General features: G+C 37.6%; 4 protein-coding genes across 10 annotated transcripts; all 4 read left to right on the forward strand.

Annotated features, from left to right (window-relative positions):
* Positions 1-869: 869 nt before the first annotated feature.
* Positions 870-52,764, forward strand: ttyh2 (tweety family member 2). 2 transcript variants are annotated; one of them, XM_044101795.1, is made up of 15 exons: positions 870-1,415; positions 19,327-19,499; positions 25,195-25,306; positions 31,374-31,594; positions 36,082-36,177; positions 42,327-42,399; positions 43,815-43,884; positions 43,984-44,039; positions 46,921-47,013; positions 47,110-47,202; positions 47,609-47,751; positions 47,941-48,126; positions 48,222-48,300; positions 49,349-49,375; positions 50,840-52,764. In XM_044101795.1, the coding sequence occupies exons 1-15, from the start codon at positions 1,287-1,289 to the stop codon at positions 50,918-50,920; spliced, it is 1,632 nt and encodes a 543-aa protein (XP_043957730.1). In that variant the 5' UTR covers positions 870-1,286; the 3' UTR covers positions 50,921-52,764. The 2 variants fall into 2 exon arrangements, with proteins under 2 accessions (XP_043957730.1, XP_043957731.1); XM_044101796.1 differs by lacking the exon at positions 49,349-49,375 and having other exon boundaries at positions 872-1,415.
* Positions 52,765-54,512: 1,748 nt separating this feature from the next.
* On the forward strand, positions 54,513-91,103 carry kif19 (kinesin family member 19). 2 transcript variants are annotated; one of them, XM_044101797.1, is made up of 20 exons: positions 54,513-55,008; positions 58,273-58,353; positions 76,055-76,165; positions 76,267-76,354; positions 77,201-77,337; positions 81,855-81,980; positions 82,062-82,256; positions 84,167-84,313; positions 84,696-84,818; positions 84,908-85,064; positions 85,185-85,359; positions 85,752-85,950; positions 86,030-86,300; positions 86,993-87,117; positions 87,214-87,377; positions 87,471-87,570; positions 87,991-88,114; positions 89,021-89,409; positions 89,815-89,986; positions 90,069-91,103. In XM_044101797.1, exons 1-20 carry the CDS (start codon positions 54,970-54,972, stop codon positions 90,194-90,196), a joined length of 3,051 nt encoding a protein of 1,016 aa, XP_043957732.1. In that variant the 5' UTR covers positions 54,513-54,969; the 3' UTR covers positions 90,197-91,103. The 2 variants fall into 2 exon arrangements, with proteins under 2 accessions (XP_043957732.1, XP_043957733.1); XM_044101798.1 differs by having other exon boundaries at positions 86,993-87,093; positions 90,069-91,005.
* A 612-nt stretch (positions 91,104-91,715) lies between these two features.
* On the forward strand, positions 91,716-96,892 carry si:ch73-127m5.2 (uncharacterized protein LOC561202 homolog). Of its 2 annotated transcripts, XM_044101799.1 has the most exons (5): positions 91,716-91,841; positions 92,872-93,515; positions 93,662-93,862; positions 94,241-94,370; positions 94,452-96,892. In XM_044101799.1, exons 2-5 carry the CDS (start codon positions 93,119-93,121, stop codon positions 94,921-94,923), a joined length of 1,200 nt encoding a protein of 399 aa, XP_043957734.1. In that variant the 5' UTR covers positions 91,716-91,841; positions 92,872-93,118; the 3' UTR covers positions 94,924-96,892. The 2 variants fall into 2 exon arrangements, with proteins under 2 accessions (XP_043957734.1, XP_043957735.1); XM_044101800.1 differs by lacking the exon at positions 91,716-91,841 and having other exon boundaries at positions 91,872-93,515.
* A 329-nt stretch (positions 96,893-97,221) lies between these two features.
* Positions 97,222-114,266, forward strand: si:dkey-21e13.3 (uncharacterized protein LOC100150043 homolog). Of its 4 annotated transcripts, none has more exons than XM_044101804.1 (6): positions 97,222-97,702; positions 100,050-100,157; positions 100,735-100,857; positions 100,970-101,095; positions 101,513-101,659; positions 114,051-114,266. In XM_044101804.1, the coding sequence occupies exons 1-6, from the start codon at positions 97,609-97,611 to the stop codon at positions 114,101-114,103; spliced, it is 651 nt and encodes a 216-aa protein (XP_043957739.1). In that variant the 5' UTR covers positions 97,222-97,608; the 3' UTR covers positions 114,104-114,266. The 4 variants fall into 4 exon arrangements, with proteins under 4 accessions (XP_043957739.1, XP_043957738.1, XP_043957736.1 ...); XM_044101803.1 differs by lacking the exon at positions 114,051-114,266 and adding an exon at positions 101,755-102,741; XM_044101801.1 differs by lacking the exon at positions 114,051-114,266 and having other exon boundaries at positions 101,513-103,240.
* The last annotated feature ends 29,913 nt before the right edge of the window (positions 114,267-144,179 follow it).

Consider the following 144,179-nt stretch of genomic DNA (forward strand, 5'->3'; position numbering starts at 1 on the left):
ATACAGAAGACATCCTTATTGTTTTCAGACTTTAACTCATAATGATTCATTTATTCCTGCTGCTGAATTTGAGTTTTAAGGTTTCTTACATTTTGATAAAGACTCAACCAAAACTGCAGAGTAGACCCCTATGTTTAAAGTAAATGTGATAAATTCCTTACTAAATCTACTTTTCTGATCATAAATGGGCTGGTGATACGTAATTAACTGGTGCATTGGTCTGGCTGTCTGCTTAACCTGCAGTTGACCTCTGAACATACATGCTGGTGGAAGATTGCAAACTTGTGAAACAGGTCTTTGCAGCTTTGTGCTTCCAAGCAGCTTATGTGAAGCACTGTTCACCATGACAACAGGGTCTGGAGGATAAACGTTTTGTTCAGTCAAAAGGGACATTCTTTGGCCCTTTGCACATTTTTAGAAGAACTTTAAACTGGAATGCTATGAAACAAAATTTGTGTTGAACAACATTTTGGTAAAAAACCTACTTCCTGATGTATGGTTAGTCTGGTTCTTGGGGTTCTACTAGCAGCTTGTGTTCCTGTAAATATTGCACAATCTTAGAAACAAGTTAATTCATTCTATCTTTTTCTACACTTGATTAATTTTTATAAACTGCCAAATTCCACTGAAACCATAGCTTTCTGGAGGCGCCTCTCCTTGCAAGTAAATCAATTGACCGCTAGATGGCAGTGTAGATATTAAATCCACATAAACAAATAAAGCGACCATAACGGCACAAACTAATCCATAATAGTCTAATAACCGTTTAGCCGTGGGTTTAATATATAGTTATTTCTAGACATCAGGTCTATAACTCCTCTTGCAGAGACTGAGATCTGCGCGCTCCCGTGTCGCTTCTTGTCCCTCACTATCAGTGCGCGCTCCCGTTGCTGACAGTGCTGTTTGGAGCAGCTGTCGGTCGGATAGTGTGTGAAGATCCTCGGACACGGAGACATGAGTGCAGAGTGACTGGATTCTTTTGAAAGGAAAATAATAATAAAAAAATCCTCCCCGGGCTTCAGTTTACGTCACCCCTGCCGCCTGAGCTGGATTTGTATTTCAGCCCATGTTTTCTTTATTCCTCTTTCTTTAGGCTGGAGTTGCTGGTTAAACTGAGCATGCTTATATCGTTGTCTTTGTTTCATGTGAGACTTGATTAAGATCTCGGGGCTGCAGACCAGACCGCCCGCTTCAAGGATTGAGAGAGAGGCTAATCATCCAGGCTGCAGCCCAACTTTTTTTTTTTTTTCTTTTTTTTTTTTTTTTATTCCCAGTCCGGTTCAGGGATGTCTTTGACTCGAGTGGATTACATTGCGCCCTGGTGGACTTACTGGCTTCACAATTTCCCCCACATCAACCTTAGATTTCAGCCCACTGACAAGAGCTTCCAGCCGGAAGATGAGAACTACCAGCAGGTCAGTAGAGCAAAGATGAGATACAAGTGCGACTCAAAATATCGGTTGTGGGCATATCCTTGGGATTACGCTGTGAGTGGGGTACACAACTCTTGAGTTTATAGGAGATTGTTATTTGATATAGAAAATTCTTAGATTTTTCTTACCGCTAACTTGTCTACGTTGTTAACCACAAACTCCTTAGTATTTTATAGGTATTTAATGTGACTGTCTAATAGAAGAGTGTCTGATTAAACAATGGAAAGTAATTGATACCAGGTTCTCAGTCTGAAAGTTGTGACATTTCCATCCAGTGCCTGTAGACCATCGTTTTCAAGTCTTACCTTGGATTTTCAGCCTCAGTAAGGTCTGAACTTTGACTGGACCATTTTAACACTTGAAGTGTCTTTGATTTGAAGCATTCAGTTTTAACCCTGCCCAGCTTGTTTGTCCCTGTTAAATTCCAGTGTTCCCATAACATGATGCTACTACCATGTCTTGCTGTGGGGGTGTTGGGTTCATTGTGTTGGTTTTCCACCACTCGTATAATCCATCATGTAGACCAGGGGTGGGCACTCCTGGTCCTGGATGGCTGGTGTCCTGCAACTCTTAGATGTCTCCCAGGTACATCACACCTGAATCCAATAACTGAATCACCTCCCAAGTGCAGTCAAGTTCTCCAGAGTCCTGCTAATACTGTCATTATTTGACTTAGAAGCAGAGATACATCTAAAAGTTGCAGGAGACTAGCCCTCAAGGACCAGGAGTGCCCACCCAAGACTTAAAAGTTAAGTCTTGGTCTACTAAGGTGACTTTTTCACCTTTTGTGGGTCCTATAACTTATTGCAAACCTCAAACAACATTTCTTGAAGCTATTTAGTTGATTTGTGGAGTAATCAATTAACAGTTGCCATGTGAACAAATTCTTCCACCTGATAATTGGATGATTAATTAAACAAGTTTGAATGAGAATCCTATTGTGCTCCTGTAGCTGCCTAATGTTCCTTTTTGAGTATGCAGGTATAGATTAAACTTACCTTTAATAACTGTAAAATTTCCCCCCAAAGTCTCTGAACTTCTAGTATTCACATGAGGTAATCATCAAAGAGAGTGAATAATTTATTTTGTGATATAGATCTAAAAACTGGTAATAAATTATGAGCTGCAAGCTTTGTGATCTCTCTTAAAGACCTTCTTATGGCATTTCACCACCAAAGAGCATTAAGCCATACTTGTGGGAAATGCTACCGTGGGAGTTAAACTGATTCCCATCTCCACACGCCGTAGCAAGAATATTTCACACGCCCTTTATGTGGACTGGGATTGATTTTTGGATGACTAAAGCTCAAACCATGAACATTTTTAGTCCCATGAATATTTAAATATATCGCTCTTTAATTTTCTTAAGGTTACAGCCCAGCTTCCCTTAGTGTGAGTAGTTTCATACCGCTGAGAATAAATGACATTTAAGGTGATTTCTGCAGAACATTGACTCAGGAGTCTCCTGAACTCAGGTTTTGTGGTCTTCCAATATTCAGACATGTTCTTTTTCAAATAGGTTCAAGGTTCCACATTTTAAATTAAAATGTATTTTCACGGAAATTAAAAAATAAACTGCACCAACTTAATTATAGTCTGCATGACAAAGCCACAGGAAATCAGCTCCTTACTCATCAACGTCCTAAACCCACATGTTCTGACACTATCGAGGCAGAACAGACTGCTTATATTTAATCACTGGTGATGTAAGGTGAGCCCTTTGCAGTGTGGGAAACAAATATGTGGATTACATTTTGTACCAGACCAAAAAGTAGAATGAAAGAGGACTTTGTAATTCAGGAAGTGAGTTTGCTTTAATTAACAAAATGTTGAACTCATAACTTTCAGAGCTTAGTGGATGAGCTGAATTGGAAACCCTCTTTATGTATTGGCCATTCTTCTAGTTTCTGTGTGTAATGTTTGAACTATAATCTTGAATAGAAGACAACCCAGACTGACTCCACAAAGCAGGCCTTTACTGGACATTCCAGTCTCACACTCTGCAATGAATCTCTTACTCTTAACTCAGTGTTGGACATTATGTCTTAGAATTTTCTTTTTTTTTTAACTATAATACTCAAATTCTTTTCATGTACTTTGTCACTGATAACTTTGAGATGAACCTGTATAACTTTGATGTTTGATGTTTTGAGTCTTTTCTTTTAAACTGCACTTTGAGTCCTGAATAGCAAACATAATGCTATTGTTTCTCCTGTTTAGCTGCAGTTTCGTTCATTTTAAAATAAAGACTTTAGGTTGTCACAGCTGTGTTATTTTAGTGTTGTAGTAAGAAGAATTTCCAAATGTTTGCGTACTGAATTTGTGTTTTCCCACAAACTTATTGGGTTTAATGTCTGTTGCTCAGTAGCTTTGATTTAAAGCACTAAAACAATGTTTTACCATCAGTCGGGACCTAATATTTATTCGGTCTTATTAGGAATTGCAATGATTTATTTTCTGTTCTTCTCATATAAGCTCATCCAAATAGGATTTGTGTTTCTTTTGGTGTTTGGGAAGTTACAGAATGAGACAGAGAAAGGAAACATGTTTTTTTATCTTCTCTTACTGTTAGTTTCAATTCTCGGATCCTCTGAGACGTGGACTCATGCCCATGGGGTGTAGGTGGGAAGGATGGTGTGTCTCAGCAGGTGAAAATTACTTCTTCTTTGTGAAAGAAAATGCCATCCAAGTGCAGTCAGTCACTTGCTTGGTGGGAAACCCCCAACTACTGTCTTTTCAAAGTCTATTTCACTTTCCTTCCCATTAAAGCAAACTGGCTTCATGTATCCATTTACCCATCTACATCTTAACTGTAGTTTCAGCTTTCAACCTCCTGAGGGTTACAATAAAATTTTAGTACAAGGCAATTTATGTACATGGGACATTTTCAGCAACAGGGAAATCCAAAGAGCTTATTATGATTAAAACAAAAATATAAAAAGCAAATGAGACAAAACAATATTGGAGTGCAAAGTAAAAGAAAACCATTACAGGTAGAAATGCCCTCTACAGTCTGTGACGTTGCTGTTGTTCTTAATCAAAGGCAACTTTCAAAGTCTATTCTCTGAATCATGGGGAGCCAGTGTACAGACTTTAGAACTGGCATTATGTGCTCTACTCTCCTAGTTTTAGTGAGAACACAAGCAGCAGCACTCTGGATCAGCTGCCACAGTCTGACCTTTTATGCAGGCCTGTGAAAACACTGTTGCAGGGATCAATTTGACTGAAGATAAACTTATGGATGAGTTTCTCTAGATCTTATTGGAACAACAGTCCTTTAATACTTGAAATGTTCATTAGGTGACATAGGGAGGACTTTGTAATTGTCTTTATGTGCCTCTGAAAGTTCAGGTCTTTGTCCATCACTATACACAATTTCTTTCTGTTCAGCTGAAGAACGCTATTGCACATCCAGTCATTGATTTGTTCTCTGCATCTGCTCAGAATTTTAATGCGCTCATATTCACCTGGTGACATTGTAGTCTAGCGCTGCGTACCATCTGCATGGTAACTTATCTTATTAGTCGTAATTATCCGAGCTAGCAGGAGCATGTAGATATTAAATAAATTGAGCCCCAGTCGCTTCAATGATATATCATGGACTACAGTGTCAAATGCTGTGCTAAATGTCATGCAGAAGCAACACTGTGGTTCTTTCGCAGTCTGTATTTATGTGAATGTCATTAAACACTTTGGCAAGGGCAGTCTACGTACTCTGGTGAGCACAAAAACCAGACCAAAAGACATCAAAGCGGTTGATCACTGTTAGAAAGCTTTTTAAAGCACTTTTCTGATAAATGGAAGTTTAGAGATTGGCTTGTAATTTAGCAATAGTGCTAAATAGAAGGTTGAAGTTCATATAAATTTCAATAAGGTTAAGGAATGATACAAACCAACCAAATGATAGGTAAATATCCCAAATATTTAATATAAAAATGAAAAATGTTACTACCATTTGTATTCAGGCCTCTTTCCAGTGATACTTGTAAATAAAATCCAGTAGAACAAATTGGCTTAAAGGATCACCTATTTACTGTTTAATATTCTTAATATTGAACATTTATGTAAGTATACATACAGCTGTACTGAATAGGCCTCGGAGATTTGACAAAGTGCAATTCACCCAACCTGACAAGCTAAACAGACAAGAAGCAAGGAGACTTGTAGTAACTTTGGGAGAGCATCATGTTCTTTGCAAATTTAGCTTTTATTAACCCCACATCACCTAAACACACCATGCCCCCAAAACACTGGTGGAGTCAACATTGTGAGGTGGGAACATTTTCTTTAGCAGAACTGGTTAGAATTGAATTAAAAATGGATGGAGATGAGCTGCTTACAAATGCTCTTTAAATGTGAATTAGTTTCAGCTTTTTGCAAAAGGTAATAGAGACAAACTTTGTAACACTTATGGCTGTAAGTGAAACAAAATTTTGTTCTGCAAAGTATTTACTCAGTTGGAACTGAATACAAACACATGCCATAAGCTTCCAGATCATTATTTGCGAAAAAAGTTTGAAACCCATGCATAAATACCTTCTACCCCACAGACCTTCTTTCTGTTATTTGATCACGAAAAATTCCTGTGCCATACATGTCAAACTGTTTTGTTTTCATGATCTGACTTGTATCTTGTTTTTATGGTGTTCATACCACTTTTCCATTTTTTCCCTGAAGTGACTGACTGTAGCCCAGATGAGTTTCTGCATTGTTTATTGGTAAAGAATTCTGTGTAATGGAGCCACATGTGAGCCTCAACTGACTCGTCTAATGTTGAGCTCATCCTATTGTACAAAAACTGCTGAGTGGAGGTTTGTTTGGCTGCCTCTGCGGATCGTATTGAGGAACTTGGCAATGGCTACAGCCCAGGACACATGCTCTGTCAGAGGAATTGTAATTGGCCAATTGTAACGTTGGCAAAAAGTTCTGTCTTGGCTTCTTTCCATGAAATTTGAAGGAATTTCAGAGGTTGGGGTCCTCTACTGTTCTTTGTCTGAGTTTCTGTGTGCATGTGTGTGTGGTAGCTGGTTTTTACTCATCCAGTCAGTGTTGTCAGTAACATCTGCCTGAAAGTTTTCTCTAATTTCTGTCTTCTGACAATAATCAGGGTATTCCCATTTTATCTAGTAGTTATATATGTAGGGGAATTTTATCCTGCTGACTTCTGAATAAAAAGCTGAAACCACTCTCGTAGATCTCACAGGAACTTCTGTATTAAGGGATTACTTATTGTTCTCGAAGGTGTAAGCTTGGTTACTTAAGAAAAACCTAAATCCTGTTCCGTGATGGTAAATGTTTAGTGACAATTCCATGTTATTTTCAGTCCCTCTCCACCAGATCTGTCAGATGTAGAAATATATTTTTCTGCTCCATCATTCCTGTTGCTGAAGCCTTGAGAATAGATGGAGGACAAAAACTGAAAAAAGCTTGTCCAAAAATAAAGATAGAGGACAAAAACTGAAAAAAGCTTGTCCAAAATAGGACATAGGCCTAGTTTATTCTGTATCTATTGTGAGTGTGTTGAGGCAGACATCATGTGTAGGTCAGAAGGTCTGTGTCCATCTGACTTCTCCTTTTTCTCTCCACTTCCTGCTTTGTGAATCTGACATGCACAGACATCATGAGTCTCCTTTATAGTATTTTAGTACTTTGTAAAACAAACATAATTCGTGATCATAACGTTTAGCTAAAATTTGGAGTCTAGGAGAAAGAAATTAAGTGGACACATAAACATAAAACGCATAAAACTTGGAAAGACTGCTGATGGGTAAAATGAACTAACTGATTCTGCTTGAAATAATCTTTCATCTTCCGTCGAGTTTGCCTCACAGAATGTAGAGTTTCACATTTATCTAATTCTGATATTTCCTTGTAATATTAATAAATTCACTGTAATGGAAACGTCTGACTTAGTGCCGGAGCAGGTCTTCCTTATATGTTTTAATGTTGACGTGTTTAAAACTGCAGTATGTAGAGAAAATCATACTGGAATGCCTATTATTGTGGTAATTTACTTTTCATTATCTAAGTAGAGGAGTGCATACTTTAACTTGTTGATGACTTTAAAAAGGTAAGTAGTGTGCAGAAGTTAATCAGACTGTAACAAGCGCAGTGGCCCCACCCTGCTCCACTTGTGGCGAAAGAATCCTGTCAGTCACACACCAATGATTTACACTAGATTTACCCTCTGGTTACAACAACCAAAACGATGGAGGTGGAACACGCTAAGAAAAAGCTAAAAAACGAGACGTTACACTGATTACTTAAATTGTGGTCTAAAAACAAAAGTAGTGACATCTTAATAAAAGAATATCTTGGGTTTACTTTGGGCTCGGGTCTATAATTAAAGTTAATTAGATTGGCCAGATCAGGCTCGGACAGAATAGCAATGGAATCCGACCAGGTTGGGTTGGATTTTTTTAGGCCAGATCTAAACTCTAAGGAGAACAACCCCAAAAATATGTACAGCCAGAACTGCAATGTAATGACAAAAAATACAATTGTATTTGTGTGAAAATAACTTAATCAAAGTGTAATGTTCACCTCTGACATGTCTCTACAGAATGTCTCTCTTGTTAGATAATGCAGCTTTTAAGGATGTGAAATAAATAAATAACACACAGACATAAAGTACTATTCAATTACAGGAGCAAACACTCTCTTTATATGCTTGATTATTCTACCTCATGTGATTTTTCTGTAGTAATTTTCTGAAGAAAGCAGCCCAGTTGTGTGCATCCAGACTGTCTGGATTCCAGACCTTTAGTCCTTTTTCTTTCACTTTTGTGTTTTTTATGTCCAGATCATCATTCCCTTCACCCTTTCCTTCCTCAACCTATTTAAATGGTTTCATCAGAGCCATTGTAGGCCATAAGAAAACTGGCATGAATTTAGAGGGTCATTTCTTTTAAATGTTTATTTTAAATCATTATCTTTATTGAGAAAATGTGACTCTCAAGATTATAGTTTGATTTAGCAACTAAATGCACTAATCGTACGGTTGGGGTATTTTTCCTGAGCTCGTGACGACAAATGGAAAATTATTTGTGCCAACAGCTAAAAATCTATTATCTTTTCAGCTATCAGAGCCTCCCTAATTGCATTGGAAATTTACCAACTCTTATAGCCTCTTCCACAAGAAAATCAATCTTAAATCTGTCACTTCTGATTCCCATGCTCCTTGTCCCACCTCAGCCTCCCTCTGCGTGCATTGATGACTATGTAACTCTTTGTTAAATCAGTGATTCACTTCTGCTGAGCCTCTCCAGATTTTTTCTTTCTCTTCCTGTTCCAGTCATACATGCATACAGAAAGAATTCATGGTTTTCCCCCTGGCTTTCCAGAAGGTCATTAACTCGTATCTGTCTCGATAGTACTTGAAGCCAGCTAGCACTGCTATTGGCTAGACTGGATAGCTCAATACTAATAAAGGGTTGTGCAACCTTCATGCTGATCTGACAACATTCAGTTAGTCTGTGTTAACACCACTCCATTGTTTGATGGTCAGCAATAATGGAGATTTTCATTTAACTTGTTTGGTGCTTTGGAATAGCTCAGGTCATTTAGAAATTAAAGCAGGTCAGATCAACAACATTCACCCATTATTCACAGCTTTGCAAATTAGGACAAGTGGATTGGTTTCAAGCAATCAAATTCCCCTCCAGTGTAAATAACAATGAAATATGCTCTTCCCTGGAAACTGGGGGGTTGGGTTTCCTTTGTTGTGGGGGGTGTAGCATCAGAATTATGACCCCTTGACTTCCCTGAGGGAAGGGTCTCGGGCTACAGCGTTAGGGAGGGTGTCCAGGAAAGAAAATTAATGGGCTTTGTGGCACTCCTGAAATGTCAAAGGAAGCATGGCCTTCAAGGAGAAGCAGAAAGGGGGTAAGTGTCAACAAGGTTTTTTGGAATAAAAAAATGCAGTTATATTTGAAGAAATTGGAAAATAATACCTTAGGTGGCTTATGAGGTTCCATTTCACTCCTTTTTTTATTTTATAACTTTAAACACGTAAGTTCTTGGCGCCTGTCTTCAGCACATTTTGCTTAATAGCTGGCAAAGTGTTGATGTTCCTCTGAATGTATTCTTCTTAGCTGCAGGCTGTTCAGATTCTAAAATGTTGTTCTAGATAAAGCTCTGAAAAAGAAAGAAAAACAGAAAGTGTGTCAAGAAAATATCCCCAACAAACAAACCACCAACACCTGCATGAACCATTTATACAAAACAGGATGGATCCACATTTTTTTTCATCAACTTCTGAACCTAAAATCTAAATATCCGGTTTGTTTGGCACAAAAACAAATCACATTCAAAGTCATGTGAATCCCACTTATTCCTCATGCAGGTTCTAATCCTTGAGAAACTCCTATGGAAAAGGGTGAGTCACTGTTTACATTCACAAGCAATTGAATAGGTGTGCCTAGTTAGGTGCCTGGTTCAGTGTTGTATACTGTGGTGAATTTCAAGCTTGAAGTCTATCAGAATTAAATCTGCATTACTAAGGAGTGCAGAAACATTTTTTTAGACATAGTAAAGATAAATGCTGCATCAGGACATCAAAAATTTAAATGGCAGGTTTCCTTATATTTGTCAAAAGTACCATTTATTAATTTAAAAGTATTCAAAGGAGAGTACCAAGCTCCTGCTTTTTCTGTATTTTAAGGTTTGAGCAGTCATCCACTGTCAAAGAAGATCATGTATTAAATCTGTAACAGAAATGAAAGCCCTAGCATGTCAGCTAATGGCCATTTAATACGACTGTTAAACTCCCAACAAACTGTCTGATTGAATTTGTTTCCATCCATCCCTGTTACGACTTGGCCATTTCTGGAACTCTGTGTTATGCTGGTTTTTAAATGACTTGGCGTCCATTCACCCCTAAGATTGTATGACAAATTCCAAGGAAGTTTTTATAGCGTCTTCTGTGTGCCGGCACAGTGGAGTGCACTATTCTGGAAAGGGTCCCGGTCCCTGGGGTATTCAATCAAGTGCAGCAGTGTGACCGAAAGTGGGGGAGCAAAACACTCAGCACAGGTGGGTTTGTTGAGATGTTGGTAGAGGAGGTTGCCTTGAGATTATTATTTGAAAAAGCCATCAGAAATCTTAATTAAGCCAGAGTCTGTGGAGGGAAGTTGATCATACAAACTTTTTGCACTGCATTAAAGAACGAAGAATGTTTGTGTAACCTTATGGGGATGTATTTCTCACAGAGTGAAATGAAAGTTTCTGCAGCCCACTGACTATGACATTTAAGGTGGGGTTTCCTCATTCCTCCATGTCATCTTCACTCAGTAACTGACCTGACACCCATTTAACCCCCTTCTTGTTGAAGAAATGTCACTGTCCATTCCAGCTACACACAGTCACACCCACACACAATATTTCTGCAGAAAGCGCTTGGAGACCTTCCCACCTACGCACAGCTGTCTGCCACCTGCTGTTGGTGGAAGACATTTTATGTCACTTAGTTTCCATTTAGCACATCTTTAAGTTTTTGGACTTCCTCTCATAGACAACTTCATCCTGCATTGGAGATGTACAGCAACAGATGGATGTACACTCACTATTTATCACTTATGTTTCTGAGTCATTTACTGTATCAGCTTGACATCGAAAGAATTTTTCCATCCACTCAGAAATAATAAATGAAATAATTATAGAAAAGTCAAACTTTTTTTTCAGAAGGAACAGTCTCTCTCCGTTGTTAAAAGTAAAATCCTCCTGTTATCTGACTGATGTATGAACAAAAACAATTAGAGCATTTTATTTAGTTCTACATTTTAACTTAAATTTTTTTGCATTGTTCAAAATGTAGGGGTTCCCCACATCACAAAAATATATTTTTTGCCAAATCATTTCAAAATAATCAGCATCTGTGATTAAAATGTACAGAGATGACATTTTTAATCATCTGTAGTCTATTCTACTATTGATTAGCCTGATTAGAATGGTTAGCATTATTATCTCCGTGTCTATTTGCTGTAAATAGACTTTCAAATGCCAACATTTCTTTTTCCAGCAAGTGTCATGATGGACATGGTATTGTCAAAAGAATGAAACAAAGCAACTTTGCTTTAAAATGTTCAGCTTTCTTTTATTTACTGGCTCCCCGTAGTTACATTTTTCTTTTAAAAATACTGTATGACTCATCTTTTGGATTCTTTCCTTTCACAATTTCAGTCACCAATTGATTTCCCTACTCTTCACAGTGGCACAGCGATGCAATCTTGATCTAAAAACACTTATTGAGGTCATGCTTTTAGTCTGTAATGCACAAATATGAAGCATTTTAAAATATTTTTCCACTAAATTCACAGTCCTTGTATAAAACCAGTCCAGGTTCTTCTGACTTTCACATCACACCCCTGAGTAATGCATTCCCTGGTTGTTTTCTGGAATCGACAATGAGGCACAATAACTTGTTTTGGAGCTGCTCATATTCAACTCAGTGTTGAATTTTGCATTTTTCTAAATCTTGAAGGTAACCAGAAGATTATATCTTAGTCCTTTCTCATACTCTCTGTTATTGAATAAGAGTGCCACAGAATAAATACTTAATCTGTAAAATGACCACAACTGTTTTCTTTACCAATAATGATTTACACCTTTTAAAGACTGATTTGCTGATGCTGGTTTAATTTTTAGGAAGTGTAATCTTGAGGCATGTCCTAATAAGGAATTTTTGTCTTAATAGTCAGAGTAATTGAAGAATCAGGATTTGATGATACAGAACCCAAGTTTGATATTTTATTATAACCAGTTCCAAGTAAATGCAATGAAATAACACTGCAGTTGTACTGTGATTGTTCCCTGCTAACTTACTAGTGACATAACAGTTACTATTTTATTTAGCTTAATCTCATGGGTTGATGTTTTGAAGTGTTTATTACTAACAATTCTGAGGTTTCTGCTCACAGCTATTGAAAACTTTTTTTCCCCCATTTATTTTAGGCTGGTAGTTGGACCAACTACCAGCTTAAACTACCAGCAATGTAGTAGTTGAACTCCTCCAAGTTCAATGCAGAAACTGAGATTGAACTTGGAGGAGTTTTTATTAATGAACGCAGAAAACGTACAGGATTTGAATGAGGAGAACAGAATATGGAGCATGTGGAGAGTAACAGGAGGAACTGGTAAAGAACAAAGAAAATAAGTGAGCTTATATACTGGAGGAAGAGTGGAGGATGGCACTCGATTTGGGTTATCATGGTATGTGAAACAACTGAGGAAGGAGCAAACCGAATAAGAGAGACTGAGGGAAAGAGACTAATTAATACAGAGGGAACAGAACTTGACACAAAAAAGAACAACAATCCAAGGGAAAAAGACTAAAACTAACATAAAAGAAGAAACCAAAATGCACAGGAAAAAAAAGCTCAAGTTTAAAGTAAGAATCAATACACAAAGAAATGGATCAAGACCAAATAATTTTAACAAGCACAAAGAAGTTGAGTAAATACAGCAAGCTCTTCCAAACATAATCATGAAGAGGGAAGAGGAACAAAAAAAACACAAATGTTGAAAACCAAAGCACCCAAAGATTATAACATTGAAAAGTATGCTTAATGATAAGTATGTTTAATACCAGCTTAAAGCTTTTTTTCAGGAGGTAATTATAATCTTACAGATGAGCCTCATTAGAATGTGTATTCCAATTTACTGAGATCTACCTGCAAGTCAGGTTCTGGAATGCTATAAATAATACAGATTATATCTGAACAACAACAACAACAAAAAAAAAATCCAACTAAAAAAAGCATTGTGTTTTCAGAGCAGTACATGGTGTAGCAGAACAGCATGCGCCAATAATACAAAGGCTCTTAGGTTTTGATGGAACCTGGGGTGGTTTGATTCTCAATCTTCCTGAATACGTTCTCTTTTTGTCTTTTTGCCTATTTCCTGTCTGATTGCCGTTGGTAAAGGGCACTCATGCCACAAAATATTTAAAACTCATCATGGCTTCTTGATGACCAGTTTTTGTTTATTTTTTTTTTTAATTATTATTTGGGGGGCGTGGGGGTTGGGAGTCACACATACAGACTCCCTTCCTCATGACTTCCATTCATGGTGAATTACATCTGTAAAGTAATATTTGTGTGAAGCAACACTAATGTCTTCCTTTATGTGTTAAAATTGTTTAATCCTCTGTTAATTTTGTTGGATCATTGTAGCGTAATACAATTAGTTTTTTTCTGCTGCAAAAGGTCATGCATTATTCATGTTAGATGCAGTGGTGACATTTCATCTGTGTATCTGATGCGTGTCTGTGTATAAGAGAGGAATCACTGGTAAAGAGAAAAACAAAGTGAACACAGTATCAGTGGCAGCAATAGCTCTGCTCATAACCTAAACCTGGAAAGAAGCGCAACACAAGAAATCGGACCAGAGTATTTTCTGTAAGAAAGAAAGACAGAAATTCTACACTTTTCAATTTGATTTGAACACTCAAAAAGATAAAACTGAGAGATTTTCTTTTAACTTGGTTAGTCTCACTTGTACCCAAAGCTGAATTTATGATGTTATGTGTTTTAAGTGGTAGCCTGCTTTAACATCAGACACGATTCTGGAGAAAATATTGTTCCCTTTTTGGAATCCCCTTAGATATTTTATTCATCCTCTGAATTCACATCGTTCTTTAGTTTAATGTTAAAATGTCTGTACAGAAGATGTGCAGATGGTATTGCAAATTTACCACTTAGCGTTGATTTTAGGTGTCTAACTGGTTAATGGTTAAGTTGAAAACATCTAGATAGAAACTATAATATAAATATTAAACAAATATTACATTAAATAAATGTTAGATGAATAGATGTAAAGGAAACTTAGTTCAGAATATTTATCAAACAAATAGATTTATGCTTTATTGTTACCCAAATTTTTCTTTTAGCATATGCATGTAGGACGTTTCAGTAATGGTTCTGGTACTTTAGGAGAAAATAGATGGCCAAGTGCTTCAGATGTGTGTTTATGAATGCGTTAGTTTTTGCCATATTTTAAAGATGTCATTGTATTAGGCCATTATAGGATCACCATCCCATCTGTGCCATCACTCTCTCGCTGGCTTTCATCGTACCTCTGATGTGCCTTTGGGGATTTTAAATGTCCTCTGGGTTCTTTTCTGACCCGGGTCAGTGTTAGCTCATTATGTCTCAGCCTTTGTCTTGTTGGTGTGTATGTTAGTTTGTATGTTTTTCTAGTTTTCTTTTCCTTTCTTCAGAGTATTTTGCACACTGGTTAGTTTTGCTTCACACACATTAGTTCATACAAACACTGATTTTCCATTCACTTTGACAGACTGCCCAACAAATCATATTTTTGACAGAATTTATTCTCATTTTCCTTTCAAAAACTTAACATTACTTGAGTTTTGTCCATTTAATTTTTACTTTGATCTTATGAGACAGAACCCCACAGAATACATAGTTGTGAAGTGGAAGCAAAAGGACACATGATCTTTAAAATATTTCAAGAAAGGGCTGAGAACTGTGTCATGCAGTTAGATCCCTCTCATCAGCTCTGATCAACTTCCTTGTTCCTGCTGAAAACAAAATATGATGTCTCCCATATGTTTTTGGTATGTAAATACAATTATTTTGAGTGCTAAATCCTAGTCTGTTCAACATGTTGTTTGGACAACAACAGGTTCTCCCAGCTGAGCTGCTTATTATCCATAATTGACTTCTTTGATTAGTTTTTCTGGCCTGGACGTTTATGGACAGCCATGTGCTGGTAGGTTTGCAATTTTGCCATTCTCTTTCTATTTCTGGAAAGAGTCGACTCCATTTACTAATTAGGAGACTTCTGAATATTTTAGTGAGGGAAGGCATCGTAAGGGCGACTGGTACAAACGGATGCCACAATTCAGAGTTGTGGCATCCGTTTTGAAAACTATTTTTCAATTTGCTTCCATTTCAATTTGTCAATTGAGTTGTAAAAATTTATCAATGCCAAATAAAGGTCATGCAGAGATCACATGAGTTTGTAAAGGATGGATTAAAGAAAACTTTTGATAACTATATGTCAAGTGTTATATTTTTAAAATGAGTCTGTTAGTCATCATTGCATAAGGTAACATGGTGACCATGTCTTGTCATGTGCTTTTAATTAAATTTTTTTCATTTTCCTCTGTGTTTTAAGAAAATTATAATATTATGCAATGTTTCACCCTCCGGGCAAAGTCCCTAAATCAGGATTGAAATGATAGAGAAACTGGGCCGAGCACTAGGAGAATCAGTGTGTTTCAGGTAGCTATTTAGATGATTTAGCTACGTCTCTTTGCATCATAAATACACATCCCCCACGCGCCCTGCCGTGTCTTTGTCTAACTTGCATCGGTTCTTTCTTTTCTTCAATCTATCTTCTGCCTCACCATTCAACCTCATTTTTAGCATGAGTTACACACATAATCCCTCCCCCAGTAATTATGTCACCACCGCCTTTGTGCTCATCTGTCCCTTCTACTGAGGCTGCCCAGATCTCAGAGACCGCTCAGCTAGGTCTTCCTTCCTGTCTTTCCTGTGTTGTTGCCTCCAGCCTTTTGCATACCCCAACCCCCCCTTGTCTGCTGAGACTGCAACGAGGAAACAAAGAGGAAGAGGACAGTAGAGCCTCTTAAATTAACAGCGTAAATGATAAAAGCAGAGGTGATAATGTCTATGGCAACAATGAGACACTGCTCGTTCCAACCTGATGTAGCAGTTAGTTGTCTGACCTGCAAGTTTCGTCTGACCATAGAGGAAATTAATGCAAATTTCAAATTTTCTTATACAAATTCCTTACTTTTTCTGACTCGAATTAACAGAGGTCTTTATTCATTTTGTTATCTTTTGTGAGCAAATTCTAAAGTTTATTGTTGGATATTTCCATATTTTTGTCAATCTCATGGATGGATGCAACATTTAGACAATGGAAAAGAGAATACAACTAGAAAATACCAATGTGTTCTCTTTATAAATACGTTTATCTTTCACATGTTATCCTGTGTTTATCAGTATTCTCTACTTTTTTCAAAATGTTTGAGATTGTGCAGAATCCTCGTTTGCTCTCTGCTCTGTAAAATATAAATGGTGGGTCTTTTTGTACTTAATGGATCGATGGAGTACTGGTTGGAAGCTATGAAAACACATTTGTATTTTCCAGTGCTTTTGTGTGCAAGTGCATGTGTTTGACCATGTGCAGTCACTATGTGCATCCTGAATGGGCTTTCCATAATTCAGAAGCTATTATTTTAACTCTGGACTACAGAGTTAAAATAATCTTTCATCATTCCAAACTGAATCCAGACCCAGACAAATGATGAGATGGGGAGCTTCTGTTTTTATTTTTTTCTTTCTCACCTTGGTAGACTGTGACATCCACCTGTCTGTCTGAGAATAGTACTTCATTCACTCTCTACTTGCTTTAAACAGAGACGCAACTGAAGCTAATTTGTATAGTTTTTTTATGGGATTCTGCGTGGTACATGGAAACTGTTAAAATCTTCTAAAGCTTTTATTCTCCAAGTTATTAAAGAATCAACTAAAATGCCATTAGCAACACTCAAAGTTGATCAGAAAATTCATCCCCACTTTTACCGTTATTACCATAATAAGGATATAGCCATAGGACAGCCACCTGGTGCCCTGTTTCCAGAACATTTTCAAAAGCATTTTTCTTTGTGTATCCCAAAAAAATGTGTTTACATAGACGTGGAAAGAGAACGCTCCATGTGAAGATGAAAATGAAATGATGTGGTGCCTAAAGGAGGTGTTCAACTGTAAAGGACGGGATAAAACTTTGTGAGCTTACTAGCCTGGCCATTGCCTTCATGCAACTCTGCTTGAAAAAAATTCTTGCTTCCACCACAGTCTGGGCTTTCTCCCCTTAACTCTAATTCTGTTTCTCCGATTCTGTTTCTCTGATTCACTCCGATGAATTTTCTGCCAGACCAATCAGCAAACAGATGGTGAAGTTGTGAACAAAGACGCTGACTTTCTTCGTTCTTTTAGCATTGTAGTCTGCCTGTAGTTTTAGCAATGGCAGCAGAGGAAGTGAACAAAGTCATTCAGTCCATGCTGGCCACACTTCCAAATTTTGGATTAAGATTAACAGCAGTCTCATTCCACTTGGTCCTTCTCTCTTCACAAATGTAAGCAGTTAGGTAACATTTAAAACTTCAACTGAGTCCGCACCTCCAGGAAATAATTGTTTCTCAATAGCCGCGAGCCCAGGCTCTCTGTACGAAGCAAATAGCGTAGGATAAGGGGCTGGTTTTTACCAGGCTATGAGCTCAACCATCCACAGGTGTGTTTTTGTAACAATTTGCTTGTACACAGGTGCCCATGTGATCTGACGCATGTAATCCATGCATCTTCGCTAGCAACATAAATATTGCACAATGAACATAATTTTTTATTGTGAGTTTTAGAAACACTGAAACAAATCTGAAGAGATACAGATGACTCAACACTGAGGACTGCCATTGTTGTTGAGTTTGGGTGAAAACCAGGCCTGCGTGTGCAAGCCCAAGATGACGTTTCCAAAACGTGTTCAGTGTGCATTTATTTAGACATGATTCGCATTGTGTTTCTAAAATGTTTCACTCTGGACTCCAGAGTGAAACATTTTCCAGAGTCTGGAGCCTGTTATCAGAGTTTTGCTTTATTGTCCAGTCAAAATTATGCTGTCATGTAAAAATAAGACCAAAAACACATATGTTTTACTGTCCTAGAGTTGTTGTATAAACAGGGCCTCTAGTAAATACAGAATTTCATAATATTGCATCCCTTTGCTCTATTCAGCTTCATCTCAAGCTAATAGACTAATTTCCTTGCTGTTTGGGGTTTAGCATTTAGAGGGCTTTTCTGTGTGGCTTAGGGAAGTTTACCTGCCACTTTGTAGAATTTGAAATAATCCGGCACGCTTTTATTCATGCATTCTAATCACACCACTTGGGATGCAGGAGACATGACATCACAGACAAAGAGCAGATGGCTCAGCATCACAAGGATTTCAGACAAGCTAGAAAGGAAGGGGAAGCGTTAAAGAAATAATACAAGAGCCTGAGCCTGAAGAAGCCCATCTGCTCACAGATGGATGGTGAATTCATTTGAGGCTGTTACAGTCTTGTTGCTATTTTTGTCGTTACACTGTTTTTCAGAAGGTGGGATGGGGGTTAATGGTGACATGAGGAGAGAAGTGAAAGTAAAGGGAGGCTTCTGTTTTCCAGCTGGAGACAGGCAAGCAGAATGCTTGTGGCTTTGTTGCCAGCACTGCCACTGACAAAATCACAATTTATTGCCTTCATGTGGTTTATTGTTAAATAATGGTAGCCACTCTGCAGAGAAAGTGTTTCATTTGAAGCCCTAGAGCGCTGGTTCAAATAAACAGTGTAAATCTTTTTTTTGGGGGGGGGAGGCTGTCGAGTGGCACAGTGCCATTCTCTAAAGCTTGATCTTGAACCGAATACACTTCTGCCCTTCTCAAAGCTAAATTTATTTTTTAAGTAATAGGGTGAAGTTTTGTTTGTATTTTATAATGCAAACATGTTGGTAGAGAACAGCAAAGTGGATGTTTTGGTGTTCTATACAAACAAGCAAATTTACCATTTTAAATTCTAAAGATAATTAACGACTGAACTGTTTTGCTAAACTTCTTTTTTGATGCCTAAAACATTGTAAGCTTCAAATCAGACATGAATCCTCTAACTATAGAAATATCTTGACACATATTTGGGACTTTGTGAGCAATAAATACACATGATGGGCTGTATAATTTTGACATTCCATACATAAAATATGATTTTCCTGGGGAAAATTGCTCAAATAAATACATGAAAGTTCCTTGAATTGCAGAAGGACTCTCTCTGTTTACTTTTGATTGTAAAGCAAATAATCTCCTGTTTTGTCCCCTATAGTCCCTCATATTCCTGGGCTGTGTGGCAGCAGCAGGACTCGGCCTTAACCTCCTGTGTTTGGCCGTCTACCTGAGCTTTCTGTGCTGCTGTCGCAAAGACGAAGAAGAGGAAACCAAGAAGCCCAATTCCTGCTGCGTCACCTGGTCAGCTGTGTCTGCAGGTCTTATCACATGGTGAGAAAATCTGAGTGTGTTTGCATTTCTTGATTTATGTCAGTTTATGTGCTTTATTCTAATGCTTAAATTTCTCTTTTTAATTGTGCAAAAACTCAAAATTTAGGCCCACAATAAGGCAGTCAGCATCCTTTTTACTTTTTGATGAATTCAGTCTTTGATCTGCCTCTGCAAGTTCTCTTTGATCTGTAAGAACTGGTGAGATAAAATTTATCTGATAACCCTTACTCTTTGAACATTTTCATAAGACTTGGTTTTAACTTTTTAAAGTTTTATATATTCACAAAGAATACGCAAAAGAATGGAAGAATGCGTTTGTGTTTTATGGCATTTATAGATTAACAGACTCCAGTATTAGGGCTAAAGTATGGCCCCATTCATCTTTTATCAAACCTTCTGATTCCTTGGCATGAAACGTATCCCACAGATCTGCTGGCCATTTATTTTAATAAAAGTTGTAGAAGAAAATGATGTATTGTTTGTAGTGTGGGGATGTGGACGTTTGTACTTTCCATGCAGCAAAACAATCTTCGCCTATTTTCTAAACTATATGAAATAAATAGTGCAGACTACAACTAAAATGTGTCTAGAAAAGTGCTTTGATTTTTTTTTTTAAAAGATCTTATGTAGAGCATAACACAACAAGAATATCACACATTTCATATGTAAACATAAAAACAACTATAAACTATACTTTCTTTGTCATCCTTGGATGGACACTGATAATGGCTTCTGTTTAGTCTATAAGCTGCCAGTGAAATATTGCAATACGTTCAATGCATCTATCCTGTAGAAACCAGGGATAATCTTGTCTGAAAAAGTATGAGATATAAACTTCTTCTATGATCTGGATAGGGATGGAAAAATGAAAATGGTTCAGAATAATACTTATTCTTCCAAATACCACAATTTCCCAACTATAAGCTGCTATCCTTTCACACGGTTTGAACACTGTGATGCGGGTTTCAAAATGCTGGATTTCCAAGTGTTGAAGAGGATAGTACAAGCGAGAAAGCGGTATTATTATTGTGAGAGACGACGAAAAAACGACGAGGAAGTGCATGTGTGAGGCCAGGGATGCCTACAGAATATTTTCACAGGATACAAACAAAAACCATCACCGCACCTGACCCACACGAACACAACCACATCCCCAACGTGCATCATCGGCATGGCACACTAAACCAGCACAGTACATGCGCGCTATACACAAGGCACTTAGTAACAGCAACATTGCACCACTCACCTGACGGTCACTTTCTGACCTACACGAATATGGCACCTAAGAACATCTGACCCACATAAGGTCTAATGTACATAATGCAATGCAAGTACAAACCCACGTGTGTACTTGGATTCAATAAAATAGAACGTTATTCAAAAACCCATTTATTTTAGAAACTTTGTCACTGAGTGAAACACATTATACTGATTAATTAAACAGAGATGGATGTTTGAAAGCCTTTGTGTCAATTATAATGATTTTCCACTTAAAAGGAAAAATTACATTTAAAAGCAAAAATGTGGGCATAATGAAAAGTCTGTGATTTCAGCAAATCGAGCTTTTGCTGAGATCTAGAGCTAATGGCTAAGCTGGACTTTCCCCAACAAGTACAAGGAAATCAGGATGGCCAACATCATTGGGGTGATGTTGAGTAGGTCACTGGATCCAACTTCAGATTTTTGTTCTTATATTTGCAGCACAGATTAATGTTTATGTTTCTCTTAAACTTGGACTGTAACACTGGTAATAAAGTTTAAGGAACACTTGGACTGATTCTGCACCAACATCAGCAGACCGGCTGTCTTGGTAAGATGGGAGTGCTCAAAGTAGATAATTGAATTTATTACCAGGACTGAACCATGTGACGCTCATCAGCTGGTTGGAGATATTAAATTAAAACCCTAGAATTACAAGCACTGTGGGGTTTTAAGCTCATTGACAAACACAGTGGTGTGCGGCTGTGCAAAATATATTAAAACTCTCATCAGTGCTGGCTAAAGAGAAAAATATTGGGGAATTCTGTTTTTTTTTTTTGGTTTACATGTTTATCAATGTAAAGTTAAATATTTGAATTTTAAAAAATGCTCTTTAATATTGTGTAAACTGAATATGAAGAATCCAGACCACCCAGACATAACTTTTTGAAATATATTTGTATAAAAACACTATTAATACACTTAACTGACTGACACCATTTTTTTTCAGTGATTTCTGCCTTTAACAGTTTCATAGTGGCTGCAGCTCCTGCCAAGTGAACAAGCTTTCAATATGTGCATTTTATTTATTTCTGTTTGTTACTGAAAGTGTCCTAAATGTGTCACTCTCCTACTCTTCAGAGATGCATATTCTAAAAATCAAAATAAGAAGACTAAAAACAAATCCCAGAGTAAATCAAGACAAAATAAGTTGCTTGGAGACAAAATTCATGTTATTTGTAGTCTTAATTCATTGCCCCATGTCAGATTTTGTTGAAAGAATTGAGTTCTTGGCAAACTATGAATGTTTTCCCATGTTCTTGTGTTACTACATAACACTTTAATGTCCTTCTTTGGGATTTTATATTACAGAACTATAGAAAATGGTGCATTTTGTGAATTTCAAGAAAATTAGTACATGGTTTTTGAAAAAAAAAATAAAATAAATCACTTGTAAAAATCTAAAAATTGTTCAAGTCCATTTTGACAAAAATCCCTCAGAATTCACCTGATTGGATAATATTTCCCACTGTAGTTAAAATAAGCCTATATCAATCAAAGATATTAATAATAATACTCATGGTAAAAAAGGTAATAAGTTATAAACAACACATCCTCCACTGTTTTGTAGCATCTGTTCTTAACTGGGTGTAACGTCATATTGATCAGATTTCTTACTGAAGAATTTAAGGACGTTTTATGGAAAAACCACAGTCTAAAGCAGCTAAAATGAATAGACAATGAAACAATAGACCGAAACATTAAACCAAGGTGAGGTAGCTAAAACAAAGAAGCAAAACTCACTGTGAAGCTCTGTAGGGCCGAGATAAGCTCCACATTTAAGCAACCATTCCTTGTAGCTCTTATTCAAACGGACATATTGCTTTTCCTCAGGGGATTTAGGACAGTTTCTAATGGTATGTTTGTCTTGTCGTGAAAATAAAATGCATGTCTCTGCACCTCCAAACCTGAATTTGATTGATCATAGTATCAGCATAATTAAAAACGAACCCCCTGGAATTTGATGCAGATCTTGAGAACTTGATTAAAAGGGGAATGCCTCATCTGTCTTGGTTGAGGAACCTTGTGTATGCAATCATTATTAAAAACTGCTGAGGTCTCGAACTTAATTACCATGTCCTCTCCGCAGATGGAATATTTTTGAGGATTTTACTGAAAGAATACAGCTTTCATTATGTTTGAGGTGCTTTTGCTAATCTGTGCATACAGAATCTTGCAAATGTTGAGGTTTAAATTTAATCGGCGCTTGTTGGTATCTAGAACCAGTTAAGGACCTCTTGACTGAGGTTGTATCAGTAAAATGTTTAAAATCTGGTTTAAGTTAGAAATCTTTATCTGTTTCACAACCATTACACAATGTAGCTATAAAAAGTTGCCATTACTCTAATTTACAGTTAGAAACTTCAATTACTATTTATTGTTATTTAAAATGCGTTTTCTTGGCAAGACTTCATTTTGCAAATTACAGTAATTAAAGTCTGAGACCAAGAATGTTGGAAATCGACAGTCCTTCATCTAAATACCTACTCTCTCAAATAGAAGCAGCCCATGATGGATGTTGCTGCCAATTGTACTGGACCCCAAGCTTGACAGAAATTGTCTTCATGTAAATCCTACTAGTCCAGATGGTTTCTGTCTTTTCAGCCTTTATTTAATTCTTGACAGCTATTTTCTAATGATACGTTGAGATAAACAGTATGTGGAGAAAGTTTATTCACCTCTGAAATTTTACCTTTGGTATTACAGGTATTTTATTTCCCATTAATATGTCAAAAATATGTCACATTTGAATAGCAGCATCCTTCAAGGGCACATTTGAAGACTGATCACATAGAAGACTCATCCACACACAGATTTTACATTTGTTCTTTCATAGTTAACAAAAACCCTAAGTACTCACAGTGTATCCTTTGGCGCCTCACAAACATTTTCAAATAATGCAAAAATAATATTTTCATTTTGAAACATCACTGTATTGATGTTTTAACTGTGGAAGAGTTCACAAAGGAATATTGAGTGCAAAAGGCCTGATTTTCAGTCCGACCTCTCCACCACTCCCTCCCTGACTGTTGTTGGGTTCCAGCAATCACCTGATCAGGGTGATCTAGTGAGCTTGTGCTGGAATTTAACAGACTTTTACAAAGCTCTCTTAAATTTTCTAAACCTTTACATGACAAGATTATTCATTATTATTATTATTATTATTATTATTATTATTATTATTATTATTATTATAGTCCACACCTCAAAGCACTGACGGTGCATTTGTTGTAATGAATAGGATTATTTTAGAATATCACAATCACAAGTTAACTACAGTATGACACCTTCTTGGTGTGTGCCAGAGACTGACTCGGCTTGTTCCTCTTAAAAGCAGTAATCCCTACAATCTGTACTTTATCGGTTTGCTGTTTTTCCTACTTATTTCCCTAATAGTTTGGACAAAATCTTCAAATTGGGTGGTTTATCTGCAGGAGGTCAAATAATGAGATGATGTCTTTGCTGCAGTAATTAGGAAAATAGCTGCTGTTTTTCTGCTCAATCCAAACTTAGCTTCCAGTACCATTATTATCAATCCTGCAGGATCTGTGGCTTCAGGTGAACTACATTTCGTTGCTTGTACTTGTGACAGTGCAATGACAATAAAGTTGAATTCTATTCTATTCTATTCTACTTTACACTGAGTGTAAGTGTTCAGAAGGCTTACCTAAGGTTCTCCCTTTAGTACTGACCTGACCCAATCTTGGCCTCTATCTGGAGCATGTTCCCACATGGGACAATTATGGATTTCTACAAGATGAGTTTTGTTTGTGTTATCTAAGCTAGTAGATCCAAAACCTCTGTAACTACATAAAAGAACATCAAAGTACTGGGAGTGTTTGTTTTTTCTTCCAGTAAAACGATCTATTCCTGCGCTCCAGCTGAACAAATCTGACCTATGGATTGTTGTGTCTGCTGACATGGTTTAAAATCATGCTAACAAATTGTGTCATTTTGGGACTAGAGGGTGTTGTTAACAGCTTTCACATTTTTTTGTAGGTCTTGAATGAAATGCATTACATAATGGATTACATTTGTATATTTTCTTGAAAACTGTCAGTAAATGAGTATATTTTTGTTGGTAGAACCAATCAAAATATTCTTAAGGTCCATTACTTTGTGCTTTGTACAGGTATTGCACACACCCACACATACACCCAAGGGAATTTAGATAGGCCAGTTAACATAACATGCATGGTACTGGGAGGAAGATGGAGTAATTGGACATTAATGTCCTTGCAGAAGGTCCCAGGCCAGGAATTGGCCTGGGACATGAAGCCAATTCCTGCCTTTAGCTTATATTCACAGGCTCATGACTGTGAATATAAGCTAAAGGCAACAGCCCTGTGGATAGAAGATGTCAGCAACTGTAGAACTCTGCTCAACTCATTAACTTATCAAAGACTTGCCTGTCCTTCTCCTCCTTTCACTGCAGCATCTCTGTGGGTGTGGGTTTCTATGGCAACAGTGAGACCAATGATGGCATTTATCAGCTTACCTACTCCCTGTACAATGCTAACCACACCCTGGGTGGTGTAGACAGCCTGGTAAGTTCGACACTGAATCACTTGTATTGATGCCACACAATAAATAGCTTAAATTGCCTCACAACAAAGCTAGAATAGATGGAAAACTCTTGAGTAGTTTTAAACTGCATTTGAGGTAGTTTTGATTCGCTCAGACACATTTCGGCACAAACGCCTGAGCAAGGATGAAATCTCAAAAGACTCAACTTACTATGTATTTAAATGTTTTCTGGTGTTTTTTATAGCGTTGATCTACTGTGCGAAAATTGACAGCCTGTCAACACACAAAAAGCTCTCCTCCGGCCACTGTAGCCTCAGCGGAAAACAAAGCGTTGCACTCACTCCTGTTTGTCTTGTGTGCACATGATGCTATTTTTACCCAGCCATCACTCAGATGTCTAAATGAAGGTTACAGCTTCAAAATTTCCTATCCTAGTCAAATCAGCTTTTGACTAAGAAATATTTTCCCATAAAGCTATGTCCCACAAATATGGCTAAAATCTATATTTGTAATACAAGGTCTTCTGAGCTGTTACTAAACAGAGTTCTAGATCTTTCTAGATCTTTATTCTATTGTCTGGAGACTAAAGTATAACGTGGTAAAAGTAAATGGGAAGTATACATTTTTTGATGTTAAATATATGAATCCAGTCCAAATACTTTGGGATCACAATCTGAAATGCATTCTACAGTTGATACACTGTATGCACACATTCATATCAAACGATCCATTAAAATCAAAACTAAAATACTTCAGATTTGGAAGTAAATCTGCAAGGCTTTTCATTGGGACACAGACAATGGGGTAAAAAAAAAGGAAAACCTTTGAGAACCATGTATTTCTTTTTATCCACCTAAGGATTAGACACTGATAGGTTGGGGGTCTTAAAACTTTTGCTATTTATTCTGTTTTGGGGGAAAGTAACTTTAATAGTGCTTTCCTTCTTTTGGTAGTTTATAACCAGCAACTATTCTGCAAAAGTGTCTTCCCAGGCATTGACCCGGGGCCCTCTGGCTGTCGAAGAGCGGGGATTAAGTCTCCATCTGTGTTAATGGAGATTAATGTGCTTCTGTGAGAGCTACTCAGTGCTACGACTCAAAGCGGCCTTGGTAGTAAACACTTTGCAGCGAGAGTGAAGAGCCCACAGCACTCTTACTTTGTAGCTATTTTGTGTCATGTTAGGACATTTAACTGCAATGGCGAGGAAAAGTGAACTGAGATTTTATTAGAGTTTCATCCCCATCTTTCTGGCTATTCATAAAAAATTAAAACTGAAAATATGTTCGACAAGTTGAGCTGATGCCTTTGGGATTAGTTCCCACTTTATGGGCATTAACCAGTAGAAGCCGCTGATTTACCCCACTTCTCTTTTTTCATATGACTGCATCCCAAGCTTGCATTAGACAGAGGCATGGATCTCTTTGCATTTCCAAATTGCATCCATTGATACTGAATATCGCCATTGAAATTTCTAGACTCTTCCCCCATTTTGTCCTCAGTGCCACTTAAGCAAGACACAATAATCGTTACCACATAGACTATTTGGGATTTGTGAACTTGTACAAACACATTAAAGGCCACGGTGGCCTTTATTTCTCACGTGCACACATAAGAGCTTAGTCCTGTGTGTGTGTGTGTGTGTGCATGAGTGAATTTGTTGCATGCAGCTATAGACTGTTAAGGAGTCTAATTCTTGAGCTATACAAAGAGCCCAGTGTGCCACACACAGCTCCCGGTCTCCCCCCACCTAATCAACCATGATCCCAGGAGACAAAGCCCTTTGATTTGGAAGAATAAGAAGCAATGCTAGGATGCCTGATTGGCAGAGTCGGGAACTGAAATCGGTATTGAAATCTTTTGACAATGAGGTCCGAACTCCTTTCTGGCCCACACAAATGCCTTTTAGCCCAACTCCAAGAGAGTTTCGAAGAGAGTTAGCTCAGAGAAGGATAGAATAAGGAAGAAAGACTGTTGACTGTATGAGTTGAGACGGTGATTAGTTACGGTCTGGAATATATGCTTATCATGTGTCTATCTGAGAGTGATTTAAAGAAATCCCCAGCTTACATCATCTTAAACAGGACTGTTAGATCTGGAAAAGCCACGATCCTTTCCATTCACTGTTAAAGGATTGATGTGACATTAAAGGAGCTTGGCAATGTTCATAATAACTCTTTTGTTTGAAGATGGGTGTAAGTAATCGCCCAGTGGACTGGGTTGACGTCTGGGTCATTCACTGAGTATTTAGCCAGAATGCAAACACGAGCTATATGTTCCTTCATACTGTTTTTTTAGCAATTGCATAATAGAGTATGTATATTTGTTAGGATTAAAAGACATTTCTTGCTCAAGAGATCAAACTTTCCCTTGTCCATCTTGGATGGTCGACTATTAACAAAGTAAAGACAGAGCCAATCAGTATAGAGAGGGTGGTGAAACTGAATTTTCAAGATGCTAACTGGAGGGCTGCTATAATTACCGACAGCCTTAGCTTTGATATACAGCTCAGCCTGCAATGTCTTTTTCCTGCTTATGTCACCACCTTGACTCTAGCTAACTGAACTCTACCACAAGGTGCAGTTACACAATATATGATAGATGTGCATTTATGAACTCTGTGGTATTAAATAAAGTGGTGTAAGAAAATTGATTTATAGTGGACAATGGTGTTATAAAGCTCATAAATCACATACAACAAATTCTGGTAATTTTTTTTACACAAAAATGTCAATTGGGAAAACTCAAAAACAATTGAGCATATTAGTTTTTCTTCAAGAAACCCTAACCACCTGTTATGCTAATTTTGAAATAACTTCTAAAACTCTCATCGTTGATTTTCAGGCAAAAATAAAAACATAGATTTTTAGAAAGATGCACTACAAGCCATTGAGACTGGTTTATCTTCATTTGGAATTAAGCTGCCCAAGAACTTCCAACCCATGTTCCATTTCATGCTCCAACTCCCACATTCAATATTAAATGAGGAAGCTTGGCAGTAAAGCCAACACAATAAATTAAAGCCGAAGAGAAGTATCAAGCTGTTTCTCAATTTCAGATCCAATGACGCTGAGAGGGAAAAAAAAATTTAAAAAATCTAGTTTCAGTTCAAATGTCTCATTAAATTGTATTGCTTGTTACACTTTATCATCAGTCTTTTCTTTGGCTTTAGTAACAAGAGTTTGATCATCATTAGTTTGTCCAACATTTGACCTTAAATGTACTCTTATACATGGTGTTGAAAAATCCTTTGTGTCCATATTTGCCTATCAGATATTTAATGAGAAACTAAATACATACTTAAAGTACTATGGTTTTTACACAAAAACAACATTTTATCACATATTAGGGAACAAAATAGGAGTAAATGTGACACAATGACTCGTGAAAAGCAAAACTTTAAATAAAACCCATTTATCCATCTTTCTCAAATGACCTTGAGCCAATATCTGAATTCATAATGTTGAAATACCATTTTTTTCCTCCAGCCTGAGGTAATGTATCCAAGTTTTGTCATCTTGAGCTTTTTCTCCCTTTGCCAAATGAGCATCCTCCAGTAAAAAATCAAAAAGCCTTAAACTAAACTGCAAAATGTTTGTGTGGAAAATATGACAGGAAAAGAGGGCTTCTCTGTGGCCTATAAACATCAGAGTGAGATAAAAAACCGGGCTAAGAATCCTATCTTTAAGATCGGTGCACATCACTTACACAGTGAGGATTAGTCCCAGACAGAGAGTAGAGATTAGTCAGATTGGCTAGTTCCCTAAAGGTTTCAGATAAAATTCTCATTCTCACACAAGCAGCAAGGATCAGATATATTCCTCCATTCCTGCATCTGAAATTTTCATCTCCCCAGTCTGCAGAGGGAAACGTACATGGGAATGATCAAATAAACTACAAAACACTACAATCTTGAATATAGCAGCTGAACTTTGGGTTGTCTTGTTATTTATTTGTTCAGTGGTCAAAGGATAAAATGGAAAGAGAAAAACAAATGTTTGATATGAAAAGTGATTTCCTGTTGTACTGCATCAGATCTTGGCTTAACATTAGCCTACCTGGAGAGAAGAATTAGAAACTGTATAACAGTGGCATAGCCATTAGTCACACCGCTGTGTTTTATTTGAGCAAATTTTCTTCTTCCATCCAATCATCTGGTTTATTTGGGGTTGGATTGTGGGGGAACCAGTGTGAGTAGTGAGATCCAGACTTTCCTCTCTCCAGGCACTTGGGCTCACTCCTCTGGAGGAATGCTAAAGCATTTCCAGGACAGCTGAGAAACATAGTCCCTCCAACGTGTCCTGGGTCTTTCTCTGGGTTTCCTCCCAGTGGGGCGTGACTGAGCTTCTCACCCTCTTGATAGCCCAGATATCCTGCGGAAAAAAACATGTCAACTTCTTGTATCCATGATCTTGCTTATCATAGCGACAAGCAAACTGCAGTGGGTCCTGAGATCTACTTGCTTGCATAAGGTGGGCCAATATGACACCCAGAGGAGGGCGGGATGTCTGTTTGGCTGGGGGCAGCTGGAGAGGAGGGTGATTAGCTTGTTCCTGAACTAAATCTGTTAAAGACTGTGTTCAATTCATCAGCTCTGTCCAGAATCCCATGTGTCTGATCCTCCTTTTGCTTGGAGGCTGTGATCTTCTTCACCCCTGACCAAACATCTGACCAAACATCTCTGACATTGTTCTTTTGGTCTTTTTTAAAATTACATTCACCAATGAGGATTTGTGAAGTCATATTTGCGGAAGCTTATCAGTTACTAGCCAGCCAGCTCATTTCCTTCCTCTTTATTTTAAGCTTTGGTTTTTCTTTTTTATTTTGTTTTTTTGGGGTTTTTTTATTTTTATAAAGTGTGGTTCATGTTGAAGACAAACCCAGTTAATTACTTCTGACCAACCTGTCCTCATTTCAGCTTCAGCTTCAGCTCCCCGACAAACACAAAAACAATATATGTTGGCACTCAGAGCTGAATGGAGGCATGTATTACCCTTTTTAATTATCAAATAGCAGGATGTCTCAGTGACTGCTATTTCTCTACAAACAGCTTTTCCCCTTGAGCAAAACATATAGCAATTAACTACCAAATTGATGGGTAGTGTTCATAGAGTATATGTTTACACCCATATGTGGGATAATGATGTCCTTGGCAACGGATTACAATAGTATAATTCATCACATTAAATGCCTGAGCTTTTGTTGTTGGTCGACTTAGAAGACCAGACTTCCACCTCATCGAATGAATTAGATGCTGTATGGTTGCAGGCTTAAATAAATAAAAACAAATGGCTTTGTAGCAATAATTTATTAAAAAACAATGTTTAATTCTTTGATTGCAAAAACATCAAAACCACTATTTCACCTCTAAACTCTCTAAAAGGTATTTATTTAAAATAGACACCTACGCTTGGTGTTACATCTCTCCCACTCTGTGCCTTCCCTTCAGTCTCATCCACTTATAACCAAGAACCATCTCATTTTTATGATCATTCTCCCTTTATCTTTTTTCAATACTTGTAAGGCTGAAAGAAGTAGTCAATAATAAATGACAGCTTGTGCCCCCAGCATCTCTTATAAACTTCAAGAAATGTTCGCACAGCTTAAAAATACATTAGATGTGGCAAAGTTATGTTTCCATTTGATGTCCTCTGAGATGTTATAAAATTTTGTAGAAATCTACACATGCCAAAGAGCATATTAATAACGACATTTATTTTGATGTTAGTTTTTATTCTGACTATTGAAATTAAAAATATGCTCTGAGGCATCACAGTGGCCTAAAAAAAAGAAAACCCTGCTCAAATACAGTTTTATCCTGAAGGGTCTTTCAAGTGTAACAATGGAATGACCCCGCAGGAGCAGCTATTCATCGGATGGCTGAGTGCACTGCTACAAACCACAGAAAAATCTATATTTAGACTTTTGTCCTCTCTGCAAGGGAACAATGTACAGCAGAACAGTTAAGTAAGAGCAAGAAATAAAACTATTAGAGCTTTGAGTTTTTATGGTTTAGGATTGAATCTTCCTAAATAATATGCTATTTTGTTTGGCTTTTTTATTTATTTTTTTTGCTCTTCTGTTCTCCAGGTGACGGGCACAATGGGCAACATGAGGACTGGCCTCCACCAGCACCTAGCAAGGTTGGATGAGATCTTTGCCACAAGGGGCGACTACGTGCAGACCTTGCAGTTCATGCAGCAGATGGCGGACAATGTGATCAAACAGCTGCTGGGGCTGCCCGACTGGGACCAGGCCAAAGTGGACCTGGCGACCATCGCTGACCAGACTGCAAATATAGAGTACTACAGGTGAAGACAAAGCCAAAAATACATGTCTGGCTCATTGAGTGGAGGGTGGGGAGCTTGGGTTGTTACAGTGGCTTGCAATTGTTGTCATACCCTGTGACATTTTCTACATTTAGGTATTTTCTTGGAATTTTATGAAATTTACTAATATTAAGCTGTAGGTAATTGTGAACTGGAGGGAAAATGATACGTGATTTTCAATAATTGCTTTTCGATTCTCCTTTGCTTTGTGTTGCTTTATCACATAAAATCCTAATAAGAGACATTAACATTTGCTGGTTCTAAGATAAAATGTAAAAACCCTGTTTATGTTTATCATGGTGAGGCACTGTAAATGATAAAATGTCACCTTTTCACACCTGAGAGGACATATTCAGAAAGTGTATCTTCCTTCAAATTTAGAATTCTGACTCTATCCATGAATATTGCACAAAGTTGCTGTATAGGCTAAATTTATGCACAGGGCAAAAGATGAGCATGCATATTGAAAATGCAGGTCCACTACAGAATGTTTTCAGGATGCAGCTATTTGTGTCCAGGGAGTGATCTGCATCTTCATACTCTGATGTCCATGCTAGGTGAGCTGTGAGGAATTTATGTGAGGAGACTTCCAAGCATGAGTCAAACTCTCTGCAGACCAGGAATGAAGCATTACAGTTTTATGAACATTAAATCTAGATATAGTCCTTTGGTTCTTAGAGAAGCAAATATGCTCCACCATATGATATCAAGTTTCTTTTTATAGCTGCAATCCCTGAGCAATGCAACCACACAATTATATACCTAATTTTTGGGTTGGGAGTGAAATCCAGCTTGTTATGACCCGGATATATCACTTTGTACTGCATAATACATGATTTTACATGGATGCACCACCCACTTATTTAAAAAGTGTCTCTAACATGGAAACTAACTTACCAAGCGCAATGTGTGCAACCCTTTAATTATTTGAGATTATTGGGCGTTCTGACATCAGTCAAAAATATTAACAGTTTTCAGAATATTTGAACCTCGTCATAGGATGTGACTTTCTTACAATACAATAGTTCAATGTTACTTGGACCCTTGCACATATCTTGTGTTGTTGCTTTTTGTCACAGACATTTTAGACCATCTAATTTTAATGTTGTATAACAAAAGTGTGAATACATTTAAAAAGCAGTTTTAAAATGATTTTTTTTAGGTTAAAAAAGGCATCCTAACTAATCACATCCAGGCTTGAGTACTGCCAGAACTTAAGAATCATAAAATAGGATGCGGTGGTGGCGCAAGGGAAGAGCACAACCGACATAAGGAGGGCTTAGTCCTCAACGCGGCTGGCGCAGGTTCGATTCCCTGCCTGATGAGCTTTGCTGCATGTCTTCCTTCTCTTTCAATACCGTACTTTCCTGTCTGAGCACTTTCAAATTAAAAAGGCCACTCAAGCCAAAAAAAGAATCATAAAATAACTCAAACAGGAACTGTCTGACAGCATGAGGTAGGCTGAAGAATTTTAAGAAGAAGCTTAAGTAGAAGGTTTGTTGTATACACTGAGAAAAGCAGCTGCTATTACCTTTTCATTATCTCTACAGGTCCTGGACCTGTAGTGCTTAAATATTCTGTCTGTTCTGTTTCTCTTCATTCTTCTATTGTGTACCGTCACCTCCATCATGACAGGTTGTTTTACTTGCAAAAGATTTTGTGATTTTAGTGGTTTTGACAACATACTTGTCAAATCATAATGAAATAAGTGAGTTGTCATCAACGTGGTTGAAAACTTTGCAATTCCTCTTGTACCCCATAGGCTCAGTAGTTGGGAACAATTGTCGGTTAGTCCTTCCATTCGTTCGTCTGTCTGTCTATCTGTTCGTTCATTCATTCATTCATACATTCATTCATTGAACATGAGCCCAGCATTAACCTTTCAGTTTTGTTTGTTTTACACAGAGCAGTACTGCTTTCATATCAGGATACATGGCAGTACAATACATGTCTGAAAAGGAGATCCCAGCTTCCTCCCAGGCATATTTTAATGCTGGGTCAGATTAGAACCTTAGCGCGTTTTTAGTTACAGACTCAGTGGTCTTTCAGCATTTACATGCTGTATGTTTGTATTGATCTCTAAGGTGACTCCTCTGCTTTGCAGATAAAGTAGTCTGATGCTAATATAGTGGGCTATCTTGGTGGACTGACACTACAGCTCTCATTAGACTTGTTTTTAACACTTCATCCAGATAAATAGTTCCTGGAAGGTTTTACGTGTCTACATGAATGTGTAAATGGACGCACTGGTACCAAGCAGCAGCATTTCCAGAAATCGATTCATCTAACTTCGGAACAATTTAGATTGACTTACAGCGCTGGTGTAAAATTCCTTGAATCCACTGAACTTTTTCAAGTTTTATGATGTTACAACTATAAACTTTTATGTATTTTATTGGGACTTTATGTGTTGGACCAATGTAAAGCTGTTCATATTCATAAAGTGAAAAGGGGTTGATGCAAATAAAGATCTTAAAGTGTGGTTTTCATTTGTATTAAGCCCTCCTGAATTAATACTTGGTGCAACCTATGGGAGTCTGTCTCTCCTGGTGCCACACATTTAAAGAATGGTCTTAAACTCCAGTCCTCAAGAGCCAGTGTCTTGCAACTTTTAGATTTCACTCTGCTTCAGCAAACCTGGCTCCAATATTAGCTCATTAGCAGAACTCTGAAGAACTTGAGTGGATGCTCTTGAGGCAGTTCAGCCATTTAATTAAAGTGTGCAGGACCAGGCAAACATCTAAAAGTTCCAGGTTTCAGGACTGCAGTTTGATAACATTAAGGCATTTGGTTGGACTGGATTCTACGTATTTAGGGCTACCTATCAATAAAAACCCTTAAACATGTTGGTTGTAACAGGACAAAACTTTTTTGTAATAAAGCGTTCACATTTTCCTCCCTCTAACCAAAAGTTCCTTAGAAAACCAATTTTTTTTTTTTGATGCTTACATGAACTCTCTCCACCCCCTCGTGTATCTGTGCTTTCCCCAGTCTGACTAATTGGATTAAGGATGACAGAGGCAAACACGGTGGCACCGCAGTGCCTCCCATGTCGATGCATCAGCTTCTCATGCTTCACGCTGTCAGTGAAGGAAAAGATTAGACAAGGGCGAAGCAGTGGAAAGGTGGAGGTGAGGGAGAAATGAAAGGCTAAGAAAGAAAGGGTAGGCTGGAAAAACATGGAGATGGGGCAAAAGATTAAACAGAGAGGGGGAGGAATAAATTTTAAAAAAACGTACATGAGAAAATCTGAGGTTTTGTTGAGTAATGAGAATGCGGGGTGGTGGGAAGTAAGTCAAAAATAAAAGAGAATATCAACACAGTGCTGAAGAAGGATCCGAGCAGTGGAGCAAAATAAACCCTGATGGGAATAAATAGACAACAGCGGCTGACAGGTAGGATAGATTGATAGATCTTAGTGTGGAAGTGAAAAGTGTTGTTTTTTTTTTTTGTTTTCATTAGAACATTCAGCCATATGGATTCAAAGAGATTCATAATTAACCAGCTGGACAGATTCTGTTGTGTTCATCTGCAACTTGATTACTATTCACAGAACAGATGGTTTTACTAAGGAAGACAAAGCTGGTTCTCAAACACACATTCACAGACCTCTACTTTGTTATACATGTCTACTAATGTGAATCTTCACATTCACATCACATGCCCTCTTTGGTTTATCTTCCACATCTTATTATCTAATAGACCCAATAGAAAATGTAAGTTTTTTTCCAGTTTAGACTTTCTTTTTGTATCCTTGCAATTATTCTGGCAGATTGTGTTTGAAACTTTAATCAGACATGGGTAGCTGCATGGTTTGAAAACATTTTGGTTTCTACATCTGCTCAAGAAAAATTGAAATCCATTTGCTCAAATAGCTGTTTCTGCTGCTCTCTATGGAAACCTGAAATGAGCATGTTGTCTTGTGTTTGTGCAATGTATATTATTATTCCACATATTTACTAAAACCCGCCATTTATCTCTCCTTAAATTTCACAAGGTTATTGTTTTGTTATGTGCTATTCTGACTCTAACAAATTTGAACACCTACGCTAACTTTTTTTAATGCTGTCATTTTTAAATGGTTATGCATACTATAGATGTCATATGTGAACATAGATTTCCTTAATATGCCCCTATAGATAATAGATAATCAAACTTTATTCATAGAGCAGTTTAACACAGTCAGTGGTCTACAGAGGGTAAAATCAATCTGCAAAGCACTGGTAAGCACCATTGGCTTGGATTTCAAGGGGAGGCTACTGTTCTAACAACGTTTTAGCATATTAGCTCCCCATTTTTTGTAACTGTGATTTTATTTTGAGCCACACATACCACAATATTTTTTTGGGATGGAGAAACAATAACCTTTAAAGACCTGGAGTGTCTCTAAGAAATTCCCATTGTATATTTCTACTGATTTTCATTCACTGGCAGAAGTTAATTTTTTTTTCTTCTGCTTGTGTCTCAAGATGGCTGACCTACCTGTTGCTCCTCATCCTGGACCTGATCATCTGCCTGCTAGCCTGTCTGGGCCTGGCCAAGCAGTCTCGCTGGCTACTCACCACGTAAGTCTACATGTATTGTAAAACTGATGGTCCATCTTTTTGTTTTGGTCATGTGTGTTGTTCTCTGTTTAAAATAGTAAAGCACAACCAGTAAGAGAGTATGAGAAGCTCACTATATACGCTACATAGCAAAATGTAGCGTATAGCGTTAAAACAGAAGCCAAATAAAAGAGAAAATTGTTCTCAGCTGTAATTGCGATGCAAGTTTAATTTTCTGAAATGTTAGAATGTCAGTACACAAAGTTAACTTCTTTGAAAACAATCTATTACAGATTTTAAATTCTATAGTTATATGGAACTACATTAATTAATTTCTACATTTCATAATCAGTAAAAAGTCAACCTGATTGAGAACTACTGTTTTTTTTATATTGAGGGAGTTGATGGCCAACATACCAAAAGCAGTTGTTATCTTTATGGGGCACTTACTTATTTACAAATGATGATTTGAATAGAGTATTTCCTGCAAAAATTGAAATAAGACCTGAGGCCCACCAGGCTGCGGAGCTGTTAGCACTGTGATCTCGTAGCAACAAGGTCCTGGGTTCAAATCGCAGTCAGGTCTTTCTGCGTTGAGTTTGTATGTTTATGACGTAGTGTATGGTGCAGGAAAAAAGTCTAATGAAAATGCATTTAATGTAGCTGGATCTTGAAAGGATATTCAGTGCATCTCTAGAAGGAAAGAAAGAAAGGCAGAAAGAAATTTATCTCTTGTAGTAGTTAAACACACTACTATTGTGATAAGGTGGCTTAATTACATATAATATGCAGCAGAGGAAGAAGAGACAAAAAGAGGTTTGTAATGATTCTTTTTAAACTGGGGCAGGTCACAGGAGCAGGTGTGGGGTTTCTATATCTTCCCATGGGAAATATTCTGTGTACAAGGCAGCTAAGCCCTGGATCATATCTATGTACAAACACGGCTCAGCTTCCCCTGTCTTATTTGACCGTTTGCCTTTCAGTGCTGCCAGCAGGAGGCTGGACTATCTCAGAGTGTTGCCGTCTCAGTGGCTTTGCTCTACAAATTGAACCGGAGAGCTGTGAGGAGGAGATGGGAGCTAGGCCATTAGATCTTATCTACAGTATAACTTCCTGAGAATTGTTATTCCACTTAAACACTTGACCTGCTTTAGACATGAATTAAGAAATGTCTAACAGAAGCAAACATGGCAGATGTTTGGAGTGTCATATGGTAGACAATTAATTATTTAGCTTGGTCTTTTAAAATGTTTTTCACATTAATATTTAATGGATTTGATCATGTAGAAGTGACAGGAAAACAAATAGATTTCTGACATGGATAAATCTATGTATGTCTTCTCTGTGTGTTAAGGCACAGAGTAGCCTTAACAGGCTTCTCTGTGCCTGTTAATGCTGGCCCTATAGGTTATTATTGCACTGGAATTATATGCTAGATATCAAGTTTATTTTTTATTCTTGGCATCTATTGTTCATTCTGTTCTCAAGGAGGCGTTTTCAAGAAGACAATAAATCCATTGTGGTCTAAAATGATTTCGCTGAGTGTTCCTCTGTCTTTTTTAGTCAAAGTGGGCTGAAGTAAACTTGCCCTACTAACCACAAAGAACCCTATTCCTCCTCCCACTTTACCCTTTAACCCCAACACAAACACAAGGCGAGTTAGTGTCAAGAGTGCCTGCCGTCCCAGTGGAGGCTCTCCTCCAGTGGAGTGGAAGTGGTTGGAGGCAAATTACACTCCAGAGGGCTACCAGCTCCTTGTGGTGCTTTGAACCGCCTGATTGGGTGTTGCTGAGATATAGAGAATAACAGCTTTGAAAAGACTTTCAACTCACATGCGAAACAGGGAGGGACAACCGTAAACATTGCTGTAAATTTGATCTCTTTTTTTTTTAAGTTTGAGCCCTGTTCTTGGAGGTGTAGTGATAATTAAACACCAAGATAAAACTGACATGTCAACATGTAAGCACATAAGAAACCTGTTGGTAAAATTATATCTTACCCATTTTATAACCTGAACTTTATGGATTAAAAGTGCATCCCTGAACAGTAGAATTAAAGCAAAGCAGACAGACCATTTTAACATCTCTCTGTACCTGTGACTCACCCGTTTAGTCATGAATGTCTATTAAAACCTCTTTGTGTAGTATAAACTGTAGTACTTGTAAAACAAAACACAAATTGTACATATCAAGATGCATCTAAAGAAAGTATCTGCTGAATATGTGCTGAAAACATTTATTTTTCATTGCATTGTAAGTACAGATCAAGGGCTTAGGATTTTTTTCTTTTCTAATTTAGCCCTACTTTGAACTTCTCCACAGATTTAAAGGGTTAAATTGATGGAGAAAATGACCAGTTACTTTTTAATTAAATTTCTAGACATCCAGCTAAAGTTTTGGTTGAAAGGTTTGAGCTTCCATAGGCTACTAAGCCAACATTTGCAAGCAAACCTTAATACTGTGTTGTAAATTGCATTTTTTAAAATGTATTTATTTATTTTTCTGGTGTGGGTACATCGGGTTGTGTATGCGTTGGTGGCAGAAAATGCTCTGTACTTTGTAGTCTTCATGATTGCCATCTTGGGTTTGTAATTTTGGATAGGGGATCATGTTCAAACCACAACTGTTAAGAAAAAACAGTTCTTTTAGCCACATGAAAGCTACGATATTCTTCATTTTGCCACAACTTTAAATATTCACACATTTGGAATTGTTGATTTTAAAAAATGCAACTTTTGAAACATGAATGGACTTTTCTGTTAGAGGCAACATGCATAGGCCATTCCAGAAATAAATAAATAAATAAATGCATATATTCGCCTCTCATGCATGTTCTTGCATTTTTCATCCTTTCCAGTTGTCACTTCAACCAGTACATGTCCATGATGCTTCAGAGAGATGTGATTTTGGATTTCTGTGCCTATTGTATACAATAATAATGGCCTTTTCTAAGTTGTGTGTCTAAGTGCAGATTGGAGAAACGGCAGTTCTTTAATATTCAACGAGTCACTGAAAGATCTAGCTGTGTTCCAACTGCAAAATAAATCAGGTCACAGGTTTTGAGATGGTGCTCAGAAGGACAAAGAGCGAGAAAGATGCCATGCAGCTTTGGTATTTTGGTTAATCAAAGAACACCAAAACATTAACCTTTAAGCAAATTTCCAAATGTTAAGTTTTTCTCACCCAAATCAGATTGTAGACGCTTAAAATATCTTCTGGTTTATGTAATATTAAAACATAAGATGCCAATCCCATTCCATTTTCACAGGGATTGCAGCTTAAGAAGGGAAACTCTGACGTTCCTCTCCCAAGCGACACTGTAGCTTCATTCAGGGAGATCCCTAGATATTCCCAGGTCAGAAGGAAAATATGTCCTTCCAGCAACTTTTGGGTTTGCCCCAGTGTCTCCTCTCAGTGGAATGTGCCTGGAAAACATCCTTAGGAAAGTCCCCTCGAGGCATCCTGTTCAGATGCCCGAACCAAAATTTCATTTTGAGCTTTAGTGCATGTTCCCTTACAGATGACTGAGCTTCTCTTTCTTTTTTTAATGCTGTGTCCCGCTGCAAACAGTGGAAGCACATTTAAATATTTCAATTCAGTTCAGTTTAATATGACTTTTTTTTAATATCAACGGGGAATTAAGTGTTGCTGTCATATCGATCAAGTATCTTCAGAGTTATTGTGGATGCTGATGCTGTGGTAGAACCAGAGGCTCAACATCTAGTTTGGGTTTCCTTTATAGCATCTAGTCTAGAGTGAGCTTTACTGGGGAGATTGAGGGGTCTAAAAGTACTTCCTTAACTAACAGAATTAACTCAGTAAAAACATAATTACTACCAGCATAAACAGACATTTCAGACCTCTACAACCCAATCAATGCTTTCCAGTAGTTTAATTTTTTTATTCCAAAAATTAAAAGCATCTCAAGAGTTCTTAATTATGCGTTTATGTAGAAAAAGATAAAAAGAGAATTACAATGAGACATTTTATTTTATGCTGTAGGGGTATCAATTATTTATTGCACAACTCACTGAAAAGCAATTTCAGACATTAGTATGTGGAGTGTTACAAACAACACAGTGGTCATAAATATCTGAAAGTGCATTTTTGGATATGTATTGAGGATTTTGAGAAGAATTGAATCAAAAATATTTAGCAAGTCTACCTACTAGAATTTGAAATGGAGATTTGAACTAGTGTTCCTTGAAACTCCCTCGGCTATAAGTTTATAGTGATCTCTAATTTTAATTCCAAGAATAATTACTTGTTATTAGAGTAGTAAAAATAATAACAATGAAAAAAATGTAATTGGAGATCGGTGCGTGGTCTGATTACATGTGATAATGATACAAACAAGTCCTGTGTTTCTGCTTTGAAGGTTACTTTGTTCTTTTTTCAACTCATTTCAGACCAAAATAATTAGTTATTCATTAATGATAAAGGTTTATTCATTTTCTGGTATGAACAGTTGTCAAGTATTTCTTTTTCTTTTTAGGAGAGAGGAAAGCCTATTTTCTAATGTGATTTAATTCATAGTGACTGGTGTGCATCCACCATTGCATCATTTGCCTTGCTCCACGGGCTTCTGTGACTATTTCACTGAATCTGCTTTGCTTGGGATTTATACCCCATTTAACGCTTTTCTGTTGAAGTCAGGGAAGCCGTTTGACTACCAGAACACAGGATTCAGTTACATAGCATCGCTCCCTCGCTCAGCTAGAACTCAACCTGCTGGCACTGGAAGGGCAATCTGAGGACATTTTTCCTCTTGTCCACCCATTCAGTGTAACACTTGTTTAAATCCAGTCGCATACTTCAGTAAAGTCAAATGTTCATGGTTAGATCAATAAATCGCGGGCATTTGTGCATAGAGCTATTGAAAACAAAGCTGCTGTAATTTTTGTCCACTGTTGGTCTTTTAGTTGAGGCAACAAAACCATTTTATGTAAATTTAGGATATCTTAGAAGGGGCACCCCACAGATTTATCGGCACCCCTTGAAATAATTTGCAAGAAGCATTCAAACAAATCAATAATTTATTAATTTTTATTTTTTTTGTGGATAAAGTCCTGTGATTTTTAAATTCTTTTTATTCCTTTAATCTCCACCTCTGTGGAACGTAGTTGTGTATTTCTGCCCACTGCCAGTCAGCTGACTTTTCCTCACTTGCAAGGAAGAATAAATTCAGTTGCTTGGAAATATCATCACGGTTTTAGTTCACTGAAATGAAACAAAATTTGAGCATCCGCACGGGTGATGAAAGTCCCATCCACTTACAGGGCCATAATCAGATGTGGGTCAACGGAGCGGAGAAGGACTACTGACAGCTTAGTCGTGATGCTGCAGTTGCAACTTCAGAGACGTTCATGTGGACGCCAATGTGTTTTCCAATGTTCAGGATAGTTATCTCACTTCTTTTCTTTTCTTCATGGCCCAAACAATTACTATCTAATGGAAAATGGCGATAATAAATTTAAAGTTAGTCACTATTATGTATTGAATGAGTCGTTAAATGTCTTCTGACATAATGAATCAAAAAACTCTATACCAGAGATGCCGCCAAGAATCTTGGGCCCCATGACAAAAAATTTAATTAGGCCCCCTCTTCCCAGCTGCTTTTACAATTTTTTGAGTCTATCTGACCCATCACTGCTAGTGAATTTTACATGCAACGGTCGACATACTGCATGCAAATAGGTTGCTTAGATTTTTTTTATTATTAGTTTTACCTTATTGAAATGTCTCTCCCCATCAGCAACAGTCACAGGCTATGTGCAAAATATACCTGAAGATATCCAGACTTCTCAAAAAATGCTATGTTGTTGTATTTTGTTCAAACGGCAGAATATAACTATATAATTGTGTTGTGGAATTGTAAAAAGAGCAGAGAGGCAGGAGAAATCCACACAGATTGAACACAGTGTAGCTCACCTTTTTCACTGGGACAGGGAGGAGAGGTTATGCTGGTATTGCCACTGCTAGTTTAAATCACAATATGTAGATTCCTTTGTGGTGTAAACTAAGGATTGAGCATACCGTTTATAGAAGTACAATTTTAAAAAGCCACTCGGTCATTGTTCACTGAGGTTGTTGGCTTATCTGCCTTTGATTTATACATCAGTTCATCTGTGGCATTGCTCCGCGTCATGCTGCTGCTCTGTGTCCCTGCAGGATGATGGTGTTTGGCGTGCTGACACTGATCCTGAGCTGGACTTCTCTGGGGGCTGACCTCGCTGCTGCTGTGGTAAGATGATTCACTTCCTTCCTCTCTGACTCACAAGCCGTACAATGAGCTGGTCATTACTTCCAATACCAAGGACAAGTATAATGAATGGTATTATCTATTTGTACTTTACCTTTAGTGTTTAATTGGGTAAATTTAACAACACAGGTGCACTCCTTCCAATCTCAGAGTTTGAGGTATTTTAGAAGATCAACCTGCTATCAATCTAAAAATCTGAAAATTATGGTCATCAGATAACTTGTCTTTGCATCTGTGTTTTATACAAAAGGAAATTTCTTATATTCCTATCTCCTGCTAGTAAGAGCCTGACTGACCATATCTTAGGCAAAAATAATGCTTCAAATACCTCAAACTGTGCATTCAAGATGGTCTTGCACTTATAAAACAAACTGAAAAACCTGCTTCTGTTGAGGAAAACATTCTTCTTTTAAAACAATATCATGCACATCTGAGGAACATCTCACCAAAAGCAAGCTGAACTTTTACACTCAGAGTCTTCTGTCACTCAAATAAGAATGACTTTTGTTGCTTCACTTTGATTATCCCACATCACCTCCTCTACATTGAGGAGATGTAAAATCCTGCTGTGTTCATTGTGGAGACTCTGCCTTCGTTTGCATTTCTGAGGATCTTTGCGGGTGGTCGCATTCTGTTTGACACACATTTCTGTATCACCTACTGACAGATGCATGTATAGCTGGTTGGGGATATTCAGATTGTAGGCCTTGCGTAGTCTACATTTGGATTATTGCTTGAAAGGATTCTAAATATATGCACAAGGAATAAACCCCTTTAGAGAATGTCTTATTATAGGCTGTGTGCAGACAGAACTTTGCATTCTTAGAGTTTCCCGTCTGTCTTCTTGGGAATTCTCACACTCTTGCCCCGCTGTTGGAAAGCTCCTTGGTATCCCTTGGTTCCAGCAAATGGGCTGCATTTTTTTTTCTTTCTTTTTTTTCAGAGATTCAGCTCGCTTTATCTCATCTGAGTGTTTGGGGCTCATTAGTATAACCCCCAGAGAAGGGTAAGCTATTCGCAGCATGTTTGTCCTGAGCCCCTGGGACATTTAGCATTCAGATAGCAGAGTTGAGATGAGACTGCCGCTCATCACTTTTATTATTCTTGCCAGTGCAGGTTTCTTGTTTCGCACTATATGTAGTAATAGTTGTTGTGACTGACAGAACTAAAAAGTGGTGCTGTCAAGATGTGTCAGTTTGAACTGTAGCATGGTTATTTTCTTGTTGGTGTCAGGTAAATTATCTTGTATTCAACAACATTGCTTTATTCTTGTGGTGGTTCTTCAAAAAACTGTGTTAGCAAATGAGCACAAAAATAATTCCTTGCTTTTAATTTGTGGCTTTGTTTGCTGTTCACGTCTGCTAAACATGTGTTTGTTTGTTTTTGTCCTTTTTTAGGGCACAAGTGATTTCTGTGTGTCACCCGACAAGTACGTCATGGGTCAGACAAAGGGGATCATCACTGCAGGTCAGGCTGTGTATAAATGAATTAATAATAACATAGTGAAAAATTTAATTGTAATCGAGTTGTGTTTACCAGGATAACAAATGTTAACGTTTTCTACAGATATTGTCCATTACTACATTTACTGCAACCAGACTCTTTCCAACCCTTACCAGCAGGTAGGAAATGCACTACAATATGAAGCTAAATGCAACTTTATTAGAGTAGTTTGCAGACATGAGTTTCAATTTAGCACCTTGAATAGATCCACTCTAATAATTTGGGAGGATTTTATAGGTTTGTCTTTACCCAAGCAGAATGAATAATAAAATCTTATGTATGCAAACGTAAAATAATCACACCAAAATGTAACAGTTTTGAGAATCAGCACCAGTACCTCTCAGTACCTCAGTACCACCAGTACCTTTATCAGTCTGGTACATCCAGCAGTTAGATATTGTTCACGACTATCCAAAGGGCATTCGTTGAGCAGTATTTGGTATTTATAGATACAATTTTGGAACCCAGTGTTGTGTTTCCATATTCTTGAAGAGAAGAAGGTCAAATCAGTTGTGTTCTCCTGTAAGCCCTGTGGGGTCTGTGAAAAAACAATATGTTTTTTTTTTTGGGGGGGGGGGGTTCTGAGAACTAGAGAAAATTTGTTGGGACATCTCCTAGGAACTATGGCAGCTAAATGTTTTCAACCTCAGACTGGAGATCCATTGGTTAAAATGTTATGGCAAATTTCCTGAGTCTGATTAGTTATTATAACTAAGTAATATCTCAAACAGAACCAGCCAGAGAAAATAAACTAGGCTAAAAGATCTCAAAAATTAAAACATTACAAACAAAAAAGAAACAAAGTCACTGATGTCTATCAATCTATAAACAATTACAAACCCTTAGACTTTTGAATAGCATTATCCATAAATCAGAAAACATTGAATAATGATGGACTCTGACCTACAAAAGTACACCAAGAGCATGGAGAGAAATTATCCCAGAGGTCATAAAAGAACTTGGAGACGTTTAAAGCTAGGGTGACATCGACTGTTGCTTGGTTCAGGGGACGGTTCACACAACACCAGATTGGTTTGGATAAATGAATTAATTCATCATTTAAAAGCAGTTTTCTGTAATTAGAAAAACAGTTATCTCAGACGTTGGTTTAATTGGTTTTTTGAAACATACAAATGTGGAAATAAAACTAGAAGAAACCTGCAAAGAGGCATTTTTTCATGGCAGTAGAAGAAAATATACATTAAAAACAATTCATTACCTCCCAAACACTTGCTATACGCAAACAAAAATTATAGTGCTATTAAAATTAAATATACATACCGTACTCATTCAGTTTTTTTTTCCTTTCTCTTCGGACTTCATTTCTCTGCCCCTCAAGCCTCATCTTTGTCAGCCTCTTTTTTTCCCCGTTCCGTCCTGTCTGCCTGAATCACATTCTGACCTCAGCTCACAATCGCAAGACATCCATCTCTTTCTCCTAGATTGTCCCTCTTTTTTTTTTTTTCCTCTTGTGTTTCTTGTTTGCCAAAGCATGCCTAAGTGACACAAAGCAGCCAAGAAAATGAGTATGAAATTGCTTACTTGATGAAACAATTTGATGGAGCAGAGTCATGATTCCAGGGCATATCCCTTAACTTCCTGAGCCCATTTCTGCAAAATCTGGCCCAACATAGCTCAGAGCTTATTATCTGGCTCTTGACGTGCTTCTCAGAGTAGCAGTAGAAGGCAGACAAGCGTTGCACACCTGGTAAACAAGCTCTCTTCGCTGCCACACAGATCGCAACCACGCATAGATCTCATAAACAACCTGACAGCAGATTGGCCATAACACAAGCATTCCCTGATTTGTTTTGTTTTTATTTGCCTTTTTTTTAACCCCAGTCGGAATTACAACAGGAGCTCTCCATGAATCTAGTCATCCTGATACATTTTTGCTTTGGGCATCACTCCTGGGCTCATATCCTTTTTTTTTTGTTTCCTCCCTCCATCTCTAAACTTTCATCATCCTGTTTTTCTCCCGCTTTTTTTTTCTCAGATCAGTTTCATATCACTTAAAATAAAGACAAATCCATTTCACCGAATGTAATTTTCAGCTGGGGGAAGTTGTACCACAGATCATCATGTTTTATGGATGTAAACTAAAGACAAAAAAAAAAAAAAATCTGACAAAAACAATTATATTTATAGATACCTTTGGTAATTGGCCGCATCCTGTTTCAATTTAACATTGTGCATCCTGCCTGGGGGTTTCCAGACTTCCTGTGTAGTTTGACTGATTGTAGAGATAATGTTTTACTTTAAAGAAAGATAATATATCACTAATTTATGGTTATGCTTAGATGTTCATTTTAAAAAAGGAAGTAAAAGGAAGTTTTTGAAGAAAGATGAGAACTGTAGGGTTTTGTGCTTAATGTGGAGGATTGTTCTGCCCTCTGTTGGTAAAAATATAAACTCACATTCCTGCTGTAGAAGTTGTGATATTGCCTTTCTCACATGCATCTTATAGTAGCTCAGAGAGCAAATTATTCATTCACAGTCAAAGGTTTACCAATCTACTTTAGTAAACTGAAGCCCATATAATCTGCTCCATAAATTGGTCATAACTCATCCATACTATATTTATTTGCCATTACATAAAGAACACCCAAATATGCCCAAGTTTTAAATATTTTTACACTCAACACCCATATTTTTATACATATTTTATTAAAATTGTATGTAACAGGCTACACAAAGTAGATGGGTGAAGTGTAGAGAAAATGTTAAATGATTTTTATAAATATCTTACAAATATCATCTGGAAACCGTTGTTTGAGCTCAAAAATAGCTAGTGTCTTCAATTACTGAAGTGTAAACATATTTAACTTTGTGCAACATGTTATCAGTTCTAACATGTTGCAATTCTAACATAGTGACAGCATCATGCAGCTTATCTTTTTTCCTTTCTTTCTACTGTGGTAATCAGACTGCCTCTTTGACTGTGCTACACCTCATTTGCATACTCTTCACTTACAGTTAAATGTATTTTATCCCATTCAGCCTCTGACCATCTTCCAGCGATCCCTCACCACTATGCAGATCCAGATCCAGGGTCTTCTACAGTTTGCGGTGCCCCTGTTTCCCACCGCTGAGGTATTGCTGTTAAATTGCTTGATCTGTTTTATCAGAGAATTGTTCCTATTCAAATGATGGTGTTGGCATTTTCAACAACATTGTCTCTGCACACAGAGGGATTTACTAGGTATCCAACATTTGCTCAACTCCTCTGAGGCAAGCCTGCACCAGCTAACGGCTCTGCTGGACTGCAGGGGGCTCAACAAGGTTTGTTCACCACAGCCTAATTGGCAACACAGTATTACAAAGTAGGTCAGCTTAGAAATAAGTGGCAAAACAGGATTTGAGCATAGAATGAATGTGGACCCTAAATAGCACAGGGAACAACAAAAGAAAAATCTCTTTCTTTTTTTTTCCTTTTAAGATAATGTTCTTGAAACTTTTTAAAGTTCTTTTTATTTTCTTTTGTGTTTTATTTAAAACTATGGTTTATGACTGTGATTTAAACCCATAAAGATGAGCTTTTTCATTACTATGTTGTGCAGTGATATGTTTTTCCCTGAGTCAAGCGAGCACATTGACTGTGATTGCTTCTCTGTTGGGAATTCAAACATGGTCATGGAAAACTGCTCGTCATTGGCTGATCTTCCTGCTCTCTATTTGACCTCTTTAGGACTACCTGGATGCAATGGTGGGGGTGTGCTATGATGGCGTGGAGGGCGTGCTATATCTCTGCCTCTTCTCTATCTTTGCTGCCTGTGCCTTTACTGTCATGCTTTGCGCCATTCCCAGGGCACTGAGACAAATCGCCAGCAGGTCAGTTTGTTCTCAGGCTCACCTCACTGCCATGAATGCCCCTTGTCTGAACGTTCAGCACATATTTCTGTGGCATTGAACATTTATTTTTGCTCAGATAAGAAGATATTTTACAGCAGTTGCAAATTCTGCTATTAAGCCGGAAGGTTTGTTGCTCTGTTTTCCTTTTTTGTTTGTTTTGATGCGTAGAGAACGAGATTATGATGACATAGACGAGGAGGACCCTTTCAATCCACGGGCCAGGAGGATAGGCTCTCAGAACCCCAACCACACTAACATGCACAGCTTCTGCAGCTATAGCAGCAGCATGGGCAGCCAGAACAGTTTGCACCCGCCCGCACCAACCATCTCCAACCCCCCCATGTCTGAATACATGTGAGTGGGAGAAAACGTAGCTTTGTTTGTTGCAGGAGTTCACTTCTTTAGTCATCTTAGTTGTTTCATGCAATCTTTCTTTGTTGTTTTTGCAGGAACCAGACAGCTCTCTTTGGTGGAAACCCGCGGTATGAGAATGTGCCTCTGATTGGACGAGGCTCCCCACCTCCCTCGGTGTGTTGGGTCCCGGAGACCAAGTCTTTTATATAATGTTATATCCCTATAAGCACATCACTCACTGACTCAAACTTTATTTGTAAAATTGTCTTTCACAACATTAAAATGACAAAGAACGTATAATTTAACTTCTTCATGTAATATTTAAGCCCTCTGCATTTATTTTATCCCTGGTGAAAACATGGGAAAAAATCTTTATTTAAATTTATCTTAAGCTATTTTTTTAGCTAGTTTACTTTTGAATTGAGTTGTACAAGATAATTAAAGGTGCAAAGAAATTCTGTGATCTATTATTTATCTTAGTTTATTTATTTATGTTTTTGAATCTCAACAACCTGGTAGTTTAACAGCAGTGTGTAGAACGTTCACATCCAGCGTAATTATATGTGGTGAGAAACCAAACCTCTCCATGTTGTCAACAACTTACTCTTTTGCTGACTTACAGGGAGGAGAATGAATATAGTTAATATTTAATTTGGATAGACCACCATTTAACCTCTCTCAGGACCTTTTTTCAAGAGAAAGTGATGCAAGACTTAATTCTTTAGTTGTCTCTGAACATTTTCCTCCTCACCGATTTATTTCACACACTGCTGGACTAGTTTTCCCCTGTTACATCAAAGGGATAAAAATAGGAACGTTTTGAATTAAAGTTTCATTAGGCGCAGTCTCCTTAAAAACATCCTGAAGCCAGGTATACTTGGCTACAATCATAAGTGCATTTTAGATCAACTTCCATTAAAAATAAATACATTTTCACACAACAATCATACTACTTATATGCATTTTTACATTATATTTTCATCAAGACATCAAACGGAATATGCCATGTTCTCTGCCTAATTATTTGTTTCCTAATTAACACCAGCAAATAATACACTTTTAGATTTTCCCCCATGACTATAACTGTGCAGAACCATGCAGTCGTCTTCAGCTAACTGCTTCTTTTATATATTTTTTTTCTGCGTTTGTTCGTCGTGTGTGTTTGTGTGTGTTTGTATTTTTTCATTTCTATATCCCCTCTTTCTTTTATCAACTTTTGGAGATTTACTCTCAGCCGTATAGAAATCCAGTAAGTCTTTTTCTACTTCTCCTCAGGATTAACTCCTTCCCACTTCCTTTGTTGTACAGTATCTTCACCTCTGTATCACTTCATACCACTTTGGTTCCCTGTGCAGTTTTTCCTGTTTGGCATGGCTTTCAAACCTCACTACTTGTCCTCATTCCAGATAACTTCCCCTTTCACCCTAGAGCGGCATTATGTCTCCCCCTGGTGTTCGCAGGGTGGTAGCTTCAACACTGCATGAAGTCTTGATTCAGTCACTGTACTCTGCAACTTGAGATCAGCAAGCAAGCAGATGCATCTCAATAAATTAGCATATCGGCAAAAAGGTTATTCATTTTAATAATATAATTTAAAATCTTAAACTCATTTAGATTTATTACACAGAGAGATGAAAACTAAAATATATACACTAAAAAATGGTTTTGTAAAACATAAAGTTGAGCATACTATAAACTATGATTCTGCATTGTTCAAGACATGTACAAAATGTTTTGTTTTTGTTTCTCACACAGTGAGGCTGTTGTTAATAAACCAGATATTGGCACTTTTAGAGTGAAATACTACTGGAAAGGTGGAAACCAGCATCTTCACAAAGCTTGCCAGCAGAGGCAAGCATGAAGTGTTGTAATATTTCCTGGTAGACGATGGCACTGATGTTGGAGTAGATGAAACACAATGGACCAAAAGCAGAAGATGGCAACACAAATCATCACCAGCGTTAATCTGTATCTCAAGTAACTTGGACTCTCTGCTTTTCCTCCCAATTCTGCTGCATTGTATTCCAAGTGAAGTGCAAAATCTATTTTAATTGGAAAAGATATTTTTCCTCTCACTCAACCTTTCATTAATATTTTTAGTTCCACTACTTTGACAACAGCCGACTTCATCAGCAATTAAAGTTTGTGGCTTCCCCTTATTGTTCGGGGAATCAAACGACTGTTGAACTACTGCAAAGTCATCAGTCATCACCATGATTGGGTCAAGCATAACATAAATCTTTATGAGTTTTACTTTTTAAAATTAATTACTGAAATTGAGTAACTGTTTGAAACTAATCAAATTTATTGAGAAGCACCTGGAAAAACATGATTTATTTATTTTAATGAGTATTTTCATTGAGCAGAAATTATGTCTGTTGGAGTAACTAATAGGAATGAGTCAAAGGAATATTCCACTGAAAATGCTATCTATTGCTGACTTTGGACATAAAGTTTCCTTTGCTGAGGAAAGCAGCTGGTAAACAGTTGCTATTTGCTGCCTAGAAGAAGAAAAGGTTCTGTTCTAGCAGACAAATATACAATTGCTAGGAAACATTTGTAAAAGACCAAGCATGGCAAAAGATAGATTTTCAGTGGACCACTTCTTCATGTCTCATTCCTTCTTTATTTGTTCCTCTCTGAAGACTTACCCTGCTCTGAGTGTTCATGTAAAATATTTCTGTTTATGCCTGTGTTTGTCTTTCCTCCACAGTACTCACCTACGATGAGGGCCACTTATCTCTCCATGACTGAGGAGCAGAGCAGACACTTTGGAAGCGACTTCCAAGCCTAGGCTTCTATCTGACATCTGCGAGGAGGGAACCCGCAGAGCAGGAAGCAGCTGTTGGATGCATCACAGAGGACAAATTTCAACGTCTCTTCAGTCCAGAACTCCGAGCGACCTGTGAGGTTTCAGGCCAAAAGGAAAAATAATAAAAGCCAGTGCTGTTCTTCACTACAGTGCCTTTCAAAAGTCATCATGCCACTTGATCTTTTGCATGTACGTTTTGCACTACAAACAAAAGATTTAATACACTTCATTGGGATTTTTTTGTAATAGACCAACACAAGTTGTGACTCACTGGGAAGTAGAGTAAAAATGACACAAGATTGTTAGGATTTTTTGCAAATACAAAATGTGTAAAGTGTGGCTTGCAGTTGCATTCAACCCACTGAGCTAACTTTTTCCTGAAATTATAGTTGCAAGTTTTTGGTTTGTGAAGAAGATTCAACTCTTACAGATTTCTTTAACAATGGCTTCCTCTCCCTACTCTTCCTATATAGAGACTCCTTTTTGAGGCTCATAAATCTTAGGTGATATGTTAACAGTATCTTGAACCTAAGCTGTGGATGTCTGCAACTCAGAGTAATTCTCTTCTAGATCGGTTGGTAGTTGTGTGATATTCCTTTCCTTTTCACACGGCTGCGGGTCACTTTTAAAAGCAATTGATTACGCTAGGTTTTGTTTAGGGGTATCAAAAATAAACAGGGCTGAAAACTGATGCACACCAAACTTATTTATGCTTTTTTTCTTTATTAATTTATTTTTATTTTATTTCAACTTCTAAAATCATGTATCAATTTCCTTCCACTTCATGACAACACAGTATTGGTCTATGACATTAAAAAAAAACAATAATTACATTGAAGCTTTTGCTTGTAACAAAATCTGAAGAAGTTCAGTCAGTATGAGGACATTTGCTAGGCACTGTATTTCAAGGTCCTGACTGACACCCTTTCACATGTTTGAAGTTCTATCTTAACATTGCATTACCTGTCCTATAATTGCTCTTTGGTTCAATTGATATCTAACGAAAAGTTCAGAAACATCTTGAAATGTTTCTGAACATTTCAAGATGTTCAGACCAGATTAGATCTGGTCCGAAAGACCAGATTAGATACTTTTCAAATGAAGATTCTTCTGCTTGTCGCTCTGTGGAGCTTTTTTTTGTCTGACTTCTCACAGCTTACATCTGGATATTTAAAGATTAGCTCATAAAAGTAAAATCTGAAAAACGAAAGATTTTATCTCCTGATATGCCACGGAGTTGAAAGTTGTGAAGCACAAACCCAGCACTGAAGGCACACTGCAAGAGGTAATGGTGAAGAGTTTTTTTTTTTTTTTACATTCTTACACAAGCAAGCTTTACGTTCCAGAAACCGAAAAACTACCTTGAGACCTTCGCTTTTGTATATAATGTGTAAAATAACATGCTATTCTTTTTTTATTTAGAGTTCTTTAAATTGTGTGCCATTTTTATATATTTTTTCTAGTTTTTGTGGCAATATCACACAAGATCACCCTTTTTTCTGTGGTCTAAAACTTCATTAATTTTTATTGTGCATATCTAATACAACCAATGCAGATCATAGTCAGGTAAGGTGTGCTGTTCTGACTATGATTATTAAAAAATACTGTCCCCCCCCCCCTTTAAATCCAGCCATTCAAACAGCACAATTTTATTGACTAATTTTTTGTAAGAATTTAATACAGGCAGTGTTGATTAATAGTATTTTTTGTAGCATGTTACACTGTAAAGGCACTGAGTGCGGTGCTTAATTTTGTGTCCCAAAACTTTTGTGTCCCAAAACATGAAGTCTAATTGTGAGTTGAATAAACCAGTTTGAGTACAATGAGTGACGAGTCTTTGTTTTGCTGTTAGATGAATAAAAACAACAACAAAAAACCCAAGTAGAAGCAAAAAATATTACAATGTAAACAAAATATCTAAGAATTAAGGAAAATAGGTCAACCAACAGAAATCTCTTCTGGACTTTCATGGTCTGGGATGTCAGAACTGATTAATGAGATTTATTAGATGCTAGAACGAAACATGTCTCTTGTTGTACTGGAAACGTCTCCTAGGTCAGACTGACGTTGCATATGTATGGTAGAAACCCAGGTAGATAATTCATGTAGGGCTCTGAGGCTAACATCGTCTGGTCCTGTAAGCCTGGCTATGATTCAGTCTCTCCATCTGACTTTTCACCTGACTCAGTTTGCTCTTCAGCTTTTTCCTGGTGAATATTCAGTATTTAACATAGACTCACAACTAGTTGCTTATGTTTTATGAAGTTAATTTAAAAGGAGTCCAAAATAATTTGAGTAAATAATGTTTTTTTTTTTTTTTTCATGAGTCATATACCGTAGTTTTTACTCGGACTGGCCGTCTGTTTTAAGTTGAAACTAATCTGCACTCTGTATTCTCTTCCGTCCAGCAGATGTCAGGGTAGCGTTGCTAAAGTATTACTGACTATTAATCTTACCAGGTGTGGAGCCCCCCTTTTAACATGGCACAATAAAACCCTGAAATAGTCGGATGTTAAAAAAAAACTTCATCAGGTGGGGCTCTTTTTTTGTTTAGCCTTGTTGGTTAAACATCAAATTCGAAATTAATTAATTCAACAAATTATATTATGTTATTATAATTGAATGTTATTCTACACATTCTTCAGACATTTATGGCAAAACTTTTGGGTGAAGAGTTGTATAATTGGTAAAGTGTGGGTTGATTCCAACTTTCACCATGCACTGATGTGACCCTGGGGAAAGCGCTTAACCCCAAGTTGCCTACTGAACTGAGTATCATATGATAGGAGAATGTGTGTGTATGAGAATCAAGAGTGAAAGCTCTTTGAGTGGTCTCTAGACTAAGAAATTGTTGTATAATTTCAGCCCCTTTAAACACTAATCCAGCAGGAACAGTAACACTTATAATTGAATTATGAACACCATGTGGCCTGCAGTGCTGTAGATGTTGTCACCTGCTGGATAAGTTGTTGTTGATGCATCCTTACAGTAATTTTAGTAGGTTTAAAGTGCAACAATTTTCTCATGTTTTCTCCATTTGTGGAAAATGGTACTTATTGTGATTCACTGGAGTCCCAAAGCCTTAGAAATTGCTTTGTAATCCTCTCCAGAATTCATTTACTACTTGTTTTTGTCCATCTTGAGATTAGAATATTATTTAGTTTTTTCTTCAATGAGTCTATTTCCATTTGTCAGGCAGGCTCCATTTACTGTAGATGTTTTTTTGATTCAGGTCTACCTGTGGCTATTGCTGGAGTTTGCAACCATTTTAATAAAAAAAAAAGAGTAGTTTTCCCTTCACATTCTCTATCTTATAATTATGATTCAGTGACTTATAATTATGACCAGGGGTGTAATAATTAGGAGATATATGAGCTTATATAATGAACAAGTATTTATTTATTTTTGTTTGTTTTTACTTTGATCTGTCAAAGTATCGGACTGTTTTATTTTACAATCGGAAGTGTGTTACTATTGTTTACAGTAGCCGTGGCTGCCTTGATAACGCCTGCGCCGCAGGTCTCCAGGGACAACACACACGTACGCAAAAGAAACAAACGCGCACATACAGAAACCCAGCAGCAGAAGGCAGGCAGCGGAGAGGAGGGGAGTGAAGCAGGTGGAAGTGCTGCTATCGTTACCTGACTCATTCTTTTTTTCCACAGGAGGGAGATGATTTTTTTTTCTCCTCTCCTGCGTTTCCAAGCTGCTGCGCAGAAATCCAACATTCACGAGGAGAAGAAGTGGGAGCGTCGACTTACTTTAACAAACACAGAGGAGGATAGAGTGCGTGTTAGGGGGAAAAGTAACGACCAAGCATTGTTAGGTTGGTGGCTACGCGTGTAAAAAGTGTATGGAGACTGTTAAGGGATAACTAGAAAGCAGAAGCCATTAGTCAGAGAGTCTGTAAGCGTGTGGTGCTTGAGGGTGTTAGGGGAAGGTGGCATGCAGGTGCCCACACCGCAGAACGAGATGGCCCAGTGCTGCGTCCGGTGTTAAAGCTGTTCCCCTCACCTGGACCCGAAGCGAACATGAAGGACACGGGGGAATCAAAGGACCAACAACTAACTGTAAGTTTAAAAATGTCTTTAAACTTAATTTTTTACAAGTTACTATATGTTCATAGCAAACATGAAAAAGCAATGTATTACGAATTCGGCCTAAATGCTTTCTGTTTTATTGACATCTTTAATAATTCTAGTGTAGCTTTTGTTGTAGCCTATTAATACTTAAATTGAGTGATGCATATGTAATTGTCATCTTATTAGACATTTGTTTGACTATATTAAACGGTGAATTGCATAGGTAGGCATACATTTTGTACATTAAAACCATAAACAAAATGTATTGTATTATGAATTCTGTAAAGTATGGCGTTCAGTTCTATTCCGCTTTATTGAGGTAAAATAGTGTGTAAATACCGTTGCAAGATGTTCAAGTCTTGTCATAGAATAACATTTTGATTTTGCATTGACTGGACTATATTAACATGAATATAGGAGTAGTTTAAAGTAAACTAAACTAAACTATTCCATTGTTGCTCTGGCTGTATGTTTAGATTTGTCGTTCTGCTAACACTTCTGCCCCAGTTGCAAATGTTTTGCAGCCTCTTGTGGGTTTTCTCCCCAGATTGTCTTATATTTTGCGCCATATATCTACCAATCAACTCTGCTAAAGAAATGAATCCACACACCATGTGCTGTCACCACATGTTTTTCTATTGGCATCATGTATTCAAGCTTATGGATATCGTTAGTTGTGATCTACATGCAGTGCTTCGCATGTCTTTTCAACCTCCATACATGTTTACTGTGTACCCTGCATAGTTGTGGATGATATTGAATGGGGCTGGTTATGGTTTTCTATTTTAAAAAATATATATTTTACTTGCCACTCATTGATGAAGTGAAAAAATAACCCTGCATTAAGCTTCTCCATAGCATTATCCCTGACTTATTTGATGTGTTCCTTGGTCTTCTATCTAATCTGGACTCTTATTTACTAATCAAGTAACCTGTACAGGCAGTTCATTGCAATTTTTAAAATATTTTTTTAATATGAGTGTCAAGAAGGTTAAATGGACTTCCCAATTTCAGATTTTTATTGGCAAGAATCTTCAAAAACGATTTATTTTTCTTCTTTTATGAGTCGGCCACTCAGAAACTAACAATTTACATTACAGACATAATGAAAGAAAGGTAGATGTGACCACTGTGTATTTTTCTATTTTTCCCCTGTTGTTTCTCATTATACCTCCCAATGTCATCCACTGTTGCTATTATTTCTTCAATTTCCACTCACTCTGCCTGCGCTGTGTTCTGCAGTGCACACCTAAATTATTGAGGTGGCTGTTTCAGCTGCCTGGTCTCTCTTGTCCAGCATGTAATAAAGCTTCCACAATGTGCTGATGGAGAAAAAGCCATAGTATGACCATCTGGTACCTTGGTCAATATGAGATATACCAGCCTTATTGGCGTTATTATAAGACATCTTGCCGCACAAATGTAGCACATTTCTTACCCTGAGATCACATATTGACCAAAAGTCTGACTTTATTTCCTCCGCTAATTCTCTGCCTAATTTACAATGCATTTGGATTGTACAAAATATCAGATTGTAGTTGTTGCTGTAATATTATTGTCTGAAATAATGCAAACACATTTGATTGCTTGCATGCGATGTTTGGCTGGCTATATCATTTCCATTTGTGTTGAGCGCCATTTGTTTATTTAGCCAGTTGGATGGACATCCACTGTCCTCCCCTGATCTAGAGCATGTTGAACAGAATCAGGTTTTCTTAAAATCATCCAGGCCTAGGATGCAGTACTTGTTGTAATTCTACAATTCTCTCAGTAAATAATTTTGAATCTGTCTAATTTAGTGTTCATATTATACAATCTATATAATCTACAATTTGTAGATTATATAGATTGTAGTTATACAATCTATAGCTAGAGTGCTGTGTTTAATTTGAAAGTACATTCTTATCACATTAAGCCACATCCACTTACTCAAACACAGCACCTCCTAATCTGTCAGATTAGGAATTGCTATAAGCTCGTTGGTTAATTATAACAGATAACCTGCCAGTGTATTCATTGTTTTCCTATTTTGCCACCTTACAACTGGAAATGTCAATATTTCTTATTTGTATTTTATATGATACCATGTAGGATATAATTGCGGAATTATAGAAATGACTATTTTTGATTAAAAACATAAAAAGTTTGCTCTTTACTCTGATATTCTTAAGTAAAATCTCAAGTTCTTTGGATCAACATGGTTGATCCCACGATTTATACATTTCATGGAGCAGTATTCAGATGTTGAAAGCCAGCCATGTGAAGCTAATTTGGCAGTTTGCCACAGGACACATTGGAGCCATGGCAACCATGTGGAAGAAGGTACTCTGGCCATATAAGACCAAATTGGACTTTTTTTTGCCATGTGCAATGCTACATGGGAAAAAGACCTAGCATTCTGTATCATCCTTGACTACATAATCTCCAGTAAGAAGTGTGATGGTTGTAGTATCATAGTGTGGGGACGTTTTTCTTGTGCTGAAACTGGGACTGGTCAGGTTATTGTTTGGAAGCCAGATAGACCCAATACAAGACAAAAAGAAAACATTTTGGCTGAAAAAAAGAGTTGAGACTCTTTGCTTTGCTAGCAGTAACTTACCTGCTTGCAAGACAACAACCATAACACTGAGCCAAAGTTTCAAACAAATTGGTCGAACTATATTCATGTAAGAATGGTCCAGTCAAAGTACAAACCTAAGTCCTATCGAGAATCTTGCAACTGCAGTCAAAGATGGTTTTGAAAAAAAATCCTCTAAGGAAGCTGACCAAATTAATTATAAAAATCTCCTACAAAATAGGCAGAGTTTGAACAAACAGAAAAGGGCAAGTATTGAGAGCAATTTATTATGAACCATGCTTTAGTGTGTGTATTTTGTTAAGGATATATTCCTAAAATTTGGATAAATACTGTGAATATTTCATAAAGCTCCTTTAAACGGCCTCAAAAATGTCTACCTTTTGTTTCTTTGACATGTTGTTTGTCATGCTTTCACTATGAATAGAATTTTGAATTTGGCTATTGTTAAGTTCTCAGTAACTCTTAGTGTGAAATTTAAAATTTGCACTTTATCTTGTCTATTTTTCTAAGAAAAACCACCCTTGCCATATTCAAAAATATTCTTTGGAAACAAGAAGTTGTGTTTGAGTGATGGTCCACGTTTATAACTTGCTTATTAGGTCTCGGCCTGGTAAATTGGATCTCACTGTGTCAAGGAAATTCAAGGATAACTGAATTCATATTGCTTGCCACAGGTTGCCTTGAGGATTCGACCCCTGAGTGATGCTGAGCAAGAGGAGGGGGCGACCATTGTGGCCCACAGAATGGACGACCAGGTGAGATGGCCATCATTTACTCTTATCTCTTTGTGCTTGTGTGGCTGATGGGGTGCGTTTATGTGGGAGAAAGCTCTTCTTTTTTGTCTTCTCCATATACAGAGATACAGAGATAAGATATCTCTAGGGACCTGGCTAAAGCCGGGCAGCTCTTTTTGAAACTTTGTAAAGCTCAAATGTCACATTTGTTTTGCTCAAATGTCACTCTGAATGGGTTTGGTTAACTTATATCAGCAACGACGAGGCTGTTGAGCATTTTTAATACTGAACACTATACTCAGTCAGAATTTCAAAAATAAAATCTAACAGAAAAAGATAGGGCAGCAGAAGCAACAAAGCAAAGTTAGTCAATATTACAAATAAAAGCCAGCTTTTTATAAAAAACAATAAAATACATCTCACTGTGTGTTAAAAATCCATATAATTTCACTTTTGGAATTGTGAATACTGAAATTAATGGACTTTTACTGATTTAATGATGATGACATGTTTGTGAACACAAAGCATACTTACTAACCATGTTATCTGCATCTTGGACAAATATGCCATATGTTCAGACTCCATGAGGACCCATATTCATCATTAGCTTTTACCTTCAGCCAGATCCCCTTGGGGACCTTTTAGCAGCATTTGGAAGGATGATGAAGGCAGTGCAAATGCTAATGAAGATTTAGACTGATAACGTGCAGAGGTGTTTCCTCACTCATTAAAACATTTCTCTGAACGCTGGTTATTAGCAGTTTTTCTTGGCCAAATACAAAGCTGATATTATGAATGCCCCCCTGCTGGCTGAAGGGGATGTATTATTTAAAATTCACCTTTATGAGCTTTATATCATGTTTTTATGATATTCCCTCATCAAAAACATACTTGGAATGTTACGTTGACTCTTTCAAGCATGTCTGAGAAATTCTTAACTCTCCTGTGGCAAACATTTGGGGTGCCTAAACGGTTGCTTATACCAAGTGTCGCCTATTTACACAAAGCTAAAAGTACATTGTGGCATCCTGACTAAGGTCTTGAGTTGTTGTTGGAAAGAGCAGGAGCTTATTAAAGAAACAGACATCAATGTCAAGGTGCCAAACTTTTTTTGGTTATGTTTATTCTATGAAGTTTTTAGAGCAACAGAATGTAACATAGTTACTTGATTATGCTATAAAATGGTACCATGTGCCTGAAAAATACATAATATCCCTTCTTCAGTAAAAGTGCCATGTGTGGAGTGGACAGGTGGCGGTGGTGTGATGATCAGTTTTTGCTCTTATTTTTGAGACAAGGCTGGAAACCAATTCTCGAAAGAGATAATCTGTTTGACTGAGATTTGACTTGTTTGTTAGGTGTAATTCAATTATACCTGCTCTTACCTACGACATCAGCACTTCTGCCTGCCATGACATCACGATAACAGGCTTGGACTCAGGGGATTAAAGCATAACAACAGGGTTGTAGCCATGGTGCTGGCAACCACCCCAGCACCCCCACCCATTCACCGCATATTACAAGGCCTTGTTGTTGTCTTTAGCTCAAGCAACCATGAAGATTTAGACGAAAAAAAAGGGCAGTCCTCTATTACCTGTGCAACATGCTGCAGGGTTGATTCTCTTCCCAAACAACACAGTCCATATTATAAAGAGACATTTGCATACAATATATAAACAAACCTTGTTGCTATTTTTAACTCAAGACTCATTAACTCAAGACTAAATCTTTTGATATAACTAGATAACTACATTTAATAATTTTTGATTGTTATAAAAAAGTCTGTCAATTTATGTGTATTTTCTTGCTATTTAGAAGAATTGCCTCCTGAATGGTGTAACTGATCCAGGTTTGTAGGGCACCTTCCTCACACACACATTTTCTCCTCGACCCCAACAATGTTTAATGAGACTGTAATTAAGGCTTTGTCACTTCACTAAATTGAGTTTGTTATCTTTAAAGCGCTTTATGGCTAATTTGTGTAATGGTTGGGATTATTGTCCATTTAAAGGACCATTTTCTGACAAAGCTTCTTATGATGCCATCTACTTTTAAAATGCAACAGTCCACTTTGCAGTTAAATACCCACAAACATGATGCTGCCCTGTTCGTACTTCGCAGTTGGAATGGTGCTTAAAGACTTCAGGCCAAACATTCACTAAGCATTTTAGTTTTTTCAGACAAGACATTGCTTGAAAAACCGATGAGAAATCTTTGGAGGAATGGCAACTTCTAGATAACCTTTGTGAATAATGATATTCTCATACCATCTTCAGCCAGTCAGCATCTTGACAAGGTATTGTTCTGGGGTCGATTCACACATTTCACACCCAGACATGTTTATCTCTGGGAGGCAGAAACCATCCCCTTCCTGAATAGTGAAATGGTTTGGCATTCCCAGGATTTATATTTCAGATAATTGTTTAAACAGATAGCTATGGCTCCTTCAGGTGTTTGCATACTGTACCCAATGGTGATCCACTTGTGGAGGTCGATAATTCTTCTCCTGATATTTTGGCTTTTTTTCCCCATTTCTTCTGTGGCTGTTTTTTCCCCAAAATGTCACACATTGAAGTATTATGTCTGAGGTATTGCTTTAAGTGACATCAACAGGTGGCCATCAATTTAACTTACTTATCAAAAGACATGACATTATGCAGTTAGCACAATCTATTCTTCTAAAATCATTTATGTATCTAAAGCTAATAAAGACATACATTTTTTTTATTTTATTTTATTTTAAATGTCAATAGGCTATTCAAAAAATGGAAAAAAAAAAATAATAATTTAGCAGTCCTGACCAACTTAAAATGAGCTACGTTTAGCCTAATTTAATTCCAGGTAGTGAGAAATTTTCTATGTATGCTTTTATGAATGTGTATGTAAATGGGTTTTTTCATCTGCTCCTCTCAGGAGCGTCTGACACTGACAGTCATGCTGAGTGGTCTCAGTTGTGTTATATCACGCCCAGTTTGGCACGTTCTTAGAGGATTAATGGAGCTTACAATGTGCACTTGTTATTGTGACAGGAGGACTTTTTTAACCAACAGGCTTACGGAAGCTGTCCTCACCTGAATGGAAGAAGGGGGGCATCAGCATGAGCATTTATTGGGATTATAGTATAACTAAAAGCTTAATCTGTTTACATCATCCTCTATCACATATTTTTGATGCATATCTAGACTGAAACACTTAAATATTACACCTAAACTACATATTTTGAAACATAAAATATTTTGTATTAATTAAGTTGCTTGTGAGACAGTAGACACTCAAAGACCATATGGCCTGCGGGTCGCGCTCAGACAGATTAGCCGTGTTGCTGGCGGCTGACTTAGCTGCCTGAATGGGAGTAGCCATATCTAGTTGTACTGGCAGAAAGCAGACAACTCAAAGCTGGTTAAGTCTGCGGAGATGAGCTCATTGAAGGGATTTATCTCAGGTTAAGCCTTCTGCCACCTGCTCTTTTTCTCTCTGCGTCTTCCCCCACCGGACAGCCTCAAGGACTCACGCTGTTTTGTTTTTATCTGTCCTTATTTACTTCTCTGACACAATGAACTTGAGGTAGCAATACTCTGATCAGCGTGTCTGGTAATTAGATATCAAAAAGACTGAAGACAAGCTGTTTTGGTTTTCTTTATAAGTAAAATTAATCCTTCATATTTCTTTTAAAACAACATTTTTGACATCAGTTTACCATAGTGGGCCTGACACACTAAGAACAAGTGTGAATTGACCCTCTTATTGGTTTATGCTGAAGAACATTGTTAGATATGACTTTGAAGTCTCAAACATTGTTTTCTTTTCTACCTTATTATAGAATACCACGAGAAGAAGTGAGAGGTTGTAGTTAAGAGGCTAAAAGCTTCACTAAACTTAGACTCTTAGAGATAACGCCAGTCCCTCAACTCTGTGAACAAGACACCTGAAGCTGTTGATGTCTCACCAACAATTTATTTCAAATTACAAACACTAGTTTCAGAAATTGCATTTTTTATCTTTTGTGGAATCCCAGCGGAATATATTAGCGAAAAAATTAAAGGATTATGAATACTTGTTAAGCAGTTCTGCCTGTAGGAAACAGATGGGAATGTCTTACGGTGATTCCTCGTTTCCATGTAGAAATGGCATTTAAAAACTCTATTTCTTTTCACCTGCAGATTCTCAAACAACCAGCAAATTGCTAGGAAGTTATAATTATTGCCATAATATAACTACAGATGAATGGGCTCGGATTAATACATGGCTAATGTGCCTGTGTTAATTGTGCAACCTGGACTGCCAGGATAAAATATGAGTTAGTAACAGGTATTAATGGTAGCGTATTAGGTGCATCATTTAAAAGTAGCTCTGCTCTTGTCTGGTTTTGGATTTAAGTACTTTATCGCAACAAGAACAGAGATTTTAAGTAAGATCTTCCTTCATGTGGTCCATTGAAACAGGCAGGGTTATATGCATAGAGGCAGAGTGTTCAAGACCAATTCTGGGTCACAGCAAGGGTTTAAAAACTGTGCAACATTTTGCAGTCTTGATTATGACATCCAGGGCACATTTTCTACCTTTGTGAAGCACAAAACACCTTGTGCCAATGTAGAGATGCAGGAAGTCTGAATGCATTGCTGTTGGTGAAAGGAGATTCAAATTGCCTTCTTCTTAGAGTTTTCCATGAGTTTTGCAATTTGTCTCATTTGGAAGCACTATCGTAAATTTGAGGCACTTTTTTACCTATGAAGTAAAGGCTTTAAAATTGGTTCACTGTATTATTACTAGCGACAAACTTTTCCAAATCTGGGAATTTTTTGGACATTATTCTAAATGATTAACAAATTAGAAGTTACTTACTGTGTATTGTGTCTGATTGTGAAACATGCTGAGGCACTTCTGGTGCAAAGACAGACATTTTACACCATTTCCACCTGTTCAACACCTCCGTATTTTGCTGTGGAGTCTATGTAGCTGTGTATGACCACATCATCTGCATACATGACATCTTTACTATTTCAATATAATTTATTAGTATATCAGCAGATGAGTTGTGACTTTAAAAAAGGCCTCTGTGGTACACAATTGAGCTGCATTCAGCAGTTCTCATACTGAAAACTAACAGTTTGCTGTACATTTTTTTTTAAATAGGAACCAAGTCTCTGAAGACCTTTTGGCTTTATCAGTTTATGTGAAAGAGCTTCATGATTTTCTGCACGCTAACCCTCTTTCAAGTCTAATAACACTGCAACGACCTTTGCATGAATTACTTCATCAATATGGTGTGCCATGGAGCCAATGAGTCTTTTTCACATGACATGTTAGGTAAGCCCACATTGCTTACTTACATAGTTTGAGCTGGTGCCTCTTATCTTGCTGTTGGCAATGCTCCAGAAATTGTTTTTGGGGTGTAAGTTAGTCCAGTTTTATTTATGAGGGAATATGGACAAAGGTTTTGCACAAATATACTTAGTCAGTCCAGTTTTATTTACATAATTATGGACATAATTTATTACCACCATTTATTTACCCAATTTATTTAGTCCTCTGTTGGTAGAGAGTTTTGATGACAACAATACTCTTTAAGAAATCTGAGTATAACTAAGAAGGGGGAGCTTTTGTGTAGGGTTTTTTTTTTCTTTTCTTTGTTTTTTTTTTTGTTTTTTGTTTTTTTTTGTTTTACAAGACTGTGTTTACATACCTTCTTGACTGAATTAGAGAAGGAAAATAAAAATATAAACAGCTCTCTTTATAGTCATAATCTCTTTACTCAGACTGTGCTATAATAAGGTCAAGAAAGGGAGAGGTGCATTTTGATTGACAAATTTAGTTCAACTTTCTTCAAAAACTGGGTTAATTTGTTGACCCGGCTTACCTATGTGTCCCAGAAAGCAGATAATCTTTGCGTCCCTCTTGTCCGGTACTCAACCTCCTTGTTTTGACATTCTGTGCCTGACTCCTCAGATCTCTGCACATCCCTCTAAGTCTCTTTTGGAAAAACAGCCAGTGTGGGCACATTTATCCCTGTTTGTGTGTCTTGCATGTGGTTCTTGACCTCAGTGGCCTTCCTCCTTTAAAATGCAGGAAGGCCACTGGTCATAGGGCAAAGCATAGCAGCTTATTATGGTGGCCTCTGAAGGACAATAGATGCTTGAGTAGTCATGTTGTCACTCCTGATATACAACTAAAACCTTTTTGAGTCACAGCAGCAGTTTTGATGTATGAAGCTGGATTTATATTGCAACCACAACATAATGTAACAAAACAAGTGAGCGGATAAAGCCATCAAGCTGAAGCGGCTGTGAGTCATTTCCATCATACTTTGCCCTTAGCCATCTTTCTAGTCCACAGGGGTGAGGAGAGGAGGAAACAACCCAGAAAGTTTTATATATTTCTGTCATTAGCTAAACAAAGCATTTTGTCTCTTTTATTTCCAAAAGAGAAATCTAAGTGGGTGTCCTTTCTGAGAAGAATCATGAGCAATATTTCTGGGTATTTAATACCTCTAAGCAGGAAGTTTAGGCTATCCATGGGTGTATCACCTTTAATAAAATCTCTTAGACCATTATTGATGCATTATGAATCAAATTCCACTAGGAGCTTGAAAGGACCAACCTGACATTCTGTTATAAAACAAAACTTAGAGTGTAATGATTGGAAAAGAGCAACAATTGGGCATTATTGAGGCGAAGTGGAAATGTCTCCTACAGATCTCAATGGAGATGCTTTAATGCTGCTGGTAAATCTTTCAGCTGATCATGAATAAGTTGAAATTTTACTTCTCCTCTACCATATACAGATTTAGAGTGAACATTTTTTTAAATTTAATCAAGAATTTATTCATTTTTTTCTGACTGACATCTCTCAAAATATAATGGCAATGTAAAAGAAGTCTACTTTCTATTTACATTTTATTTAAAAAAAATGGCATTTAGAATTTATTTTAGCCTTCTCAATTATCTGTGGAAAATATATTTTTGCAATTACAACAAACAGACACTCTAAACCACATATGTCAGAGTCAAGGCCCGCGGGCCACATCCGGCCCGCGAGAAGATTTTCTACGGCCCCTGGGATGATCTTGATCTATTATTAGAACCGGCCCGCAGCAAGCCGGCAATGCGAGATGCTCCCGTTCGATCCTCACAACGCGCACCCCGGTCCGCAGGAAATTTACGAAGGGCCGGTCCGCTGCACTAGACCAAATGCGTCATTTAAAAAAATCTCAATGAACAGTCCGGCCCTCGGCTTGTAGCTAGATTTTTTATTTGGCCCTCCGTCCATTTGACTTTGACACCCCTGCTCTAAACTGTCTTTTTCCACTGGTATTTTTTTGTGATGACATAACAGCATTTAAATACATCACATCCTGTTCTGGCAACCTGTCCTGTGCATCCTGGACAAGTTGCCAGTCTGAAACAGAAAAAGGTAGAAAGACGCAGAATGAGCAATCATGTATGCAGACAATGCCAAGAAAAAATTTTATAGAGATTAGTTAACCTAAAATTCATGGTTGGACACTTAGTATGCACCGGGAAACCTTGTAAATTTCATGCAAAACATTTGTTTTGTCATAAAGTTTTTAGATAGTTGCAACTGTTTTTCTCTAAATTGCATTGAGTGAAGAGTTCCTGGGCTGCATTCTGCATGAATATGTGCAGCATTTAATGAGTCAGGCTCTGCACAAATCGTTTGTTTTTCAAAGGTGAATGGGCCAAAATTTATTCAAAAGACTCATTACAATTTATTTAACATTTGGTGACAAGTGTTGGTGGAAACTGTTGCATGTAAGTGAAGTAAATCAAGAAAAACAAAAAATCTGTTAGTGGGCAAACACTTTTTCTCGCCACAGTACAAATATAGCCTCTAAATTAAAATGCAACTTGAAGCAAATATGTTAAATTTTTTATTTTGTCTTGGAAAATAAATGGACTGAGGGCTTTAATACCCGTGAACCCAGAGCTTCAGAGCTGTGGAGGGAAAGCTCTTAGAATCTGCTTCTCAATTATCGTTCACTGTTTAGTAGTGCTAACATGAAAAGCTGTGCTTCAATAAGAATGCTGTTTTTCAGCAGGTTTCCAGGGAAACCTGAAAAACATTCAGTTTGTGATGAAAATGCATAAATATCTTTGTTATGTCCGGTCCTGGTGATTGGCTGCCAGGTCTGTTTTACACCTCTGACATTTACACCATATAGAATAGAGATTAGTAAATTTACTGGTATTTATCTTGGACAAAAGCTGTTACCGTAGAAGTAAACTGCAGACTCTGAGAATGCAACGGCCAATAAAATAAATATATTACCTTTTATAGAAGTGGTTCTCAACCTTTTTAATTCATGAAATAACTCCTAGTCCCAGAATGGAGTTGTAATTTTTGGTTTTGTGTACCCAACTGACATGTAGAAAGTCCCATTCGGTGTGTGGCACTTCTAGACATTGTTACTTTTGTTTACATCCTAAATTTTCATTTTACCCTTACTGTCAATGTGGTTTGATTTCCATTTTTTCCAAATAAAAATCAACCTGAACATTTCATCACACTGTGGTTTGTTTTACAGAGAACAACGTTCACAAAATTCTCTGCTTGTTAATGACTTTATTTTTATTTCTCTGACATTTTAATTGTGTCACTGGATTTTGAAGAGAACACTTTATGTTCTAACCTATATCACGTGGAAAGTCCATTGTGTTGCACAGCAGTAAAAGTTTTAAAACTGATATTGTTCCTTTTATGTTTTACACTGACATCCTCCTTTCTGTTATGCCTGATGGGATAAAATGGACTACAGGTCTGGAAATAACACGTTGTTCAGCACCAATTTGTTATTACAGTTATAACATGTGAGCAGGAGTGTGATGTTAACTTGACACTGAACTAAATGGATAGTTGAGCAGCTTGTCACCTTCATCTGAAAAGGGTATTATTACCTGATTCAGCATGCTTTATTCTGCCTTTTAGTCTATTATAGCAAACAGTAGACAGTAAGACTGGACAAATCAAAAAGCAAAGATTTCATGTTTATGTTCTCCAAAATGATACATATACATCTGTTTCTGTTAAATAACAGAATCAATCAGTACTCTAGATAACAGGAAATAGTGTCTTAAATGTCTTTCCTTTGGAATTAACAATGCAATAGTAAATTCCAGTATTTTATGGTGTTTGAAGATAATAGCACATCTTACTTATGCTTCTTGACCTGATACTGCCTGGCATGGCTCATTCCTCATGTGCCCGCTTGATCAGTTGTGTGTGCTCTGAAAGTACACCCAACTTTGACCAAGTGTGACCTAAACTTGGTCAAAAACATAAAATTCTCCCTAAATAAACTTGTCTTACTACAAGATTTGCTGCTGCAAAGGCTATTATTGAATTACAACACATTTGGGGTGAAACTGTACCCAATGTCGGATGGAGAAGAGTGCCTCTCTTTGTCTTTTGTGGGTAGCTGATGCCCCTGGCCTTGAAGTCACCTCTCACCTTACGACCAACCTACACTCCAGCGTCCAGTTACTGAGCTACCATTCCGGTCTCTGAATGCTTGTGTATAATGACACAAAATGAGTTGGTAACAACAAAGCTAGGGATTAACCCAACATACTTTACCTACCGTACAAGAGAGTGATTTCTAAAAACTCCTGTATATAATTTATATTCACAAAAAAAGAAGAAAACAAGGAGAAACTGATGATGTGACATTACAAGTACTGCTTAATATAGGTTATGTGCTATTGTTTTTAATCAATCATTTTTGTTTTACATAATAATGCAACTGCATACTGATCAAAGAAGGAAGGAAGAAAAGGAACAGAACACGTTCCTCTGACTATTTATCTTTAGAGGTCTCCTGTTGCATTACACAAAAGTTTAAAACTCCTTCTACATTTGTTATCAAGTGTCAGAGTTGGAATTACAACAACCCTGGTCTGACAGCACCAGTTTGGCATTCAATCGCAACAGCCAGACATCCTACGTCACTTCAGCTAAAGAACAAGACTTTACAATCAGGCATACTGTATCGGGTATGCTTTGGTCCAACAGACACCTCCAATCTTGGCAAGTCTCTGAAACAAGATATTCAGTGGCATTGTCAGGCCACTGAGGGCAGGGCTTGAGCATTTCTATCAGATAACCGAGTGCATTTGTGCCCAGTGTGAGTTTCCAAAGCTTTGGTTGCATTTCTGAAAGGGTAGTTTAAAAGGTTACCTCACCAGGTTACTCCTAGGACCTGATTGTTTGTTTTTTTTGTGATCTTGACTGTTTGTTCTTGACACAACAGTAAAAGCACGGTTGCAAATCTTCTGTAAATGAAATGCAAGCCTGTGACAGACGTATTAACTGGGGACCCTGGTAAGAATGAATAAAAAAGTAATCCCAAAGTAATAAACCATAATTTTTGACAGAATGACAGGTGACATTATTTTCTGTACGATCATTATTACGTTTAAATTAAAAGAAAACCTAGTTTTATTGGCCACTGACAGAAAATCAGCTGTACAGAGTAATAGTCCAGGCTGTCTCAAGACTTACCTAAGTGTCTCTGATGATGCAATCAGAAACCTATTTTTTCCTTCCGGTTCATTTGGCAGAGTGTCTTCAAGTGGTGCATAAAACAAAAAAAGTTGTAGGTGAGGTAGGATGTGAATTTTACTTTTTGTTATGCATCACTGCATCCAAATTACTGAGATTTTTTTTTTCTAAATATGCAGTTGGATTAAAATAATACATAATTATTTGGTGCTTGGTGGGTGGCAAGTACTGTTCCAATTCTAAGCTCTCAGTGATCCTCTTCAACCTCAACCTCATGTCCTGCTATTATCTTCTTTATCTGTCTGTCTCCTTATCTTTATTTATTTATTTAATTAATTATGGTAATATTTGCTTTTGATTAAGCAGTGACTACATCTATATCCTGTTTGTTTGTTTTTTTTGTTTTTTTTTTATGTCATTATAATGAAAACATTTTTACCTAAAACATTTTTGACTCAGTTCATGCTGTAGGTATCTCACGTGAGTTTTTTATCATAATAATATAAGAACGTTTTTAATCAGTGTTTAGTACTTATTTTAAATGAGTCATGCAGTTGTGAAACAACTATGACCAGGTTGGAAAAACATACACACAAAATAGTACTTTTAATTTAACTTGCTTATAGATCCACTGCAAACCTAAGGCACAATGGAAGGAATCAAATAACTGCACGAATCAAAAGCTGATTGTCATCTGCTATTATTTTTCAGTTGAGACAATAAACATTTTATAAGCAAATATTGTAATGAAGGGAGCAAAGGTTTTTATTTTTAGTGGACAGTCTTGATTCACTGGTAACAGAAATCTGAAAAAGTAATAGGAGACGGCAAATCATCATTAATTACTTTAAACTTTTTGTAATCAACGATAAAAACTTTTGCTTCTGACAGTGTAATATTGATAGTTTGTTATTATTAATTATTATTATTTATGTATATTTACTATCTGTGAAAATACTATATATTCTTCTTTTATTATCCATGATAAATGCACTCTGTTCCAATTGGAGAACATCCATACTGTGCCATTGTGTTCTTGGTAAGAACAGGACTTTAACTGTACTTGCAGGGTAAGTATTTGCAAAGAACACAATAACTAAGAATTCAGAGATGAACCTCTGAATTAAGATGTGACACATGGACAAAACACAGCTTGTAATCTTTGTGACGCATTCATGCTCAACCCTTTCAGCTTTATTATGGGCTGTCAAAGAAAGAGCCATAAAGACAAGGCACAAATGTAAACAATAAAACCTGACAGCAGTGCATGTACATTGACAGATTGGCTCTATCGCTCTTATACAGACCGGGTTTTGTTTAAAACATCCTGCATTTGTTAAAACTAGTGCTGCCATTTAACGTTAAGTGGTCATGCTGTAAAATGCCCATGTCTGTCCAGTAGGATATAGACCTTCACCTTATGTCTGAGATTTCTTAAATGCTTTCAACATTTCCAAATCCTGCATGTTTCATAATAGACCAAGTTTGCTGTTTTGCTTTTCTGGTATATACTTAGTTCCTTTCAGTCTTCTTGCGGTAAGAACATCTATGCTAAAAAGTGCTGTTGTTAGTGTGACTTGGTAGCCCCCATGTTATGGTGTGTCGAAAGAAGGGATCAGAATTAAACTTTCACCGGCCACTCCTCTGGGTTTACGGAATGTTTTGTACCAAGGGCTATTTAACACACAAGTCACTTTTTGTTTCAAACACACTGTGGTGGTCTTGGTTACACACTAGCCTGATAAAAACCTGCCCCTTGTAATATGCTTTGCTCCATACAGAGGGTCAGGACTGTTGAGAAACAATTGCTTCCTGAAGGAGTGGACTGTGTTGAGGTTTTAAATTTTACCCAATTGCAAATGTTTGCCCATGTGATATTCCAGTTAGACAGTAAGAAGCTTAGTGGAAGTTGCTGTAAAGGACCATTCTCCACTGCAAAGAGAGAAGTGCCGAACAGAATCAAGCAAGTGTTAATGTTAATCCAATGTTTAGAAACATGGCCACGCTGGACTGAACATATTTGTTCACTTCCATTGCTGCCATTTCTAAAAATACAAGCAGACTACAATTCTTAAGCAGTGCAGAAAATCGACTTCATCATTTACACCTTCTCCTTCTGTTTGCTGATTGGCCCAGTAAAGAAATCCACAATACAAGTCAAGGGAAGAAAGCGCAGACTGTACTGGAAAAAGGAACTTTCTCCTAATGTAATTGGACAAAAATTCTGTAATGCAACTATTTCAGCACAGAAAAATAATACACCATGAAATGTCATATTACTATTCAGTTCCTCTTCTACTGATAATATCATTTAATCAGAAAAATCTGAAAAAGACCAGATTTTTGAGCTGCAGCTTGGCCAAGTCGAGCTTTCAGTCACCAGCCAGTTTCATGGTTAATCTCAAAGAAGTACAAATGCACATCTAAAATACAGGCAAACAATTTAGTCTCTTGCTTTGTTCATTGCAGCACCAGTGACAGCAGCTAACCACCAAGTTATTAGTGACTCATGCCTTTGTTTACATGTAAAGAACTTCTACCTTTACAGTCATCCATATGTCCTATGACCTTTGTTGCCTATGTTGGCAACATTTTCTGTTTAACACTGGAGGGAGTCAGAGAAAAGCACCCAGGGCTGGGTGACTTGTGAAACCGCACCACATCCAGGCCTTGAATTATGGATCTGTAGTGGGTGAGAGCGGTGCTATAATCAGCAAGATGGCCAACCAAGTGATCCCTGCTGCTTTAATGAGCAGGCCAGCAGGTGCTGTTGATCAGCCAGGAAAGGCGTGGCTGTGGTGCATCGTCGCACACCATTGCATTTTCATGGTGTTTTGAAAACTCCATCACACTAATTGGTTTCATGTCAGTGCATAACCAAGCTGTTGTTTGACTTTGGCTTCTTGAAAGTATATAAATATTTTAGGAGCGTCTTTTTTTTAAAGCCACCATGTCCAAATACATGTAGTGACCACTTTGTTTAGTTTGCTTCAGAGGTAGAGTTCAGTGGGGTCATGACTTGTATCTAAATGAAAGGCATGATGTGCACTGGGGCTTTGAGTCAAGAAGTCCCTTCTGTTTTTACGTTGTACTTCTTATTGCTTTAGGGTCTCTGATCTGGACTATAGATTCATCTGTTTTGTCTTTTCATGTTAAAAAAGACGGTTTCTTTGGGCAGGGAGTGGCAGTATTAGTCTGAGGCAGTAATTTTTGAATCCAACAGAAAATGGAGTTGAAGGATTTGATTGATGCATAGATGCATAGATTGAATTATTATACAATTTCCCAAAAATATGCATCACAGTTTATATTGTTTTACGCATTATAGGGTGGGAAAATATTTGGTCAAGTATCGAATATTTTCGGTACTTGACCTGTTTCACCAATTGAAAGAAAATCAACAAAAATTAGTTTGTCTGCAATTAACAAAACCTGAAAACTGGTTTAATATCTATCTCATAAAGCTTTGATCTTGCTGATCTTTGAGAGAATATGATCTGAAACCTGAACCAGCTAACAAGTGGCTGCTCCTGAAAGAATAGGAACAGCAGTGGACTTCATTTATATTTTCTGCCTGGATGAGTTTAATTATCAAATTAGTGCTTGTTCAAATTAATGGTTGTCTACTTAATTTATAAAGTAAAACAGGCAACTTTTTGGCAACTTTGAAGGATTCAAAGTTGCCAAATAAAGTTGCTCAGTTGCTTGAAAGGTAATGCAAGGTTATTTCCTCATGAAGACACCAGAGCAGCTTAGTAAGTAATTAAATTGGCTTCTTTTGGGTAAAGTAGTAGTTGCTAATCAGCCAGCATTTTCACACAGTCATGGTTACCACCATTGCTAACCACCAGTTTACTTCTCACAAGCACTGACTATAGTAAAGGAAAATAAATAAATAAGTAAAAAATGGATACCAACACTGTCAAAATATTGTATTTGCCAGCGTTCAATATTCATTTTTAGTTTGAGGATGGAAAGTATTTTTAATCTGTAACACCATGTCTTAGGGGTATCAAGTCATCTTTTCACCTAACTGCTTGAAGTGACTTAATTTTTGGCCAAAGGCCATAAAATGGCTTTTATTTTTAAATTATTGCACTCTGAATAAAGTGATGTTCTCCTGTCATCCACTGAGTCATGGATTATGTCAATGTGCCTGTTCAGATTTGCTTGTTAAAGAGGATGTGCTTCATTTTTACTCCATGTCCAACAGCACGTTTTCATTTAGCTGCATGAGTAAATGACATGTAGGAAATTTATCATCACAGCTTACCTTCTCCTTTACATGACTTAACTCTATGCTAATTCCAAACACCAGGTCCTGATCTGTACTTCACCCGTGACTTTATTTCTCAGAAGCTTCTTAATACTGAACAGAGTACTTTAAAGGGCATCTACATGTGTTGAAAACTTTTGTGAGGTCAGTTCTTTCCTGCCTTTAAATCCCCAGGGCACATTCCCAGACATCCAAGCAATGTGATCAGAGCCAGCCCCTTAGAGTTTTATCAATGGACTTAAGAAAATTAGAGATCTTATGTCTTCTGATACACCAGCTGTTAGATGTGAATGTTCACGGAGGGATCTGTGGAGGCAATGTAACTCAAGAAACACAAGTGACAGATGGGAGTAGAGGTGTTATCAACACCCTGAGTAGCACATGATTTTTCCCCAGAGCATCCACATAGACAAAAGTGTGTGTGGACATTTGATACCTGCATCACTTGCAGTTATGTAAGAATGCTGTTGCATGCTCATCAGCTTCCCTTAAGGAAACTCAGGGATACTGATACCTTATACAAAATATGCTAAAACTGAGAAGTAGAGCTGCACAATTTCTGCAAATATTGAATTTGATACTTTTGATTGAAATGGAAATAATCATATTGATTATGACTAACCCTCATTTTCAAGAGACTGTTCTTTCTTTAGCCTTTTACAATGTTCTAACCCCTTTCCATAAGCTCTAGCTTTTCAGCCACTAAAAAATACTCCTATTGTATGGGCATTAAGGAAAAAGGAAGCTTTAATTTTTCTATGAGATTTGAACACATTTGTGGTTCATTGTGATTGTAAGACCATAAAATCAAGACTCTTAGCAGAGAACAGGTACAGTACTTAGTTGAGTACTGAAAAGTTGCACTGATTAGTCGATTTCAGTGTTTAATCTCTAATTTTTATCTGATCTTTAATTTCAGCAGTATTATCAAAGGCATGCTGTTGTTTATGAAGCATATTGGTTTTTACTGAGACCAAAAAGCTTATGATCTTGTATTTTAAAACAAATGTCTCTTTGCTCTCATAACTTTTGTTGTGAAAATAAATTAGAACTAATTCATCTCTGCAGCTTCAAGTATAAGGAATAGGAAGAAGATCATAATGAGAACACCACTTAGTGCTGCACGCTTCTCTCTTTTGCTTCTTCTGTGTTGAAATCGTTGTTGCTTTGTCTTTTCAGTCCCTCCTCATTTTCTCTTTCTCTTTTTGCCCAAGTGGTACATCCTCCTCTCCCGTTCACCTTTTTGCTGATTACAGCCTGTGTGAGTTTTCCTTGGCCTCCGCCTTTATGCATTGTTGTCAGCTTATCAGAAGTGAAATCTCTGCTCTTGAATTTCAATTGAGGCTTCAAAGTGAGCTGCTCGATGGTTAGGGCGTCATCAAACAGGCCGTGTGCTTCAATGTTAGAGGGCTCCGAGGACTCTCAGGGTCTGCTGCTGAACAAAGCTGACCAGCTAATCACACTAGGTGAAGTCCCAGCTGCCCCATCGTTCTGCAGCATCTAATGTGAGGACAAAAGGCTTCCTTATTTTTATTGCCCTTGTTGTCTATCATATGCTACATGACGGGGAGTGTCTTCCATTAACTGTAATATTTCCATCTCACTTGCACCTACTCTGACAGATATTGATCACCACTTTTTATGTATTTATTTGTTGGATATGTAGTGTTCTTCTCTGATTTGCAGTTTTCAGAGGTGAGAAAACAAAAGATTATGTATTAGACAAAGGCTCTGTCAAGCAGCACAATCAGAACAACTTGACGTTTCAGTTTCTTCATAATCACATACAAGCTGTGTGCCAGTGCTGTCAAGGCTGTGTCTGACACAAGAATGCTTTTTTTTATTTTTGTTTGACATTCAGTTTTCTTTTGTTTTTGAACGGCCATAGGTCATAATGTGTATAACTTCGTTATTTGATCAGGAAAAATGGGAATGCCTATATGCAATTTATTTGTTTCATAAGATTCCTGCTCCTCTCACCCAGAACGTTAGCTAGAGATAGGCACCAGCACCCCTCCCTACCCCACTAGGGACAAGGGTTTTAGAAGATGGATGGATGGAAGATTTCTCTGTTCTTTCTGTAAAATACGGTTATATGAGACATTTACTGTGGTTTCAAAACCTTTTTAATAATGCGAAACTGTGGACATAACAATTTGTCCTTGTTCTTAAGCCCTCTCTTTCTATTTGTTCTTTCATTTTTATTCAACATCCTTTCAGCATGACCAGAAAGAGAACTTTTGATTAGTGAAAGACTAATTTGTGATGTCTGTACTCCAGGGGGTTTACTTAGAGACTGTGGAGTACCTTTATTACAATGAAAGAGAAAAATACCAACAGTGACTGAATTTACTGAAAATTGGATGCAATTTTTTTTTTTTTTTTTTGAGGATCTAAACACATTTGCAGTCTTCCAAGCAAATGAGTTACGAACCATTAAGGCAACTGTTTCTGATGACTGTATTAATTACCATGTCTTATTACAGTTTTCATATTTACACTGCAAACAAAGCGATTCACTAGAAACTTACTGAACAATCAGTCTTTGAAAATAACTATCCCTATCACTCGCCACTACAGATGTGCTTTTGAAGTTCAATGTTTACAATGATATCTTTTCAGCATTCCTATTCAATCTGGAATGTGTTCTAACTGAATATAGAAAATGTAATATGGTATGAAAATGGTTGCTGTTGCAGATGTAAGTATGCATCCTATTATCTAAATGTTTTAGTCACCCATCCATGACAATTCTAGTGACATAATTTTCAATGATCAGTTTAGTAAATTAAGATCAAACCTGCTCATTAGCACAGCATTACAGTGTGACTGACAGAGACACACACCATCAAGAATAAATAGGCACCTAGATGTCAAAGTGGGCTTTAACACCATATTCACTGAGTCTTTTTCATTCCTCATTATTATTAGATGGTGGTTCTGATGGACCCTATGGAAGATCCAGACGACATCCTGCGTGCCAACCGCTCCAGGGAGAAGACTTACATGTTTGACGTGGCATTCGACTTCTCAGCTAGTCAGGTTATTTAGAGAAGAGAGTTTATAAGCTGAGTAAAGCTAAAATAAATGAGCAACATTTTAATGTTTTTTTTTTCCTATCATTATTTCTTTTTGCTTTGCAGGAAGAGGTTTACCGAGCTACAACCAAAGGGCTCATTGAAGGCCTCATATCAGGCTACAATGCCACGGTGTTTGCCTATGGACCCACAGGTTTGTGTTTAACTTTAACTCTGCCTATGTGTGTTCTACAAGACCTACCCAGACATACAGGCCATTATTCTCGAAGTGCATGTATTATTATGCTGACCCTCACTATGCGATCAGCCTGAATTAGTCAGCACCCTCGCTGGACGATGAAGTGAAACCTTTTTGAGATTTTTTATTTTTTTTTTATTCAACAAATGTATAATGAGTAAATGAGTCATGCTTCGCCTGTAGTGGAAGGAAAAGGCTTGCAAAGACTTTTTAGGCCGGCAAAGACCAGTTGAGCTAGGGAAGATATTCAAACATCACCCTTTTAGTGAAAATAAGTCAATATCCAACAGTGAACTTGTAATTCAACTTAAAGTTAAACAACTTTAACGTCTTAAAGAGACCCTGGCCAATTTTAAGGCATCAGATACAGCTGAAGCTAACATAGTTACTTGATTGTGCTATAAAATGGCATTGTGTGCCTAGAAAAATACATAATACTCCCCTTTAGAGAATAAATAATACTGCTTTATAATGCTATTATAAAGCATTAAGCTTTATAATAGATTTGCAAATCTTCCCATGCTGGAAAAAAATTATTAGATATTTTCAAAGCAACATTAATTTCTTTGTGCTCTGTGGAGCACACAATTTGCATATTACCCTTTAATATACATATTGTGGAGAAAAATAATCAATAATTGCTCAAGCTTAAATCCCTTTTTTGTTTCTTCATAAGAACAAAAAAAAAATTCATGCTTTGTCTGTGCTCTTGTTCTTGTTCTTGTTCTTATGAAAATCAAGAACAAGTTGGTAAGAACTGCACTTAGCACTTAACAAATAAATTCTCCTTCTCTGTTCCAGGTTGTGGGAAGACATACACCATGTTAGGCACTGACAAAGAGCCAGGAATCTATGTTCGCACACTGAATGACTTGTTTCGTGCCATCGAGGAGACCAGTGATGACATGCTGTACAGCGTGTCAATGTCCTATCTAGAGGTAAGTCCTTTATCTACGAGGAAGTTTAGATACGTCACTCCCATTTTAGGATAGCAGACTCATCTAAGGCAGGTGCACCATTTTATTCATCCTACAGCGCCAGTCAAATCACTATACACACAAATTTAATGATTTGTTCAAAAAAGCATTAATTTGTTTATTTTGAATACTGTTAGTTGGTTGTTTTGTAACATGTAGGCCTTTATTTATTTATTTTTTACAACTATCAACTTACATATATTTGTTTTAGGATTTTTCTTTATGTGTAGTAACACAAAGTACTACATATTTGGGAAGTAGGAAGAGAATAATACATTGCTTTTAAAATCACTTATGCATAAAAATCTGAGAAGTGACACATCCATTTGTTCAGAACCCCTGAGAGCTAAGTAGATGTGCCTGAAATTACAGCTGCAATTTTATGGGGGTATGTGCCTTTTACCTCTTCACATTTGCAAACTAAAATCTTTGTCCTTTCTTCTTTGAAAATTAGCTCAAGGTTAGTCAAATAGGACAGAAAGCATAATGGTAATTTGTCAAATTGTATCACACATTCTTTTGGATTTAGTCCTGGAATTTGACACATTCTCACCCACATAATATAAATGCTATGAAAAACTGTAGATCATTATCATTACAAGCTTAAATATAATCAAAACAATGTCCTTGATGCTCAACTTTGAACACTAAGTGTTTTGTTCTTTGTGTTGCTTTTTCTGATCTGCTGTTTCTGTCATCTTATGCATTTGAACAGTTTTTTCTCCCCTTTTTGCCTTGGTTTGTCTGTGGGTAATTAGCTGTGGACTGATTATGCTCATTTTTCTGTGGAAAATCTGCAGAGTAAGTCTGCTGGACTCAGCTTCACACCTCATTAAAGACAAGCAGGAACAGCTCAACTTGTCCATTTAGTCCCCTTAACAGCACCAGATACAATGAAGCTGGTTCATTTGTGTCATAGAGGTATAACTTTACAATGCTGTGAGTGGTCTCTTATTTTCAGGCACCAGCACTGAAGAAGATAAAAAGACCCTTTCAAATGCAAGAGTCTCTTGCATTTCTTTTTATTTGGCTTTTTTCTCTTTTGTGTCAAATGAAGAGCTTTTTTGGTGTTCTGAACATTTCCCAAAACCTTTCCTAAATGATTTTTATTTGTTAAGCAATGCCAAAAAAGTATTAGTTATATACTAGTCCCTTAAGTGCAGCTCCAAATAGCAGTTCATAGGATTAGTACGCATATGAATTTCCAAGAAATACAAATGAATGCCCAAATGACACAAATATTTAAAACACTAAGATAAATCCAAATCTCTTCAATAGGCTCCCTTTAAATAATGTTTCCTTTTTTGTTGCTGTTGTTGCTAAATTCAGTATTTTTCCAATCTTGAGAATATCTATGTGCAAGCCTCAGAACTTGAATGAATATCCGGGCTCCAGATGGTGATATTCTTCCCATTTAATTTGGGAACACCTGCATTCTTTGTGAAAAGGATAAAACAAAGAAATACAAACAGGCATCTAGATGTGGCAAAATCACTGCATTGTCTGTCCTTCTGAGAGTTGAATCAGCGTGCAATTGTTTTCAAGAAGAAATGTTGAACGCAATAACTCTACATCCTGCACTTACCGAACCAAAAACACTGTCCAACTGAGTAAGCAAGGTTAATGTGGAGCAGCATGTTCAGCTCCACATCCTAAGGGATCCTAAAGGCTACATAACTTGACAATTAGGTAAGAGTAAAGTGAGTCATCAGTTTATCTCAGGCTTTGTATTGAAGTTTAAATTTTATTTCCAAACTTGATGCTAAAATTAATCCAGGTATGTAGAATAACCTAATTACTGGTAGCTATATTCAATGTAATAGTACTGGTATGATTAAAATGGATCTTGGTTATTCCGATGTATCGGATGAAAGTTTTATTCTTTTAAATTATAAGGAACTAAACATGATCAAAAACCTGAGTTTGTCTTGTTGTCAAACTTTGACTGTTTGTCATGAAAAATAATTGCCATGATTAATTCTGATCTTGTCCCGAACAAAACTTTACATTTATATAATGACATTACCTTAGCGCCAACAGGGATTTTACCTTGCATTTTTTCAGTAAAGCTTACTATAAATTTTTTGTTTGGTCTGTACAAAATTCATCTTGATTAATTGCTTATCCAACCCAATACGCCCAAGAGCTTCATAGCAGATGTTGACAGAACACAAGTGAATGTCATTTTCAAGGCCTGTGAAAGATTCTGGCCATTTGCTACACAGGCTTTTGACCAGCCTGAGAGATTTCAGTTGTCTGACGCGTTTTAATTTGTTTCTCCATCATCTACTTGTCCTCGATCACTTCGGTCGGTTTGTACAGAGTCTGGAGGTCTGTTTGATTCTGTCTGAAGAAGCAGGTATAGAATATTAACTACATTTATAACAAAGCCATGTTTACTGTAGAGTATCAACAGAATAAATCAAGAATAAATTGGAGTAGCAAAAGTAACATAATGACAAAGTTCTGGACACTAAGAGCAGTCAGCCTTCAACTGAAAATCAAAGTGGCACAAACAAGCACTTGTCTCGCACAATTTCAGCCTATTGGAGGGGTTTTTGCATTTGGCATCAAAATTACAGCTTTTGTTTTCACTGCCAGACGCTGTCACTATGAACACTGAGGGACAAATTTATTGCAGGGCAGCTTTTTAGTTTCTCTTTGAGTGGGTGGGAGTGAAATTCTTTTCTATCAAAATGTCAGAAACTGCATATAGAACAAGCTTTCTGACCTGCATTCATTTTGCAACTTTGAATCCTCAAATGACTGCATGTGTGACGTGTGTGTTTGCTGTTTCCAGGGAGCAATCTGTTAAGCTGCCGCCTCATAGTGAAGAGGTTAAATGGCATTTTATGGACGAATTGAGCAAAGTGCACATCTGTTGCTTCTCATGTTTGAATCTCGCTTTCTGTCACATGTTCAATCACTGCAGCACATGCACAGGAACACACCAATACACCCTACAGTTCTTCCTCATTTATTTCAGAATGCAATTGCGGTGTTATTGAGCACACCTTTCAAAGCTGGTAGCATCACGTTATACCTCAAGCTGGGGAGTAAAAAATAACATAGCCAATGTTAAGATGTCAGTTTGAATGACAGCATACTGCTCTAGTATACTTTTGGCTAAAAGTGAGTTTGGCGATAAGTGTGTCCTAAAATTTCAGACTGTCACCCTGTGGTCACTTTTCAGGATCTTGTTTCTGCTTTCAACTGAATATGTTTTGAAAGGCTTCAATTATTTTATCACTGTCCAAAATGTTCTTACACTGGTGTGATAACAATGTCATACTTGGATCTTGGAAATCTTTGAACTGTTGATTTTTGTCAGTAATTCCAGTCTGAGAAAAAAAAAATCCCTGGCATGATATTGATACATTACATAGAGAAAAAGTAATCAAATTAGTAATTCCTTTCAATTTTGATGCTTAAGACTTTCAGCTAATGACAAACTTTTCCAAAAATTGTGTTTGGCGCATCTTGCTTTAACTTGTACCATGTACAGTACAGACCAAAAGTTTGGATACACCTTCTAATTGAGTCCAATTAGAAGGTGTGTACTGTACTTTTCAGTGATGCTGTAGTTGTTATTGTTATATATAAGTATGTTGTTTGGTTGCTCTGGTTTGTTGGTTGTCTTTTTTCTTGTCTGAAGACTTGAATGGAAAAACAGTTCCATCCAGGAGATGGAGTTTGTTTACATTTTGTGTCTAACTAAATTAATAATGAGTCATAAAACAAGGATACTTTTTTGTTCTAACTCTGGATGTTTTGGTTCACATCTTTAGATGTCCAATGTTACTTGAAAACTTCTCTTTTCTGTTTTCCTTTTCCCAAACTCTTTTCAAACTTAATTATAAATATCTAATTTTATGCCTTTCAAACTATGCCTTTAGTCTCAAGAGAGACACTAGGGAACTGTTTAATGATATTAAAACCTTAAATCAATTTTATTTATATTTAAAACATTTATATTAAAGAAACCATTTTAATTCTGTTCTACTAGTTTGTAGAAATACTGATACAGCTTCCTATTTAGTTTGGCCTTGTTTATTGAAATAGTTAATTATAAAATATGTTCTCAATGTGTAAGCAGTTTGATTGATGCGGAGTAAATCTCCTGCTAGATAGATATCCAGAATGTGATCACTTCTTTTAATGTGTTATGGATTCATTCCCCGCAGAGAAGATTTTTTTTTTTTTTGATTTTTTAGATTATCTATCAATCATTTTAAATTACTATGCTATATAGTAGTATTAAACACCTAAACCATATGCTTAAAAAATAACAGTAGTAGAGTAAGTGTTTGAAATATACAATTTTGTTTGTAACAGTAATTAATTTGAGTTTTGTTATTTAATTGAATTGCAGAAAAAAATGGATGTTGTATTCTTATTACATGTGCTTGAAAACACATTCTTCCAACTGATTAATGTTGTCGGAAGAATGCTTTACATTTCTATCTATATATTTACAGATCTACAATGAGATGATCAGAGACCTGCTGAACCCATCTTCAGGTTTCTTGGATCTAAGAGAAGACTCTAAGGGTGTAATTCAGGTTGCAGGCATCACAGAAGTGTCGACCATCAATGCCCAGGAGGTGAGAGGATACCCTGTGCGGTTTCATCACACGGTTAAAAAGCTATGAACACTCTTGACTGCCTCACTTGTGTGTCCTCAGATCATGGAGTTGCTAATGAAGGGCAACAAGCAGCGCACGCAGGAGCCAACAGCCGCTAATCAGACATCGTCTCGCTCCCATGCTGTGCTGCAGGTTGCCGTCAAGCAGCAGAGCCGTTGTCGTGACTTGTTGCAGGAGGTCCGCTTTGCTCGGCTTTTCATGATTGACCTTGCCGGCTCAGAAAGAGCTGCTCAGGTGGATAGATTTGGTGCTTTGTGCTTGTATGAAGTTATCTTTTGATAAAAGATAACTTAAAGGATAACTTTTTCTTTTTTTCCATTTAGATTTTTTTTTAGATAAAATACATAAAAAGTGTTGGATTATTCTCCCATTACTCAGATTTCCTCCCTAACATCCCTCCAGAAAAAGCATGAATTCTACCAATTGTGTGAAGAAGTTATGCACTATTTTCTGGTGAACTATTGCTTAAAGTCCCACCCAAAAAATAAAGCTTGTGGTTGTAGTGTGACAAAATTTCCAAAGAAAACTTTGCAAAACACTGCATGAACCACTCAGATTATTAAATGCATATATCAGTAGTGTCAACTTTGATTATACTTTTGTGACTCATACTTCAGAGTTTTCCCAGTGACTGATGTTGGTACACGACTTCCATTTCATAATCTTTAATTCGTCCATTTCATCAAATTTACTGGGCAGCTGTAACAGCCAGTAATTATTCTTTTTATTGCTTGGCTGTTGTAATTTCTTGTTCAATCATAGCAACATCACAGTTGAGGGGCCAACTCCCATAATGTAGAATTGCATGACCAGATATTACCTCGTACATTTTGCAACAACTTTATGAACAAAAATTAAGCTCTCATGTTTTAGATCCCAAAAATAAAGTAAATCCTCTCATTTAGTCCGATCCTCTCCTGCAGGTGATGTCTGTCACGATGTCTTGCATGAGATCCTTGTTATATGTACTGCAGGCTTCCTCGACCACAAACAGGACTCCAGGTTATAGTTAAAGGTGCTGCCTGTCATTCAGGCTGATTTAATACAAAGTGTTTCCCCCAGAACATCAACAGCCACTCCACTCAAACACTCTAAGCTTATCTATCTTTAGTCTCTCCTCAACAACATGTTGCTTGGCTCTAAAAAGACACTTTAGTAGATGTTACATTTGCGGTCAATGGAAGGGAGATTCAGAACCCAGAAGAAATCACAGACCAAGCCTCCTCTCTGTCATTTTGCACAGAAATGCAGAAAAGAAAAGTCAAAGCAAAATCTCTGTAAAAGAAACATTTTTTTTAGATGAAACTTCATGCTCAACCCTTGTTGACGTTTTGGTGGGTTGGCTGTAAGCTTTACTCCAGTCAAGGCTGGGACAGTGTGCTCACACCCCTCGGGTTTGAGTTATTTCTTCTTTTAGTTCCAAATTTCGAGTCCGGAGACTCTGGCTCTGCATTCAGGAGAGTTAGAGAAATCTGTTCCTTTCACCATTTTACTTGCACTGATCTGTTACCATTTTCTTGCTTAGAATATGTTTATTGGAAAGGGACTCACTGAATACTTTTTATTTGTCTTGCCAATAAGCAGCTACACATCTGTTTATTTGAGTTATGAAGGTCTGTCAAGATCTGTGATTATTGTGAGGGCTTTTCAAACTCACCCCGCAGTTTCAGGTGCAATATATTTGGTAGCGCCTCCCTGTTTTGGAGGACGTCACTCCAAATGCTCATTTTGTTTCAGAGAAGTATTTCACAACTACTTATATACTTTAAAAATCAAAAACAACTTTTTGTTTTCCTGGCTTTAAAATATGTTACAATCCTTGTTTGATCTAAATATGACTAAATCCACATTTATTTATGAAGTATGTGTCTTATTTTTCTCTCAGTAAGAAAAATGTGTTTCACTGAAGCGAGGTGAAATTGTTCGGTCTTGGAGTTCTCTTTGACTTTTTGTCTCAACCGCATTCACCATATAAATAAAATCTCCCTGGTACTAGTTGAATGCCTTTGTTGCTTGCTATTCCCAATCTCCCTCTAGTTCCTTTTACTGAAAGCTTTCATTTGACCCCTGTCACAGGGAACAAAGTGATAAAAACCCCTGTGAGCTCAGAGGTTTTCTCACCCATCGATCTCTGCCTCTTTCAGACTCAGAATAGAGGTCAGCGATTGAAAGAAGGAGCTCACATCAATCGCTCCCTCCTGGCTTTGGGCAACTGCATTAACGCCCTGAGTGATAAAAATGGCAACAAGTACGTCAACTATCGAGACAGCAAGTTGACTCGCCTCCTGAAGGTACTGCAGTTGAGAAAAGATTCCTTTCTTTATACAGTGCCTGGCAAAAGATGTCATGCATTTGCACAAAAGTCAAACAAGCTGCTTTGATAGACCAAGACAAAGTAGTGCAGAATTGTGAACTAAAAAGTGTGCGCCATATTTGTGTTTCTACAAGGGTTGACTCTGGCGAGTAAAATGCAAATGCATTCCACATTATCCAAACTTGTAGTTAAAATATTTTTTTAAAACCAAGTACAATTTTCCTTCTACTTCACAATGATGCATTATTTAGTCGTATTAAATCACAAGACTGGACCTATAATCACACAAAAAACACAAAAACTTTTAAGCCACTCCATCTGTTGTATTCACAAGAATGTCTCTCAAATTTCAATGACAGGACTCATTGGGTGGGAACAGCAGAACAGTGATGATAGCCCATATTAGCCCCGCCTCTACAGCTTTTGAGGAGTCTCGAAACACTCTGACATACGCTGACCGTGCCAAAAGCATACGTACACGGGTAAACTTTTATTTCACCCTAATAAAGGCTCACCTTGAAGTGGATTGGATTTTTTCAGACATATTCTTTCCAATCACTGTTTGCTTTAGGTGAAGAAGAACCTAATAAATGTGTCATACCACATTGCTCAGTACACAAACATCATCTCTGACCTCCGCTGTGAAATCCAGCGGCTCAAAAAGAAGATTGCAGATCAGGCAAGCCGGCAGGTCGGCTCCGACCGAGCTGACATCCGAAACATCCAGGGTAAATTTGATCGTCTGTGCTTTAAATGAGTAAAAGACACATCTCAACATCTGTTGAAAACTGTATTCATGCTTCTTTCTTCCTTTCTGTTTTTCTCTTTGTATTTCTACTGTCTTTCAGCGGAGGTCCAAGCCCACTCCAGCCAGCAGAGCAGAACAGAGATGGACGATTTGAGGGAGCAGCTTCTGGATGCTTTCCGGCAGCAGATGAAGATCAGGAAGAGCCTGATCGAGCTGGAGAACAGCAACATGGAGATCCAGATCGACACCTCTAAACACCTTGTCACCATTGCAGAGTCAGTCGGATTTCTGCTGTTTCTTTTCACCGCAGAGCACACTTGTTATTTAAAATCTAATAATCCAGATTGTCACATTTTAGCAGCTGTCTATCATTTAATATTCATAATTCTCAATCTCCGCTCAGGGGTTTAAATCAAATAGACTCTTATTCTTGCTCTGGTCTAGTTTAATTAAATTAATTAGTGCACAGCAAGTATTTCTCTGTAGCTATTTCATGTTATTAACTGTTAACAGTGATGCAAATCTAATTATAAATTTTCTTGACTAGAAAATCTATTCAAAGTAAAGAATTATTGGACCATATTTGTGCCTAGAAGCTTTAGGTCATGTAATGGCAACTGTCAGTAAAAACCTTTATAACAATATAGACTTATATTATGTGCTATAGCTGGGAGCAGGAGCAGAGCAAGCGCAGGAGAAAGTGGCGTGCAGAAAGAAGGAAGGAAAGTGTCAATAAAGACGAAAGTGAGAAGGATTCGGATTCCTCAGAGTCTCCCCCAGACAGCACAGAAACCCGCGATGTAGCAGTGGCTCGGGAAAACTTAGTCACCCTCGTGGCTGAACAAAAGAAGATTCAAAAGCAGAAGGTTTGCATCTTCAAAATGTTAGGGCTAGAACATATTCTGATGTTCTCCCGTACTGAATAAAAATAACTTCTAATTGAAGGGTTTACTGGAGCAGAGGTTTCTGGAGCTCCGGGATCGAGCCCGGCGCCTAGAGGAGCTTCTTCCTCGCAGGGTGAGCTCAGAGGAGCAACGTGAAGTCCTCGGCCTCCTCTGCAAGGTCCACGAGCTGGAGATCGAGAACGCAGAGATGCAGTCCCACGCTCTGATCAAAGACAACGTCATCCGGCAGAAAAACTTTGTGGTTCAGCGCTTCGAGCAGCACAGACACCTGTGTGATGAGATCATTCAGCAACAGAGACAATTCATAGATGGTAATTTACTTTTAAATCATTATACTGTGTTTGACCTTTGCATGGAACTTGTCTTCAGTTATCAGTTGAAAAATCCATGTGTGCTGTGTGCATTTCTCAGAGATTATTAACCCTGACAAGAAATTACAAGTTACAACCCTGTGACCTTGTATACGAAGGCTTGAGTGGCGACATGGCATACTCTTGAATAGATAAACTTGTCCACACACAAAAATAACCCAGATGTTTAAAACTGCACAGGGGCCTAGATCCAAAAGTATTTTTTCTTGAGTTAAGGTTGACTGGCATAATCCTGATAAGTTCAGTTCCTTCTGAAGTCCCTCACACTGCTGCTAGCAACACCCGTATGATCAGCCGCTGGATAGATACAGGCCGCCTCAGCCTCAAGCACAGTTCCATCAGGGTTATTCCTGACAACTTAAAGTGGCTAGTAATCAAATTTTCATCTCAGGCCAGAGAATAATCTTGATTTCTCAAAACACATTCTCTTCACGCTGCACCATTCAAAGATATTTCATAAAACTATTAGTTGTTAAAGATTTGTTTTCAGCACTCACCAATCAGTTTCTCTTACTCATCCATGCTGAGTGCGTACATATGACTAAAAAAGAAGAGAGAAATGCCTGTACATATAACTAGTTTATGGGTGTGGCAATAGCACCCATGTACATGTGTCCCTCTGCGTGTTTCAGAGAACAGCCTGCTTGTACCACCGCACCTCCAGGAACTATATGAGATGTACATGAGGGAGCTGGATGAGAGGAAGCTGGAGAGAGCTGTAGCCTTGGACAAGGTGACCACCAGACAAACCATCAAGGTGACAGTCATGTCGAATCAATTAGTCAAGATGCTTAGACATGAATTAAACTGACAGGGCAAATTTTGAAGGTGTTTTCTGTATTCTTATTTGCAGGAAGGATCTTTACCAAAGATCTCTCTGCCAGGTCAAGGTCGTGATTACACACAGGATATAGATTCTGACCAGGAGAGCTTAGGCAACATGTTTACAGAGAACAGACGAGGTCAAGCCAGAATGCGCAGACACACCTTACCACCAATTCTCCCTGAAGCTGAGCCGTAAGAAGAGATCATTTTCTTATTCCTTGCTCATAACATGCACTTAAAAGTGCATTTACTCATCGACTTTATTTTATATTTTCTCTGCTTCAGGGACAGGGTGTTTAAAAGCAGTCCTCATGCCAAGCAGATAAAGAACTCGGTTGTTATGACCCCTCCTCCGATACACATAAATGGGAAAGGCAACAGAGAGGTAAGGACAATTCAAAATGAGAAAGTTTAATATTGTATCAATTTTTAGAAACATTAAGAGTTCCTAAGAAAATTAATTTACTGAAATAAACACTTAAAATATTTCCGTCTTTGTGTATTACATCTACATCATGTGCGAGTTTAACATCAGAAATTGACTTCGGTACATTCTAAAACATGAATGCAGTCTGACCAGTTCTTTTCCTTTTAAACAGCACCACCCTCTGTTTCATTTAGGCTCTCACAAATTTTTACCTCTCTTAGATTTTCTTTTTGTTTTCAAATCTTATGAAGAAACATTGGATCTCCAGAGTAAAAATGTACTACAAGATTTGATTTTGGAAAGACACTAATATTGTGATATAATATACTGGAGTGAATGTTTGGTCGCAATGAGTCCCTCTGATCCTCATGTCTGCAGCTGCAGCCTCTGGCTCCTGAAAGCTTCACAAGCTATAGCCATCTCAGCCACAGCATCAGCAGCCAACTGGACTCATCACCCGAGAGCAGCGAAGCTGGGGGTGATATGACCATTTCTCAAAATGGTAAGATCCTTCTTCAGATGTGCTATTCATTATGGACTTGTTAATACCTGCAGAGAAGCTTTTTGTTTGTTTTCATTAAAGTACTTCCAGCGATTATTCTGTGGGAAACACAGCATGAAACATTTATCCCAACAATCCCTCAAATGTCCAGCTGTTCTGTTCTTAGATAACAGCGTGGGGAGACAAATTAGAAACATGAGTCACGTCATTTATTTTAGTGTCCCAGACAGCAAACAAATGTCTTCACATCACATGCACAACATATAAATAGAAGGTGGAAATTATGAATGCAACACAAACCTACTTAACCATCTGTCTTCAGAAATTAACAAATGGACAAGAGTCTACTTTTCTTTATTTTAAACTTAGTTTGAATTCAGCTGTTTTGGGAAGACCTCAGAGGTTTGGTAGAGAACATTAGAGGACAAACAGCATCATGAAGACCTAGGAACAATTTGAAGGCTGAGCAGGAGAAAAACTTCAAATATTAATACATTAGGTAGCTAGTAGTTGGGGATTTCACAGAAATGATGAGAAGAAAGCTTCCATTAAACATATGAAAGGAAGTTCTCTGGTCACCAAAATAACACATTTTGTCTTGGATATTAAATGATGTGGGTGATGGAAACTCACATCCTGAAGACACCATAAAAAACCAGGTGAGGTTGTGGTGATTCTTTTTCTCTGTATTTATGGATTTCTCTGTGTTGCTCTGTCATAGAGATAAGTTAGTGCATCACTATGTCCTCAGTGTTTGGAAATTTCTTTGCTAAGATACAGAAATTAGCCTCCCTGGCACAAATTATATTTTAGATCTTAAACCAAAGCCAAGCAGAAGATGTTTCATATGAATTATTCCGACTTTTATCCCTCACCTAAAATATTTATTTTATCATGTCTACACAGAACGACAGCAGATCCTTAAAGGGGTTCAAAACATTGTGGTAAAAGCAGCCCGTCGACGTTCCAAAGCCCTGGAGGTGGATGTCCTTCGGTTACCTGCTGCCCCCTCTCCTCTAGACCACAAAAAGCAGAAAAGAAACCTCTCTTTAATCGAGGGGCCCCCTAGAGGTCTACCCTTGCGGCGCGGCAGGCAGCCAAGCCCTGAACTGAGACACGCCACCTCTGATGATAACCTGTCCAGCAGCACAGGGGAGGGACCAGGCCTGCATGTGACCTGGACACGTCCTCGCAACCACCATGCTACCAACAAGAACCAAACACCTCGCGAGGTGGACTTTGAGGCCCGCCGCAAGAAAAGACGCTCAAGATCTTTTGAGGTCACTGGTCAAGCAGTAAGTCCTTGTAATTTGTTATTAAATGTTGTGAAGTGTTAAATATTTTGAAGGTCTTCGTCCACCTTTGTCTCAAATCATTTTGGCCAACATCATAGCCGTCCTACTGCAGGACGGCTATGAATTTGAAATCATAGCCAACTACAAGTGGCTATGATTTTGGCCACTTGAAATTCTCATGAAGTGCAAGCAACTCTCTCAAAACTCACTTCTTGGACTGTCACATTTAAAACTTAGTGAAATACCTAAATGATACAACTGTAAACCAAAAACCAGTCATCAGTTCTTCAACAGCTTTGACAGTTCTTGTCACATGGTACCTTGTTTGGCGGAGAGAACCATCGATGCTCTCGTATCTAATTTGACGCTTCAGTCCTAACATTTTGTCACTTCTCTCTCATGCAGCTGCCTCAGACCAAAGCCATCAAAGCTCAGAGGTTTCGGCCTCTGGACAGCACATCGGACCCTCATCTTCATATTAACACCCAACCCCAGGCTCCTATGGTGCGTCCACAGTACAGAGGGGTCCCTCCTATCGCCAAAGTCAGGCCTCACCACAGCAATCACACACATACAGGTGAGCAGTTATCTTTGTTAGTGGATACAAAGTGACATTCTTTATGGTTCAATCTCTTTATTTTATTCATTTGTCTCCATAGGAACAAATGCTGAGTCCTCCACTGCAAGCATTAATAACCTGAAGAGAGGACCCCAGCTCCGGCAGCCTCACCCTCTTCTCTATGTCACCACCACAGGCACCGGGGCCCAGCGCACTCGCAGACACTGAGCCCAACACTAGCACTCACAGCCACACCAGCTGAGCCTGAAACTCAGAGTTAGGGACTAGATGAAAAACTACGACAGAAATGGACAAACAGTAAGCAGACTAGGGCTGGATGTCTTAACACAGGTGCTGTCTTTTATGTGCACCATGTATGAGGCCACTCTAAGATCCGCTTACCTGAAGACACCACAGATTTGTATATTTACAGTGCCCATTCTGTCCTGTGCAGTGTCTTCACTTTAGTCTGCTGCTGTACTGAATATCTTATGCTTTGGTGAAGTTGCGAAGATGTGAAGCTCACTGTGAACGCAACTCAGTTGTTTCTTGTGACGGTTTCTGTTCATATATATATATATATATATATATATATATATATGTGTGTGTGTGTGTGTGTATTTTCGGTCTTTGTTATGAAAACCTTAAAAAAACAAATCTAAGACACTCTAAGCTCAGCTTAAGGATGTAAATATAGTCTGACTTCATGTATCAAAACAATGCAGAGAAAATTCTCACATACATCCTAATGTCAGTGTTCTATTACACTGAGCTATGCTCTACTGGTAAAAATGTATTCATTATTTTTTGTTCTTGTCAGACTGAAGCACTGATATTTGTGGAGGAAAACTAAATGTGTGCATTTTGTGGGTTCTATGTCCTTTCCCCACACCTGAAGTCTCTGCCTTTTTAAACCAAATATTTCCTTATTGAATATCATGTTTGTGTAAATGCATACCCTGGCATCACAAGATGTTTTGTTTTCCAGATTACGTAGTTGGTTCAGCTTTTAATTAACTGTTTAACAAATGCCTTTTTCTTTTACAATATTGACAGTTTTCATATTTGTTCCTTTCTATTTTTTTTTTTGTACATTTTTTTATTTGTACCTAAATAAAATTGACTGAATTGTGTACTTTTGATCTACTGCCTGTTGACTTATTTGATATTTTATAGGAATGATGGAAATATGAGTTTTGACATTTAACAATTTTGGAAGACCAGATGATTATGTCACATAGTGACATAGGCAGACCTATGAACCTGGTCACATTTCAGAAAAATAAGAATTAAATTGTGTACATTTGTATATCTCACTGCTTTGTTCTAAAATGTCCACTTGATGGCGGAGTGGCATTGTTAGAGGAAAAGCATTTAATTTTAAGGCTTTCACGCCGATGCATTTTAACTTTAAATTTCTGTCCGATGCCTCATTTGGTATGTTGTTGGAAATATGTATCCCTGTAACAACAGAAACAAAATACACACACGAAATGAAATTGAAAGCAATATTAGTCTACAACAAATATTCAATGTTTAAGACTGATAGGTTTTATAAAAAATGAGAAAGGCAGATTTAGTTTTCAAAATTACTCCAAAATATAAAATTTTTGTCTGTCTAAAAGTGCATTTTAGAATTACCGCCTGGTCGCATCTACCAACGTTTTTCTTGTCCAATAAAAAACGCTTACAGATTGATCGATCGGTCAGTTGACCAATCAGAGCTTAGATTCCCGTCTCCAACGATAGTGCACGTATGGCTGATTTGCAACCCGCTGAAGCAACAGTGGAGAAGAAGAGAAAATGTCGCTGACTTCAACTCGGACCGTTCTAGGATCAGTGGCCTCTTAGGAAAAAAACAGACACCAGTTCGGTGAGTAGCGCCATCGTCATCAGTCACAACTTAAATTAGGATGCATGCGTATCTGGAAGTCAACACGGACAGCAATTTTCTCTGCTGATTTAGGTCATTTTGCTTGGACGTTTGACAGGGACCGAAACTGACGAGAACAGCAACAGTAGCGGCTGGCAGCCATGATGGCTGTTTGGAACATTGGACGCGGCGGTTTTATTGAAATTTGCGGAGTGGTTACCTTAAAGTTTACAGCGTTGCTGCATAGTTAGCACGGCTAAATCATTAAATTATGGTTTACTTAAACGCTAAACAGTTTTATAAAACAATTAAGCTACCTTTAAACGCGGGATTATACGCCTCTATGGTTTTTAATAGTTTGATATTTTTAAGTTTAATTCACGTTTAAAAAAAATCTATGAGCATTTGTAGAGAACTTCATTCTTAAGTTCAAAACTACAGTTTTCGCCCGTTTTTGTTTGTTCGGTCTGTTCATTTAGGAGCTGAGCTCTAATATAATCGGCATGCACTGATAGTCCCTCTTTATTTGTCGTGACGCTTCGCCTGTAGCTCTGTAGTTTCACGTGTAGTAATGAAATAAAAATAGAGAAATTGCCACAAACTAAGTTATTAAGTATGTCATATAAATTAGGTGGATTTGTAATGTTTTTCCATTTTGAGACAGATATTTCCTTCTTTATCACATGCTTATCACATGTTTTGATTAGCAAACTACAATGTATACCTGGTTTATGCATTTACAAATATTATTGTTGTGAAGACATTTAAGTCTACATTATAAATCAATACATATCTGTGAAAGGGGATGTTTACAGACAGTCCATCCTGTTAGACTGAGCATGAGCTATTATACAAAGAACAATTGGCAAAAATGTTGTTTCTAGATGTGCAAAGCTGGTAGAGAGATGTAATGTGCTCAGTGCTTTTTCCAGTCATTATTTTTATCTAAACATTTGCTTCAGATTTGCACAATCCACTCCTGAGTCCAAATAATCAACAATCTCTAATCAGGTTTTATTTTCTCTTTCAGAATAAATCTTCTGCTGTGACGTCAGGAGTAGTTCCAAGTATCAATACAAATAATACATATTGTAAATGAGAGGTATTTTCTTGATTAAAAACAAAAAGAACTGTTCCCCCTTTTTTCTTTAGCTATTGTTATCAGTATTAAAACTGTAGTAAGATTATGTATCCAGGACTTCAAGATAAACCTGAGCTAGTACTTATACCCTCATATTTTACTCCTTCTGTTTGAAAAGACAGATTTTTGTGAAAATATGGACCCTGCTTCCAGGATGGTGGGTCTGGATCCCCAAGCAAACATGGTTTTCACAGTTGTAAAGCCAGTTATGAGCATCTTTCAGGTATCCCCAGAGCAGGGCAGCAACATATCTCAAAGTGGCTTGGGCATGCAAAGTTTATCTGAAAATCCATTAGTCCTCCCTCAGCAGGCACAAGGTCAGGCTCAGTTAGATCAGAACCATTTGGAAATGCACAGCACTCAGCCTCATGTTCAGCCACAGATGCAGGCTACTACCCAGCACCAAGGGGAAGAAGTCCCCCAACACCAGGAGGTGTCAGCAAACTCAAGCACAAACTCTGAGTCTAATGCCGAGATGCCCTTTGCAGAAGTGTCTTCTCTCCTGGATCCCAACATGAAAGGATCCAAAGCTCGTAAGTGACCATCAGTGAAAATTTTGGTCTGCCTTCTCTTTGCTAAGTTTATTCAGGATTTATGTATGCAGTTTGCATAAATTCGGTTTTCAAATCCCCAACCCTGCTGTGCTGATTTGTCTCATTTTGTTTGACTTCATCCTCAGGGAAATATCTAATCTCATATGATGAAATTAAAAGACGTCTGCAGGCCCCAGAGAAAATGTCCCTGCGGTCTCTGGCAGCATACACTCGGGTCAGCAGAGGCCCAGCCAGCAAGAAAACACTTCTGGAGTCACTGACTGCCCTTGGCCTCTTGCCCAGCACAACCACTGCAGTATCCTCCTCCTTCTCAAAGCTCACTGAAGGTGACAGATGTGCTTTTAATAAAGAGCAGCGTATGCAAACTAAGGACATGTTGCAAATCTAAAAAAAGAAGTGTTCAGAGATGCTCTATGTCCAGTCTGAGTGAGCTGGAGCAATTTTGCAAAGATTTAGGGGCAAAAACTCCAGTCTCTGGACGTAAAAAACTAGTGAAGACATACTTCAAAATACGTGAAACTGTTTCTGTAGTTAAAGACGATTTTATTCTGTGTTGATCCAGGAAAGCTGAATACAAATGCACACCTGGCAATCGTTACATAAAGTTTCAGTTATAGAGATTGAAGTCTGTGGTTATAATGTGACACGTGAAAAAGGTTATTTGACAAGTTGGATGTTAAAATAACTTTTTGTTTAATTTTCAGGTGACACCAGAGCTCTGTGTGAAGATTTGAAAGATTTTTGCCATGATTACATTGACTGCAGTAACATGGCTAAACAACTCATCCCTCAGATGAACACGGTTCAACACTGGTCCAAAATTATTGAAACGAAGTATGAATGTGCTTACGATTAATCAAAATTAGCGTGATTATGAGAGTCATGTCAGTGTAATACTTCGCCTCTTTCCCACAGGAACCATCTTGAGGACATGAGAAAATGTTTCAAGGACCCAGTAAACAGCGGCGCATTTGACAACGTCACTCATGGCCTCGGTCTTGGAATGTTGGACGTTGCATTAGACATGATCGTCATGGTAATCGATCAGCAGATCCGCATCCTGTCTGGTGCAGCAGCGTCAGACCCCGTTGACTCGGGTCTGCCGTCTCATCGCATTCGCAGGCGCCAACGCAAACTGCGTTCGTCCGACAACGAGAGATCTCGCAATATTTGCGGGGGGATGAAGGAGCAGGGGAAGATCGTTTTAAAAAGCAAGGGACGAGCCAGAGACAGGAAAAAGATAAGGGTGGAGTCAGGAGACTCTGTAGCTGTTGTGTCCCACGCGGAGCAGAGCAAGCCGGATAATGTTCAGAATAATGTCCTCACCCTGGTCTCTGTGGGTTATGAAACGGTCTCTAGTGGTATGAATGCAGCTGGAACTGTTTGACGCCTGCTAAAATCGCCAATTCACACAGCGAATCTAGGACAAAACACCAGCTAGACTCAGCCACTTAAACTCCAATGAAGAAAACAAGTGCTCAGTCACACCCTGATGCATCTTTTACTGTTTTCAGACACTTAAACTCTTCAAAAACCAGATGACATATTGAGGCTTCTAGACATTGCTCTCATTTTTCTCAACTTTCTCCATGGCTATATTTTGCTTATTGGTAGAATATCTGAAAATCACTGGAGAGTAGATTGATTTTGATATGGTAGGATTAGTTAGTTTGCAGTGGTTGAGTGAAAAGCATAGATATACAGGTGTGTCATTAATCGCTGGAAAGTTAATTTATTTCATCATATTCATTCAAAAATAGACACTTATGTAAAACTCTTACACGCAGTGACGCATTTCAAACATTTATTTCGGTTATTTTTCATGATGATTGAAAACCAAAATTATTTTTGTTGGACAATTAGAACATTGCCTTGGAAAACAAGGTTTCAAAGGCTTTGTTTTGTGTCTGCCATGCAAGCGTCGAGTGAGATACGTTTTTCTATGATTTTGTAGGCCTTAACATAACTTTTATGTATTGAAAATCTTTTTTTTTTCCGCTCTCTTAATTCTGAGAGACTAAATTTTATAGTTTCATTGCGTGAAAGCCACAATGTTTGTGATATTTACGTAAATGCGTACTTAAAGTCCACCTGAAATAAATGAACTCGTCATTGAACTTCCTCAAATGCATTTGTGTCGCAGCATTAAATGTTAGTAAAAAGTTACATGATTAATTAATCTCATGAGAGATGAGTGGAAAGCTGCGTATTAGTAACAAGGTACATAGTAGCTTTGTCAAAGAAGGTAATGAGTGGCTGAACCAGTCACTCATTGGCTTTGTGTACCATTAATGAGATTTTCCTCTTAGACTTTGATTGTATGAATGTTTGTAGGGAAGCATTGTTCAGGCTGTTACTGACCAATACTGACTTATGATTTCTGAGGTTGGAGCTGCTGATTTTGTTTTATTATTATTATTAGTTTTTTGTTGTTTTTTTTTATAAAAACTTTCACTAGTATAAATTCACCTAATTTGTTTTCATTCAACAATTGTACATACTAAACACTGATTATGAAATAACTAAAAATGGTCCAAAGGTTATTAAAAGATACATTTTGAATCTGAAAGAAACTAAACAAGTTGCCGCTTATCCCTACTTATTCATTCAGGCATTGACCTTTAACCTTTACCTGACTTTTACTAGCATGCTGTTAGTTAATGCATTTAGAGATTAAAAAATTGGCATTTAATAAAAAAGGAATTGTATCTGAACAGCTGATCACTGGTCAGAGCCAATCACGGGCTTTTATTTTTATGTTTTTTCACCTTATTCGCCTGATTGACCAGTTAATCCACTAAAGTTTTGTTTGGGATAGAAATGAATTTGTTTAGTCTCAGTTAAAACAAGGTTGGTGACTCTTATTCTTCACCTGTCATTTCCTCTGGATACTGTGCAAAACTCTGGGAAGGCTGGTTGTAATAGCACATATTTCGTTTTTGATTATTCAGGTATACAAAGAGTGTACAGAAGAAGAAGTAGTCACTCTTTCACAGTTCTGTAAATAATCCAAAGATTCAAACCATGCAATGTAGGATTTGGAAAAACCTACTATAGTTGTATGATTGGTTGTCTTGGTTTAACTGTGTTTACATAGTAACATATTATTTAAAGCCAGTAAGCCAATTTCAGAGAAGTCAAATGTGAATTATTTTCTCTTTGGTGAGTTTAAGTGAGTAAAATTTTTCTTTTATGTTATGATTTCAGTACAAATCATCTGAATGTGTGCTGACTTGAAAATTGTCAGAGATAAGATTTATATGTTTGCTCTACATCTTTATTATCTAGATTATTAGTTTCTCTGTGTTATATATAATTTTTCAGCTTTGAATAAAAATAAACAATTTTATTTGGTACCATGTTTTTTATCTTAACTTGGAGAGTTTTGAGAGGAGGGCTTAGTTTAGTTAGTTTACGCTTGTACTTGAACATTGGGAACCTTTGGACTTTTACTATTTTCCAGGTATAGATAAATGCGGAAAAATGTTTTCACTTTTTTTCCTATCCCATTGTGTAAAAGATTGAACCATCTGATGATGAATTAGAGAAAGAGGTCAAGGGGATATTACACTCAAGCAGTTTAAAGACTACTAATCTGGAAGTGTTCCACCTAACAATCCACCTGTGTAGAAAAACATGCCAGATCCCCGTCTGTTCTTGTTGTTTTGGCTCAAATGTTCTAGAAGCACGAAAGGCATTATGTGAGATTGTGGGGCGGTAGGAATAAACTCGGCAGAGTCAGCCAAGTGCTAATACCTTAACAGTGCACAGAGGCTGCATGAGAGCGCAGGTTTAGTGAGGATTTGCTCTGTATTAATCCTGACAGGGAACAGAGAGCCAACTGGAGCGTGCAGGGAGGAGGCAGAGCAGGCACACAAAAAAAGCCATTTGGGCTGGAAAACGCTGGAAGAAAGTATGGCGTGTACCTGTGAGATAAAAGTTAAGCTTAGGTTCTTGTGAGTACCCTCAAGCAATTACTCCAAGGGATATTGGTAGAAGGAAACTCAGTCACAATATGCCAGTCTGAGAAAGTTTCACCACCAGAACTTCAGAGACGGCAGGACGGAGTAACATGGGGCACCCTAATGTGCCACTTTCCTATAAACAAGCTCGGGCTCACAGGAATAAGCACATATCCAACCGGCTGCAACCTTACACACCAAACGGTGAGTGGAACACTGTTTGAATGCAATGTTTTTATTACGTGCACCTCGCTGCATGTTGAGTCTTGATGTTAGCTCCGACTTGTATATGTCTGATATACTCTGTAATATGACTTTATAATGTGCCTCACATGAACACAACTGGACATTTTAATCTGACTACTAGGCGAGCATGAGGTGTGTTTAAAATAACAGCGGTGTGGAGTTCACTGAGTGAGGTCATCCATTATGTGTAGTTGTCTAAAATGGCTTTTCGAAAATGGAAACTGAAATCAACGGAGTGTGGAATAAGACAGAATATTTTCACCCTGATGTTTTGAAGAATAGTCTCAGTAAATAATCAGCTACAGAATAGAGAAAGATGGAGGATGGTCACAGTTAGAAAAGAGCTGTGTGAAGCCAAGCATTTCAGAAAAGGGTTCTGCAAAGTCCCATTGTTGAAAAAAAAAACCATAATGAGGCGAAGTGTCAACGATTTAACATGGAACACTGTGCTGAGAACAAATCAGGCAACATTTTATGAAGTGACAAAAATGTGGTTGCTCTTTTTGGATAGGGGCTGCACACAGTTTGTCAGATGATCCCAAACATTAACCTCAAAGTATTCTAGTTCAGGGTGTTTCTCATACTTGTGTCAGCGCTGTGTATTGCACACCAGAGATCATGGATCAGTTTGGATACATAAAAATACCTAAAGTGGTCATGTTTTCTAACACTTAAGACAAAATGTCATTGAAATGAGCTTGAGACAAAACCCCTAAACACCAGTGTGCAAGCTTCATGTTGGTTCCTATCCAGTAAAATCTCCAGACCTTAGAAAACACATGGGAAGGCATCAGATATGCCAAGATCAACAAAACAAGAAATCCAGAGGACTTGGGGAATGTAGTCCAGTAGTCCTGGGCTGGAATACCGGTTCACAGGCATTGGAAGTTGGTCAACTTCATGCAAAACAAAGGCGAAGTAAACCTCAAAACTATTAGTTATCTGTTTCACAGGAAACGCAATACCTTTGTCAATATTTGAGTTCATGAAAGAGAATTGATACTTCTATTTTAACAACTCAATGTAATTTCCCTCACTTTTGTGATTATTTTGTTTTTTTGTTTTGCCATTAAATAGAAAGCGGAGAGTCTCTATTGCATCTGCACGTTTTGCACACAGCTGTGTAAATGCTATTATACCTTCAGATTTAAAATAATTTAATGTTTTATTAAATCAAGTCATCCTGAGTAATTCACACGGAGCTCACTATATAGGAAACTAAGAAATAAGTTTTTCTCTGTTTTTGCCAATAGTACAGCAACAATGATAGAAATGTAAAGTGTTTGGCTTGCCAGATTTTTATGTCTGCATTTCTGAGATGTAGGAGCTTTTAGCCCAATCTTTGCATTTCTGGAACAGACCACATTTTGGTCTACAAACAGGTGAACGAATTTCTGTTCTAATGCAGTATCTTGCAGATCATTGCATGTGGGGTCACAATTTTAGCCATGAAAAATGTCACTCACACAGCTAAATAACCAAACGTTCTTTTTCTTGAAGAGAAATACCATTTTAAATGCAGCTGATGCCAGTAGGGTTCCTCTTGTGTAAACTTTGGCCTCCCAGGATTAGCAGAAGCAAAGTGAGGCAGGAAAGCAGTGAAAACATGGGCCTTCTCATGGTTACAGTTTGGTTTAAAATTAAGCACTGCAAGCTCTTTATTTTCTATCGATCGGTTACATTCCCATTAATGCTTCAAATCTGAAATCTGACATCTGGTTTTATTAATCTCAGGACATGAGTTCAGTTAAGTTAGAATGAAAAATGTGATCATTTCCGTTTTGATGCATTTAATGAACAGAAAAGCAAATCCTAGATAATTAATTCTTTGTGCTTTCAAACATAAAAAAAAAAACAAGACAAATTTTGCTAACTTGACATATTGTTACTGTTTGAGCCTTAAAAGCTATATATAATGTTGTAAAAGTCAGACTGGCTAATAGTTGTCAGGCTAAACTGGGGATCTCTGCTTTTTAGCTGCATTTTGGCTGTTTGCTGTTTAACGCTCTGGGTTCAGGCCTGTCAGTTTAGATGGATGGCCCTGTCCTGGTAATCATATTCAAGCTTTTGAATTTAATGCTACAAAATCTGAAAAGTTTTAAGGGTTATAGATGCCTTTGCAAGTGTTTAAAAGTATTATTCTAAACCAATTTAGACAGCTATGGTGTTTTGTCCTATATGTGTCACAATGAGGACCTTGATAGTTTAAATGATTGCTTCCACTCAACTTACTTTTTTGTTGTTATTATTATTTGTAGATCATTTGCATGAGTTCTAATTTCTGTATTACACACTGTCTCTGCAGATAATTTGAACAATGCACTGGGTGCAATCAGAGTTCTAGGTGTGGAGCTGATTGAAGATGAACTCAAACCTCATTTGATCACAGTGCTGGCAAACATTAGGGAGAAAAGTAAGTGGAGATTTTAGAGATTGCATCAGACAAGTAGATAGTAATTGTAATTGTAATGTGTTTTATTTTATATTTTAATTTTTTTTTTTTTTAGGGGATGCAAAATGCAGACTCCTCCAATGCATTTAGTTTTAAATATATTACTCATTCTAAGAGCAAAGCAGAATATCCTGGCAAATAAATCTAGCTGCCATGGAAAGAGTAAAACCCAGTCCAAAACAACGCTGGTTACTAATAAAGAGTGACAGCGTTTGAGCGGATCAGTTCAGGTCAGATTCTGGTCTGTAGGTGAAGTTAAGCTGTATTCATGTCTTGCAGTTTGAGGGCAGCAGGTTGCAGAGACCATATTATTGTAGTTCTCAGAGTTAGAGACTTAATTCAAGTCAATGTCGTTTAAAGATTAGAAGAATACAGCAACCAGAGATCAATTTGTGTTCTGTTTTTTTGTTTTTTTAAAAAAACATTAAGTTATAATTTTTTTTTAATTCTTTTTTTCAGAATTGATTCAACCATGTTGATTAGCTGAATCATTGACATGGATGTTATGGAATTGAATGCATTTTTTGTGTGTGTCCAGAGAAAGGCGCTGCTGAGCAGGTTGTGATCAGCGGGATTCTGCCAATCCTGGCTCTATCTCTGAGAAGCAGAGGGCCTCTAACTTTGTTGACTGCAAAACTGGTGGCTGAGCTTGCCAAAGAATGTAGGTTACTCACACAGATATTGACACTTTTTATTATTTATTACTGAACTTTGTTGCTCCAGCGTTGAAGCTTTACAACAAGTCTGTTTACTGAGGCTTCTTGTTTCCTCAGCTGTGGTCCGTAAAGGTTTTGGGGATGCAGGTTTGGTTACAGCCCTGCTGTCAGTTCTGACCAGCACAAATGAAGAGCTGCTCATTTATGCAGCAAGAGCCATCTCACGCATGTCTTATGACAACTGTAAGTCAAGTGAAATAATAAAATAACCTACAATTATGAGGTTATAATTTTATATCAGTGTTTTGTGAATGCAAGAGACCATTTCTACCAATATTGAGTAGATCAAGCTTTTGATCAAGCTGTTATCAAAATACAGTGTGTATAATTTGTCATGAATTCAAATGTTACATTTCAGTTATAGCACATTTTAACCTAATTCAGCCAGTAAAAGTGAATGCCAAAAGACAGAAACAGAAATGTTTATAGGAAAAGGTGAATCTGCACATGCAGAACATCCATCCATCCATACATACTTACATACATACATACATACATACATACATACATACATACATACTTGCATTCATCTGCAGTTTTTTGTTGTTATGTTGAATTAATGGGAATTGTGATTTTTGTTATTTTTTTTGTCATTCTAAGCTAAGCAGCAAGAATTGTTGCTACGCCGAGGTTCGGTGCCACGCCTTGTTGCCATCTTGCTCCGTTTCCCTGATAAGGAGGCTCTGGAGGAGGTGTGCCTCATGGCTCTCTGTAACCTCAGCGGCATGGCAGTAGCAGAGGAGGCAGGTATGATCTGGGAAAGAGGAGTTCCTGTCAGGCCTGGGGAGTGTGTGTTTCATGGCGTTTCTCCTCACACCTGTGGCTTCGCCTCTTCTGTGAAGCTGATTCGGGTCTTGCAGTGGGGACCCAGCCAGTACATGGTCAGCATCGAGGACTTCCAGCGCTGCTCCTCCTCCTTCTGGAATCTTCATGGGAACAAACGTGCCGTGCACTGGTTCCCATTCTTCAACTTGGGCAGCTGTTCAAATATGTTTAAGGTGATCAAGTTTTCAACCAGGAACATTCCTCGGACAAAGAGTCTGAAGACTCGTGTGTTCCATACTTTCTTGTAATAACTTACAAATATGGTGGCCTTACAAATTGGACTATAAAACACAGAAGTCTCCATCCATCTATTCTACCCTGGATGAGTCACCGCTGAGAGCAGCACCAAACCTATGTTGACTGTCACACTGTTTGACAAAAAAAAAAGTAACTTCATTACTAAACATGGAAGGTGGGAACAACATTTTGTAAAAGCAAAACAAAAAAAACAACAACAAAAAAACAGTGGGAGTGATGTGTTCTGTATGTTAACAAGGAGCACCCACATTTTGGTGTTTGTGTGAATTGTTTTTATAAACTAAACTAGCTGGGACTTTAGACTTATTTCAACATAACAATTTATAACATTTCCAGTTAAAACAACAGGGTTATGTTTGGACTCCATAAACCTGGACACTGCTGAAGTGCAGTATCCCTTTTCTTATAGGTTTTAATTCATTGTTGCTCTTATAAGATTCAGTGTTGGTTCTTGTCAATGAGGCAACAAAAAATAATTTAAATTCTGCATCGCAAGGAAAATAATACAAATAATCAGTTCCACACATCTCTGGCAAATGAATGTTTAAGCACCTCGAGTAAATGATTCTTACGGAGATTGCGGTTTTCTAAAAGTAGCTAGTTACTTCTAATAGTCTGACTTATCAACGTCCACGCACATCTGCATTAATGAAATGACATCTTCTTTATGTATTTCATATTTTGAAAAGAAACAGGAAGTCCTGGATTACTAATTCAAAGCTATAAAGTCATGTAAGCAAAGAAAATGCCTCAGTTTCTGTATTTGGAAATGTTAAGAGTGCCTGTAACTGTGGCAAAAAATGTATTTTTAAAGAGTAATTTTTATATGCAATTTTTGTTTCTTTTCAAATGCATTTCACTTAAGCAATGCCATGTTTTGCATTGTTCAGTTAACTATTTTGTGCATTTTCCACAGGTCTGAATAGCTAAGGATGGTACAGTAACAGTGTATTTAAAAATAGTGCTAAGATTATGTCCATGTTACTAATTTGCTTAAAATATGTAACATCTGCATAGCAATGTTCTGCTTGTTTATGATCTATTTTTACCTGTACTTGTAACAGTATAATAGATAGATAGATAGATAGATAGATAGATAGATAGATAGATAGATAGATAGATAGATAGATAGATAGATAGATAGATAGATAGATAGATAGATCTATATATAGGCAGCTCTGGAAAAAAATAAGACCACTGCATTTGAAAACCTCATTGTTATTCCACCAAATATTGATTTCTGAACACTTCCTGAGTAAAAAAAAAAAGTAGTATTGTTGTTTCTAAATAAATATGAACTTGTTTTCTTTGCATTATTTGAAAATTCTGCTTATTTTTTGTTATTTTGATCATTTCTCATTTTCTGAAAATAAATACAACATTTTTGCTTGGAATTTCTGAGACATGTTGTCAGTAGTTCATAGAATGAAAGAAAAATTTTCATTTTACCCAAACATATACCTATATAGAGTTAAATCAGAGTAACTGATCATTTTAAGTGGTCTCTTAATTTTTCCAGAGCTGTATAGGGATTTGTCAATGTTTCAAGTTTCTTGGGACTAGGTTGTGTATTAAAATTGACCACTAGATGGCACACATGAACTGGAAATTGACGCGATAGAAAGTCTATTTGCATCTGTGCATATAACTTTGACGATTTACCAATGATAGACAGCATGTCTAATACAACATCCAATACTTAACTGGTTCCGTTTAAACATAAGAAATTTTGTGATAAATAGTAAATCCCTTTACAAAATAAATGTCTCAAGTTCAAATTGCAAGCTTTAGCTTTTCAAATCTCTCCCACTTGCCTTCATCTAATTACATCCCTTATTGGTTTCATTCCGCCTCAGGCGTCCAAACACAGGGATGCGTCCTATAATCAATCCCAACTTTATTACTCCGGGAACCAGTTAAATATTTGATGTCAGATCAAATGAAAATGTGGAATTATTTACAGGTAGATAGGTCTATGTGCTGTTTAAACACAGCTGGTCCTTGTTGTGCCTCATTTTAGAAAACAAACCACCATTATCAACGGAGAAAATGAGGACTTTCAAAAAATATGCTGAAGACAAGTACATTAATATTTTATACTAGAATTTTACAAAACTTTGAAGCCTTCAAAGAACACGTGGATTTTTTTCTGACATTACATTACAAAAAATGACCTTTATATTGACTTAAGAAGTCAATTAGTAAACATAAAGACAATTTTTTGCCAACTTTGGTAAACTCTTCTGCCACTGATTGGTTGTTTCTAGATAGCACTGGAAGAAGGCATAGGAAACAGATGATGTCACTATTTTCTGTTGAAAATAGTGACATCAATAACGGTCCTTTGCCTGAAAAACCAAGTTGTCAGGCAGCTTTGCCCAGCAGCGGACAGAAGACATTTTGGAAAGTGTTCCCTGAATCAGAACCTCGCATTGACCTAAATTTCTTCGCTGAACATATCAAAGGGCAAGATGTTTCAGTTCCAGCAAAACACGGTGAAAAGGTAGCTTCCTTGGAAAAGCAGTGTTATTCCAAGGACACTGTGATTTTGACAAGTCAAGCACAGTGTACATGTCAGGCCAAATCTAAGGAACCTGAATTGGGAAGTATCGAACTACAGCAATACTTAATAAGACAGCTTGATGAGATGTTCGACATAAATCGTAAACTAAGTGCTAAACTCAAATACCAGAAAGATCTGTCGAGAAAAGTACTCTCAGAGCAAAGACAAAACAGGAAGTCAATGGGGTGGGGCCACATGTGGGTTGAGTGATTGGTGGGAATTGAAAATAGAGCTACTGTTGTTAATTGGACATTTTAGATAATATTAAAAAGGCAGGACATCGTTACTCATGTTCATACATGATGTCGAACAAAAGAGTCTTTTAGAGGTCTAACCTATACAAATTGGAAAAAATTTAGAAAACTCTATCTATCTATCTATCTATCTATCTATCTATCTATCTATCTATCTATCTATCTATCTATCTATCTATCTATCTATCTATCTATCTATCTATCTATCTATCTATCTATCTATCTATCTATCTATCTATCTATCTATCTATCTATATATATCTATATATATATCTATATATATATCTATATATATATCTATATATATATCTATATATATATATATATATATATATATATATATATATATATATGTATATATATATATAAAAATAAAGATAGATATTGACATATAGCTGTAGATATGTAGACATGAACATATCTATCTATATATTTATATAGATATATGTTTATATCTATATATATCTATAGATAGATAGATAGATAGATAGATAGATAGATAGATAGATAGATAGATAGATAGATAGATAGATAGATAGATAGATAGATAGATAGATAGATAGATAGAAATCCTAATAAATCAGACAAATATGTGAGACAGTATGAGAAGTATGAAGGTTTTGTGTTTCTGTCTAAATGAGTCGGACTCCTTGATGCATAGATTAAAAAGATTTTTGTTGCCCTTAACCTGGCACAAACACATGACCTACCAGACACTCAGAGTGTTTAATCAGTGGCTCCACATCTAATCTAATGCAGGAAGCATGCATATATTATGTTTAATATTAAACCTATTAATAATGCATGACATAGTTTGTAGTCTATACCCTCAAACCCACAAAACATGGCTGGAGAGTGTTTTATTGCTTGTCTTTGCAAATGAGTCATTTAAACTTTAATCCCTTTGTTTTGAGCAACTCCGCATTATTGCATTATAATCTCATTTAGCCTCTAATTACAACTTTTGTCACTTTGATACTGTAGCCTTAGCTACTCCTAACTTACAGGACTCTTTAGGAAAAGATATCGGTTCTATTGAAAATCAATACAAAAACAAAATGTAAATGTAGTTACCGTAGTAGTTCCATGTAAGGCCTTTGCAGACATGCATCAAAGTAAATCATCACAGAACATGTTGCAGAGGCCTACATTTTTAACTAAATGAGGCCATCATTTTGATGCATTCTTGCTCAAGGCTTGTTTTCAAAATAACAGTTGATTGTCAAACCTTGTAGCAAGCCTAAGTGTCACTTATGGGCCTCTGTGACAGGTCATAGACATCTTAGAGGTTCAGAATTAGAGTAAACAAATCAGTTCCTCTATCAAGTACAAGTGAAATTTTAGACAGAAGTTCCAAGACACAACTGCTCGTGTTTTGCAACTTATCGAGGACAGTTGTGCCCCAGAGAGCTTCTGAGAAGAGTCCTAACCTTTGAGGGAACCGTGATGTCAACAATCAGCCACATAACGCCACTGAGCAAGCATTTTTATCCAACACATATCATTGATGGAACTCGTAAGTTATTTTTTTTGTTACCACACTACTGACAGAATACGTCAACTATTTTTTTTTCTATTAAATTTGTTATGATCCTTCGGTTTTTGAGTTTTGGGTGTAATATCCCAATTTTCATGTCTATAAACATTCCTGCATTCCATGTCTTGCTATCCTGTGACTGCCAATGTAAGTTTTTCTTGATAAACCCAGTAATAGTCTACTATTACTTCCTCAAATAGAGACAAGTACTGATTTTGAAAGGAAGGCTTTCTGGGCATTTAATAATAAGAAGTCATAAAAGGAGGTTAAGAATTAGTTTCAAAGTCAGATCATCAACAATTACAATTTTCACATCATTAGCCTGGGAGACGCTCGATGTTCATGGAGCCAAATTAAATGAAACATGTAAATATCTGCAGGAGGCTAGAGTTGTTGATAGCTTGACATGGACATGTGCTGTCTTTGACTTGTCTTTATATGAGAAATAAATATGGGCTTGCAAGAACTTTTGGCATGACAAGCAATTATTTAAATCCACATGCTACTCAAGAAATTGGAATATTATGGAAGATGAAAAAGAAAAAAGGGAAGTAGCATATTCAATAAATCCATTCCACGCAATGGCCACCAAAGGCCTTTGCTAACGAAGCTGGCTTTTCACAGAATAAAGCCCCTATGGAGTTTTGTCAAGAAGAAGACAAGAGCCACAGAGCCAACAATGCAGACAAGGATTAGGGTTAGTTTGGTAATTTGCAAAGATAATGATAAACAAAATGTAAAAACTATTTTCTCTCATGTTCCATACAAGCAAAACATCAGATTGTGTTTGCAAGCAGCTGGGCTTCTTGTTTGGATCTGATCAGACCAGCATGCTTATTTCCTATGATTGCTTATTTTCTGTTAAAATTCTATTTTAAGAATAATTTCTTTTATCTTATACTGCTTTCTGTTTGTTCTTAAATTGATCTTTTCATAGCTCTTTCATTTTTGAAATTCATCTTAAAAATAAATTTTAAATATTTAACTAATAAAATATAGAAAGTTTTTATAGCCAGGTGGTAATACTATATAACTGTGTATACAAATCTAAAGTGGCACTAACAGTCTGGAGTTAAATTGTATAACAAATCATCACCCTACAATGGGATTTTTAAGGTCAGTTTGTATTTTCCTTTGTTTCAAAATATCTTGTTCTTAACTTAACTAGTTGTTAGTTCTCTCCTAGTTCTTGAAAACCTAAATTTTCTATTGACTTGTTTCACAGTTGCTGTAGTGTTCTCGTCACAATTTTGGTTTGAATCTTAATCTTTCTTATGATGGATTGTGTGGCTGGTCTGTTTGTATTGCGCTTTATTGTTTTCCACTTTGCATTTTCAGTCATTTCTTGAATTTCCTCAGTTCAGTCTCAGTTCCTTGTCTTCCCTCACAGCTGCACCCAGTTTCTAGTCAGCCACCTGTTTATTGTTCCATGATCAATCCTCCAGCTAATATTACTCTCTCTGACTCTATTAGACCATACTGTTGTAATCCAGGATGTCTCTATGTGGTCCTTATGAATATACTCCTGGCCTTTAATTTTATTTTTTATTGTTATTTTTATTGAGGAAATTATTTGCCTTTCCTCAATTAAAAATATGCATTTGGATCCTGTTCTTCATGGTGTTGTAATAGTGTTCTTTGTTTTAATTAATGTTGTAAAACCCAACATTTGCACACATGTTCTAACACTTTAAAAATGTTGTTTCTGCTATCTATTCTGGCGTAACGCGTTTGAAAGTAATTTGATTACATGTTTAAGATTTCGAATTAATAGTTTAGGACTTGGAGAACAGACTTGTGTCCTGTAAAAGAGTGACTTGCAATAATTCACACTTGTTGCCCTACCATGACATGATACAAAATGTCAATGCAAGCGATTGAAAGCCAGACAAAAAAAAAAAAAAAAAAAAAATTAACAAAGGTTGAGCACAATGTCCTTTTTAAAATACTATTCTATTTCTGGACCCAGATCACAAGTGAACGCAGCACAGATGTAGCTCACTCTTACTGCTCTGAGCGACAGAATAAGGCTAGTACTGGAACAGGCAATAACAATCAGGACCAAATGCTCAGGCTGTGCTTCAGGCATGTGGTTGTGCATGCTTATGCTTGTGTGTGCAGTGGTGGGGTCGGAGAGTGGGGACGCCATCTGTCCTAGTGTATTACGTCCATCACAGGAGGGCCTTTCCACAAAGCACACCTCCCCTTTAATGTTGTGACATAAAAACTATGTAAGGCAGAACAGGTCAGGGCAAATTGTTTTTTTTTTTTATACTTTATGTTAAATGGCTGTTTTGAGAAAATGGAACATATTGGCATTTCCAGCAGGGGTAGAGGGGAGGGGCGAGACGGAGAGGGGGTGGAAGGAAGGGCAGAGTAGTGGTGCGCTGAAATGACACAGCAGATGGCTGATTGGAGATTATCACTGTGGGAGGAAACACCAGGAAGTCAATTAGAGGAGGGGACAGCGGTACGCAGATGGTCAGAGCACCAATCAAAACTCTTCTTACCTTATCTCTCAGTTTTAAATGTGAAAGAGACTGAGTGTGAAAGCAAGAGACAACACACCCATATTATCAGGTTTTGAAAGTTTCCATTGAGAGGTTTTGGGTCACAAAGCCCATTAACTGTGACTGGAATTTTTCTCATGCCCTAATATTTTGTAAGTGTCCCAACCTGTTGAGCAATGCTTTCAGTCAGCAATAAGATGCAGACTTTATAAGCTGCTTGGAGAGGTAAGTGTGACTCACTTCCCTGGGAAATTATATTTCATATACCAGAGCTGTCCAGAATATACCATGGTATGCAACATAAAATATAGGACACATATTTAAGACAACTGATAGGTATTTTCTTAACTTACATACTTGCTAGATCTAAAAGAAAAATCCTATCAGCAAATGTCAGGAATGACTTTGCAGGACTCTTATTATGAGCAAGAATGTGGCACCAGTGGAAGGTTTTGGTTTGGGTGGTCATCTTTTATGACTTATTGGAAGTTGAAATGCCAGGAAGGAGATGATCAAAACATTGCAAAAGTACTTTGCAAAAAGTTCACAAATTTCCTAAAATCTATTGCTGGACAACACTGGACCAGAGATACTTTCTATGGAAATAAAAAATGAGAAAGTACACATCTTATTACAAAGAAGAGACGGCGCTAAGTACAAGAAAGTGGGCCAGGAGTACTTTCATGGGAGAAAAGCAAATAAAAGAAGACTACATAAATGTGATGGCAGTAATAGCTCTGTTACTGGCTTTATCTCGGAAATAGACAGCTGAACAGAGAAGTACCAACCAATGAGAGCTTTCTATAGCGGCAAAAATGAAATAAAGGCAGGAATACCTCCATCAATCACCCAGAGAACTAAGAAGATATACTGGGCCAATGTCTTCTATGGGAAAGGCAAAATACTAAGTTAGATGGTTATTGGCATAACTGGCTGTTATTGACCCCCATAGAGGTATGAAACACAACCAGCACAGAAACATGTACTACATTTTATAGAAAAGAAAAACTTAGTACACAAATTTAATGGTTGCAATAGCGCCACCTGGAAAAAGAGACAAATGAACATAGTAACAGAATATGGGAGTACTTTTTTTATGGAAGAAAAACAAACTTTGTGCTTTGTATAAACTAAGAAAACATTTTAAACGATCAAAGTTTGCTCATTTGTGTTAAAATTTGCATTTTTTTTTTTCATTTTAATACAAAGACAAAGCAAAAAAGGAACACATAATAGGGCTAGCCTAATGCATCTCACTTCTGCTCTTTGTCCTGGATTACCGAGAAGAGGCAAACCCTCAGAGTGTAAACCACGTTTGACCCCTAGAGAAGCACTTGGCCTAGCACCGGGATGATTGACTGCTCTGTTACTGAGGATATGCAAATGAATTCAGATTTCCACAGAGCAAGGTGCAGATTTAGCTGGGGATAAGTCTCAACCTTGTAGCCAGACACTGCACTAGTTTTGGAACACTGCAATAATAAGGCAATTAATGGTGGAAATAAATAGGATTGACAATCAGCATACAAAATCTATATTTTGGCCTCACTTTTATGTGGGATCAGTTTTGCCTTGAAAATCAACAGATGTATTTAATCCTGGTCTCTATGTGGATAGTTTAACCTTGACAGTTAAACAAAACCATCAAGATAATAGCACTTTGACTGAGTTTGGCTAGCTGGTAATAACTGTTTAAAACAACACTTGCATTTGGAGTTGCAGTGCATCTTGTTGGGAGCATGGCTTGCTGTAATAGCAACGAGAAATGCTTTTTGTAATCAGTAAAATAGAGGTGCTCATTCCTTTGGCTGCCAGTCTGCAACAAGAGATGTCAAAGGTTTTACACAAGTACTAGAAGTGTGCTGTAGACCAATACAAAAAGACTGTAGATATAAGAGGAGGCATGTGAAGATGTTTTTTTACCTGTACTTTTTGAAGCAAGTAATAGCCATCATCTCCTTTTGACAGAAAAAGCCAAATTCTTTGACCAAATTACCATACATCTTATCTTACATGTTGACCAATGAGTTAGTAAACTCCATGATTAGTTTTAAGTCTTCCACATTAACATAATGCCATTGCTGGTACGTGTCAGTAAATCAGAATCGAGTAAATAACTGTCATTTTTTTTCTGTAAATCACTTAAAATGTGAAACTACTAGCTTTGTTATACACAGTGAAATTTCAAGCATTTGTTTCTGTTATCCTGGATGATTTATGGCCTACAGCTAATGAAAAAACTAAATTCAGGTTCTCTGAAATTTTTGAATATTACACATGACTAAGAAAATCTTATGTTGATTTTTGAAATGGAGAAGTTAAGTCATGGCTCATATTAAACAATATGGGGAAGACTGAAATGAAAGGTGTCAAGCAGACCGTCACTCACACCCTTTCCAAGGAGAACAAACCAGGCTCAGAATCCAAGTGGTTTAAAATCCAGAGTGAAGTTTCCAGAGTCACTGATGATTTGGGGAGTCTCATCATCTGCTGGTGTAACTCAACTGTTTCTAACCAGCCCCAAAGGCAGCACAATCATTTCAACGTTTTAACTCTGGATATGAGTTTTGTATTTTCAGTTGAATTACTGAAATAAATTGCCTTTTTAAATCTCATTTTTTGCTATTCACCTGTAATACAGCGCTGGCAATAATATTCCTTCACTCCACACTTGACAAAGTTTGCTTAATTCATTAAGCAATTCATTTGCAGGCATGAGTTTCTGTGCAACTTCCAAAGATACTAAACTTAATGTGTGTGTAGTTGAGATCAAGGTTATAAGAAGGAAGTGTCTCAATTATGAGCAAACGATGAACATTGTTGAAGCTCATTTTCACTCATTTAAAAAGTGTCATGCTTTGAAACAGAAGTATAGATCTCAGAAACTTGTGACCTCTTTATGATGATAGCTGCTTTGTGCCACTTTGTGTAAATGCTCACAAGAGTTATTGTCGTACATCCTCTTTCTGCAGAATGGGACAGGTTGAGGCTTGACTGATTGAAGCACTGCTCTTCAAACCTAATTAAGATACTTGCTGATTACTTACTTTGCTGATTAGGATGTTCATTATGTCCCTGGGTGAGAGCTTTCACACTGACTGCAGACCATCGCTGATGTTGTTGAGCAGCATCGCACGGACGAAAAGCTTAATGAAGCATCGTGGAGCACAATTTATGTGTTTCATCCATCCTGAAAAACATTGTCAACAAGTATAGTTGCCTGCTGATTTCCACAAAAAAAAACCCAACACATTCACTACTCGAGTGTACAAGTTATTTTATTAAATTTTTTTACTGCTGTCCCCATTTCCCATATCTACCCAGCCTGAAAGACAAAGCTGCCAGGATTCCCTTCTCCTCCTCTTTCTCCTCTTCTGTTTTTCACCCTCGTCTCGCCTGATCTGTCACCGAGTGTCTCCGAGCCATCACTCTGTCTGACAGACAGTCTCCAAGTCGTCAGTCACTCCGCTGCCTCTCCGCAGCCATCGTTGCTGGCCGACGGGGATGCCCCTCTGAAACAGAGCCGTCAAGCTGCAAATGAAGAGCAGCCCCTCGTTGCCAAATTTAGGAGAACACCTTGTGTAGGATTAAAAATCAGCTCTTATCAAGTGCTCATTAGCAGAGCCAAGTTTTCTAAAGTGAAGTTAAAAACTCAGAATGTGGTTAGACCTATAATAGTTAGAACATATTTATCTACTTTCGAAATAAAATATATGACCAAAGAAATTATCTTCTAAGGCAGGGGTGTCAAACTCCAGTCCTCAAGGGCTGGTGTCCTACACCTTTTAGATGTGCCTCTGTTGCACCACACCTAAATAGAATATTTAGGTCATTAGCAAGGCTTTGGAGAACTGATCCACACCAGGAGGAGGTAATCAAGCCATTTCATTCCAAAGTTTTGTACCTGTGGCACATCTAAAAACTGCAGGACATCGGCCCCTGAGGACTGGACTTTGACACCTGTGTTCTAAGGAGTTGTGATTTTTTATTTTCCATTTGCATCCTCTAAAAAAATGTATACTTCCTTTAGATTGCTTATTTTTTATTTTATTGAAAATATGCCAAACTTTGTACTGCCAATGTTTGAGTGAGCAGTAAAGAATACAGTGTAACATCCACTGATGCCAAAGCAGCACCTCTCCTCTCCCAGGAACCATTCTGGCTTTATCTCAACGATGATCCTTCCTGCTATTACCCCGACCCGTACAACGTTTTGACAAAAATGATTTTGTTAAACTAATGATCAAGCTTCTAAATATAGAGATACCACACTAAATTTATTTCTCTGCTAAACATCGACAAATTGCCCCTTCTATCTCATTTTAAGCAAAATTATCTCTTGTGTCTATTATCCTGTCTGTCTCTGAGAAGGATAACTATAGTTCTCCCAGTTATCTTTTTATCACACAGCCATTATGCTGCCTTTGGTTCAGTTGAGCCATTATCCTCCCACCAATTTGTTTCCCACTGGTGATCCCAGACGAATGCCTTGATTTCCTGATTTTTTATTTTTATTTTTTCAAAACCAGTAAATTGCTTCATGTCAAAATCTTTTTCTGAGGTCAAAATTTCACTAAACATTGAAAGAGATTTACTTTGGTAAGCCCTTTAAGCTGGAATACAACAGCTTTTTCTGTCTTTCCATGTGTGATGGCATGTCTAAAAATTAGTTTTGTCACTTCTATGAAGTATGATGCTCCGTGTTGGACTGCATCTACATGGCTGTAGGTCTATGGAGAGATTATCTGTCTGGCAGTTGGACGGTTGTGGCTTCAATTCCAGGTTTTCCCTCAATGTGCTGAGGTAGTGCACAGAAAACTTAATCCCAATGCAGGAATCGTAAATATAGGTCTGTGAAAGATTGAGACTTTCAGTCTAAAAGTACAAGCTGCTGAACTTGCCAGAAAATAAGTGCTTTGTAAAAATGAGAAAGATAAGGACAACATGGATGACTTAGGAGAGAATACCAAATATCACACAATCAACTACTTGCCAGTTTGTGGTTTACATTTACTTAAAGGAATAAGCCGGTACTACAGTTGTCACTAATGAGTTTTACATTTTTCTTTTGCTGATGAAACAAACTTTGATGCGCTTTCTTTAAATGTATGTCTTTCACTTGTTCATTTTAGTTTAATTTACCGTGGCACTTCCATTTTCAAGATTTCAGCTGTCATGTTTGTGTCCCTAGGCTACAACCTGGTGACGTTTTACAGCTTTGGTTCTGCCTCCTCATCCCTCTGAGGCTCCTTGGATTTAGATCGAGGAAGTCCAACAGAGATGTGGCGCTGTAAATGTATTTCCCTCATCGAAGCGTGACAGATGGCTGTATGACACTTGAAAAACAGAACAGTTACAAGGGAGCCGCACATCTGTACACATCTCGGCATTTGTCAGTGTGCTTGTAAACAAACAGGGAGCTGTTCTCTGTAAAGATACACCCAGCAGAGCTATCATAGTTAATAATGTGTCAGTGGAGATTGATGGTCAGCAAAAGGGATCAAGCAGTCACTGACTTGTTGCATTACAATGTGGTTTTAAACGTAAAGAAAAAAAAAATCCACTTTCTTTTCTGTAACCTTTCTGATATTTCTTCCTCCCATTCTTATCAGAACCGTGCATGTCTGTTCTGAGCATGAAGTACTAAACTTTCCAAATTAAAAATAGAAAAGAAAAAGCGTTCTTTCTTTTGGACTTTTGCGCTTTGTTTTTCTCTCTTGTTTTGTTTACGTCAATAACCACATTCAGCGTCATCAGATAAACAATGGCAATGCACTGCTGGTCTCTTCTCCAGTTTGTCCTCAGTCAACAGACTTCGCTCTTCTGACGGCAAATGTGTGAGTGAATAAAAATATCTGCAAACCCACCAAATCCTGTTGACAACTGTTTGGTGCGGGGCATTGTTTGATGTGGCACCGAGCGCAGTTTCCAGTCCAAATATTCAACACCGCTGGACACACTGATGCCCAAAGTGACCTTGTTGCAGCGTGTGCATCCACCGATGACGATGTCTGTGTGGTTGAGTGAACGGCTTGTGCATCCTGTGTGCTTGTGTAGTGTGATGGTTGGAATAAAAGTGTAGATTTTATGACGCTGTAATGCATCAAGTCTAGCAATAAAGTACGGCCACCTCTTGAATGTTTTCAGATTATTAACCCCAAACCTCACAAAATGTTAAATAGAATTCCTGCAGCAAACCAACATGAAGTAGTGCATCATTTTCATAAGGTAAATACAGTTTTCAAATGATTTACTTTGAAAAAATATGAAATTTGTAGCTTGCATAAATAATTTTTTATTATTTTATTTTATTTTTTTTGTCTGCTACTAATAAGGTATCAGAGATTTAGCTGAATCTACACAACTCTGTCTCTGTGTAGTTTGAGCTGTTATGTGAAAACCTCAGTGGTTTGCCAGAGAACATCGATGAATAAACAGTGTCATGATCACCAAGGAACAACTTAGATAAATCAGGGATAAAGCTGTTGAGATTTTTTAAAATCTATTTTTTAACTGAGTTAATTGCAGCATCTGTTGTTAATTATTTGAAATTAATCATATTTTAATTAAAAAAAAACAAAAAAACTCTCCCCCTTTTTATCTCAAAACCAGTGGGTGGTTCAGCAACTACTAGATGGCAAATAGTCTGAGTTTTTCTTGTTTGCTATCATGATCCTACTGGGGGGTTTCAGTGACTGGCCATATTTGTATTAACATGAGCAAACACAGGTGAGAGCACTCGTGTGAAATTAGACCTTTCTTCCTGCGGAGTTTGTAGGGTGTGTCGGCACCGACAGCCATTTGGTCTCAACATCTGTCCCCCTGCTGTATCGCTTCCGCAGATCTCAGTGCAGCGCACGCACACTGGCACTGAAGCCAGCTGTTACAACACAGTCTTGAGAGATTAAGACTAGGAGAAAGGTGAGATAATATGTCCTGGGTGAAGACTGTATGAGCAGAGATAGCTGTTAGTTCTCATGGGACCAAAGCAATTCTTTAATCACTTCACATCCATCCTCTAGTTCACTGTTCCATCCAAGATACTCTAAGAAGCCAGCCAGCTTCTGGAGATAAGTTTTATCTTTTCGGTTTCCACATCATTTTCAGGTTGTCTTTTTGAATCCTGCTTCAGTGTTTGATTCTTCTGATGACCTTGGGTTTTGTTTCTCCACCTTGTTGTTCTCTCCATTTGTTACGTATTGACCATTTATGTGCTTCTACATGTTTCTTTCATCCTCTATCTTTGTTTCTAAAAAATGGTTTTGGTGAAGATGAATGTGACCCACAGAAAATGCTATTTATAATTCAGTGTTAGCCAATATGCCACTTTGTGTAGCAGGAACAAATCTGCTCTCTGATCCCCCTAAATAAAAATCCACAGCAAAAGACTGCCTTCAGAAGTTAGCAAAGTAGATAAAGTCCACCTGACAAACACAGCTGTTCTGCGAAAACCTTAAGGTTTTTCTTTTTTTATAAAAAAAAATAAATAAATAACAAACATAGAAAACATCAATGAAAACTTTATCCCAAAAAGGGTCATTTTATCTCTGACCACTTGTTGGAATGACCCATCACAGAGAAGTGGTATAAACAAAATCATTGTTAAAAGAATCCATAAAGACTTCATGTGTGCCGTTTTGCCACAAACTATGTTGGACATACAGAAAACATGGAAGACAGAGCTGTGATCAAATGAGACAAACTCCTATAATTTTGGCCTTCATTAAACAAAGTTAATTGCAAGACTAACAGTTTCCATGACTAGTTGAGAGGTAAATTTGGAAATCCAGGGAGAAAACCTTCTCTTTCCAAAAAACAGAAATTGTTGCCCACAGTAAGACAGCATGCAGTCTAGGACATGCCAGCACTGGCTTCATTTTTTTTAAATTTAAGTTTTCAAAACACCTGTGAAGGTTTGTTATATAAAAATATTCAATATATTAATGTGGGAGGTTGAAATTTCTTCCATCTATTTTGGGCACAAAGAACAGTGGCAAACTGTCTATGTTTACAATTATTTGACAATTGAACTCACATCACATACAAATATTCAGTCAGTGGTTTAAACACTGAGCAACCTAGCTTCACTATATGCTTGTGTATTCTCTGAATGGTGGGGTGATTATTTCTGTTGTGACAGCATTTCTGCAGGATTGTATTGATTGGTCCTGATGGATGCTGAGATTTCAGATAGAAGAACTAGTCTCCTCCCATCTCTGGCTTTCTGACGCAGTCTTTCACTTAAATTCTCACATATGCACTTTAGGACTTGGAAAGCTGCTTGTGAGGCTTCATCAGTTGTTAAAAACATTTCTTTTAAAAAAGCAATCACAGTTGTAACCCAGTGATTTCAGCCTGTAGTCTACAAAACACATTTTACTCTGCCCGGAGTTCAAGTTTTAACATCAGAAAAGGGAATTTTGAGTGGGCTTCTTTTTTTTTTTCCCTGTGTGAGTCATGATCTCTGGCATTTTGGTTTTGTTTTATTTCATATTTTTTTCACTCTTGGCGTTCAGTAAAGTTTTAAATTTTAAGATTCTTGGTTAATCCTTAATTCTATCGATTCTGTACCTAAATATTTGTATGCAGGGGTGTATTTATGTTTTGATCTAATTTTTGTTGTATTTTGAACCACAAACATTATAGGATGAAGTTTATGTCAAGAGTACCAATATTATTATGTGTTATAATAGTAAATGACTAGTACATGCATAGAGGACTCCAAAGCGCTTTCCTCCACATTCATACACCCACACACATACACACCCACATACTGATGGTGGTACACCACGATGTAGCCACAAATAGTCAAGGCAATTTACACAGGCACCTGATCTGGTAAAAATGTGCGCACTTTAAGAGATTTTGTACCACAAAGTCTATTGAGAGTCTGATCTAAACCTAACAGGAGGTTGGATTCGTTTCATCCTAGCTGCCATTTAAACTCTTTACAAACGACCCACATATCTTAACAAAACTGTTTCAAACTTGAAGTATTAGATATTTAAAGGTATCAGAACCTTGAGTTTTGTCCGAGAGTATGGGCATGGGCCGACCTTTAAGTAAGACTTTTGACAGTGAAACACAGAGTGTACTAACACGCTCCAAAATCACAACTTCTTCAACTAAAATGCTGTCCAAAATCTGTATTGCTCAGGTGTTAGATTTGCTGTGTGTTTGTCATTTTTGTTCATTAAGAACTGACATAAGTGACTTGTTTTATAATGTCTCTTTAATTGGTTCTTTAATGGGTCCTTTATTTAGATCTAATTGGGGTCTTGCAGTGTAGCCAGCGGTTCTTTCCACCTGCAGGGATCCTCGGGTTGCCCTCAGGTGTCTGAGCTGATTACCTGCCCGCGTCTTTGCTCTCAATCTGTCAGTACTGTGGCTGTGATGGCAAGTGAAGAAGTGAAATTGCAGGAGAACGTTGTGTTTGTGTACGTGTCTCTGTCTGTCTGTGTGTGTTCCTAGGGAAGGTGTCGGCATTGAGCGCCATCTTTCAGGCGGCGCCAAGACAGGACCCATCTGCCAGCCAAAACAGGGGGATTGGTCCCTGGCAACTCTGGCATAAAAACGATCTGAGTTGCCTCACTACTCCCATTTTAATAAGCCTCTTCTACTCTCCATCATTTTTCCTTTTCGCCTGCCTGGTTAATATGCTTCTTTGCTCTCCTTTTACTTTTGTGTCAGTTTTGTCACCTCCCTCAAAATTAAAAGTTATTTCTTTTCCTTGCTTCCTTTCACTACAAATGAATAGGCTTTACGCTTAGAAATAATGGGGAAATAAAAAATATGTTAATTTGTCTTATGAATGGATTTAGGGTATGAGTGTTTTGTCATTTCAATTTTTCATATGCCCAATAGTTATTTTTCTTACCTTTTCTCTAAAAGAGGTGGGAGGATTGCTAAAACATTCTTAATTGTTTGGCCGTTCTCAAAACAAAGTACTTCCTCTCTCATTTCATCAATTTTAGACATCAGGACATTACAATTTAAAACCAAAACCCAGCAATCAAGGCAAAAGCAATCTTAAAGGGGACAATATGAAGGTTCTTCTACAGATACTAGCCACTGGGAGATGTTGCTAAAGGATATACACCAAGCTGTTAAATATTGATAGATGTTATTTTTACTCGGATATCTTTAAAATTTTAGGTTTATCTTTTTGAAAATATTGGCGTTGGGGAATTATATTGTGCTTTTATACACTTGAAGGTAGATAATCTTACAACCTAGTAAGGAGTAGATCATCTTAATTATGTCATGTATAACTCATTTCACTAACCCATTACTTTTTTTCAACGAAAAAACAAAACAACTTCTGGAGTATTGAAGAATATCTATAGCTGTCTCTTGTTTTACATTCAACTTGTAGTCACTGCGTCCTTGACCCTTGCAGGACAGAGTTATCTGACCTCTCGCCTCCCCAACTCTATAATGAAGGAGTCAAGGCCGGAGTCACAGGTCTTGCAGATGGTTGATGTCCCAAGACTCTCTTGGCCTGCACACCAGTTAATTGGCAAGTGATTATCAGTCTGTCGCTGCTGGAGTGTGACTGACCAACATTCTCACCAGGTGGCTACGAGTCTTTCACAAGGCAGCAACAGCGAACACAAGCAGATGCTAAGAGTCTATAAATACTCAGACGGCAAACAGGAAAAACGCAGTCATTCTGCTTGATATGACTTTGCTTGTGCATCTATGGATGTTTATTCCAGTTTACTGAAGGTCAACAGCTCCAACCCTGAGCAACTTGTCAGCAGCCAGAAGAGCTGCTGCTCCCCTGGTGGGTGAAGTAAGCAGCTTTTATGTTGCAGGTGAGGGTTTACTTTCTTTCTTTTAGCTGCTATGACATGATGAGAGTGCCACAGTTTACTGTCAGGTATGGTTTGGGATGACAAGTAGAGAGTTACTAGCAAGCTGCTCTATACAAAAGCAGATTGCTAAAGTATGGAGCAGCTTGCTCTATAGCTGATATCAAAGTGACAATTCAAACTTCAATCAATCAAACTTTATTTGTATAGCACATTTCAGCAGCAAGGCATTTCAAAGTCCTTTACATCAAATCAAACACAAAAACACAATGCAAAATAGAATCAACAATAAAAACACAACATCAAGTCATTGATTACGTTTCAAATACAACTCTAAACAAGTGGGTTTTTAGTTGAGATTTAAAGGAAGTCAGTGTTTCAGCTGTTTTACAGTTTTCTGGAAGTTTGTTCCAGATTTTTGGTGCATAGATACTAAATGCCGCTTCTCCTCGTTTGGTTCTGGTTCTGGGGATGCAAAGCAGACCAGAACCAGAAGACCTGAGAGGTCTGGAAGGTTGATACAACAACAGCAAATCTTTAATGTATTGTGGTGCTAAACCATTCAGTGATTTATAAACTAAATCACTGAAAAAATATCACAAAACAAAATATCAGGGGAACATTTTGTTGATCAGCCAGTGTTTTTTTTTTGTTTTTTTTTATTTATATTTTTATTATTTTTTATTATTGACCTTCATTTAATTCTTTAAATATTCTTTAAATACTGATATTTAAAAATTTCCATGGCAAAATTTCTATCTGCTCTTGTCAACAAGAAACTTAGAAACATTATTTGCATTAATGGCAATTTAACCTTTCCTATTGTAATGGTATGATGATTTGTCTTTAACAATGAGCCAATATGGACTCTCCACAGATTCAAGTCAGGACTCTGGCTTTTCCACTTCAAAAGATTAATATTACTTCTAGTTGGAAAAACTAGCTCAAAATATCTACAAAGAAAATATAAATCTATGAAAGCTGTTTAAATATCAAAATAGTTATAAATTTTTTAACCTATTACATTTCAGTTTTTTTAAACTAACTAAACATTGTCATCAAAAATATTTTAAATACATTTTTTACATTTCCCCTCTTACAGATTTCTTTGTTCTTCACTGCTTTTAGGTCACATTTAAACATGTCACATCACTATGCTATTTTTTTATTTCAGGAAAAAAAACATGTTGCAGAGGATTATTTAATTAGGAAAAAATAATTCAAACTAACCTAGTTCTATGGGAAATAATTGTTCTCCAAACTTAATAACATGGTGTGCAATTCATTGCCCATTAAAGAGATGATAGTTAATATAAATAGTTATATTAGTGATAAATAGTTGCCCATTCATCACAACTAACATAGCACCTCAGAAACTTTCTAAAAGTTGCCCATTGATCTTGACAGTTCACAGAATATTTCCCAGGTGTCCTGTAGATCATGAAAATGTTTTTAGGAGTTGGTCCTTGGTGGGTTTTTTTTTTTTTTCATCTGCAGTAGATGTAGCCTTGGAACTCTCCCGATGTATGCCAGAAAATTTTTGTCTAGTCTCTTCCTTATAGTTTAATCATGAACACTGACCTTAACGTAGGCAAGTGCATCCTTGCAGTGCTGTAGATCTTCTTCTGGCTACTTTTGTGATCTCCTGAATGTGTTGTTGATCTGCTCTCGGTGTCATTTTCAACAGAGGATTATGAATTGTGTCAGAAAAGCAAAAAATTAAGTATATAAAATGAAACTTTTTTTAAAAAAATTTTTGTTGCAACTAAGTAGAGAACAAAGTATGAGAAACAGAAACAGACCTGCTTCATATGCTGCAATAACTCCCAGAATTTAGGGGCTTAGGTGATACATAATGGCATAGGCATGCAAGCAAAGCTTTAGTAAAATGAAAACCAACAAAAATTGTAGGTTTCTATGATTTGTGTTTATAAACAACCGGTAATCACAATTTTACTTAAGAGAAAGAAATAATAAATCATACTATTCAATTTATATATAAATTTAAGACTAATTAAATACTTTTGATGTTAGATGCATTAAAGTCTGTACTTAGGACAGAGAGAAGATCTGGCCTGCTTAAATCTCAGGTAATAGCATTTCAGTAATTATCATCTGTGTCATTATGCCCTCTCTTCTCTTCCTCCTCCCATCATTCCCACTCTTCCTCCATCTCCCACTGGCAAAACATAATCATCTGAGTTATCAATCATCACTGGCTGCCTAAGGCACAGACTTGTAATACCTGCAAAGACATGATTCATTCCTATAGTTTGGTCATTAAATCAACACAGACACATTACCCTGCTTCAGAAATATATTTCCTGGCTCAATGTTCAACTATTTAGTAAAGTCAAGCATCTTGAACATTATCAATGGAGTGGAGAAAGAATGATTGCTGTAACAACTTGGTGTAGTTCAATAATATGCATTAATTCTCTGCTTTCTCCAGTGCATCAAATCATTTGTCTTGTAAATTGTGCAGAAACTATATATTTTTTCAAACATCGATGCATGTACTCTTAAGACAGCAAAAGCTTCAGATGTTAACAAACGATATTTTGTTCGTTGGAGACTTTTCGGTTTAGTTAGTACGGTGTCTGAGAAGTACTCATGCCTATAAACAGGTCAATCTGAGAACAGTTTTTTAAACTCTTCAAGCTGCTCAGCACAACACATCAGCTCATGTTCTGTAGGTAGAACTCCGCCAGCTTTGTATTATTAAAATGACATGGGACTGAACGTATGCAATCTGAAGCATATGTTAGATTTACAATATTCATATGTAGATGTGCAGGAACTATTAAAACGTGACATGCCCTCTGGTAGTTGAAGAACACTGCTGGGTATGAACTGTAAGTACAACAGCATCTGAGATCCTAACAACAACCAGCACCTCTTCTGTTTGGAAGTTGCTGTGCTTAGTATTCTCTGCAAGGAAAAAATAAGACTGTGAGATAAGCTGTAAATGTCTGTAGCATATGGTAGTAAAGGTGTGTTGTTTTTTTTTAATCTAAATTAATTATTGAACAACAAGCTGTGAGCCCAGCTTGTCATATCAAACCATAAAGTTGCTTTATAGAGTGTAAACTGTTTGTCTTAAACACATTTACGAACGATAAAGACATAAAATGAGCATTTAGCGGCAGCATTTATTAGAAGCGTCATCTTAGCTCAGTTCAAAACATGTCTAATTTTTGCATTTGTTCTTGTGAAACTAACAGATGTGAAATGATTTTGATAAAATGAGCTGTTTTAAATGTTGTTACTGAAGATCAGTGTTCAAATCTACTGCCAGAAATACTTACTTACACCTGCTTATCACAAAAATATGATTAATTACTCTACTGTGCTGAGAATAACTGAATTTAAGCCAAGTGCATATCTTGCTGGGACGTAGATGGAAGGTCAGAATTAATTATTTTTAATTTATTTTCAAATGGACAGTGTGTTTTCAAGAACACATTTCCTACATTCTAACTGCCTGTTCAAATAAGTAAATAAATAAAATTTTGTATTCGTCAGTTTCACTGTGTATGATACTTCCACATGTATATCTTTTAATATATTCAGTGTGGATGTTTGAATACTATTAACACTGCATAGGTTAATGTTTTATGCGCTCCATCCTGGCATTTTCACCTCTGTGAATCGGGTTCAGGCTTTAATTAGAGTTTTCAGCTGAGGGAGGGAGGGGGCTCAACTGTCGTTCCCTATCAGGTCCACTGTACCTAAACAAAATTTATTGATATATTTCTAAGAATATCATCTATATTATAACACTGTTCACAAATGCATTATTAATGTTATTATTCAACAATGATATTGATGAATAATGTATTTAGTGTCTGATGAGAAGGTAAGGATTAAGTGTTAGCTGACCTACAAAATTCATGTTGGCAGTATGATGGCTTGACGCTGGTGGCTACACTATTCCCCGTATCTCTCCATTCCTCTCAGAGGCCTCTGACAGCTAGTCGTCAAGCATGCGGTGAGCTCCAGGTTGGAGGTCATGTATCCCAATGAACAGGGGGGACTGAGGGTACTGTTTCAGGATGACCACCTCCTTTGGGTCCCATCTGTCGAACAGTGGGGTCTGACCATTCAGTCCCATAATTTGTACGTGCAGAATGCAAAAGCAGGCGGTGAGACTGATTACGATCCCCTGTGTTGATTATTATGGGAACTTGCATGCTGAGTGTTAATATAAAGACACTGTCTGTCTCAGGAAGGAAACAGCTCTGGTCCTGCTCCATCTTTCTATTTTTTTTTTTTTTTATCTATGATATCTTGTTTAATCTGAGAGCTTGCAAGTCTGCAGTGTCGGCTGTAGCTTTCAAAAGGTGTCTCGGGTTAAAAAGTAAACCAGATATTCAGCCTAAAAATCTTTTGTACTCCAAGCCCGAAATTTGATTTACAGAATTTATATTAAAATAGTCTTCAAGGTGCATGGTGTCAGAAACTCTCCTGCTCTCAATGAAGGCTTGCTGCTGAGCTTTGTATTGGTTAGAGTAAAGCCAGCAGTTTGAACATTTTAATAAGGAATCCTGCTCTGCTTGCATGCTGACGCTTACCCCCTTAAGAGTTCGCCTTTCCTGCCATAGATTTCTACTCGCCAGCTACACAGTCAGACCTGCATGCTGTTATTGTTTCGTTATCTGTTGTGTGTGCATAACCCTGTCATTTTATTTCCTCTGTCTGGTCGAAGGACTTTTAGGTGATGGTCTCTCCTTTTTGTGTGCAGGCAGACACATTGAAATCCTTCTAGAAAAATAACCCCCTTTCAGCCTCTACATTACTTTCATATCTGTCAGAAAATTTTGCCAATGTAATACCAGAAATAGTCTTGTCAAATTATTAACAGACCTCAGCTGAGGTAAATGAGGCCTGCAGAGCTTTAGGTGTTGCTCTGGAGTCTTTTGTGATCTCCTGGGTAAATCGTCAACACATTCTGAGAATAACTTATGCATTCCCAAAGTTTTAGAAATAACCTTGTAGCCCCTTTTGGGCTGATAGATGTCAGAGACTTTTTCATATCTTTCAGCTTACTTCATGTTGTATTTAATTGATATCTAGTGGAAGCTGTGAGATTGAGCTCAGCATCCCCAAAAAATTGGCTTATCACAGTTATGTCATGACTGAAATCTGTGTTCAATCAGACAGGGTCGGATGTTTTGCTTTTTTGTAAGCTTTAAAAATATTCTTTTCTATTTACTCTGGTTATCTTACTTGTTTTTTTGTTTTTTTTCCAGACTTATAAAATTTAAGTATGAGGAAAGACCAAAAACAAGACAAGTTCCAGATTCTAGTTTGTAGAAACAATAGAAAATCATAAAATATTTTGATTTTATTTCATTTTACATAAACTTCCAATGAAGTATTTTAAGGTTTAAGGTTGGTGTGTGACAAAATGTTTAAAACTTTGAGCGTTTTTAGTGCTGAAACAAAACCAGTCATGAAGATTTTACACTACTGTGTAAAACACAGAATAATTCTATGCTAATTAAAATTAATTGATTGCTCAAGACACAATAAAGACACAATGTTAAAGAAATAATTTCGCAATTTAGTAGTAATACAGAATATATCTTATTGCATAAAAAGCTGTAATAGTAGTGTCTTTGCTGTCAGTTCCTCACTCCTCTGTATTTCAATAGGTTGTCATGTGCTACTCTCACACCCATCTTGTGATCGGCTCATGATCACGCTTAAATTTTGCTCCTGCAAACATAGCCCTTCTCCCTGTGGTGTTGCCCTGTGACAGCTCATCCACACATTATAAATGTGTTTGACCCTCAGCGGAGCCTGAAACAACACCCTCCGAGAAGTGACTGAGAAATTATTTGCAACAACGTCTTAGTTTGGCTTCCCTTCTAGTGAGGCCCCTTTTAGGCGAAGAGCTTGGTTATAGTTTTGAGTTTTGATCGATCAAGATAAAATTTTGCTTGCCATGTTAGCACTTTTCTTATCTGTGTTGATTTTGTTGGAATACAATTCTTAGAAATGAAATGTGGAAAATGCCAAGAGAACGTAATAAGTACAAACTAACACTTGACAGTTAATCTCACATTGTAGTGCCACACTGGGGTAAAGATGCTTGTAATTAACAACCTACAAAACTAAAAATAAATCTGGAGCACAAGAGGAGGCGTAATCACCTTTTTCTATGACTCTTGTGAAAAGAGCTTGTTTGTCACAATTACCTCTAACACTTTCTCCTTTGTCAAAATGATCCCAGGCATTTTGAATTCAATGAAACAGCAAAGGTTGATTGTCCCTCTCTGCTGTAAACTGAGCTGACCTGACCTGTCTAATGCGCTCAGACCACAACAGACACATCACACTAAAGTGAATGCATACACTCCAGGGTGCTTTTCTGCTATTTTAGTGTCACTCATGTTCCAATTAGCACTTCCATTTCTCTTCCCTGTATCTGTAAAGAAAGTATTTCTGCACCAAGATGCTGCCTCAGCCATGTTTCACTGTAGTGGTGTTGAGTTTAGGCTATTATAAGGAGGTAGTTCCCACTTTGTGTAGAATAGCTAGCTAAAAAATTACTTTTTTGTTACCTCGGCATGCTCTGATACACTTTAAATTAAATTTTTATCTTTCAATGAACAGTCTTACTGTGCTCTGTGAGAGGTTACAAGCTTGGTATAAGCTATTATATACTACTATATCCACAATCAAAAAAGAATAGGAAAGGCATCTTGTGGTAGTGCAATAAACTTATTTTGTTTCATAGCACAACAGCTGACTACTGTGGCTGTTCGTTGTGTTCGTTGTGCCTGGGGGGAAGAAGCTCTCTGCGGTGGCTGGTTTTTGCAAGTAGCACTCTGGAGTGCCGCTTGTTTGGACGGTATTTATGGTTGGCTTCAGATGAATACAGATGTATGCCAAGCTTTTCACCCCAGATTTCTATTAATAAAATATTAAATAATCCATGTGTCCTTTTCCTCCTACATACGTCAGAATTATGCATTGCTATGTGTTGGACTTTCGCTCAACAAAATGCAGTGAGTTCGTGGTTGTGGCATAACAATATACTGAAATTTGGGGAGAACATGAAAGGAATTGCTTCATCTGCAGAGCCCATCCGATTAAAAGGTATAAGATATGAGGTAATAACACCTACAATCATTTACTAAGACAAGAACAAAGACAAGGCCCTTCCACATTGTTTTCAATCCAAATCAAGAATTAAGTGATGCTTTTTAGATTCAGCATGAACTCCACAGCAGTCCATCCAATGGTTGCTTAAAAAAAATTTCAGCAGGGACAGCTTACTCTCTATTTGTTTAGCTGCCAAAGCAATGCTATAAATATCTGCTCACTTTAAATACTTGCTACAGTTTTAATATTGCATGCCTGCTGCAGTGTTTATGAAGCTTAATTACTACCTGCAGTTCTTAATCAGACCTGTGAGCATGATTATAGAAGGAGACAATACTAAACTTTAGGAGCACAATAATATCGCTGGAGATGAGATTTTGCTTGGTTTTGAGTTCATGTTTGTTGTTTGGGTATGTTTCAGACTATATTTGCACAGTCAGTCAGGAGACTGAACATTTTTCCAAAACTGACAAAAACATGAGATGGAAACTGGTCATGGAGCCTGCCAGAAGGAACAGACATGCTCATCAATCCGGTAGATTTGAAAAGTTTTGCAGAGAGGTACAGACTGAATTTTCAATCTGATTCAAAAAGAGCTTCAACAAAGTTTTATTTTCTGAGTGTGCAAACTTATGCAACTTGCAGATTATGGCATCTTTTTTAAGGTTTTTTGTTGGTTGGACCACTAACTGCTTTTTGTGTTTGTCCGTTTGATTTGCATCACATGAAATGGAGAAAAAGTATAATTTTTTTTTATGTCAGTCTTTTATTTTAAGTCTCAAAAATCTGGCATTTTTACAGGAGCCATCTACATTTTTTAAGTTTGCCTGGTTGTGGAGTAGACAGTGAATCCAGTGAAAAGGACTCCAATAATGAGTAACATCAATGCCTGGATTGAGCTGAATCTCCTGGTCGCACAGATACAGTGCAATACCATGGACTTTACATGACTCTGAGCTAACCATCTTTAATTACTTCATGCCATTGAGAGACAATGAAATCTCTATTTCCTGTGTTCCTGTGATCGAATCTTACCACACACAGTGATTGTTTGACTAAAGTAACTTTCAAAGAAAGGTGCAACCTTTTATTAATCACTTCACGTAGCGTTATTTTCATAATTCACACAAATGCAAAATTAGCTTAAAAAACAAGGCAATCCTAGAAAAACGTTATGTGCTTATTGCTTTTGTGTGTACATTAATTTTGCAAAAAATGTGTTTTTTTATCCAAAAAAATTATAATGGGCAAAAAAAGGAGAAGAATGATTAATGTTCACATTACTGCTCTGTTTATTCTCGCCCTGCAGCAGGAAGAAAAATGAAATCTGTAACAGCTACTGCAGATTTCTGGACATATGAGTGTTTCAGAAAGCAGAAACATTACAATTTGCATACACTGCATGAATCTGAGAGGAAGGATTTAAATAAGTCGCTTTTACATCATTCTTATGTCGTCAGCGTGATCTAAATCCCCTGTCAGTAAAGAAGTGATTTTCCTTATTCTCACATCTCTGATTTTGCAGTGGAAGGCAGATGAAAGGCTGCTTGAAGGACGATATTTCAAGTGATACTGTCAGCCCCGCTGATTGGTTTGACACATGGCTCATCTCAGTCCACATACACCTGCATAAGCTAAGTGCTTCCCATGAAAAAAGGATTTGGAAGCTGTTTCATCTGTCAGCCCGTGAAGAAGACACTTTTAAAGATGCATTTTTTTTAGGTCACTTAGCTTTAAATGGTGATTATTTTTGGAGGTAAATATGTGGATTTGTTTATCTCCATTAATAGTGGGGCGGTTCATTCAGTGGTCATTGATCATGGCCTTGTCAAAGAAAAAGTTTAAGAAACACTCAGATGTAACTTTTTTAGAAATAAGTGCACTTGCACCTCTTGAGCCTTTTCCCACTTTAGTCATATTTCAACAACAAACGAAATGTGTTTCATTCAGATATCTTTTAGTGCTAGACCAACACATATGAATCCATTATAATTATGAAGCAGAAGGAAAATGACGCACATGGATTTTGTTGAAAATCACACTTTGCAAAATTTGCATCAATCTTTGGCTCATGTAATCATTAATAATTGTCAATAATAATTTATTATTAATGAAATTATTAATAAAATTGAAGTTTCTTTAGTTGAATCAGGGCATTATCCGTAAGTGGGAACCATAATTCAATTATTGACTGAATTGACTGATCGATTCAGTCAATTCTTGACTGAATTGATTTTAACCCTTCACACAACAAGAAATGATCACTTGCACACTTACTTCCAAATAAATCAGAGAATTTCCCAGATCTCAGCTTTGGCAATACATGTACAAACTCTAGAATCTCAGATGCAAGTATAGCTACTCTTTAAAGGTTCTCCAGCTTATACTTTGAAGGTTTTAAAAGACATTTCTCCATACAACTGAATAGGAGGGGGATAGTTAATGTCTGTGTGTTTCTGCTCACTAAAGACGACCCTCATCTGTCCTCCTCTGGGTTTTATTGTGGATGTAATCTCAAAATCTGTTTTGTCTCTGTGGTGGAAAATTACTACAAGTTAACATCTGCTGATCATGTTATACTAAATGCTTGTGAACTCTCACCAAAAGAACTATTTAGGATACATGTGCAAGATTGGGAGTTGTTTTCTACAGCTGCATCAGAACCAGACTGTCTCATCCCTTGTTTGTAATTCCTTATCCTTGATATAAAAAACATTGTCTCTGCCTGGCAAAGCTTTTCACCCAGACCTGCTTCATTATTGATTATCCCATAAGCTCTGTATCGTGCGCAACACATGAATAAATCTGATTGAGTGATTTCACCTGACAATGATTGGTAGAATAGTTTTTTCCACAACAGTCTCTGACACAGTGAATGCAGTTTGAGTAGTCTGTGTGAGTAAAATGGAACCCCAACACTTGTAAGATTTTTTTTTTTTTTTTTTTTTTTTTACTAAGACAAATCTGATTCAAACTTAAAAAATGTCCAGAATTTTGAAAAAAGGAGAAAAAAATATATTTAACAAGAATACTACACAGGACAATTACATCTCCTATAGGTTCTAGAGAAAGATACACAGAACATTTTTAGGTCATTACCTTACTTCAATTTCTTACCTAAAGGAATAACCTTATCTTGACCCCAATTACAAACCTTAACTCAGCCATAATGACAACAAGATCTGCTAAATGCAGCAGAAGAAAAATATAATTGTGACACCAATTATGTCCTCGTTTATACATCATGTCCCCCGTCCAATTGCAGAAATTACGCCTCCAACCACACAACGTTCAGGTATTGAGTTTGTGTGAAATGAAATCCTCACCTGAGCAGAGTTCAGTTTGACTTTAATTTTCTAGCTGTTGCGTAGACCCACTTTTTGTTCATGATGTTGCAGGGCACGGGAGATGGGGAGAGATGTAGAGCGTGAAGACATTTAACAGGGAAGTCAAACATACGATACACAAACCTCACCCGACATTCATTACTTCTCTTTACAACCGCAAGTTATGTGCAGATTGCAAAAGAAAGAAATAACAGGCTTTGAATGTGTTGAAAACATGTTTTGACAAAGTAATGATGTCATTACCTTGTAGATTACTTTGAACTCAGGAAATTACCTCTGTCTTTTTATTGTCTTCTTTTTGTTAACGATTTATCAATTGTATCAACCATCTGATGAGCATCGTTGGTGACGCAGCTAAAGTAATGATCCACGAGACTGGGTTTGACTCTTAGGTAGATCCAATAAGTCATAAATCATAAAATGTAAAAACTAATTTGCTTAGAAGATACTACATGTAGAAAACATGTGTAGTCACAAATTTCAGAGTAATATATGAGATCAAGGCAAAATAGTGCATAACTGTGCAAGTGAAGAAGATATTGGGGAAGATATTATGAAATTTCAATTGAACTGTATTAAAGTTAGATGACATAACAATATGGTATTCAGCCTCCATTTGTAAGTACCCAATTCAATTTGACCACAACTGAAGTCATGTTTTAATAAAATCAAAATGTAAATTGAGTAAATGCTACTTGACTCGTAGATCTTACTTAACATTTAGTGCATATAACTTGACAGTTTCCATTATTCAGTAATTGTTTTTTAATTATAGTTTACAGCAATGTGTCCATCTTGTAACAGGGTTTTGTACTCTGCAGCATTCCATCAGAAAGTTTGACGAAGAAATACCAAAGGTTCAACAAGACAAACATGAAGGAAATCTCAAAGAAGAAACACACAGGACCGCACTGAAAAAAAAACAAAAAAAACAAAAAAAAAAACAACAGAGGTGCCTAATGTGATTCTAGGGAATTTAAGAGCATTAAACACTGTGGCGCAATTACTTCCATGCTGCGAGTGTTTGTCACAGATGAATAAATGAGGGTTAATTTGAATGCGGCAAGAGGAATCTACATCAGCAATGAAATCAGCATGAATAACAGAGTAAACAAACAGTTGGACTCGATGTATATTTAATGCATCCTTTTGTTAGGTAGTGGGGACATGGCTAGATTTATTTTTTATTAGGGGGTTAAGGTACATTTCTTTTTTTACCTTCATTATGTTGATGTTCCCTTGTTTTTTATTTACCTTTATAACTTAGCTAACTTGATGTCTCAGCCTTCTTCCACTGCTACTCCACTTCTACTTGTCTTTTCCTCCTTTCTTCCACTCGCTCACTCTGTTAGTCCCTTCTCCTCCTGCTCACCTCTCCTGCGTTTGTCTCTGTCTTGAGTGGCCCAAGAGTGAGCTCTCTAACTGAGCCCTGATGGGTCAGATTGACTTCTCACCCTCTGGGCCTTGTGACTCAACAGCAGTGAGCAGAAAAATGCTATGTTCTTTCTACAGAAAACTAAATGGACCCAGATGTACAGGAAGAGAGGCAACCGAATGGGCAAGTGGTGGTGAAGATGAGGATACCACCACTTGCCCGTGATGAAGACATGAAAGGACAGTGTGTCTGCATTAGTTGGCAAGAAAAATAAAGATTACAGTGCAACCAGTAGAAGCAAAGACAAAGTTACTCCCATGAGTCACAGGTAACTAAAGTTCATTTCAGCTTTGTTAAATTTGTTGTTAGGCATTACTTTTCACATCTTTTTTTTAAATAGAGCTACATAAAAAAAAAATCACTGTGGGGATTTTTGTAGAGTTTCTGTAGTAAATGGGACTAACTACACTTGGAACAGTCTCATCTAAAGGTTTTGAGACTTACAGAGAAAATGTTTTCTCACAAAGTTTGCTTTTTCCATTATTTTGCTTTTGTGTAGATGTTTCTGCTTTTGGCATTAATTTTCATTGACTTTGCAGTTAACTGCCTTTTACTACTTCCCTTTTCACAGCACCTTTGCCTCAATGCAAGATGCCAAAACCCAAAGCAATAAAGTTCTCCAGAAACCTTTGGCAATATAATTATATTACAAGTATATGATCTAGTAACTTCAACTAGATCAGCCAGGTTACTGCAGTTTGTCATGTATCTCTGAAAAATTTCTTATATCCAACATCCATGCGGATGGATGATGGGTGGCACCTCAGAACTGTGACTACATCCTGGTATACAAATGTTCTTGTTCTTGTTGGTTAGAAACTACAATTACTACAAATTGACTTATTTTGACATTACATATTTTCAAGCCATTATTTTAAAGACTCCTCTACACAGAAAATCCATGCTTGAGGATGCTTAAAGCACAGAGGTTTAAATCTTAAATTGTCCTTCGACTAATTTTGAAAGCTATCTGAAAAAAAGAATTACTTTTCATGATAAATATTAGTATCGCTAGATTCGTACTCCCAAAAAGTTTTTCCTCTGACCTTAAAGAATGACATGTTGACCTCTGAGCTGCGGACACTTCAAGAGCTGGCGACTGCTCCTGAGACGATAACCGCCAGTGTGTTAGTGTCTCACTGTAAACTGAGTTGACAGAAGCCGCGGCGTCTGCTGGGAATCCAACTTTCATGACCACCTTTTTCTGGAGGCTTTCAACCCATTCAGGCGTGCCTCCACTGCCTCCTTACCTGAATCGCTCTCGTCGTGTGTAGCAAGCTGTCAAACACAAAAAACAAGTATGATGTTTTGACCATTAATGTCTCGCAGTCAGGCGTTGCACAAGTCAATTTTGTTAAAAGTTGTCACCCGTGTCTGTTGGCATTCCAGCATGTTTCTATCTCCATAAAGTCTCCATATTGTTTGTTCTCTACTCTAAGCATTTTATAATTCTGCCATTATAATAGTGCTAGAATTTGATAATGTTGACACGTGTTTATGTTTCAGCGTTCCACCTGTACTTTTAGGTACTTTGCAGTGCTGCAAATTTTATGAAACAGCATCTATGACTTCAGTTTTTGTGATAAAAAGATACGTTTTGGTAATTCCATACAGAGGGATCAGATGTGGATGCATTTCTTACAGAAGTTCATTGAATTAAAATGTTTACCAACCTAACTCTATCCATATCATCTAAATGTCAATGATTATTCCTTACAGCTAACAAAAACACTAAACTTCTGTTTCTCAGCTAATTAAAACATCACAAAGGACCAATTAGAAAAGATCTTGAATCAGAATTATTATGTAACAAAGGATATTGACTTGACAGTTTTCCAGCACATAGTCAGTAACACCCTCCTCTAGGAAGATAAGTCATAAATTGCCATTACCGAAACAAAAGCTGGCTGTTCACAGAGTGCTGTATCCAAGCCTATTGATGGAAAGTTAAGTGGAAGGTGTGTAAGCAGGGATAAGTGCAGGCTTGAGGGGATTGTGAGAACAAAGAAAGAAGTTCACAAGATGTGTTGGTATTTGAACAACTGCCACACTCTCCAGTCTGAATTGTTAATGCAGGGCCAGGTAGAGTCATGCTTTCATGTTGTTTATAGCAAATTATGACCATGTCATATAGATGTTAAATTCACATTTATGAGATCAGAAAATCTCTTTTCAACCTGTTATTGTCTGATTTTGGTGAGCCTTTTTGCATTTTTTACCCATTCTCCCCTGACATAAAACAATGTATTTTTTTATGTATTGTCCACACAGCTTCTCCATATAGAGATATATAGTTTAGCATGTAAATCACAGCAGATCAACAATTTTTTTAAATGCCCACACCAGCTTTTCTGGCACCAAAATCCCCCTTTTTCTCATTCTGTTGATAAGTTCAAGCTTCAACAAGTCTTCCTCAGCACGTCTGCATCCCTGCTTGAGTTGCTGCCATCGGATTAGGGGATTTTTTTATTATTTGTGAGTCCCGGTTTTCTATTAACAAGCAGTATTTGAATGCCCAATGGTGAAGAATCAGCAGATGATCTTTTTGAAGAATGATGCAATAAACTGTTTTCTCAATTTTACTACTTTATTAATTATGTAAGTATCTTTATTAAACCATATTATTTGAGATTGTTTATTTGATTGTTTATTTAATATTAGAATACCATGTAAGACCAATAAAATATATTTTAAATACAGAAATGTGGTATTAACATTTCTGTATGTAACATGTGTTCAATACCTGCTTATGAAATTTAATGAAAAGACATCAGACTTGTATCTTTGAGAATCAAAGGTTATTTTCAAAAGGTACTTTCAATGTGACAAACAAGCTTAATAGGAAGCACATATTTAATTTGTTGAATATATCAGTATTTTATAGATAAACATGTAGAGAAAAGTCCATACCGGTAATTGAGGTGCACAGACCTATAAATGTAGGGACAGAAAAACCCTGTGGTGTTTTCACAAGCGTTTTTTGCAGCCTCAGATACGGGGAACTCATCTTATCACCTTCTTTATCCTCATGTAACCTTTTCAACTGTGATATTATTCACACACACACACACACACACACGCCCATGCACGCATACACACATTTTTCTGTAAGATTTGATCTTGTTGTGTTCTGTGTTTTTCTGTATGTTTATTTCTAGTTTCCTGTGTGTCTGAGTCTCTGTGTTGTCCTGTCTCCCCGTGATTAGTCCCCAGGTGTATCTCGTTCCCTGATTTCCTCTTGTGTATTTAGCGTCACCTGTGTGTGTCTGTCTTCGTCGGGTCCTACGTCTACGTCAGTCTGTGTACGTCTGTGTATGTCGAGTCCTCGTATCGCCTGTTGCTACCTGTAGTGAGCTTCAGCCTTCCGCTCAGCAGTGCTGCCAGGTCTGTGGACTGTGTTTTCTGTTTTTTCGGTTCCATTAAACTCCTCATCTCACATCATCTGGGTCTGCTGCGTTTGCCTCACCACCACCACAACACCATTTCATGACAGAAGGACCCGACCAAGCTGAACGGTGAGGCACGCACAAACCACCATGGACCCAGATGAAACGCAGGAATTACTGGAGACCATACGGGAGTATGAGGCTGCCATGGCCAAGCCGTACGCGGCGACAAGACGGCTTGGATTCGCCATCCGGTTGGGTCTGTTGCTGGATTACTGGGTTCCACGTTTTCCGCTTCCTGAGCTGGTGGCATTGCAGAGGGAGGCAGAGTGGGAGCGTGAGGCAGCGCTAGCTGTCATGGCTGGAGAACCGCTGCCTCCCAGACCCCAAACTCTGTCCTCCCGATCCACCACCCCCGTTCCGCCGTCTCAAGAGCCAGCAGCAGACCCTCCGCAGCCGGAGCCGCCAGCAACACTTCCGCCACCCGAGCCCGTTCCTGCCGCCGCTCCAGCCGGCGCACCCGAGCCCGTTCCTGCCGCCGCTCCAGCCGGCGCACCCGAGCCCGTTCCTGCCGCCGCTCCAGCCGGCGCACCCGAGACTCCTAGTGCTTCCCCCGAGACTCCTAGTGCTTCCCCCGAGACTCCTAGTGCTTCCCCCGAGACTCCTAGTGCTTCCCCCGAGACTCCTAGTGCTTCCCCCGAGACTCCTAGTGCTTCCCCCGAGACTCCTAGTGCTTCCCCCGAGACTCCTAGTGCTTCCCCCGAGACTCCTTGTGCTCCTCGTCGCCGCCCCCGTGCGGCCCTAGAGACTCCTTGTGCTCCTCGTCGCCGCCCCCGTGCGGCCCTAGAGACTCCTTGTGCTCCTCGTCGCCGCCCCCGTGCGGCCCTAGAGACTCCTTGTGCTCCTCGTCACGCCGTGCGTCCCCAGAGACTCCTTGTGCTCCTCGTCGCCGCCCCCGTGCGGCCCTAGAGACTCCTTGTGCTCCGTCACGCCGCCCGCGGCCCTAGAGACTCCTTGTGCTCCTTCACGCCGCCTGCAGGCGGCCCTAGAGACTCCTTGTGCTCCTCGCCGCCCCCGGCTCCCTAGAGACTCCTTGTGCTCCTGCCGCCGCGACGGCCGCCGGACAGCCTCCGTGGTTCCCGCCTGCGCCCGCGGACGGCCGCCGGACCGCCTCCGTGGTTCCCGCCTCCTGCGCCGCGGACGGCCGCCGGACCGCCTCCGTGGTTCCCGCCTCCTGCGCCGCGGACGGCCGCCGGACCGCCTCCGTGGTTCCCGCCTCCTGCGCCGCGGACGGCCGCCGGACCGCCTCCGTGGTTCCCGCCTCCTGCGCCGGCCGCCGTGGTTCCGCCTCCTGCACAGCGGGACGGCCGCGGACCGTCTCCTTGGTTCCCGCCTTCCTGTGTTTCCGCCCACCGAGTTGGGTTTGTTTTGTTTTTGTTTTTTGGACTTTGGACCCTCGTGTCTCCGCCTATTTGATAGGTTGTTTTTCGTTTTCCATAGACTCTGGCCCCCCGTCCATCTCCCCTCCACCCACCCTGTTGTATTTCAGTTTTTGGGGCGTCTGGGAGCCGCCCGTTAAGGGGGGGGTACTGTTGTGTTCTGTGTTTTTCTGTATGTTTATTTCTAGTTTCCTGTGTGTCTGAGTCTCTGTGTTGTCCTGTCTCCCCGTGATTAGTCCCCAGGTGTATCTCGTTCCCTGATTTCCTCTTGTGTATTTAGCGTCACCTGTGTGTGTCTGTCTTCGTCGGGTCCTACGTCTACGTCAGTCTGTGTACGTCTGTGTATGTCGAGTCCTCGTATCGCCTGTTGCTACCTGTAGTGAGCTTCAGCCTTCCGCTCAGCAGTGCTGCCAGGTCTGTGGACTGTGTTTTCTGTTTTTTCGGTTCCATTAAACTCCTCATCTCACATCATCTGGGTCTGCTGCGTTTGCCTCACCACCACCAACACACCGCTTCATGACAGATCTTCTACAATCCTTTATCACCTCTGAAAGCACTCGACTCTGACACAGCTTAACGCTGCCAAGTAGCGAAGGTGGATTCAGAAATGTATAATAGAATAGAATAGAAGCAGCCTTTATTGTCCTGCAAAGGGACAATAAAGAGAAAAAATAATAATTTTAATCAAAATTGTAAAAATTAGATATTTCTTGTAAAAAGAAATATCAAATTTACTTTATTATTCTTGCAGAGGATATGAGGTTCAGTGACAGTCACTTTTGAGCCAATCTTCTGAGTAAAGAGGAGTGTGCAAAAATTTCAATCTGTAGATGTGCAAAGGAAATTACAGACAATTCCCCAAAAAAAACCACTGATAGTTGTACTTATATCGACATGCGTCTCACCAAGGTATAAACTCATGGGAGGTGAATAAAAATTGCATGCCACCCTTTTCAGGTTTTCATTTAGTTTTATTTAATTTTTTTATTGAAAACTGGAGATCATGTACCTTCCCCAACACTAAAAAGCAATATGTTTTGTTGGTCCATAACATAAAACTCACTAAAAACAGCTTGATTATACTCTCTAATAAGTGTGATGGAGACACAGCCAGACAAACAAAAAAGAGGGGGGGAAACTGTATGGACTATGAAGAATGGAGTGAACTCTATTTCAGCTTGTGCCCCACAGGAAATCAGTAAAAATGATGTGGATGTAAGACATTTCAAGTAATGATTATAACCGGGTGGTTACAGGGGCACAGCAAAACAGCACATGACGTCTTTTAGGATGTAAACTCGTTGTCTTTTTCTCAAGTTATTTATACCAAATATATTTAAGCAACAAAGGCAGTATATTTTGAGAATGACCGTAATGCCTGTATTATAAACTATAAAGATATTGCATGGAGTAATTCCTGTTAGTTAATTAAAAAAAGAGAAAATCTTTGCTCAATAATCAAACTCATCACTGTGTATAGCAAGAGGGATGATACAGAAAGGAAACTTATGTTAAAATACCCTTGGTTTTTATTATGTTGTTTGTTCTCTTTCCATTGCCCTTCACAGTTATGCTCTACTTTGTGCTGTGAAATAGCAGTACAACACAATGAAGTTTGTGCTTGAAATGTGACAAAGTGTGGAAAAATTCAAGGAGTAACAATACAAAAGGAAAAGAAGCCTTTCCAGATTAATCATGGATGCCTTTTTTGCCTTTTCTCTCATTCAGTGCATCTCCTAGAGCAGAACGTAGTGCTGAGTTTCTCAGTGCTTAGAGAATGGAAAAAATGCGCCTGATAATCGGATCACTCCAGGCTCTGAGGTGTAAAGGGTGGGACTGGTGAATTAGAGGGCCATGGTTTTGACTTCACCTGCCTGCAGTATTAGTACATTGTGAATGAGAGCTGGAGGTATCACAAACCTTGAGATGTGTGGATTTGATTTCCTGGTTGTGCTGTCGGGGACTCATCGTGGTGTTTTGTTAATTTGGAGAGGCAAGCGTTGCCAAAGTAACCCCAGGGCCATTTCAAAAGAACAAGAGAAGAGTTTGTGGTTTATTGTGATTTTCCCAGGATGTCAGCTTTGTAAAACCTGCAAATCACAACCTCTACTTTGTTACTTTGCCTTTGAATCACCTTCTTTATGTTCCACGAACTGATTTGTTTTTCAGATGATGAGAAGCTAGGCACTTCCAGCCGCTCTGCTTTCTTTGTTGAGGTCATCCCTGATGATAGATGGGCTGTGTATGCACTAACTAGACTGGGATGTGCCACACAGAAATTGCTATCCCCTCAAAAACCTCATTGAGTAACCAGGTGTACATCAGGGCTGGAGCCGGTGGTCTAAACAGAGATTGATGACAGTTTTGAGGGCGGAAGAAATCAGGCTTAAGAAAACAGCCGGATCAGGTGCAGGCCTGAGAACGTCATCATTTTTGTTTTTTTTTTGTTTTTTCACCTCACAATTACTTTACTACAACTAGTGAAAGCTATAATTTCTCTCTTCCAAAAAATTGTGAAATGTCATAATTGCCAGAGAGGTTTAGTGAAAGAAGAGCTACATTCTACGGAGGACGAAAGCTGGGAATTAAAATTAAAAGTAGAAATTTATAAATGGAAAAAAAAAAAAAAAAACCTGTGGGAAAAACAGCCTCTTGATTAATTCTGGTGTATTTAGGGAAATGTTAACTAATGTGCATTATCACTACAAATTAAATTAAATAAAATTTCCCAGCAAATAAATCAATATACTTTAAAAATGAGAGCTTTATCTGACCTTTATGAATTAGTATTTATTTTTTAAGCTTAGTTTTATGAAATAACATATTTAAGCACATAGTATGAATTCTACTGTTTTTAAAATATATTTCATGTTTTTCATTGTACTTATATATGCATTTATGTCTTTTTAGTGATTTATTTATTCTTTTTTTTCCCCACAAGTGTTTTTATTTCAGGCTTTTTCACATTTTCTGTCTCATTATTTTACTTTCCTTAATCCATTTCTGCCTCGGTATGCAAATGAGGAGTCGCAGGGTTTTCGAGCTGCAGTACGTAACTTTTATAAAACATTTTTTTTTTACATATTTGTTGAAACTGTCACCATGCTGTGACAGTATGCTATAAAACAGGTAAACTGTGAAAAAAAAAATAACTCTTCTGCCTTCTTGCAGTGCGTCCTAGAAACAACCAATCAGAGCCAAGAGGAGGGTTTTAGGGATGTCAATCACCGTCTGTGTGTCGCTGCTAATCTTTCCCTTCCATTTTCAACATTTCTCTCTGCTGCGCTGCAGCTTCTCCCTGTCAGCAGGGCCTATAGTGAAGGATCAGGATAGTTAGCATGGCCCCTATTACTGCAGACAAACAGTTTTTCTGTAACCTGTTCTGCCATTAGCACATTTCCCAGTACATTCAGGAGTTTGATTGACAGTGCTAAGATCCTCTTCTTGGCTGTTTTTTGTCTACTGGGTGCATTTCTTCAGACAGCAATAGTATCTCAGGGAGAAAATGAAGGATATGGATCTTTTTTTACAGATTATCTGTCTCATATTACACTGTCACAACATAGTGACAGTTTCAAAAAATATGTAAAAAACCCAAAATATTTTTAATAAAAGTTACATGCTGCAACCATTTTTAAGAAATTAATACATGTCAAAGTAACAACTGCATAGATGACAGGAATCATGATTTTCCAGAACGTTCCTCATAGCATCTATCAGCGGACATTCATCCCACAACGTATAGTGGTGCCATGTGTTGCCCAGTTAAGCAACTCCCACACACCCAGCCGTACATTTGACTTAAAAGAAAAAGTACTTTAACATCATACAATCATGTCTTTAAAGGCAGAAAGAGGTTGAAATGCACACCTTAACTGAGCTGCAGTTATTCAGCCAAACAAAAACTTGTCTAACCTTTCCATCAGTACCAGCTTTAATATCTTCAGTAGACTGCGTTATATTAGTTTGCCTATTGCATTAAACCACCCGATTTATACACTTGCTTATGTTCCCCGCTTCTAATTCTCCCACTTTGAGGACAAAACATTGACTTGTTGCTGAACATATCGCACACAACAACAGGCACCACGGTGAAAAGATGATATGTGGTTGTATTGTTTTGCTTGATTGGTGTACAGTGAATGAGTTGGAAACCAACTAAATATTTGGAACACAGCCATGCTCTGAATAGCCTCCTCATTGTTCAACTCATTTGAATTCCCCCTTTTTCAAAACAGATTCCAATCGGAGGCTCAGTCTGGGGCTGGCCTTGCTGAAAGGGCCGAGCTCATTCCATTTCCAGTGATGGGAGTGATTGGGGAGAAGTGAGCCTGAAGATTGCTGAAGTAATTAACATTCGCGGCTGGTTGGCAGATCCAATCGTCTTGTCTCGGATGCAGGAGGAGCCGTTGTACGCGTATACACACACACGTGCACGCACACAACAGAGCTCCAAATTCAAAGTTTAATTGCATCCTGCAGCACAATAAAACGTGTCCTCATGTGCTCAGACAGCTGTCACACTCAGAATTTTGTACTGCTTTGATGATTTGGTTAATGTGCAAGTGGAAGTCAAAACAACCAGAGCAGCTGTCGTTTACGTCACGTTTCTGAATGTATGTCACTGAAATAGTTTGCCGTTTTTGTGCTGGTGAATATCTCTTTAATGACGCCATAGTAAGGCTGCAATTTGTTAAATCAGAAAGGATGATGTGTGAGATCTTGTGACTTGTTCTCTACTAAATTTCTTTGGTTCCATTATCATTGCCAGACAATTTTAATAATTATCTCTTTTTTTTTTTATCTCAAACTGGAAAGATATTGTCTCCTGACTTTTCTTTGCTCTCCTGAATTTCTTTTACTCTTTCATCTCGACTTTCCACTCTGTTGTTGCTTCATCTGTTTTTCCCTCCTTTTTTAGGTTGAATGGGTTAGTTTGGGCATCAGACATGAAATAAAACACACATCATAAACACTTTTACATTTTAATTTCCTAAAACTTAAATGTGAAGGAGTCCCTAAGAAAAGCTATTTAAAACATTTTTTAAAGTGCTTGAATTTTCACAAATGAAGGGAAAGATAACTGGTAAATAATCACATTTCTTTACAACGGGGCACAGACACACTAATTTCAATCATAATTTCCAAAATGTTATGAAAAAATCAATTCAACTTAGTAGAAAATTCAGGCACTGTCCTGCATTTTATTCTTGAAATTAAATATCCACACACCCAAAATATATTAGAAAAACACAGGCTTCATACATTTCTCATCAGCTTAAATTATATTTCTTTTTCCTATTTTTGTCTTGCATCTTCTCCATTCTGAAACCTTTCTTTCCACTTTAACAATACCTTTGTTGCTGGCCCAGATATTATTGCACTCATCTTATGTTTTCCCTTTTTCCTTTCCCTTTCTCTCCATCACCTTTTAAGAATTGGAGGCCATTGTCTCAAGGTGACTCAGAGCATCTGGAGCTGTTCGCCACAATATACAAAGCAATTTAGTTGCAGACAGGAGCTGTGAAGAGACCAGACTCCTGCCCTCTGGTGACTCCAAACATTGTGGCTGACGACCCTGTCAAGGTTGCAGCTCATAGTTCATCTGCATACGAAGAAAGTCCTAGCAGGCAACACAATTCGGTTGACTCCTCTTGGAATTAATTGTGTCTGAAGAAAAACCAAAACCAAACAGATTTATGCACCTGATGAATATCTGAGTGTCCCTGGTGGAAAATTAGGAAGTGATGTGTGTCCATGTCAGAACGTCAGTGAATAAATGAATAATGCGTTAGCTTCTTAGGAGGTCCTCACAGGCATCTGAGTCTTCCTGACATGAATATTAAACCTCCATGCAGGTAAGGGCGTCTAATTGGTCTTAATTTCTCAATTTGCATCCCTCCCTGAGGAAAGATTATTGGAATATTTGTGAAACATGATGGCTGGTGTTAGGTTGTATAAGTCCGCAGCCAATCCCATTGATTGCTTTTATATGCATGACTCACATATTGTCTCTCATCTTTCATCACACAGCGAAATGGGTCCTTCATCAGCTTTGATGCCGCCACAAGACACGCAGTTGCACACATATACCACAATCTGTCAAGGCTCTTAGGCAACGGGTGACAACAGTGACTGCAGTGAATCCTAATCATAGGGTTTAGTTATCACTGTAAAGATTATAGAAAGGAATCAAATAAAAACAGAAGTTATATCCTCATGAATATTATCATTGAAATTATGCTTATATATTATACTACCTATTTTCTATTCCATTTGTGTTCCTAACAAATAGCTACTAGAAGGAAAAAAAATCTTTATTCATGTTTTTATCCAACTTGACTACTTCACTGTACTCATCTTTCCCTTTAGTTTTTCACTTCTATCCTACAAATGAATACAACAGCTTCACAGAATAACAGTTGGCATGGATAGTTATAATCATATAATAAGTATTTTTGCTTTGGTTAACATCTACATGCTTCAAAATTATAACATTATTAAAGATCTGACAGTTTCCACATTTTTGCTGCACAGACAATTAGATTTCTTTTTGTCATTTTGCTGTTTGAGTAGCAAAAAATAATAAGTTGATGTTTTACTGTTCATTATTTAAACTGTCTGCTTATTTAAAGAAGTCTTTAGCTGTTTAGCAGACATAGCTTGTAGTTTCAAGTACATGTGAAAGACTGTCATTTAGTTTTTAAACCATGAAGGTTTGCAATTTAGAAATATTTTCAAACAGTCACTTCTGTCTGTCTTGAAACCAAAAGAACATTTTAACTCTGGGAAAGATAAACAATGATTAGATTATTGAAAAGGGATTTGAATCGCCACCTGTCATGGAGGGAACTAAATGTTCCCATGGAGGGGTATGAATTGATGCATGGCCATTTCAAAATACATTGTAGCAATTGAAGTCCAGTACTAAAATACTGGAACTATGTTGTTGCGATGCTACAAAAATGTTTTATAGAGGCTTTTCTCAGACATATTCTGTATATTTGTAAGCACAGATTACACAATAAACTGGAAAAATATAAAAAAATATATGCTTTTTATTGTTTTTTGCTAGATATACACTATTCATGTACCCTACATTGTGATAAAGTTGGATTTGTTTGACCAATTTTCAGTGATTAAGTAAGAGAAGATACTTCATTCGTGTTTTTAGACAGATTTTTGTCTTCAAATACTTTAAAAATAAGCCAAAGCTACACATTGAGGGAAAATCAACACTTTGTTGTGCTCAGAAGCTTATCAAATAATGACTGAAGGTTGATGAACTCTTTTCTATTCTTAAAGGATGAGAAGATTTCAAATTACCTTGAACTCTAAAAATACGGGATCAGTAGCAGAGCAGGGGATGTAATCAATATTACAGTCTAGTCCAAGGCAATGCTCTACTAACAAAGCAGAGAGTAATGGAAAAATCAAAGCGCTCAGTGTTTGGTCTCTGTAACATTACTCATCTGCTCTCCTGAATGGAGTCTTATCTCATCATCGCTACACACAGAGAAAGGGAGAGAGAAAGAGAGAGAGAAAGAGTGGTAGAGAGTAATTGCTGTTGCAACCGGTCACCTTCAAGTAAAAATCCTAGTCTATCTAAATTTTCTTCAGGTGGATGTTGCTTAAAAATCTGTAAGACTCATCATACCCAACCCAAACTCTCTCAGGTTTACCATAATTATCAAATTGAAAGTTGGTCTGTTTGTGTTGTGTGCTTGTGTTAGTCAGAGGATGACCCCAGAAGGCTACAGCAGGCGACTGACCTCCATATGACAAG

Source organism: Gambusia affinis, linkage group LG20, assembly GCF_019740435.1.
Source record: "Gambusia affinis linkage group LG20, SWU_Gaff_1.0, whole genome shotgun sequence".
Classification (NCBI taxonomy): Eukaryota; Metazoa; Chordata; class Actinopteri; order Cyprinodontiformes; family Poeciliidae; genus Gambusia; species Gambusia affinis.

Excerpts from the sequence above, each read along its gene's own strand:
- ttyh2 (XM_044101795.1), top strand. The coding sequence starts at position 1,287 with ATGTCTTTGACTCGAGTGGATTACATTGCGCCCTGGTGGACTTACTGG. Across the intron at positions 42,400-43,814 it reads CTGACCTCGCTGCTGCTGTG|GGCACAAGTGATTTCTGTGT; the intron begins GTAAGATGATTC and ends GTCCTTTTTTAG. Across the intron at positions 49,376-50,839 it reads CTCAGCCGTATAGAAATCCA|TACTCACCTACGATGAGGGC; the intron begins GTAAGTCTTTTT and ends TTTCCTCCACAG.
- si:ch73-127m5.2 (XM_044101799.1), top strand. The coding sequence starts at position 93,119 with ATGGACCCTGCTTCCAGGATGGTGGGTCTGGATCCCCAAGCAAACATG. Across the intron at positions 93,516-93,661 it reads CATGAAAGGATCCAAAGCTC|GGAAATATCTAATCTCATAT; the intron begins GTAAGTGACCAT and ends CTTCATCCTCAG. Across the intron at positions 94,371-94,451 it reads TCCAAAATTATTGAAACGAA|GAACCATCTTGAGGACATGA; the intron begins GTATGAATGTGC and ends TCTTTCCCACAG.
- kif19 (XM_044101797.1), top strand. The coding sequence starts at position 54,970 with ATGAAGGACACGGGGGAATCAAAGGACCAACAACTAACT. Across the intron at positions 76,355-77,200 it reads GTTTGCCTATGGACCCACAG|GTTGTGGGAAGACATACACC; the intron begins GTTTGTGTTTAA and ends TCTCTGTTCCAG. Across the intron at positions 89,410-89,814 it reads TTGAGGTCACTGGTCAAGCA|CTGCCTCAGACCAAAGCCAT; the intron begins GTAAGTCCTTGT and ends TCTCTCATGCAG.
- si:dkey-21e13.3 (XM_044101801.1), top strand. The coding sequence starts at position 97,609 with ATGGGGCACCCTAATGTGCCACTTTCCTATAAACAAGCTCGGGCTCAC. Across the intron at positions 97,703-100,049 it reads GCAACCTTACACACCAAACG|ATAATTTGAACAATGCACTG; the intron begins GTGAGTGGAACA and ends CTGTCTCTGCAG. Across the intron at positions 100,858-100,969 it reads GGCTGAGCTTGCCAAAGAAT|CTGTGGTCCGTAAAGGTTTT; the intron begins GTAGGTTACTCA and ends TTGTTTCCTCAG.